This window comes from Anser brachyrhynchus, assembly GCF_964034855.1.
Source record: "Anser brachyrhynchus genome assembly, chromosome: 1".
In the NCBI taxonomy this organism is placed as follows: domain Eukaryota; kingdom Metazoa; phylum Chordata; class Aves; order Anseriformes; family Anatidae; genus Anser; species Anser brachyrhynchus.
In genome coordinates, this window is record NC_137694.1 from 38,201,375 (window position 1) to 38,345,553 (window position 144,179).

Below are 144,179 nucleotides of genomic sequence, written 5' to 3' on the forward strand. Positions count from 1 at the left end.
AATGCACAGAGGTTGAAAACCTACTAAGGTATAGTGATGTCTCCTTTTCTTTTTAGGACCTTGAAGCAGTGAGGAAGTCAGCTCTTGTAACTATACAGGGTTATTACCCTTCAAGTAAAACCTTTAATTATGCTTGTCCAGAATTATCAAGCATAAGAAAATAATTGTGCATGTTGATGAAATACCACGCGCTGTCTTAGTGAGAAATGGGACAAAAGCGGTGCAGTACTTCACGTCAGAAAACATCCCCCTATCTTTAGCAAAGCACAGAGAGCATAATTTACCTACTAGCTGCCTCCTCTTACTTGAGATTAGTCTGGCTGAGAAAAGAGATAAGATTGTCCTTGAGGAGAGATAAAAATTCTAGACAGAAAAATTCTAGACATAAACTGTTCTTTTTTTTTTTTTTCTCTCTTAGCAATTAATGAAATGCCAAGGGAAGTTATTCTTTAAAGAATCACAATCTAATCACAAATACATTGGTCACAAGATGCATGTTGGCTAAGATGCTTGTTGGCTGAGAAGTGGAAAAAATAAAGTAATAGCAACCAGTTTAGTATTGGACTATATTAACGTAGAAAACTTAGTGATAATTTAAAAAGCACCTTTATATCCACATGGCCTGAGTAAAATAATACCATCTTTAAGACAAAATGTTCAGTAATGTGTTCAGTAAATGTTCAGAAGAACTAGATGAATACTCTATTTGTTTTACTTCAGTTCAGTAACATGCATTTTGTATAGGAATACAGTTTGTGTGCCACATCAGAACAAGTCTGAGCATTGATAAGGTTACTGTTCAGTGTTAGATCTACTGACCACTGCCATTAAGTTCAAACCTCTTGCATTTTTGTGTAGAAGTAATTGCTAAAGATCAAGCTAGCTAAGGATCTCAGTGATTTGTGTGCTGGATGGAAATAGGCAGATACCTAACTTTGCCAATGGCAAGACATTCCACTTAAAGCAGATGTCTGTTTGTCTTGAACCTCTGGTGCTAACAGAAGGTAAGCACACTCTGTGGAATTGGTGCAGCTTCTCCGCTGCCCATCAGTAGACCTTGAGCTTTACACTCTACAGGGATAACAAGCTCATCTTGAAAATCCATCATCACACAAGTATCTCAATTTAAACCGCTACAGGAATTTTTACAAGGTGACATTCTTGCTGAAAATCTGTCTCTGGCCAAAGGACAAGTCCAGGCAGCTATCCACTGCTTGTTTGGGCAAGTTAGTTGTCATGGGAAATCAGCGTTATTGAGTTGCGGCAGTGCTCTCTCTGCTATAGCTTACCTTCACACGCAATTTGCAGCACTCCTGTTCCTTAACAAATCTTTTCACTATTCAAATATAAGTTTTAAGTGTCATTGTGAGCAAACAATAAACCTGAGAATTAGAAAAGGGAGTCAGGCTGAAAACTAACCATTGTATAGTTGAAGTGTAGCAACGAATGAGTACCTGTCAAAATAACATTCTCCTAACTACCCCACATTTAGCAGAAATTTGAAATTACAGAGTAGGGAGATGACAGGAATATAGTTCACGTTGTCCATTTCTCTTTGGATGTAAAGCTTTTTGCTGCTTTCCTAAATATTGGTGAAAACAACAACAAAAGAACAAATGAGCATTGCAAATAGAATTGGTATCCAAAGGTGTCAGCCTATTCGCCAGGCGAGCAACACTTGACATTTTTGCCACTGAATTTACGTGGTCTATAAGCAAGCTTCCACCTTTTGGAGAGAAGTTGACATAAAGAGGCCTTCTCTCGTACGCACATGCTGCAGCTGGATTTACAAAAGCACAAGGTTAAATCAGAGGTCTCAAGGCTGTTTATACCAAAACAAAACAAAACGTGATGCTTCAGAACAGAACCGGCGGGCACGGCAGAGCTGCTGGTGGTGTCTGAGGCGAGGTTGGCGAGATAACCAACACCTGCCTGCAACTTTTAGCGAATTTTAGTGGAGGTGAGGCTCTGTAGGGGAAATTCAGACTCTTTGGGGCTTGCTATTAGCAACAAGCTCCGTCTCCTCGGTGCTTCAGTGCCACAACACGTTTTGTTTACCGCAACCCCACGGCTTCAGGGAGCGGCCGTCACCCTGACCACTGTCGCGAGGGGTTACGAGGGACGACAGCAAAGAAGAGACGGGGGCGAGAAAAACAAAAAGGGCCCCGGCCCCCGCTCTGCCTCCCTCCTCCCCACAGCCGCCGCTGCCAGAGTCGTCCCCCGCGGCCTGAGGCGGCGCGGCCGTTGCCCCGCGGCCATTAGGGGGCGCTGCAAACGCCAGCGCGCGGGGCAGGGCCGGGCAGGGCCGGGCAGGGCGGCCAAAATGGCGGCGTGGGGCGCGCAGCGCGCCCAGGCCCCGTAGGGCCGCCGGTTCTCCGCCCGCCGCGGGCCGTGCAGCGGAGCGGGCGCGGCTGGCGGTGCGTGGGGGGACCGGGGCGGGGGCTGGGGGGCCGCGGGGCCGTTCGGGGCTCGCTGGGGAGGATGGGGGGGGGGGGGGGTGAGGCGAGCTCCGCGGCTCCCACCCGCGGGAAGAGGGGGGGAAGGAGGGCGGCGGGGCCGGGGTGGGGATGTGGATGTGGGCGAGGGGGGCGCGGAGCCGCGGCTGCGTCCCGGGGCCGCCTCCCCCCCTCCTGCTGCCGCTGCTGGCGGCCGCCGTGAGTCAGCGGCGCCCGCCCCCCGCCGTGACTCGGCAGCGCCGCCGGTCATGCTCAGGCATGTCGGGCCGCGGCCGGCGGCGGAGCTAAGCCCCGACTTGCCTGCACTCGGCGGCGCTATTTAAAGCCAGGCACGGCTCGGTTCGGCACGGCTCGGCTCGGCTCGGTTCGGCACGGCTGCCCGGCGCCGGGCTTGGCCGAGGGCGGCGAGGTGAGCGGGCATCGGCGGGGCGGCGGAGCGCGCGCAGCCCGGCGGCCATTTGGCGGCGGCGGTGTTGTGTGAGGGGGGAAGCGGGGCTGTGGCGCCGCGTTACATGTGCTGGGGTTGTTCTCCCCCTAACTGCAGGCAAATGTGCAACACCAAGATGTCCGCCCTCACGGATGGCGCTGCTGTCACCGCCTCGGAGCAGGAGGCCCTGGTCAGTACCTCGGGTGGACGCGTGAGTGCTTCGCGGTCTCTCTGTGCGGGGTTTTGCCCTGTCAGTGCAGAAGGCCGGCCTTGCTCGGGCTGCGAGGCGTGCAGGAACGCCAGGTGAAGGTGGGCTCTCCTCTGGCTCGGGGTTGTGAAAGCGGATCTTTCTCATCCGCGGAGCTGAGGATGGTGCTTCAGGTCTAGGCTCTGTTTCCTGGAGACCCTTGGCGTTCAGGCTGCTTGCTTTCAAGGATTGTGTAGTCCTGTTTGATCTTGATAAGAATCCTGTGGTGAAACGGTTCCTAAGGTGTGGAAGATGGTCCGCTGTGCAGGACATACAGCGTTACTGAAATAATCTCGGTACAACTGGAGTTGGTTTTTTTTTTTAAGTTTGGCATTTTCACTTTCTGTTGTACCGGACTTCATAAGGAAGTTTTAGTAGGAGTCTTTGTGTTCGTGGCTTTGCATATTCGGGCTTTTTCACAGCACGGTGGCAGTTACGCAGTCCTGGCTGTGCCCTTTCACGAGGATGGAAGTGGCATACAACTTTGTTAAATATTGCAGTGTGGATGATGACAGCTTAACTCATTCCGTTTTTGTAGAAGGTTAAAGCCTGAAAGTGTAGACTGATAGCAGAACTTAAAAAAAAAATCCAAATAACAGAACAACAGAGTGTTCAGAGGGGGTTTTGTTGTTAGTTGGGTTTTTTTGTGTGTATGTGGTTGTTTTTTTTTTTTGTTCTTTTTTAAAGTCATAGTATGATGCTACCTAGTCTGCTGTCACATCTGCACGGGAGCAGAACCCTGCAGGTGTTGGGGAGGGAGGGCTTGGGGTAACGTCATCCCAGCTGACAGATCGAGTTGTGGATTCAGAGATATGAAACTGCATTGCATTCCTATCCTGAGCTGTATTTACTAGTCTAATAAGTTAGTGTTTGCTTCCTTTATGAAACTGCAGTATGTCCTGCATGCTGTAAGTAGCTGTAGCATTTAGGAAGGGAGTGAATAGACATGAAACATAGTCCACATTTGTTTTTCGTTTAAGTATAATTCTTGCAACTAATTTCTTGCTAATGCGTTACAACTAACAGTACATTTTAGTGCATATTTGAAATGGAGTATAGGAAAGTTTCCCCTCCTTCCTTAAGCATTTATTCTTTGCCTTGTATCTTATTTATGTTTTCCTGTAAGAAAGAAATTATAAAAATGTCTTTAGTCAGTTCTTAGAATGGCTTTGCTATGGTTAAAGGGGTGGTAGTAGTATTGCACCCAGAACCATCAGGCAGTGGTTACACAGGCATTTTGTTTGCAGTTGTGACATCCCCTGCAGCTTGTTCTCATCTCCTGCATTGTACTGGCACAGCTGTTCATGGAACAGTGCAAAAAAAAAAAAAAAAAGCAGGGGAGGGAGAGGAACATCTCCTCCCTCTGCCTCAGAACGCTGGCTGTTCATAGACTGGCTGCAGAAATAACTGCTGGCACGGCATGTGGGTGGGAGGGCAGAGGGCAATGTACAAGTCGGATTGATTGAAATACAATGGAAAGGACAGGGTCTGCTTATCCCAACTAAGAAAACTCTAAGGGGTAGAACCAGCTGGCCAGTGTGAAACCATAGATAGCCCCATAAACTGTCCCAGGAACCAGAGTTCTGCTTTGTCTCTCGCACTCTGGACCTAACAGTCGTAAAGGTCTTAAGTTTAACTTTGCAAAGCCAAAAACTTGGGAGTTGATAGGTTATCACTTAGTTGTGTCTTTTTTTATATGAGGTTAACACAGAGGGAGGAAACTAATCTGTATAAATAATGCTTTGTTTGGTGAACAGTTGTTGCAGACTGTTTTTCTTTCTTCATCCCCACATAGGTGAAACCAAAGCCACTGTTGTTGAAGCTGTTGAAGTTAGCTGGTGCGGAAAAAGACACTTTTACTATGAAGGAGGTGAGAACTTTTATTCAGTAAAGGTAGATGACAGTAAATATAGGGAGATTCTTCTTCTGTTCTGGGTGAATGAGAGGTAGTGAGTTTCACAAAAGGTGATGAGACAGGTTATTTTTTGAGTTCTGCTAACTCCTTAGGTAGTGTTCAGCAAGTTTTTCCGCTATATAAACAAAGGCTTTTATCTGTCCTTAGAATACTGGGAGAATAATAAAAATTGCAGCTCAAAGGGAGTTTTAATTAACTAGCGTGAGAGGAATAAATCTCAATTAATTTAATGTTTCCTCTTGTATTTGAACTTGAAACAGCAAAACCTGTGTATGTACTAATGTCTGTGTATGTGATTTCTTTTACAGGTAATATTCTATCTTGGACAATATATTATGTCTAAACAATTATATGATGAAAAAGAGCAACACATCGTGCACTGTGCAAATGATCTCCTTGGGGATTTATTTGGAGTAACAAGCTTTTCAGTAAAAGAACACAGGTAAAATTGAATTCTTCTCTGAGAGTCTGATTGTGAAATAAATAATGGAGAACATAATTCGTATGGCCTTTTATTAATTCTTTATATCTTGGAAGATGGTAAGCTCTTTCTTACGATTACTTCTCACCTGATCTAGTCTTTTTCTGTGAACTAATGTCTGTCTGTGTCTATAACCAAGAAATCTCACAATTTCCACAAACTGGAAGGGGTTACTGTAGCCTCAAACCATCCTAAGGTGAAATGGGAAAATTCTCTTCTGTAATGTAACAGCTATAAAGGGATTGCAGAAACAGTTAAGACTTTTGACTTGATGTATGGAGGCAATGCAAGTATACAAGTTAAGAGTGGAAAACTGTGGTACATAATCACAGTATGTTCTCCTGTTGAGAAATCATACCTCACTCCAGCACAAAGCTTCAGTATTTTAACATTTATTTTGAATAAATTGTCTTGCTGCAGAGTCTGTATGTACAGTCTTCTGAATCCTAACGTAAATCACAGTTGTGCTGTAAGTGTGGTTGCTTTGCAAGACTCCGTACAGATTGTCAGAAGTTCCAGAAAGAGTAATTTTGAATCACTGTTAGATTAGAAATAGATGCTGATTGTTAGGAGCTCGTTGTCAAAAGGATTATGACTCTTCTCCCAGAGTTTTCTGACTCCAAGTGAATTTAAAAAAATAATGCTCTTTTGACTCTATTGAGATGGATAAAATCTCTTCCCTTTCTTCAGAAAAGGAGAGGGGATCTGCTTGTTTTGAAGAGCAAAATAACAATGCTGAGAAAAACTTCAAGTCAGAATAACTGTTTTCCACATTTGTCATAGAAACTGGCTCGTTTCTTTGGGCGGTCTCCAGTTATCACAATAAAAGTTAATGCTAACACGAACAGCTCTCCAGCTAAATGTGCAACATATGTATGAATTCTGCAACCTAACTTGCAACATCTCTTTTTTTCTTTATCCCCATCTAAGGAGGGTATATTCGATGATTTGCAGAAACCTGGTAGCAATCAATCAACAAGGTAAGCCAGTTTGGGAAATAGTAGTAGGGAAAATACTGCTGGTGTTAATGTATCTTGCATGTAGCGATCAGATAACATCTGTCTCTCAATAATTAGCTGTTTAACTTTACACATTAGTGTCTGGAGTGATCGCAAATAATGGTGAATTAAAGCACAACACTGTTTTTTCTGGAAAGAAAACTGATTATGAGCAGCATTTTGGTAATTTTGTGGGATTTGAACTGGAACAAGCATAATCAAAACTGAACACAAACAAGACTGAATTGAAAAATTGCTTGTATTTCTTGCAGATAAAGCTTCTTATGTTGTTGAAGGCTTTAATACCAAAAATGCACTTCTTGAACTTGTGCCAACAATGAAATCAGTTCAAATGCTTCCTCTTCTTTCTGTTAGTGTCCTGGTTTTATTTGCAAAATTGAAACTGACATATTTAGAACTGATCACACTCGGATACACTGGCAGTGCTGAGTCCTCTTTAAGAGGTCTACATGGTTTTTAAGAAGTGGTAACTTTGCTGCAGTATAAATGCTCAATATAGCTGTAATTTTTGCCCGATGTAAGGAGCGAACCAGAAGTTAAATAATGTGTGCTGTTTTGTAAGTTAGTTCCTGAATCCATAGTAAGAGATACCCTTTGGTTTTGATTCTTTCTGGAGGTACGTCTTCTGAATGGCTGTCCTCATTACCCCTTATTGTTATGGTAGCAAACTTAAATTTATCTTTTTTTTTTTCTTGGAAGATAATTGATTAATTCAGTGTCCATCTGTTAGTCAGGAGATACAATTAACAACACTCAAATTTTCTTCTGTTGAATGTCTTTTGAATGTAATGTTCCCATGAAATGATAATTAGTAAAATATACTCTATAGAAGTGTAAAAATACTTCCATGTATGTTATTTCATACCTGCACAATCACAGCTAATGAACAACTTTCATTTGGAGGCATTTATAATAGAATTCAGAGGTACTTGGCCATTGGGATTCTTTCCTCCTCCCCATTTTCCCACTTTCATAATATTACAGCAGAAGTGCTGCGCAAACTTGGAAAGCAAGGGAGCGGTGTTGCGTTTTAGGTTGTCACGGAATGTCTGGTTTGTAAGTTCTGGTCAGAACTTTGTAAATGCTGGGTGCAGTTGACTTCTCCCTGTTACTTTTGCTATAATATTTTTGAGCTTGAAGTTGACTTTTTCTGCTGTGCTAACACGTGGTTTTGTTTTGTTTTCAGACTGTACACTTGCTGACACACCTGAGGTTGATGCCAGATTTCAGCTTGAGAAAGAAAATGTTTTAAAGGTAATCTTTCAATTTTTTACGTTCTGAGATGTAAATTCTGTTTCATTTCTATAGTGTCAGTGGCTTGGATGCAGTTAGAATAATTCTAGCGTTTTACCTCATATTCATATTCGGGCTTTTTCATTACTTCTGTTAATCAGGAATCCATGCAAGAGTTAGAAGAGAAGCAGACTTCATCAAATGTGTCTTCCCGACCAACATCATCATCTAGGAGGAGAACACACAGTGAATCCGGTATGTGCAGATCAACGATGCAGAGCTTTCAATGTCACGGACACTTGGGAAACAAGTACATTCTGTTACCTCACTGACTTGGAAAGATGCTAACAAACACTATCTATGTTCCTCTGCATATCTAAAACAAAATCTTCAATCTGGAAGAAGTACAGGATTGCTTGCATTGCTCCAGTGTCATGTTACAGTTTGGATTTCGGGAACTGTTAGTAAGATGATAGAATAATTTGTTCCAGGGATCTGTTCAACTTGTTCAACTTGTTCACATTAGCAGGACGTAGTCCATTGTGCTGTCTTCATGATGAGAACACTTCTATTTGTACTGATGTTTTCAAATGTGTTTCAAGTCCCTGTGTAGATAGCCGCAACATTTTACATGTTGTTTGCGCTCTGAAAGCAGTTTTCATTGGATTTCAGATGGTGATACGGACTTGAAAGGTCCAATAGTAATACCAGATTATTTTGGATGTTCTTTAAGCACTTTGTAAAAAGTCTGGCCACTTAAGCATTGCATTTGTCTCCAGTTCCTCTTTATTATGGTTATTTAATAATCACTGGCAAATACGTTTTCAAAGCATGGAGTGTTTCTTCTGAGAATTGGCAAATAGCAAGTTGGTCAGCATAAACCTGTATAACATTAAGTTGCTCAATGGATGCGTTCTCTATACAGTTCAACTTGAACACTATTTCAGATTCCTTATGGTAGTTTGTTTCCTTGCTCACTTTCATTACCTCATGACTTGACACCTGTACTTAACCTGGGCAGTGATAACCTTCTGTCATTGCATAGATACTTCTTTTTTTTTTTTCTTTATTTTTTTTCAGTTGCTTGGGAACATTTTAAAGTTCCTCAGCATTTATGTAGTGTTTTTTTCTGTGTTCATCATAGACCACTGTTTTTGTTAGCCAGTCCAAAAACTGTGCTGTTTTGCTGAGCAGTTTGCACTAAATTAAAAGAACATTTAATGTTGTAACAAAAACTGGTGAAGGGATGGAAAGCTGCAGTTAAGCATCATAACCTGTAATATTTAGGCATGACCCAGAGCACGTAAGGTCCTGTGTTGTGCTTACTTATTGTAGGTTTGATTATTAACTCGTGTCTTTGCATCCATTTATTAGTTTGTTACAACCTTAAAAGTTCTTTTAATATAGTGTTTTTATATACACTTTTTTTCTAATTTATAGGAAATCTTCCTTTTAAGCCACTATTCTTGTTAAATTATGATGGTAGCGGCTCCTTTGGAGCCGCTTATATAGTGTATAGAAACCTTGTGGTGGTACAGTATCAGTACAGCATGGAGCCATGACAACTAAATGAGGACAACGATGGACAGGAGCAACCCTTGGGCCTTGGGGGCTCCAAATGTGGTGGGGCTCTCAGGGCGGAAAAAGAAAAGAGAGGGGCTGAAGAAGCACCAAGGGAAAGTAAGAGAAGTCTCAAAGTATGTACAAGTGTTTTGTTCTCTTTTCTTTTACGATGAAAGATTCAAGGCGTGGAGACTGGTGGATTGGCAGTGTGTTTCGCAAGGCCAGGGCAAAGCTGGGCAATGAAGGGTGTACGCAGAGGGCGCCTGTAGGGGGCAGCAGGCCCGTGTTGAACCACGTTGTCAGTCCTCTTGGGGAACTTTCACTCCACTGCACATACATACTGACTTTGCTATGCCTTTTTAAGAAAATTGTTTGATATCAAACACACCAAAAGGCAGTGGAGCTGAATTTTGACTTACCTACCCCTAAAATGCTGTCCCCCTACTGCTTATGCTGCTCTAGATTGTTGTATCAAAGCATGATATATTTAAAAAGCATTGCTTTTTGGCCTTCAAACTAAGCATATATAATAAGCACAGCTTAAAGCAATGTTTTCATGGTTCAATTTTTACACTGTGTGTTAGCCTTGAAGATTTTCTTGCTCATGTGTTGTCAAAATCATTCGCGTAATGTTTTGTTTCAAAAATTCCAACGAGTAAATACAATTGCATATAGTGCAGCTCTTAATTGATGGGTTTGCTGAGGTATCTGAAACTTGAACCTGAACGTGCCTTCTTGCCTAGCTCGAGGTCCTTCTTAGACGTTTGACCTGGGAGCAAGTTGCTCATCTCTGTCCAAATTCTGGGACGGGCTAGCAGGCCCCCTGAAAGTGTCTTTCTGTCATATGACTGTAGGGGGAGCTCCTACAATTAAAATCTTAACTCCATTCCTTAAAGTCAGTAGGGATTTAATGTGTATCATGTGTGAATTGGGGTAAAAATGCTTCAAAATTTGCAGTAACTTTATTTCCTGCGTGTGGAGACTGCCATTTACAAGCTGTACAGATAGGACAAGTGGGGAAAGACAGTTTCTGAATTGCTATTTTCAGGAATGTTTCACACCTCGTGTTTCTCAGTGTTACTGTCTTCTTTCATTTGTTTTTGGTGCCTTTTTCTATAAAATAATACTGGATAACTTTATATTTCTTCGATTGCTACATAAGTATATTGTATTTTAAGCTGCTGTTACGAACATTCACAACTGAACATTGCATAGATATTTTTGGAGTAATAAAAATTCTTGAATATGCCCAGAAGAAAATTCTTCAGATGATCCGCATGCTGACAGAAGAAAACGACACAAGTCAGACAGCATTTCGTTGACATTTGATGAAAGTCTCTCATGGTGTGTAGTCAGTGGGCTGTGCCGTGAAAGAAGCAATAGCAGTGATTCAACAGATTCTCTTTCCATTCCTGTAAGTCAAAACGTATTTTTTTGCGGCATAGATTTTTAAGTTTACCAAGCTATAACCAGTTTGTCTCATAAGTGCTGTTCCATCTAACAGTGGCTATTCTTATTTCTACTATAGCTAAGTAAACTGGGTAGGTTTTTTTTGTTTTTTTTTTAATAATTGTAGGAGATATCTGTCTCTTTAACACTATCTTAAGGAGATACTCTTTTAAGGAGATGCTCTCTTAACAGTGATGATTATGGGTATGGACTACTGAAGTTGACCATCTGTTTCCTTTCTTTTTTATTCAGGATCTTGATGCCAGTTCACTAAGCGAAAACTCCGATTGGTTTGACCATAGTTCTGTTTCAGACCAGTTCAGTGTAGAGTTTGAAGTTGAATCTATTTATTCAGAAGACTATAGCCATAATGAAGAAGGACAGGAGCTCACAGATGAAGATGATGAGGTAATTCTTTTTTCTTTGACCGGGGGGGGTGGCAGGGCTAAGGAAAATTAAAGAAAATTATGTTGAAATTCCAACAAGAAGCAGCAGTAATTCTTCAGGAGTGCTACATAACAAATTGCATCCAGTCCTTGATTAAAACAAGTTATGTTTTGTGCAGTTGGGTCACCACTGGGTCACCCGTCAGTCCAGTAAGCAGAACAATGCTGAGGCATTCCATAGGCTCTCACACAGGCTTTTGGTAAAAGTCTGTCTGGCAAATTTTACTCACTAGCTGTTGATGGCATTCTGTGTACCTGAGTCTATTCTTACATAATTACAGAAGCGTTACTTGGACACATGTTGAGCTTTTGACAACAGTTTCCATTGATAAGGAAAACTTTCCTAGTAAATCTTTGCAAAGTGATATTTCTAAGTCATTTGCTTCCATTAATATAGATGCTTCGTAGAGATAGGCTGGAATACAATTTTAGAAATTTTCATTAGGAGGCAAAAAGATTTAAAATAGTTACTGGCATCATTTTTGAGAGACCAAGCTATCTGGAATGTCAGGAGGGAAGCAGATTTTTTTTTCCTGTGTTAGTTTTCTGTTACGTAAGAGCTAAATTGGCTCCTGGCAAGATCAGGTAAGTACCAAAGGTAGAATCAGACAGGGATATAAATGATTGTAATTCATGACAGGGGAGGAATGGGACTGTCTGTACTGATTTACTGTGGGTTAGAGTGCTGCAGAGAGGTAAGATAGAGGTTGGAGGAAGAAAGGGTTGAGGTGCGCCTCTTCCCCCAGCAGCAGAAGAGCCCAGAACTGGACACAGTATTCCAGGTGTGGCCCCACCCCTGCTGAGTAGGAGAGAAGGAACCCCTCTACTCTAGAAGGCAGTTCCTTCTATCTGTCTTGTCTGTTTTTCTTTCAAATCACATGTTCCAAGCGTGAACAGATTCCCCACACCCCCCACGCCACCCCCTGTCAGCTAACCATCAGGTTTTGTGGAGTTGCTTGCTAGCTTCTAGCTTTTTAACATAAACAGAGCATATACACTATTTTTTATTTCATTTAATTAAAAGTGATCTATCAGAAAACAGATTCTTAATTGAATACCAAAACCAGTAACATCAATGCTTCTTTAATTTTAAATTTAAATTAGGTGTATCAGCTGACTATTTATCAGGATGAAGATAGCGATGCTGATTCATTCAATGAAGATCCAGAGATTTCTCTAGCCGTGAGTAAAACATTAACTGGCAAAGCATCATAAGTTGGGTGAACTGACGGTCGATCAAGGCGTATAGAAGAATTCAATCGTTACCTGTGATTTTTAAAAAATAAAGTTGCCTTTTATTTTCCCCATGCTTGAGGATTCCAGGGCAGTAGTTTAATTACTGAACATGTGACCACTTATGAACATGGGTATTTTAAAAATGGTTTTAGTGAGGTTCCTGAGCCATTGAAAATAATACTAATTTACAGTTTCACTGACTTAATGGGAGGAAATTATTTGAAGCTTAAATTTGCCTTTTTACACAAAACGGGGGGGGAGGGGGTGGAACAAAAAAAAACCCACAAGAGAACAACAAAAAAAAACTTGTAAGTTTACATATATTTTTAAAAATATACGTCATATATTTTAATATATGTCTGTTTTCTTCCTATATAGTCTTCTTGTAGTTCATAATACCTAGTTTTATTGTCCAGCCTGAATAAACAAATCTGTAGCATAGAGAAGAAGAAATTCAGGGTTTTGGAGCAATAGATAGAGACATGAAAAAATGACACGCTAAAATAGAAAGTTGGTGGTTTTAATAAAAGATTTATAGTTTAATATCTTTGTAGTTTTAGATTTATACATTTTTTTAGTTTAGGTCTTTAATAAAAGATATATAGTTGCTTTTTCATCGTAGAAGCTTGAGTACAGCTGTTTTACAAAACCATCTGAAATGTTTGTCCCTTGGTGGTCTGCAGGACTTGAGGGGCTTGACTATACGTGTGAAACACGGGGCTGGCCATACATACATCGTGCTGCTTATGTATGGAAAAATAGGGAAAAATTTATGTTTAGGAATTAAAGTTAGTCTCAAACTTTTGATGTCTCTGATGCTTTTCGGAGCTCGAACCAAAAAGCATTTCAGATGTTCCAAATAAGTAGTGTTTTGGTTTGTTCTGGCACCCCACCCCTGCCACATGCGTTATTTCTAAGGAGAGTACTTCTCCTTAAAAATGAAGTTTGTTTTTAATGAGATGATGTTTGTTTGTGGTATAGCGTATGGAGTAAGCTCTGACACAGTGAGGCATCTCTTCCTAACTGGCTCGTTGTTTTCTATGCTGTGTAATTTACATTCTGCTGTGTCAGAGTGCCCTCACCCGGCCGTTTTGCAGACCAGCAGTTTAGCTTTCCCCAGGTCAAATGTCCCTTCAGTCTTGACCAGTTTCTAGTTCAGAAGTTTGTTGTTGAAACTCATGGGAACAGTGCCCGTTTTATTACAAAAGTTTTCTGTGAAGTTCTCTGAAGACTTTTATAGACTAGTTTCTTCAATTTTGTCTAAAACTAATAAACCATTATTATTCCACCTCTATTTTCATTTTACAAATCTACTGCAAGAAGGAAGAAAATCAGAGTCTTATAAAAATGAGGCTGTTTTAATGCAGGACAGTAAAATGGTCAGACACCCAGTGGAAGTCTTAAACTATAAACATGTTGATAGTTCAAGATCACTGGTATTTTGGCAGTAATAAATTCTTTATAATCTCTCTATACTTCAGTTGTAAGCATTCCAAGTAGCTTAAGCTGTTTCAACCTTTAATTTACTCAAGGATTATTGGAAGTGTCCTGAATGCAGCGAAATGAATCCTCCACTTCCACGCCATTGCCACAGATGCTGGGCCCTTCGAGAGGACTGGCTTCCTGATGAGAAGAGTGAGAAACTGGCAAAGAGCAAATTAGAAAGTTCTTTCCACCTAGAATCTGAAGAAGGTTTTGATGTACCTGACTGCAAGAAAGTAAAAATGACTGAAGATAAAGAATCACCGGTGGAGGAGAATGAAGATAAAGCAGTACAAATATCCGAGTCCCAGGAAAGTGAAGATTATTCTCAGCCATCTACATCTAGCAGCATGTTTTGCAGCAGTCAGGAAGACTACAAGGAACCCGAGAAGAGAGAAATGCAAGGCAAAGAGGAAAGCGTGGAGTCCAGTCTGCCTGTTAGCAGCATAGAACCCTGCGTCATATGCCAAAGTAGACCGAAAAATGGTTGCATAGTACATGGCAAAACGGGACACCTCATGTCGTGTTTCACATGCGCAAGGAAGCTGAAGAAGAGGAACAAACCGTGTCCGGTGTGCAGACAGCCTATACAGATGATCGTACTAACTTATTTTGGTTAGAGCCACGTTGAGTGAAAAGCAGCAGAAGGAACGTTATAAACTGGTACCACAATTAAGAGAGTAAGAAACTATTTTTATATACTTACTGGCAGATGAATATTTTGGGTGTCTTTGCGTTTGGTAAGAGAAGTCGTTATTGAAATAAATGCACTGGAATTGTTAAGTTTAGCCTAATGCTCATTAGTCCACTTGAATATTGTAAGTCCCTCTCAACAGAAGTAACCAATTCGTACTGGGTACTATTTGCCTTCCCAAGTGTATTACCGTACATCAAAGGTAGCAACGTTTGTATTACTGGATTGGTCACACATTAAAAACCCAAGTGCAGTGATTAACAGAGGAAGGACATTCTGAAGAATTCATTTAAAGTTGGTTCCTCCTGTTACAAAGAAAGGGGATTCTCTACATTCCAGTATCTGTTGCCTAGTGAAGACACCAGGCAGAATCAGAAACCTCGGAATAAGTCAATAAAACAACAAAATAGAGCCTTGTCTCCCACATTCCCCAAAAACAAGATTCTCTAAAAGGGAGATCTTTTGGATACATACCTGGAAACGGGCGAAGTTGTGATAGAAAATAACATTTAAAAATTTGCGAACAGAAAAGGGTACTGTGTCTTGTTCAAAATGTGCATTGTGAACTTCAGGGCTCTATGAATATGTCCTGAGAAGAAGTCGTTGACCAGTTAGTCTTAACAATTACCTCTTAAATATACTGAGAAACAGACTTCTAAAATACTCTGTGGTTTGGCAGTCTGTACTGTCCTGGTTACTTTAGCAGAGCGTGAGCGATGTGAACAGGCAAGGTAAATGAAGGAGAGCTTACATTAAGTCAGGCAAATAGGTGATATTGGGCAATGTTTGAATTTTCTCTGCACTTGTTTTTGACTTCAGTAGCGTGGCACACAGCTTGATCACTCTGTTCGCTTGAATAAAAATAGTGGAAAAAAATATATAAAAAATCCACCTCTGGAATCTGCAGAAACAAATGAGCTCTGTAGTTCTGTTTCACACTGTTTGTTTGGTTTTGTTAGTTTGTTTTTAAGTTCAGCAGTCTTTCTGACTTGTGCTGTTTTTATCTGTACCATAAGAATTTTGAAAATCTCTTGCAAGGTGTTTGGTTGAATCAACGTTTGTCTGAGTTGGATCTGTCCTTACTGCTTTTAGCTCTTGTCTCCGCACTGTACTTTGCCAAAAACTTTGTGAAATTTACCAGTTCCTTTATTAAGAAGTCTAGTAGCTTAGTTCTGTGGTGCATTCAGAGGGGGTAAGGAGAATATTTTTGTTTGGTGACGTTCTAAAGATGTAGCTAGCTTACTCATCTGAGCTGTTCTTCGGACGGGGAGTTTATGTAGCAGTGGGTTGTGTTTATTTCTTTGGAGAGCTACATTACGAGAGGACTTGTGTGTTCTCAGCAGCTTGTTGTTTGTTCACCTAGTTGAGCTAATATTTGAAAGCTACTACTAAAAGATACTGATATCTCTGAGGCTTTTTTTTTTTTTTAGTTCATTGTAACTAAACAAAAACCATAAGACGTCCTGTGTTTCTTCAAAGGAAGAATTGTCCACACGCAGATGTCTTGTTCTTGCAAGTTGTGAAGTGGCAGCTGCTGGTTGGAAGCTGTTACAGGCTTTGGTCAGCACGAACCTTTCAGCTGGGTTTTGGCAGTCCTTCAGCCTGAGGTGGAAGAGTCGTTTCAGCAGATACTGAAAATTTTCAGCTAGCAGTGCTCCTAATACATGGTTACCTGCCTTAATTGACGTTGATTTCTATTTATTTTCTGTATTTTTATTTGATAAACTGAAGTACAGTACAGCTTGCAGAGGCTATCCCATTGCACCTGCAGGTCAGAACTGAATGGTGGTCAGATGGGGCTGGAGTGTGCAGTTAACAGAGTTTGCAAACTCGTACATTCAGGGAAAGCATTGATGAAGTGGGGAGTGTGCTTAAAATCTTCATCCCTTGCATTGTCTCTTATGTCTGAGGCTTTTTTAGTTTGATCCTTCCCTACAGTCACTGTAGCGGCTGTGTAACTGCGGTCGTGGGGAGCGCCCAGATCCTGCTGGGACAAATGGTGCCGTCCTGGTCTTCCAAACCCTTTAAGTGCTCTCCTTATGTTAAAAAAATAAATAAATAAAATACTTCAGCTCTCAAAGATGCATGTATGGTCACAGCAGTGATCTTGCTGTTTGCAAGTACTCAGCTTTTTTGCCTTCAGAACCAATCCCATTAAAGCTTTCTGCTTTGGCATAAAGTAAAATGAAAGCATTCGGCACAACAATTTTTTCCTTGTATGCTAAAAGACTTTACATCCTCAGCACGTCTTCTGTAGTGGAAGATAGCCCTGGAAATACCCTCCACTCCATGGAATCCCAAGGAAACAGGTACTTTTGGTGCCTGCTTCCTTGGCCAAGCTACTGTGTCAGAGCGATTTTATTTTATTTTTAATTATATTTTCTGGCCTAATATTATTTTTAACAGCTAGTAAGTTTGTGTGTTCTTGAGCTTTGTTTTTTGTGTAGAAGCGTGCCTTACAAACGAGGGAGTGCTGAGTGTCGGCATCGGTCTCATCTCCTGTAGGAGAAGTTTGTGACTTTTGCCTTGTACTGCGGACCAAGACCCAGGCTGAGAACGGGTGTTTTGTCCAAAATGCTGAAATCTTGGGGCTCGTCTCCATGCAGCCGCTCTGAATGCACGCTGTGACACCCAAGAAGGGGATAATGGTGACCAGCCTTTGCTTGTTGCCCTGTTCTTTTTGGCACAGGTACAAGTGCCTGTCCTTGGGTAGCGGTGCAAAGGTTGACATTTATTCTTACGTGGTGAGGTGTATTTAATATTGTATACGTTTTAATTTATTGCAGTTTGTAAATATTCTTGTGCTTGTAGTTAGTGTTTTGAGCTTTAATTTATTGAATTAGCCTTCTGGTACAGGTGTAGATAAACCAATATGCGTGCTGAGTGAATCTCAGTTACAAGGAGACTTTAAGAAATTGTAGCATTAAAAACAAAGGTCGGCAGAGCTATATTCAGACTAAGAGCAACATACAAAGACTTGCGTCGTCTTCTTTTCTCCTTCCCTTAACACAATTTCTGTGTTGAAACTGTACAGCGCGTATTAGAGGTGGAAGCCGATGCTGCATTAGCATGGTGGAAATCCTTTGGTGGTGCGTTCTGTTGGAACGCTTTGCCGTCTCCAGACACTGCTCCCTTGTGTTGTTAACGCTGGGGGTCACTGTATGAAGATGCGACATGGTGAGAGGCTTCCCAGTCAAAATCTACACCGAGTGGTAATTTCTCTCTCCTTTTGATCAAGGAGATCAAGGCTGAAGGAATGGCCAGATACTTGGGAAATTTGAAAGTATACAATGTCTGTAATTGTCTTGGTGTATTTCTTCGTGCACTTCAGGTCGACAGTATTTAGGTGCAAACGCTGCAAGGACTCGCATTTGTACAAGAAGACCACTTTTGGATAAAATACGACTTCTTCACTTCAACCAAGAAGGCTAAGTGCAAAGTGGAGTACCCAAGACAGGTGCCAAAACTGCTGTTTCAGCATCTGACACTTCCCCAAAATGCTAGGACTGTTGAATGTTAAAACAGTTGAGAAAGTTCACTTAAAATTTTTTCCATTACAAGCCTGTTGCCTTTCTCTTTTAAAAAAAAAACTTGTCGGGGTGAAGCAGGTAGCTGGGTTGCCGATTGTATTGCGCATCCACTCTGCAAGGACTGTCAGCGTAGCGCACCCACCGCCTGCTGTGTTCACGGCGCTGCCTGGCAGCCCAGAGGAAGTCCGCGCCGTGCTGCGTTGCACAAGAAGCTTTGGCTGCCCCCTTCAGCTAGGAGTTTGATTTAGAAACCGGTAAACACACTACAAAATTTAATTGATGGGGTGTTCTCTTTATTTCTAACAGCCTAGTACAGTTGTATCACCGTGTTCCGTTTTCTGTTATTTTGTTTAAATGTCACTGTGTGAAATTTCTGTATGGGTAAGAAAACACATGGAAGACTTAGGGCACATTTTTTCCCCCAAAATGAGGGGAAAAAACAGTTCCTCATTCTTGCAGAAAGCATCAGCAAGAATAATTTTCAGAAAACCATTCTCTTACACAGAGAGAGTGGTATATCTTATTTTTTGGGTTACTTAGTTTAAAGTTCGAGCAAGCAAAAGAGTAAAAAAAAAAAAATAAATCAACCCCCAAGCGTGGGCTTAAGGTATTTTTTTTTTTAACAATAGACTGAACTTACTGAAAAGGAAAAATTGTTGCTTTCAACTAATGTGTACTTGCTTTTATTTACCACAGCGACACTGAAAATTTGAATGTCTCTCTGTCATCCCTATTGTACGTGTAAAAGTTGTGGGTTATACTTCAGAAGGTGTTCTCTCCCCTTTTAGTAGATGTTGCTTTAAGTTAACAGCCTGACTTTCAAGGGGCAGGTTTTCCTGTTTGTTTTTTTTGCGAAATTGATGGCAGTCAGCATGAAGATTACATAATGCCTAAAATAACAGATCGCTTTTCCAAAAGCAGAGTCTTACTTTGTTGTCTGACTGTGCAGAGTTGGAATTGTTATTAAATAGAGAGTTTAATAGTGAAGTTAAATAACTATGCAATTTTGCCACCACGCATAGGTTGCCGAACACACGTGCGGTGACGTGTGTGAACCTTGTAGCTAAGCACCGCACGTCCTGCTGCGTCCAGTAGCCGTTCACGTGCAGCTGTCCACTCAAATCGCACCGCGCGTAGTTCCCTTTGTGAGAAGAATTTTCATGTGTATTGCATTTATGTGTTTTGGTTTCAGTCTTTCTGAGAAAATTAACTATGATGGCTAAGAGCTTTAAATAAAGATGTGTTTATATGCTCCTTAGTGCTTTTTTTTTTCATGTCAATGATTTTTTTTTTTCTGTTAAAGTTCTCCTACTTGATTTTCATATGGCCTCTTAATTCTGTGAAACAACAGTGCAGCTTCTTTCTCCCCTCACTTGGCTGGTAGCATGGAGTCGTCGCTCATGTTCCTGCTTTTGGAATATTTTGAACTTCAGGGTGCTCTAGCTCCTGCTATATGTAACAGAACTGGAACCAAGCCTCTCTGGAGGGATTAGTGGATAATTGGTTATGGCTCTGACTAGTAAACACTCCACAACATTTAAAAGGGGGAGAAAGGTAGAAAATTCGAATGGATGAGATACAACAACCAAAGACAATGACACAACAGTATCTCACGTACATTCTGTATGTAATGAGATGCCGTTCTGAGTGCATTGGTGTTTCAATACCAAAGGTGTATTTACACTTAGGCTGGGACCCACGGCCCAGCTGGTCTGTCTTGATGTGAAACACAGGAGCACCTTTGCAGTAGCAGTAGTACACTTCAAAATCTACTTTTATCAAAAGATTTACTCTGTTCCTGCATTTTTGATTTACTGTGTGCAGGAAAATGTAGATGTTTCCAAAGATAATCTCTTCTGGCTGCTTTTAAAACTGCTTAAGGAAACTAGCAGCAGATGAAGCTTCAAAATAAACACATGCGGTGACACTGACTTCACTTGGTAAAGTCTGAGTTTGCTGAACAGCTTCACAGTGCCTTGAAAATGGTTTACAACTGACCAGGTGAAAGGAGTCTGCTAAATCTGGACATGCTAGAGCACTGTTAGCACAGCCCTTAGAAACCAGCTGCTGTACAAGGTTTGCTCCTGCTGAATTGCACCTTCCAGCTTCTGCTGTGCAGAGGCCAGGCATGAGACAAAGAGGGAGGTAAGAGGGCTGTAAAACATGCTTAAAAAAACAACAAATAGCTGAAGTTATTTAGATTGAAAATTTGTGAGTTATGGTTCTACTCTGTAACACATTCAGTTTAAAAAAAAAAAAGGCAACTGTATAAAGCTGTAGGGGGCTGTCTCTATGTTGCTTTCAGTAGTTCTGTCTTAGAGGAACGGTTTTCCAGAGACCTACGTTACTGTCTTTCGCCTGATGGCACAGGCTATCATCGAGCTCCGGCAGCATGGCCCTTGGGCACTTACATATGGTTATTTATTTCCATCTTCTTTTCTTCCAACATGTGTTACCAATCTTAGTTCAGCCCCGATTGGTCTCATTTGTCTAGACAAGAAAGAGCATTCTTAAAAATGCCATTCTTCATTTATAGCAGTGGCTTTATTACAAGAAATTAGGATTGAGCTACTTGCTTACAGTTGTGTGGGCACATGAACTGTTAGTTCAACACTGAAACAGTTTGAAACACTGGCAGTACAAGCCTAGACTTCTTTTGAACTCTGGCAAGTTCTTCAAAATATGTGTAACTACCTGCATCAAAATTCTACAATTACCTCCACAGGCTGTACAGTACTTCTGTAGAGTAAAATATTTACTCCAAATATGTAGAAAAATACGATAGTCTATTACAATTAAAGTACAACATTTGATTGTCAAGGCAGTAATTTACAAAATACAATAAACATGATTATAAATCTGAGAAGTCGGTTCATAAAAACATACATTCTTTTACATACACAATTTCTTGTTTCAAAAGCCACCTTGGTGCAGGAAGATTTTGCCCTGTCACGTCATCCCTGACTTTATTTGAAAAGTAGAATCACGGCGGCCATTAAAACCAAGATGTGTAGAGTTGGTTTTACCGCAGCTGAAGAACGTTCAAGCTCTTGGTACAAGGGCGTTTTAGGACACGAAGCAGGTCTTGTTCTGATAGAGACTTCTGAGAAAGAGAAGTCTTGTTTCAAAGCACTGAAGTTACCAGTGTTATCACGTATTTCCACTGTCTTCAGCATCGACTTGAATCCAGGTACAGTAGCCTAGGAACAAGCATGAAAGATATTTTTTTTTTGGTTTTAAGCACCGAGTTCAGCTGTAAAACAATCATTGTCTAATGCGCTTATTTATACTTTCAACGTGTAGGAAAAGTGTTCTAAATATAAGTTGAACTACAGCAAGAGAAAACAGTAAAAGTTTTTCACATTACGGCAATAAGACTAAAAAAAAAGCTGAGATGGAGACGGTAACAGAACATATGCTTTTTTTAACCCCCCTCCCCCCCAGTTCACAAGACTCTTAGCTAATTTTGCTTTATTTGGGTCATTACCTTGCAGTGGATGAACCGACTAAATTGCTTAGCAACGAGAGCCACAAAACCTGGAGGATGCGACCTAGTGGGTAGCTAACCGTGTCAGGCAGCAGCACAACGCTAACTGAAGTCTGCTTCATGTGAACGGGAACAAGGAACTGCAGTTTGAACAAGCCCGAAGCTAGCAGCAAAAGTGCTAGATGTCATGGGGCATTCTCTGCCACAGTAAGTGAATTTCTCTCGGTTGTGGTTTTTCCTTGCCCCTTGTAAGGTGCTGCCATGGATCGAGGTTGCTCACCTCTAGGGACCAAAGTTAAGACTGCATTACTAGGAGTAACTGCCTTACTCCTTTAGCAGGCTGCAGCAGGAGGGTGGCAGGGGCAGGGGCTGAGCACATGCAGGAGGCCCTCACGGGCTGCTCAAGTCCGAAGAGGCGTAGACCAGACTGACATTTTAGGGGAGGGAGTCTCTTTCCTGGGAGGTTCTGACAGGAGGATTCATATTTCAAACCAGCAGCGATTTTTGGCCCAAAGACCACAGGAGCACCGCACGCTGTACAAGAGAGGGAATCTTGCAGTCATCCTGGCTCCAGGCAGAGACTTTGGTGCTCGGACGCTCTCTAATACCAGCTCCTGACAAGGCCCTCAAGGAAGCCCCTTCCACCCAAGGCAACTGTCACTGACAGCCTTGTCAGCCTGTTGCTGCCAGGGGCTACGTGGGTCCCAGCCTCCCAGTCCTCACCCTCTAACAGCTCTCAGGTTTGCTTCAAACACTTCAAGCCAGCATCGCCATGGTCCGGACACTCAGCTGGTTCCACCACCCAGTTAGATCACCGCTTATTCCTGGACAGCCTGGGGACAGGAGGTCTCACTGTATCTAAGCATTGCCCTACTGCTGACTCAAATATTACAATTAATTAATTTATTTTTTAATCTGCTAATGAGTCTTTACAGTTCCTGTATTTGACTCAAGCAAGTCCACCTTACTCGGCTATAAGGATTTGGTCTCGCTGTGCTCAAGAACTCGATGTAATTAGAAATAATAATTTGGTAAGGCAGTACACTTACATTGATCACATACTTCCCAGGCAAAAGGAGAAGAAAGTACTCTCCGTGTTCGTTTGTTCTGTACGGGCAGACGTGAGACCTCCCTTGGGCTTCCACGATCGCATTGGGAATAGGATTTCCATTCTTATCAGTAACCTGACCTTTGACTCCTGTGAAAAAGGGAGAGGAGAGAAAGATCACAATGTGTACTCGTGACGAGCCTCCTCCTCTGGCAAAGTCAGACTATTTGTTGCTGGGTGCATTCAAAGGCTATTTCAATTATTTCAAGTACATCTAATAATATCACTAGGACTTACATATTACCAAAGAGAATTAAAATAGAAAATCCTTTTTGTTGTTAGCAGCTTCCCCTCACGTTAGTTTAGAAAGCACCATTGTAATCTTTAAGTTTCATTTGCTGAAAGCATCATACCTACTTACTGCATGTGTCTTGCTGAAGGGCTTACATTTTCAGTATTGTGTGTGTGTTCTTTGTGTTTGTTTGTTTTTTAAATAGCCCAGCCTGTTATCTAGTGCTTCCAAATGGCAGAATAACAATGTCTGCTTATGGAGTAGTTTCCCTTAATTCTCACAAACCACCTTAAAGGCAGCGCTGTCATTAAGCAAAACAGCAATCAGACATTCAAGGCAACAAAACCCAAGATAAGCAACAGATCTGTGCGAACCCTTTAACTCTGCAAAATACCACTGATTCACTAAGCAGTTCTCTCTTCCAACTGTGAAGTCCAGACCACGCTTAGGTCTTAAAAATACAAAATCCAAGCAGCAGAGAGCCACGAAACCATGCCCACATACACACAGGTTTAGAGACCTCGGAGATAAGTGACTGCCCCAGGGCTGCTCAGGAGAGCAGGCTCCCTGGAGGGCAGGGGGAGGTGAGATGCCTGAGGGGCCTGTCCCAGTGCATTTTAAGCTCCTTGGACTCCACCTGACAATCCCACCTCTAAGTTCTTCCCTCGCCCATCCCTAGCCTTGTAGCACTTGCCCTTCAGGTCTTTCCTGGAGCACAGCAGCTCCCAGATTCATGCCGTAGCTCCTCACCTGTGAGCTCCAACACAGCCCCAGGCTACTGCAGCCTGCCCCCTTTGCCCAGCCACCCGGTCTCCTCAGCTTTAGCTCCCTTCCCCGGCTGCATACCCACCTAGGTGTACTTGTTTTATATATTCAACCAGAGCAACTTTGTTGTCTCTCCAGAATTTCTCCAACTGGTCTGCCGGAGGATATTTACAGCATGACAGCTCCAATGTGATTTCAAAACATTGTCCCCAGACATAGTTGTAATCTTGCATTCCACCTTAAGAGCAAAATAAAACAAGCCAGCGTTCAGCTGCAAAGAAGCACCAAGCTCAAGCTATACGAAAAATGGAAGTTAAAAATGTTGGCACTTACATCACACCCGTAAGAAAAGTAAATTAGACAAATTATTCCTCAATACCACACTTATATTCACTGCTTCCTGTGGAAAACCAGCTTAACAACTCTCTATATACTTGTAGGGTGTTGTTTTTTAAAGTGCAGTGATGTTTTGGAAATGATGATTATTGTGGTTGAGGAAGGGTGGGTCTTTGACTTAAAAACTCAGAAGGCTTTTCAAGCACTGCCCACTGAATGGAGACATAAATCCATGTGTTGGCATGGGGTTTACTAGTCTTGGAGCTGTCCTAAGAGCCTTTTAAGGCTTTGAATTCAGACTGGGAAAGCAACACATGGTATGTACCAGAGTACACAGAACCCATATTGTATTTGGTTACATGTAAACAGAAATGAAAAAAAAAAAATCAGTAATCAAGGTTGTTTGTTTATTTTTAAAAGGATGATACATGAACAGAACATCGGTTTTCTTTCTGAAAGAAGAGAGAGGTTTTTGACCTTGGTGCCAGACTGATGTACCTGAACATATATGAATGCTCTTTCCCTTGAGAAAGGACACAGAGGAAATCAAAACAGCAGCAACTGCCTCATTCTGATCAGCAGAGCCTGCAAACACCTGTGTCCTGCTCCAACAATCCCTGCTCGCATCAGCCCTCTACTCTGGGCAAAATGACAGCCCTTTCATCATCACAGGTGGCAGAAGCAAGTGAGAATACCGTATCTGAAGTGGCTGAAAAAATAGCACTGCCATTCTTACCTTCCAGCTGGTACCAGGAATACCCATTGGTGATGCCGTCTGGAAAGGTTTGTCTGCTGTCACACCCAGTCCCTTTGTACATGCTGGCATGGTTGAAAGAATAGGTCTTTGCCAGGTGAATAAAAACATCATCATCTGGAGACCTGCTGTAGCCTTCTGATGAGCCAGTAACTGCAGAATAAAGACAGCCATCACATAATTCTCATTAGCAGTAAAACAGACAGTGCTATCTTACATACAGGATAAGAATCTCCTCAATAGCCAGAGCAGAGAATGAATTTCGATGCCTCATTTTGTCTTTGATGTTTCCCAAAGTCTGCCCATCCCAGCTCAAAAGCTGAAAAAACCCTTGCAGAAAACCTTACAGATGTTGCTTTGGTACAGCTACGATTCCTAAAACAAATCAGCTTTGGGGAAAAGGGTTTGTTACCAGCTTACCTGAGTTACCGTTATCGAACGTGTAGCTGGCAACCAGGGCACCCCCATGCAAGTTCGCTGACAGAACAAACGTTTCATTTTTTATCCAGTTCATCACCGCTCGAGTCTCTGGCTGAATGGTGTTGTTGTTACTTTCAAAGGCGTCAGGAAAATTCCTGTTCAGATCCTCTCCGTTCTTATTGTACCTTAGAAAGAGAGAAGGCACTGCCGTTACTGTTTGCCTGTGGACACTTCCACACCACCAGCCCCATGGTGCTTGAGGTCCATGGCACACCAGTGCCTTTAGGGAACAGGCAAGATGACCACTGCAAGGTTATCTTCTCAAGCATTCAGAAATTGGACTTCAGTATGCTTTCTGTCAGCACCAGGCTTTTCATAGGACACAATAAAACAACTCATCTGCTGTATTTCAGGTGAAAACAGAGAATGATATTTAACACGCATATAGGACATACCCACACCTACACATACAAGAACTTAAAAACCTAAGTCAGGTAAGAAGGATACGTCCTTCTGTCTGTGTTTTTCCACTTGTCTAGGAAGATCAAGGTAACTGCTGGATGGCGATGTCCCTTGTATTCCCGTCACTCTGGACAGACAGCAAAATCAGACACAGGATGGATTCTGTTCCACCTGTACTTGAAGGTCCAGCCCGGGCAAACACTTTCTTCCTTTTTCACTCAGAGAGGTCAGCACAGAGAGTGTAAGAGAGTATTTTAGTTTCAGCTGTGTTAATTTTTTTAAACTCAGTTAGTTAAATTCTATTTGACAGCAAGGGGATAAAAATTCCTGCGCTCCGTAGAAGTCCTATCTACTTGCTGAGGAATACTTTTCCTTCCTGATAAAAAGAAGGGCCTACACCAGTCACCTAGAGAATTAAGCTTTCTCTCTACCTAAACTACCTTTTCACTTGTTCCTGACGTTGCCATGGCCAAAGATCCAGGCGAACTCCTAGCTCATGAGTTTGCTTTTTCTTCACATTCCAGCTTTGCCCCTTTGGCATTTCTTCCCATTCTCTCACTCTCTCCTCTTCTTCCCTCTTCTAGCCTGTTAAACATTTCCTCCCCTTTTTGGTCTCTGCAAGTTACGTTAAAGAATGCAAAAGCAGCACAAGATGCAATGCTAGGTTACATTTCCTTCTGAGTGTTTTTCTAGCACTGCTATTAGCACAGCACCTATTATAGCTGGCTCTGCTTGCGTAACTCCTCCCTCCCGCTCCATCTGCGCTCAATGTGAACTACCAACACGTTTGTGGCAGTCCATTCAACCAGCTCAGACGCACCTTTTTCTCATGAAGAAGGGTTACATAGTTCTTCAGCTGAAGAAGATCCCTGGGGGTGGACTTTTTATTTCATTTCTTTGTGGTACCCTAGAGGTCTGACTAGGTCATTGTCCTTCTCCTCTCAGTTTGGGTCTCCTGCCTGGAAGGTTAGCTCATTATATCATTCTGACCAATTTTCTCTCGCCACACCACATATAAACACCAGGCTGACTCACTCTTCCAAAACCCTGTGCTGTAACAGTGTCTCTTCAGAACAGCACAGGCCAAAATTATCCCTAACGCATCCACTACGCTATTTTCTCCACCGAGTATGATTCAGTCCCTTGGCTATCTCCGACTATTACTCCCCACCCATTTCCTTTACCCACTCCCACCCTCCTAAGTCAGCCTTACCTTCCTCGTGAGTAATAACAATGAGGCACTTTTGTAGCTTCAAAACCATCAGGATTCATCGTTGGCATGATGTGAATCCGGGTATTATTGAGTAACTGGGTAATATTTGGGTCACGTCTGTAGTTGGTCACCAGGTAGTCTATCAAATGGAGCAGGATTTCTCGCCCAACAGTCTGCAAAAGCAGCATAGATTTTATTTTAAGCCTGCTATGGAAGAAAAACAGAACAAAAAAACTAACAAAAATAGCCCAAACCCACCGCTTTACGCTTACAGGGTTTTGTTTTGACTGGGTTACACAGACACACGAGGCATACAAGAACATTCTGGTCAATACTGTTTTGTTTCATGCTCTCCCTCTAATTACATTTAAAGCAATTTACAAGATTAAAGGAGTCACTGGAAGGTTTTCACAAGAGTTTAAAACCCAGATCAACCAGAACTACTTGTGTAATGGGAAACCGACTGTGTCAGCTACGCTGCTCAAACCCTGTGCGGATAAGGCAGAGCCTTATCAAAAACTCAAACTGCAAGGGCTGCCTGCTGAAGACCACGTGGGCTGGGAAACGCAGCCCTGCAATATCTCAGCGGTGGTGCAGAGTCAGCTCTGGGCTGATGCCCCAGGGACCCTGGGCCCTGCACGTAAGTGCCAGTGCTCGGCAGGGCTGGCAAGTGATGGAAGAAGGGAAAGAGACTCCTTCCAAATTTACCAGGGTTCTGCAGAGTACAAGAGTTTGTTGTTTTTCATCTCTTTTTCTGTGAAATCAACTTTAATGCAGGCTCAAGAGCAGCTGACTCCTGATACAGAGAGAAGAAAGGCCCCCCAGACACTTCCCTCGTGCCCCGTACCTTGCCGTACCCTATTGCTATGAACACTGGCACTGGGGAAATGGAACAGGTGTGTATGGATCCTTAGAGAAAGACGGAAAGCCCATTTGGATGCAACCTCTGGCTCAAGGAAAGGCAGTGGCAGAGAAAAAGCTAAATGCTTGTTTCTGTTCATGTCAATTCGTGTAAGTCATGAAGGCCGGCAGGACATCTCCCTTTGGTCTGCTAGGTCAGATCTTAGCCAAAACAGCGACAACTTCCAGCTCCAGTGAGTTGAGAACAATCCTGTTCTGCCGCCAAAACCACCAGCACAGCGTGTTCACTGGACCAGGCTTTCCAGGAGCATCAAGGTTGCTGTGGGGTTCCTAAACTCCGGCTGGGATGGGAACAAACCAAGACTGGCAACTGGATGTGCTCTGCAGATAGTTTCTCTCTACTTTTTCTCCAAGAACAGAGCCTGGTAAATCACTGAGGGCTCCACTTCAGAGCTACGGAGCCTCCGTATCTTTTACAATGAGTCTCGCACCACTAATGTGGAAAAACTGCAGAGGATTTTCACCTGCTGCTAAATTGAGAAACATGGAGTGACATTACGGGGTGAAACTGGCATCACAGATCAACATCCTCTTGCTTGCAGGCTGGTACAGGGCAAGGTAAAACAGGTGAAATCAGACAGAGGGAAGGGAATATTTCTCCCCAGCTATTTGCTGCAGTGACAGCTTGTTAAATTTTCACACCAGTGCAATTTAAGCAGCAAGTCCCACTGTGGTCATGGAGGTAAACGAGAACATGGAGCTCAGCTGGCAGAAGTTGGCTGGTACACCGTGGGTGCACCCTCTGCTCAGGTTGGGAGCAAAGCACGTCTCTTCAGCTGGGCAGCAACTGACGCTTGTCCCAGAAGGAAGAGGGGAGGGCAGCAGCGCCAAGCACTGCCCCACAGAGCCGCAGATCACACCGGCGTCAGGCTTAAAACTTACTCCGTGAAATTTAAGAAGGGGCGCACCAGAACCTGTCTTGTACGGACAGCTCAGGTGATAGACATCTTGGGCAGCAGGGGGAAGAAGGGAAGGGGGAGAAGTCAGCCAAATCATGGCCCTGGGCAGGAGAGATAAAGCTAGCAGGCTCAGAAGAAACGAGAACAGCCCTACCGCAGAGAGAGCTAGACTGCAGGCAAGACTGGACTGCTCTCCGGAGGAAACGGGAAAGGGGATCTGCTCCTATCCTGGTTCTCTTCAGTGTCTGGGGCAGGGGCAGCAACTCCAGGAAAAAAGGAGTAGAGAAGCAGGAAAAGGAAGAAGAAAAGGTGGTTGGAAAAGGATAATGTTCATGAACAGCAGAAGCTGACCGGTGCTTCATAGGTGACATTCTTTGCACTCCAGAGTAAAGCCCAGACTTATTACATATGCAGCATTAAAAACAACAACAACAAAAAACAAATCCTATTTTATGGGATTCCTTGCGTAGCTCTTGCTGTATCCGAGTCCTTAGCCCCATTCAGCTAACATCTGTCAGAGAGGGCTGGTACTCTCATCATTTGAGGAAGTGTGTGTGTTACCACTTGGTTTTGGTAGAGCAACAGAGGGAGGGCTGTTGCTTTGGCCCAGATGACCCCAGATTTCTTGAGAAAGCACATCTGGAGGTGGTTAAGGGAAGGGAAAGGGAGGGGTTTTGTTTCTGAGACAGTGAAGCTCAAGTTTTGATCAAGCCCTCAGAAGGCACCTACTGCCCAGCAAGCTTTACCCCGCCTACATCTAACACACACACGGGGAGAGCAGAGGGAAGACCTCATGTCTTCGAGGGAGCACGACGAGTATTTGGTTTTAATCGCAGCCTCCCCGGGGCGATGGCCTCGTGCCCAGGTGTGTGGCTTTGCAGCAGCCCAGGTGAGGGGTGACACAAAAGCCAGCCCTTTCTCGCACCCCGGGGACACAGCCGGCTGTCACGACCCTCTGACAGAACGCACGCCCAGATGTCACGGCGTCATTGCGTGCCCCAGGGGCAGACAGGCAGCAGAAGAGGCTTCCCGTGGCCCCTGGGGAAGGCCAGACTGCAGAGCACCGGTCTGGCTGTCACGCCCGGTCAGCCCCTGCTCAGAGACTGAGCGCTTGGCCAAGAAGCCCCGGCCACAGCTTGTTAAAAGATTAAGGTCAGCTGCCACCGTGCCCGCGGCGTGACGCTCCGCGCCCGCGCCCCTGCATTTAACACGCTTCTACTGCCACGTGGTAGAGGCCGAGAGCCAGGGGGTGACGGGCCGATAGGCTCTGCCCATTTTTTTTTTAAAGATTAAAATTCTTTCCTTAAACTTGGCCTGTTTTTTTTTTTTTTTTCAGCTGCACTATGTCGAAAGAAAGACCCGAACCGTCAGGTAGGACCTGTTCCAGAGCAGCCCGGCCTCGCCAGCCTCCCTGCTCCGGCCCCGAGTGCTGCGCAGAGCTGGGGCAGCGCGGGCACCACCCGACCCGAGGTGCAGGGGGAGCCCCAAAAACCTGCCGGCCGTAACGCCTGGATCTGGGGCACCTGCAGCACACCCCAGCGAGTCTGGGGGATGTCAGCTACGAAGGGCAGCCCTAAAGCCGCTGCTTGTGTGGACACCACCTGGCACACGCAGCCAGCGCCTTCCAAAGCAGCAGCCCGACCTATGTTGAAAGGGATCTCAAAGTTTTTCCAAGCACGAGGTTAGCAAATAGACTGGGCTGCTGGGAACTCTGAGGTTTCTAGTGCCTCTGACCTTCTTTACATCCTGTCAGCTGATATTGAAGCCAGGTAGAAAATAGTTCCCTATACAGGAAATATATATACCATTCTTCCCCTATGCTCTCTTCTAGGGTATGTATTTGTAGCCCTGCCACACCTCTGCCATGCTATATCGCACGATACAGATAAATGACATTGGATATATCCTGAAAACTTCATATAGCAGCCTTTATAATATGCGGACGCAACCTTTTGTCTAATGTGGTGATAAAAATTGTCTTGTATAGACATATTTTGATAGCATAAATGCAGCTTCTATTCACTTTTGGAAATGAGAACAAGAGATTCTACAAAACACTTTTTTTTTTTTTTTTTAAAAAAAAAAGCTCCAATTGTATCAATCACAAATAAAACTACTCCAGTCCTCAACCACCCTAATAAGGCACCATCTCTCTGGAAACCCTTCTGTGGAGATGATTACATCTATGATGACATGCAAAACAGGGTACAGCTGCGCTAACTTCACTCACAAGATAAGCCACCAAGATAAACACATCCGTTCACGCGGGCTAGTTCAGGCCCATCACCACAGGCTCAGCTTCGGGGAGAGAAAGAGGCAAATACTGTTGCACCAAAAAAAGCAGAAGTTATCAGAAGGGGAGGATGTGGGAGAAGGATGGCACCAGTATTATCATCCTGGAAAAGGGACTGACCTCGTGATTGCTATCACGCTACAGCTTCAGAAAGCTAAGGAAGCCCTGTCTGTAATGCAGCAAAGGGAACAAGCAGAAACGCACAGGGAGGTTACACTTCGGACATGCCCTTAGAGCTTTCCTGCTACAACCTAAGTGGTTTAGGAACAGTCTAATGAAATCCTCTGGCTCAGTTGTGCAGACTGGACTCCAGTCAGTGGCACAGCTGGTCAAAAGCTGACCGGTCTGCTCCGTGTACAGCTTAAGGGTGTTTGGGGATTTGGCTTTGGTCAGTGAGAAATGGAACGAGCTTTTCCCTCAAAGAGGAACGTGTGAATACCTACATAGAAGAGGAGCTCTTTCAGTGAGAGCACAAGCCTGGGACAAGAACAGGCTGCTGCCTAAATCAGAATGAGCTGGAGCTAAAAAAAAAAAAACAAAAACAGGAAAACTCACATCACTACTCCCCACAAAGAGCAGACCAAAAAAAACATCTCAAATTTGCTTTGAGCCGTCTGTACTAAAGCACTGGTTGAAATCCAGGGACTACAACACTAACGAGCAGGCCCTAGAGCAGCAGGCAACCTCTTCCTCATCTTCTTTAGTGCAAATGTTACCGACGTGTCACAGGCCTTTGCATTTTGTGCAGTCTGTTAGTGCCGTTTTGATTAAAGTGCCACAGAGCTGAAAGCGACTGCACTACCTCTAATTATCAGGCAGAGGCTGGATTGCAAGTAGTACTGCTGGAACTGGTGAGCAGCCTCATTCCGCCACAGAAACACTGAGGTAAGTCTACTGTTGCATCTGTGGACCTGGGGCAAAAGTTCACTCTGTTTGCCAATGGCTGTCACAGAACAAAATCATTTAGCCTTGGCTGGTCGTGTTTTATGCTATAAAGCAATTAACCTACTCTAAAAACAGTCTTTCCAGTTCTGATTAAAAAAAAAAACTCTCTTCCTGGTGTTGTGTACTCCTATTATCTTAATAGAACTGCCCTGTTGGGCAACCCTCCAAATAACCTCGGTTTTCTTCCAGCAGCATGTGTGAACAGCCTGCACAAATGCAATTCAGGCTTCCCCGTTTTCCGGTTTTAGGAGCAGCCTCCTGGCTGAATCAAGGAAAAGTGCCATTTACACGATCACAACAGGTTAGAAGGGCAGCGTCTCCAAGTGGTACCAGAGGACAGAGCTGCTCACTGCATGGAGAAGCTCCTCACCTTTATGGGAAGCACCACTGGAGCACAAAGGACGTTCATAGATCAATGAAGCTATAATCCTACAATCTCAGGCTATGAAAGACTGTGGAACACAAGTCGAAGCTTGTCATGCAGTTCGTGCAAAACTTATCTGCTTCATCTATTACAGGGGAAGCTGAGTCTTTCCCCCGTGACTACTCCAGCAGTATTTTAGATTATGGGAATAAGTATTCAAAGATCTCTAATGCTTCTCTATATGAGGAATTCATTTCCTGCCATCTGATATGCTTTTATGGTCAGATAGGAAAAAGTAAAACACTGTGTTATATTCGTATGCAAAAATATATGTAAATATAAGGCAAAGATCATCATGAGGGCCTGAAAAGGAATAGCTTTAATTCCAGAATCTTTCCTAGGGGTGTGCTTGGTCTGATGAACAAGCTAGAACCTGGTTCGCTGGAGAGAGACGTAGCACAGCACCTAGTGCTACGGCACTGCGAGCTCAGGGAACAACCCCTCTCAGACAAACTGGTGATGATGCCAGTACTTAATCTCGCTTCATTTGTCATAGTCGACGTAGAATTTTTGATCCTAGACAGTGATCCAGGTTGCCTGACCCCAGGAACACGCAAACACTGCGTGCCTCCGTGCTCAAAGCTCCTAGTGCACATCCAGCTGGGCGGTGACAGCAGCAGGAGCGCTTCATCCTGGATGCTCTGCCAGGAGGAGCAGCAGCAAGAACCTGCCCTTCTGCACTCCAGGACTACTGGATTGGAAAGCCAGGCCACGCTGGACAAGACGGTGTTGTGTTCTCCCCTCCAACTCCCTCCTCACCAAATTTGGGTCATCTGTAGCCATAGTCTTGAAACTTCCTTCAGCAATCCGCAGGGACCGGCGCGTGCAGCCGCAGCTCCTGTAGGCGCCCCGCACCACACACAGCACCCAGGAGCGTGGGCCACGCGGGGCCGTGAGTCAGCTCCCTCCCACACAGAGTTAAATTCCAAAGCAGCCAGGCTCCCAGCAGCAGCCTGAGCACAGCCACTGTCAAACAAGGTGAAACTAGTCTAACTTGGGGAAAATTCTTGGCACACAGTGTCGCAAGTGCCTGGAGGCGTGCAAGTACTCAGACAGTATCGGTAATAGGAATAGCTGGCGATAAGTTGTGCTTTACACAGGATACACTTACTATTCCACCTAGTTTCATTAATTTGGGGAATTCACAGTCTGGCATATATACATTTTGCCACTTCTGTTGAATTATTTACCCTTTATAACTAAAGACTTCATGGAAACATACTGTGTAGTTTAAATTTATCCTGAACATGCATCATAAAAGCAGGTAAAGCTAAAGGATACGGGAAATAGGAAGCAAGAGGAGATTAGAGGGAAGTGTGAGAAGATTAGAAGGAAGTGTGAAGCTTTGAATATTTCTATTTCGGATTCACATACTACACCAGGAAAGCTCATAATCAGCATTACCTCCTTTATCATTAACACATGGGCATACTTTCCACAGCAAATTAGGCCTGAAATTGCTTTTTCTTTTGTACTCAGTGTTACCTTAGATGAATCTGTGTGTTCCTAGCTTAAGGTTCCTAGGAGAAATTGCCTTCTTAAAAACCGCATTTGGTGGTTCACAAGAATTATTATTCACTCTTTGGATGGGTTTTAAGCGTTTTATCACTCATATTTCATTTCTAGGTAATAACAACTTACAAGCAAACCATTACAACTGATTCATTGCCAGTAAAATTAAAGCCTCTGGGTTTACTCTTGTGGAGAAGACAAATCTTTTTCTACTTGAGAGGTCTTAGGTGTAGGATTCTTTACTTTGATGGAAGGTCTCTTAAAACCCTTCTGCCACAAGGGAAATTTTCCTTGAAATTCCTCAGGAAACACACACACATTAGTTCTTCTTTGAGGATATACTCGAATAATGAACAGCACACACCTGAGAGAAGTTCACCCTAAACCTCTGGCAAGTATATTTGGTATAAATGACATTGCAAAAGTTGAAACGTACCTCATCCCCATGCATATTAGCAACATACTTGAACTCTGGAATGCCAATCTTATGTTGGGTTGGAAACCTTCCCAGAACAAGAACCCACAGGTCTCTACCTTTAAGAGGGGAAGGGGAAAAGACAATTTTTAAACAAAGTATAAAGTTAAACAAACCTTAAAGAAACAAATAAAAGATTTGGTCATCAAGACGACCACAGAAGTTCTTATATTTCATTGCTGCCCAATCTTATAATAGAGTGTTTTAAAGTAGACTTATTTATAGAAGTACTTGTTAAATCAGTTATAGGAACAAATGTGCTGTCTTCCAACTAAAAGCGTGAGTGAACCCTGCAATTTCAAAAACATTTAAGCAGTGATAGAAAATAGGGGCTTTTCTTTTTATTTTTTTTAAAGAAAAAACATTTTTCAAATCCAGTTCTGCAAGCAAGATTTTGTCAAGCAAAGTCACCAAGCAACTAAGTAATATTTGAAATAAAAGACACTTCCTCCAAAAGCATTAAATAAGGTTTTTTGGAAGTACATACAGAATTTTCCATTAACAAAGCAAAACTTATTTTGTATTAAAGACAAAGTAGAAAAGCTGAACACATTAATGAATTACTGCTCAGAAAAAAAAAGGAGATGACAGGCACAGCTGTATCAGATATCCCAGAAATTAGCAAAATAAGAATTAATAGCTACAGGAAGAGCATTAGTTAAGATTGCTAAAAGTTGCACAGGAAGCTGAACTTTAAGTAACAACACAAATATTTTGGAAGCCCTAATTTAAAATGAGGGAGGGCACATTATTGGTAGCGATCTTGTGGCATTTCAGATCTCTCTGCAGAACGATGCTTCCCACGAGGCTGCTCTCAAAGCAGGTGGACAGCTCTGGTTTCGGCAGATTGCAGCAAAGAAACTGGACCAGTTCCTTGATAACAGCAGCCACAGCCCAAAGGTTGCTAACAGCCGGACCTCGTAGGCACACTGCCTGCCCCCAGCTCTCACCCTGCTTGCTGAGAGCTGCCAATAGGCAGCCTCATAGCTGGAAAGGAAAATAACTGCGGCACCTTGACAAACGGGAGAAAAACGTTGAAGAGAACAGAAGAAACGCTGCAAGATGCACTCAAACAACTGCAAGAGAGGTGAGCTGAAGTCTGAGGTTGCCAAGCTAGGTTCTCACTTCACGGGTTGGATCAGAGCCTCAGGCTAATTAGGGCCAAGAAGCACCGAGGCAGCAGTGACAGCAAACTAATTCAGCAAGTGGTCTTAGCATCCCCTGGTTATACCCGGTCACTCTGGAAGACTCTGGATGTCTGGAAGACATCCTTATGGCCAGATGTCATGCACAAGGCTGAGATGCCACCGCTGACACTCATGACAGAGGACGATGTGAGCTAGCAGTCCATACTTCTAAAAGTAAGCCTGCAGTAAGTGCTTTGGTGAGGAAGCTAGTTATTCAGCTTTTTTGCATGCAGAGCTGCTGTTTCATTAAAAAAAATAAAACAGCTTGTCTTCTGTAAATCTAGACAAGTAACAGAGTGGAGAAACCAGAGATACCAGCTTTTAAGCACATCCTTAATCAAAAAGGAGAGGAACCACCAGCCCTAGCCCTTCTCCTCTCCAGAACCCCAGAGGTCCCTTCCAGCCTCAGCCTTTCTGCAACTCTGCGGAAACAGAGGACAAGCCTTAGTGCAGCAGTACGTTTGGAAATGGGAAAAGACATCCTAGTGCTAAAAACAACAAAAAACATTACTTTTATTTATAATCCAGCATGCACAACAGTCTCAATCTAATTTCCAACATGTCATCCTTTCCCTGGCTGTATCCAGAGGTATCCTACAATGGAAGTCCTTCAAGAGTGCTCCTGATGAGCCTTTGTCCTTGAGCCTTCTAAACCATTCTGTCTCTCCTTCAGTCTTTCGGAAAATAATGCAGACATCCCTCCTTGGTATTAACTTCTCAAAGTTAAAAGGTAGCAAAGGACCTATACAGGGGATGCGATGGTGCCCCAGCCCCCTCTCCTATAGGGAGGGGGATAGAGCTAAGCTATAAAACATGGGGTTTCCTGCAGAGCAGACATGGCTTTCCATAAGGCTACAGATTCACCCAGCTCCAGGACTGCCTGCTGTCAGAGGGAGTACCAAGCACACCGGCAAATCTTCAAAATACCTTAAAGCCAACAGGCTAAGTGAATTACATGTCAAAAGCCCTCTCGGAACAAGAGAAACAAGCGCCAGCTAAAAGCATTAGTTTCCACAAATCCTTTATCACTTGCCATACAAACACAAAGCAGAGACATAAAAGGCGAGACAGCTTAAAGCAGGACAGGACATTAAGCCAACCAATATATTAACTGTGTTTATATTACAGCCCTGTATCTAATTAGGTAGTATACAAAATACCCAACTAATCACAGCAGACAAGCAATATTGTAGCCCCTAGAAAACAAAGCATGTTATCTCACCAGTGACCAGCTGGGATTAGCCTCTGGTTTTGTTTGAATGGAAGCAGATCACAGGGGCTATCTCAAATCCGACTAACAGCAACGATAACATCCACATCCATCACACACTGACTTTTCAGAGCATCTCATGAGCTAACGTAGAGCAGCACCATATTTTAGCCACTTCCCTATAGCAGCAGCACTATATTCAGTGCCATAGCTCTACAGCAACAAGAGCCCAAGAACAACTAAAAAGGACAGCTATTTCTGTGACACTTTAGACTTCCTGCAAATAATACTGTATACTGATTTCAAATAAAAAAAGTTCCAGTGCTTCAGAATCACAGAATGGTTTCGGTTGGTGGTCTTTAAGGTCCTTTCCTAGTTGCAATCTCCTTGCCATGGGCAGGGACACCTCCCACCAGACCAGGTTGCCCAAAGCCCCATCCAGCCTGGCCTTGAGCACCTCCAGGGATGGGGCATCCACAGCTTCTCTGGGCAGCCTGTGCCAGGGCCTCACCACCCTCTGAGGGAAGAATTTCCTCCTTATATCTAATCTAAACCTACTCTTTTAGCTTAAAGCCATTCCCCCCCTTGTCCTATCACTACGCCCCCTGACAAAAAGTCCCTCCCCAGCTCTCCTGCAGGCCCCCTTTAGGCACTGGAAGGCTGCTGTAAGGTCTCCCTGGAGCCTTCTCTTCTCCAGGCTGAACAACCCCAACTCCCTCAGCCTGTCCCCATAGGAGAGCTGCTCCAGCCCGCTGAGCATCCTCATGGTCTTCCTCTGGACTCCTCATAATAGATCCACATCCTTCTTGTGCTGGAGGCCCCAGAGCTGAACGCAGGCTCCAGGTGTGGTCTCACGAGAGCAGAGCAGAGGGGGACAATCCCCTCCCTCGCCCTGTGGGCCACGCTGCTTTTGGTGCAGCCCAGGACATGGCTGGCTTTCTGGGCTGCAAGCACACATTGCCAGCTCATGTTGAGTTTTTCAGCCATCAGCACACTCAAGTCCTTTTTTTGTAGGGCTGCTCTCAATCCATTCTCCACCCAGCCTGTGTTTGTGCTGGGGATTGCCCTGGACCCGGTGCAGGACCTTGCGCTTGACATTGTTGTTCACGAGGTTCACACAGGCCCACCCCTGAAGCCTTCCCAGGTCCCTCTGGATGCCATCCCTTCCCTCCAGCATGTCCACTGCACCCCACAGCTTGGTGGCATGGGCCAACTTGCTGAGGGTGCACTGGTTCCCACTGTCCACGTCACCAAGGATGTTACACAGCACCAGTCCCAATACAGACCCCTGAGGAACACCACTCGTCACCAGTCTCCACCTGGACATGGAGCCAATGGCCACAACTCAGTGCGACCACCCAGCCAACTCCTTCCCCCTTCCCCTTGGAGAGGTCCATCCCTCAGACTCTCATCTCTCCAATTTGGAGAGAAGGATGTCGTGTTGGACAGTGTTAAATGCTTTGCATCAGCAGGGCTCAATCCTGCTGTTATCGCTGCAACTGCGCTCATGGGAAACACAAGGAAGAACTAAGTATAGGCTAGCGTTAGTTACTGATCTAAATTGGTCGTTCCAGCATTAGCATTTAGACTGTTTATAGTTTGCGTGAGGGCCATCTAAATGATAAACACTCTCATGAACTGAGCCGTCAATTATTTTCTGGCACTTCCAGCTTGTGAGAAGCATTACGCCTACCATTAACAATTAAAATAAATTCCTGGGGCTGCCCAGCCTGCAGTACTGGATAGTGTACCTGTGAGGGATGATGTAAGATTTCTTCCCATATACCAGTAATTTACTGCATATGAAGAGATTCACCAGATAGATAAAAGTTTCCTTTAATCAGTAAAACCCCAGATAACTCTGTTTTCATACCCGAAGTTAACAGCTAAGCCACCTCCCATGTGCTTTGCATCAACTGAATGCATACCAAGAAGCCATTTCTCACTGCCAAACCAGAAGTGATTCCAGCTAATCAGTGAAGTATATTTCAAGTAATCAAGACAAACTTGTGTTTGTAACCGTGTCTCAGGACAAGTAAAGAGACTTCAGAGTTAGTGTTGGACCAGAGCCAGATTACACAGCTTCTACTAGAGGGAGCAGTCTTTTCACTTATTTATTTTGAAGTTCTCTAGCTTTGCCTCGGCAATATTCGTGGCATGGTATCGATATTCTGAACAGCTCTACAAAAGCTGGGAATTGAGATAGAGAACTGATAGTGATCCCCAGATCCAATGGGAAAGAAACTAACTCAAACAGAACTCTTGAGATTTGGAGTAAGCCACAGCAATTTACTTCACTTTGTTTTTCATAACCTCTTTCTTAAGCAAGAGTAAAAATTATTAAGTTTTATCTCAGGTGTGGTAATAAACTCCGTAGACCAAGCAGAAAATCAGGGTGGTTTATCCAGAAAGATGCAGCTTTAAGCTGCAGGGACAGCCATCATAGTAACAAGAATACAGAGATGTTAAGTAGAAAGTACAAACAAGTTAACAGTCTGAAGAATGACAGTTATCTACTACTGATATCTCAGCAGTCCTGACAACTTACCCTATTGGGGCTTCATTCTACCATGTACCCCACAAACTGCATAAATATGTTTCTGTCCCCTGAAACATAAAATCAAAGCGGTGCAAAATGAGAAGGGGGACCAGACAGACAAGGTTCTGATCAATGAGAACGTAACAGGGTGGTGGCTATGCCTTAGGCAGAGCTTGTATCGATCACGCTCAATTCCTGTACAAGCAGAAAGGCTTCAGCCTAGGTTCTGTGATGAGAACACCAAGTAACAGTAGTAAAATAACCGTATCAGCTGATATAACAGCTTCCACTGCAAAGGCAACCACTACTGTAATTATGGTTTGACAGAAGAAAGAGAAACGATGCAAATAACTAGCATCTGCATTACTTATACAAAACACTGTGGGGAGACAGGGTGGCATGAGAGTCGCTCCTTGATAAGTTCTTCTGTAGATACACCACCATTCCCACACAACCTCTTACACTCTTTAATCCACTTTCACAATACATACTAATATTGGAAACATTTCCCTAACTGTATTTGGCAACGTTCAGCTAAGTCTTGGGGCACTCCATCCTTACGCTAGTGTTACATACTAGTAAATCTACGTTAACTGGTACCGTGCAAGGTATTAAGGGATCTTTGGTTTTCTTTTATCGTAGAGCTATGTCACAGTATGTTCTAAACTGCTTCTAACACCTCTTTTCTGAAGATTTAGTCAACCTGTGCTTACTACCACACAAAATTTCTTATTTTGCAGGAGGAGAGATCAAGAAATCAATACTGATTTGTCACTTCAAACTTTTGTGTGACAGTCATGGTAATCTGTGACTGTGCTAACATAAACCTTTCTTTGGCTTTTGTGATCTGTACTTGCATTTACTGCAAAGCTCAGCAATGCCAGTGTCAAACACAGTAGTACAGCTGCCCCCCATGCGCATGCACACTCTTGAGGTATTTCTGAAAAGGGCGAGAAGACAGAAATGTACAGACATTAAATACCTATGTTGCTCAGGATTGAGCTTGTAAAGCTTCAAGAAGAAAGCAAAACGTTGGTTTCTCCATACCGAGTGTACGGAAATGTATCATCTTCCAGCAAAAACACTACCACATCTGCTAAGAGACTTCAGGAGAAGCTCCTTTTTGCTAAGCAAGTGCCAGCAGCGCCCTTGCCTTGTGTTACTTGTGTTTGCCATCACCACTCCAAGCTGGAAAGTCTAAAGCTATTTTGGAACTTGTCTTCTGCAAGAGGACTGCCAACAGCACATATGACTTAAATCACATTCTAAGAAAAGTTGAGTTACCAGCACATTATTTATACAACCAAAAACGTTTAATCAGTATGACTGATATGATAGTATTGTAGCAGTAGCCTTACAGACACAAACAAATATGCGAGTTTAATCCAGTCAGACTGCTGTGTAAAGTACCTTTCAGATTACAGAGAGTTATAAAAGTGCCAGGGATATAAACTTTGTGAATTATCAACCAAAAAAGGCAGCTGTGTCTGCTCAGAAAACAGACATTCTAGATGTATAGTTTACACTCTGAATAACCCACATACCTGAAACTGGGGTCAGACAGATGCATGAACCACTGTAGGACAGATTTCTCTGTGAATTTATCCTTGCTGTCAGTACACCATGCTCTCATGGTCTACTGCAACAAAAAAAGATTATCTAAGACTTGGACTGGATTTCCATTAGTAATGAACAACAAAATTGGTATCCCAAGAGGAGCTAGAGCATTTAAAATATAAGCAAGACTTCAAGGTATTTTGAAGTATTAAGAAATAAAGTAAAAAATAACAACAAAAAAACAGGTCAGTCACATACATTAAGCGTGCATACCTGACAATATTCAGCATGGTGCACAAGTCAGCAAAACAAACCCAGAAGAGCCCACGGTAACATTAGATTACAGGTCTACCGTGGCCAACTCAACCCCCCCAAATAAAGAGCATTTCTTATTTGGGGAAAGTGTAAAGGTCTTGCTGTTTTCTTCCAAGTATCCTGCTTAATGGAGAACTTTGAAAACAGATCATACATCACAAGAACCACTGTACTTAATAGGTTATTGGCAGGACTGAAAACCATCGATAAGGAAGCAAACACCTATTTGAGGATAACAGGAAGGAAGAGATTAATGGGAACTACCTGCACTACCTGTGCAGCACTTAAATTTTATTTCACAGTGTTAGGATATCCCATGCCCTGTATTTCCACTTGTTAGCCTTCTGAGGACTAGTACGGGCTGTTCCATTTCAGAAAGTTTGCAGTATTTTTGAGATACCAAGGACCAGAACTTTTCAACAAGAGATGCACCGTCACTGATGCAGTTACTACGCTGAGCCCACTGCTTAATCCTTCTGCTTGCTTCTCACGTATCCCTTCTTACAGGCTTAAGGCCACCCCTCACTCAAATAAATAAAAATAACTCCCCACTATTCAATAAGCACCTATTTCCACAGACTATACCAGCTAATCCAATTTGGAGTCACTACCTGATGAGCAGGACTGGAGGAATGACCCTTGGAAAGCCAGGTGCTGTTTATTTGTAACCAAAGCATTTGAGAATTGAAGGGTTCAGAACAGTTCATAGTTCATGTGCTGCCTTATCTACCTAAAGGTTTACAACTCTGGTTGATTGCGACATCCACAGCTGCCTAAGCACTGTCATGGGACTCGTATGTTATGATGATGACAACCCTTTATTTCCTACGTACGTATGACTTTGTGCAGTACCACTTCCAGTTCTCGTAATCAAGCTGAGCACACTCTTTATACGTCAAAAGATTAAAAAGCGCCAATGCAGAGCACGGTTTCTACAACAGCACCTTGTCTTTGAACACAAGAAATAGAAGGAAATAAAAAGATCCAAACAAGAACAACCCAGAAGGGAACACCATTTCTAAATTTATATACACTAACCTTATTCAGTGTTGGTCGCTGAGAGGAGAACGCCACAGACACAGAATCAGCCCGAATGGGCATCCCCTGTTATTTACACTACCTGCTTTCATATTCACTCCCAGAAACCAAACAGACTTTTTCCTTCTTCACCGACTCTTGCTTCTATTAGCACAGGATTTTTAAACCTAATTCTAAATGTGTCTTACTTTATTTTCTGAGAGAGGTGTGAAACTGGTATACACCCAGCAGTTTTCAGAAAAGCAATTGTGTATATAAAAGAAACATTACCCATTCACAGTAACACCACTGGATCATTCCAAGCAAACTGACTGCCCATAATGCAAGCCAGGGACAAGGAAGGGGGTGGCTTGTTTTTAAGTGCAATTTATCCAGATTAACTGGTTTTATTTGGCCTACCCTTCTGCCACCAAAGGCAGAGGAGGCCAAAAACTGTTTCTGCCACTCAAAGGCAGAAGGAGTAGAAAACTAAGAGAAAACTACAGGCTGTTGCCCTTGATGGCTCAGAAGTCACTGGTGTACTTTGAGGGTCGCAGCACACTGAGGTGCCTTGTCAAGACGCCCGCTATGCACACCCCACCAGCATCCCTGGCATACCCCATGCATTATATTTGCCACATGTATGGGAAGCTTCCAGCAATACACATCTCAACACTGGCACTCACACAAATGAGTGGCTTTTTCTTCTTAATTAAACTGGCTGGAGGGGAAAAAATGCAAGATCAATTAACTTATTTTAAAAAGTTCAATCCGTATCATCATCTTTGTTCCTGATTTAATTAATAAGTTAGCCTAGTTTGACCAGCCACTTCTAGATTCTCTCTCAAAATGGGTAACAAAAGAAAATTAGAAATATTAACGACTGTCTTTTAGGAAAGGCAACCTGTTTTAACAAAAATTACAAGAACGTAAAATCCAGGCAGTGCTTCTTGAAGAGACAAAGGTTGTCACATGTGGTGGTGGCCTCTGTTTCCTCCTGGATTTTGGTAGTCACATGTTGTGCCCATTTTCTCTTGGATTTTGAGATCAGCCTCATGCAGCTGTGCAAAGCAAGCTTTGTATTTTAACTTACTTCAGGTCCACCACGGTGCTTTGTCAGAAACCTGATTTGCACGTTGCCAGCAGCGCATACTGAGGAAGTATCATTCTGTGCTTAGCCTACTCCTGGATATTTTCTAGCTTTTTTCTCTAGCTGTTCTTGGAAAAAAGAATACTGGACCAGACTGGACTTCTGAACCAACACAGTCGGGCTGCATTTCTTACTGAAAGGAGAGTTTGCTTTATTTTAACCTTAAGACAAACGTTACTTTTTCAGATCTGCACAAGCTCTCCCTGCTTAAGTGTCCCAGGTAACTGCTGACCCTTGGATGTGGAACATTCGCTAGGGACAAACAGGAAATACTGCTCAGCTGTCCTAAATCCACTGTGACCTCAGCAAGTTAACACAGCAGCTACAACCATTCAATTAAATAACTTCAACTACCACAGGCTGACCTTTCCCATAACAACAAAAAAATGAGTAAGCAAGCCTTAGACACCAAACTGCAGCATGATCTGCTTAGAAGCATCATCTAACCTCTGCCACATCTCAACCACTGCAGAGTTTATAAGAGTTACTGAGTCAGAAGTGGAGCCACTTACAGGCAGGGCAGTCTTGGCTGGGAGGGGAAAGAGAGCTTCGCCCAGCCCTATGCATTTTCCCCTACCTGCCATCTTCAGTAACCTAATTCACAAAAAACATTGAAAAAGCCAAAATAGCAATCATGCACGTTCAGCTTTCATTCCCAAGAGAAAAGCCAGCCTTAAAAAAAAAAACTAGATCTCTTCTGTGCATGACCAAGCGTAGAACTGTCTAAGGAACAAATGCTTCAGGGTTAGAAGTCACATCTTGCCTCTGTACATCTAGTAAGTAGGTTCACGTTCGTACTCACTGAGCTAGCTGAACACAATCTGCCATACCACAGTTACGTACAGTAAAGCTTTAATTAGGGAACCCTGAGAATCAGCAAGACTGATAGCCCCAGGGGTGTACAGCCAGAAGGCATGGGCAGAAAGGCCATCCAGAAAGCATGCAAGGTGTGCTGCTCTTCTTCTATGCGAAGAGGATGGAAAGCTGCTGGAAATACTTTTCTACCAACAAGCTGCATCCCCCGGAGTGGGGAAGGAGGGACGTGTTACTGTGCTCTCCTCACAAATAAGAGGAAAATGCAGACAGGACTATCATCTGGGGGTGAAACGCAGACAGCTTTTTTCTTTTTAAGGAATTCCAACTAGAATTTGTTTAAAAATTAATAACATTATACTGCAAGTTGCAATCAACTCCCACTGCTGACCACTAACATCAACATTCACCTGATTTTCCCTGTTCCTAGAGAAACACAGACCTTGTAGTATGGCCCAAAGACCAGCAAACGTAATCTGTGACAGGATTACGGAGAGACCCAATCTGGTAGTAGAAGACCATCTCTTCAATTATGGATATGTTTTCTATTTTTATTGGAGCATCTCATTCTCTTCTTGTGATATTCCACAGCAATCTGAGGAAGTGAATGTTTAGGATCAGCTTAAACTGACACTGAGTTACATATAAAAACTAACTTGAAGTGTAAGTAGACATTCAATTTATTCCTTGCAATCAGCAAGGAGCAAATTCAAGTTGAATTGTCAGTACAGTTATAAACGAAACAAGGATTGTGATCCTGGGTATAAGGACCAATCTTCTTATTTGCATGGCTAGAAATTTATATACAATGCTCCAAAAAGCAAGGGAAGAAAACAAGTAACTTGTCTACTGTACACCTGAAGTTTCCTAGCATACTGAGCTCTGTGGGTTTGCTTGTTTTAAGGGGGGTATTTTTGTTTCTTTCTACATCTTTACTTTCCCAACAACAGTTAAAGGACATGAAGATAGATATGAACCAAAGTGTACCCACCAGCCACACTCGCTGATTTTAAGTTACACAAGGTCCCTGGCATTGGGAAGTTTACCGATACTATTTATGATATCCAGTTGCCACTTCTGTCTACTTCTAAGCAAACATGGAAATCTGCAGTCTTACCGAGGGAAGACAGCTGTATGTTGAAGACTTTCACAGCTTCTAAAGACATGAAGAAAAGCTTGACATATGTTCTGCTTCTAGACAACTAGAAAGCAATTGGTAGAGAAGAGACAGGAGAGCTGCAACTTTTCCCACAGCACTGGTTTTAGATAAACTGCTCACAGGAACAGCGAGTGGACTATTTCTAAATAGATCACATTTCCATTTCAAAGTTACAACAGAGATCCCAGTACGAGATAAGTTTTTATACAAGAAGTGTTTGGACTATGTTGCTAGGAAAGGTTTCCTTCAAACATTTGTTTGCAAATCTTCCCTCCCCCCAGGACAAATCCCTGATCTGGCAAATTTCACTGAAAAAAAACAACTTCTCACAAGATTTTCTGCAAGAATTGAGTTTGAGTTTCATTTGTATGCATGTATGTATGCAAAAAACCTGCACATATATACACACACTTTCACTATTATTTTTTGGGTGTTTGCCATGTAGAAGGCAGAAATGATTGACCAATTCACAGCAAACATATGGAAGAAGATTTAAGCAAATTATTTCACCTTTACTGCAAGAGAACAGGAACATGCTTACAGTCAGTTACTGCACCTCGAAGATCAACTTCTTCAATAGCTTATCTGTCTTTCAAGGCAAACACCTGACGATGACCAAGCTATGCACTCTTTATAAATTGTGTAGAAAGCACAGGCATTCTGCCAGGGCATTACTGACAGGAAAGCAGTGTGAAGTCATGTTATCAGCCAAACATTGTAATACTCGGCTATTGGAAGACAAATTGCACGCAAAACTACCTGTCACACTACAGCAGTCAAACTACTGGTGCAGAAGGCAGAAGTGCTGTAGCTTTTCTCCTCCAGAGAGACATGCACAGTATTCACAGTTAGACTAATTCTAGTAGCTAAAGCGCTAGAAGATGCAGTCAGAGGAAATCTGTTGAAAAAAATATCTTTCAACATTTAAAGCTTTTTAGCTTTAGCTAGTAGAAACAGACTTTAAAGCTGATGCAGTAAAGGTAAGCTCTATTTAAGCACCTGATTTAGAGTAAAGCTCAATTGGAAGCTAAAGATTTTTTGAAATGCAAACTAATACTTTCTTGCTTTTAAAGTCATGATTTATTTTTGAAGTCATGATTTAACTTGAACAGATAAGCTCTGAAGAACCCAATCCTTCTCCTCCTCTTCTGTTCTTTTTCCCTTCCCATCACAGTAACTCACATAATACCCTGCAAACAGAGTTTACAAGGCTGTTAACATCAAGCCCATCCATGATCCCAAACAATTTCAATAATAAAATGAACACGTAAATCTATCTAGAATCTTGTTAACATACATTTCTTATGCCCCAAGTACTGCCAAAAACTAGAACAAAGATGGTTAGGAAGAAAGAGACCGAAGAGAAAAAGTGGCATGTAAGGGGGTAGATCAGAAAAGAAGCAGCCAAGAATGGGTAAAAGTAACTATCACAATAAGTTCTAGAGTGCCCTTTTTTTTTTTTTAAAGGGAACTTCAGACTTGAGCCAAGTGACTTTAGTGTGCTTCACATGGGGCCCTCAGAGTGGGAAACATCCCATTCATTCCTGTTTCTAAAAATGAACACTGAAAATCTCAATGCTTATATTATCTACACACGACATGCTTGCATGGTGAGCCTGCGATTCACAGGACTAGGGAAACTTGTGGGGTAGGAGACAAGGAAGGGGGAAGGGAACAGGAGACGTTATCAAGGACCGGAGACAGGAGGAAAGCCATCTGCAGCAGTCACTCAAACGGAACAAACAGAGGGTAATACTCCTATACACAAACTTCTCTCTCACTATGTATACACAGAAAAAATTATCTCAATATTCTCTTTAAAGGCATCACATTCCCATGGATTTTCCTCTATACAATTTCTCTTTGTCTTGAAAACTTACAGTTGCCTTTATCACCTTCATGGTTTTTCTCTTTTTAGAAACATCGATACTCACATTTGGTTTGTGTGAGCATTTACTAATGAGTAGCACTGAGAAGCTTACCTCAGAGTACACTGGGCTAGGCACAGCCTTCTCATTCTATAGCGATGCGGTGCCAGGACCCCAGAAACTAACCAGGTAAGAGCAATTCCAGTGAAGTACAAACACTTATGGATACACGTTTCAGTTTTGTTTCCTCCAACAGTAAAACTTGTTTTCTAGTACTCAAAAGCATCCAGAATCTAAATTGTTTCTGATGTAAGTGCAATAAAGCTTGCAGTGCATTGTACTGCTGACAGTAGTAACCCAGGCTCCTTCCATGTCGTATCACAAGAAATCCCTGAAAAGAAATTCCTATTTTTCCCCATTTGTCAGTTAAATACACAGACTGCCAACAGTTAGACTAGACAAATACAGTAGCTGATCTTTTATTATTAAGATCCTTTTACTGGAGTGCAATGACCCCGAAGGCCACACTCCCCTGTTGAAGAGCCTCCCCTAAATACCTATAGGTGTTGATCATGCTGTAACAGCAGTTAGCAGATTAACATCAATTCCTGGCATACCTCGGGCACAACTTCCACTGATGTCTGCACAGAATGGTGTTTGGGACAGGTGCCTAGGTTCTCTGCTGGCTACATCACCAGGTAGGCACGCACTTCCCACCCCGCTACGTGGTCCTATCTCCAACCTGCCCTTGGGCTGAGTCGCTGCTGCTTATCGCATGGAGCCCCGAGCACCCGGCGTTCCCTTCTGCTGCCTGAGAAGGGAAACCCACAAATGTGGGCAGGGAAGGGGACACGACGAGCTCCAACATGCGCGCGCACACACAGCAACCCAACCTAAAGCAGCCTGCATGTTTCAGCCTCTGTTTGTAGAGTGGGGATAGCAGAATGCTGATAAATGAGCTTTTTTTTGGTGGTCTAGTGAAAGTTGGTGATGTGTTTAAGATCAATGGCTGGAATGCTTCAATTTAAAAGCAACAAACAGAGCCACTGAAGAGTAAACAGCAGAATAGGATGGTTAAATCACATAGTTCTCACCTGAAAAAAGAAAAAATTACCAACTTTTCAATAGCCCTGTTGTAAGTAGCTATTTCCAAAAATTTTTAGTGAAACCATAATAAAATTTGGTCAGTTTGGTTTGTTTTGCTTTTCGTTTCTCCAATGACAGAATCCAACAAATAAAGGTTAGCCTGCTAAGCCAGCTCTTCAATGTGCAGACACAGAGGTACTTTATACTTTAAGCATATACAGCTTTCTTTGCTCAGTGAGGAGGAACTAGCTTCAGGAAGATGTTTACAACTGTTCCAGTGGGACTGGAATTCTAAAAATGCAGACTGGCCTCCAGAAAAGATAGATCTAAAACAAGCTGAAACTGCCATGCTATCACTTCATCTGAATCCAGAGTGTATCTGAAAAGTTCTGAAAGTGGGGATCTACTACAAAAGCCACTCAGCTGTTTCAATATTGCTTGGTTTTTTGCTCTCAGTGAGGTCACCAGTTCCACCTTTTAGAATCCTTAAGTCTGCTTTCCCATTCCTCCCCTCTATTCACCTTTTCTTTAAAAAAAAAAAAAAGAAAAAAAAAGGAAAAAAAGTCTTCAACAATGAAGCACCACAGACAACACACACATTGAAATATCTTCTTTTTAATAATACACATTGTAAGATCTGTTTGCTATAGTCAGTCTGTGTTTCATAAGGCAGGTATTAGGCAGGCCAGGTGAATTATGACTACACCAGGTCCCATCCTCTAGGCTGACGCAGCTCTGGGGCCTTCCCTATTACCATACAGCACACATACTGTGCTGAGGTTGAATGCTGCGCAGATTAGAGAAGGCAGCTCCTGCCAAAGAGCTTTTACTAGCTTATTTAACAACGCATCAGAGACAAAGAACCAGGATATTACCCTGAACCATCACACATTTCCATTGTTTGGCCTGAAGTAACCCTGTGAGGGAAGCAAAGTTTCTCCTGGCAGACACATGCCTTTCGTAGCTGTATGGACGGGTCTCTGGGAAGGGAGGAACCAGTATTTTCTAGAACTTAATTGCATAATAAGTGGATTCTTCACACAGCGTTTATGAGAACTGTCAGCTGCTATTGACTAGCCTGTGAATAGCCAGCTCTGTCAATACCAGGTTTCAGGAGCTTTTTTTCCTTCCAACTTGTAAAGAAAAAAGCCATCATTAGTCATACATGGAAGCAGCCCAGAACGCAGCGCCTGATGTTCAGCCTGCATGAGCCAGATATCCTTGCCAGGTATTGAGGATTTATTACCTTTGATACCATTGCTTAAGCTTTTTCCACTGTGTTTATACACCGCGTCAGAAGTAACTGAAGCACTAATGTTCCTTTTGCAGGAATGTTAGGAAATGTACACATCTGAAGAATGAACAGGTCATTGCTAGTCTAGAAATCTTCCCAGAAATCTGACAGAGAAGCTGTGAATTTCCATGTAATTTTTTTGTGATGTAAATCACAAAACAGATTGAGCATCTTTTACCTTGGTTTCCAGTGAAGCTCTTGGTACTGGCTTTGTTTTGTACCTCACTGTTTATGTGCATCAAAAATAAACCTGCTTTCTAAATCTCACCTCACGTTTATCCACAGCAAATCATACTTGACTACTTAGCTTTCCACGAAGAAATGAAAGCTCAGTGGGAGAGACACGAGTACTAGCTTTCTTTAACCTTGACCTTCGCAAGGCTTTCAGCACTATCCCTCAAAGTATCTTTGCAAACAAGTTAGGAACATGTGGATTAGATCAGTAGACTACAGCAACGTCGGAAACTGGCTGTTAGACTGAGCAATTAACCGGTGGTCAGTTGGTGGGTCAAGTGACAGCAACTTATCAGCATTGATCCTCAGGGGTCAATACTGAGGCTGCCATTCAGAGAGGCCTTGACAAGCTGAAGGAATTTCTCAACAGACGACTCATGACAAGGGCAAATGAAAAGTCCTCCTCCTGGAACAGAGGGATAATCCCTCACATTGGGATTATCAACCCAAGAAACTAACCCCATGCTTGCACAGGCTGCAAACTGACTATGTAGGTTGCAGATCTGCAAGCTAGGAGTTGAAGGGGTGTCCATGGGGACAGTAAGATGAACACGAGCCGGCAGCATGCTCTTGCAGCAGAATAGGAACCTCTATGCTGGGCTGCATCAGCAAGAACATAAACCAGCAGTTGGAGGGAAATGGTTATTCTCCCCCAGTCAGCACTAGTAAAGTTATAACTGCAGTACCATGCCCAGCTACAGGCTCCCCAGTGCAAAAGGGATAACATCATACTGGTGGAAGTCCAGCAGAAAGCCGCTGAGATGATTACAAGGCAGAAGCACACTAGACCTGAGAAGAGGCTGAAGTAGGTCGGTTTGTTTAACCTGGAGAATCACACAGCTACAACCTCCCACTACCTAAAGGAAGATTCTAGAGAAGATGGACCCAGACTCTTCTTAGAGGTGCAAAGAAAATTCTAATCAGATGCAAGAGAATATATTCTCACAGCAAAGGTAGTTAAGTACTGGATCAGGTACCCAGAGATCCTACAGAATCTTCATCCTTGCAGATAGTCAAAACTCAAGTGGAGAATGCTCTGAGCATCGTAATTTAAAGTTAGCCCTGCTTAGAACAGGGCCTCAAGTTAGACAGCCTCCAGACCTCAATTATTCTATAGTCTGCCTGGAGCATGTGAGAATTCCATCACGAAGAATGTTTAGATATTCCTGATAAAGAACTACAAGCAACCACCTCCTGAAGTGGTGATACAGAGGTCCCTATTGTCCTTCCACATTGAGGCTTCAAGGGTGGACCCTATAGCCTTGCAGAACTCCAGGTCTACACAAGCCATAAATAAATAAAATCAAGCTTTCAGTTCACTTTCTTCATAATCCAAACCTAGATGACAGTATATAATGCTAGGTTGTTAAATAAAATTAGAATGAGACCTAGACTAAAGAAAAAATAAAATGAAAACAATAGCCATTCATGGTAACAGCGAAGTCACATCTGGTGTCCTTACAGACACCACTCAGTTCATAAGATTTTGTATTTGTCATCTACAATCTCCGTATCAGATGTATCAAGGGTTGAAAAGAAGACTTACTACATGACATTCTCGGCTTTATATTTAAATTATTTTCTGTTTCTTATCCATAATTATGCTATCATGGTTTAGCTAATTGGTTAGACAGTTTAGTAGGACACACTAGTAAATCCATACAAGTGTGTGCATGCATATGCACATTGTTTTCAACAGCTTAACTGAGAAAAGAGGACTAGAACTTCAGCCTGTCAACCAAAACTGAAATTTTTAACAAAATTATATAGCCACCATTGTCACAAGACTTTCTTGTAATATTATCAAAGAAAATAAGACCCTAGCTCAGTTCCATCCTCTAACATGTTTCACAGAACTCTACAGAATTTACAGCAGAAGCCGAAATCTAGCCCTATGGTTAAAAAAGTTAGCTAAGTCCCCTCAAGGTAGCAATATGGAGATGTTGATAATTAGTAGTTTGTACTTGAGGGAACCGTACATAAAGGGACTAGCCTTCTCTTGTGTGGGTGAATAACATATTTCAATAGGATTCTGCCTTTGATGAAAGCAAGAGGAACACAACTTAACTTAAAGATTCCTCGTCTAGTTTGAGTCTTCCCATAATGAGACTTTCTTAGAAAGAAGTGTGGACGTGCAGAGACAAGGTTACACATCCATAGCAACAAGACAGGGGTTTGATACCTCACTGAAACTGACCAGACTCTTTCCAAAGAAAAGTCCCAGACAAGTAGGAGTGCATATTTAAAGAAGAAATTGAAGACACACAATAACACAAGGAAGGATGTGTGAAGAGATAGAAGCTACTAGTGCTCTTCAGGTTTATCTACCTAGAAGCACATAGATTTTAAACAAACAAAAACTACTAACAAAAAAAGTAAAACACAAGTTTCACCTGGCCTTACTGTAGTGATATGAAGTAGGATTAAAAGAACAAATGATGTTTCTAAAGAGTGATGTAATTTTATACATCATATAAAAGCATTTTTTGAAGTCTACTTAGCTTTTTTCCATTTAAAACTAAACAGATGAACATTAAAGTATAATAAATAAATGCTAACAAATACTAACCTTTCTAATCTCTTCAGGGGATAGAAAAAGCTTTTCTTTTTTTTTTTTTCTCCAAAAATTATCGTAAGGAAGTACCAATCACAGATAAGCCAAAATACCTATATGAGGCTAGAAAGGCAATTATTGATCGAGCTATTTTCCTATAGAGTTTGAGACTAAAACCCCAGTTCTTTACTCAAAACCGGATTCCAGTATGGAATTTGAAATCCTTTTTTCTTGTCAGTCCAGCTTTAGTCAAACAGATAAAGCCAGAAGAGACGATCCTTTAAACGTAGTTAGAGACAAGTTAGAGACCCCGCGCTGCTATCACAGCCCCACCTCGAGCGGGTACCTCGCAGAGGGGCAGCTACATCTCAGGCTCAGCAACATCCCTGTTTCTGAAATTGCCACTCCGTCGAGGTTTCGGTCTCGAAGAGAAGTAGGTGCCGGGAGAGCTCCTACCCTAGCCGCAGCACCGTAGGTGCCATCAGGGTTTGTTACTCACGTCCAAGCAAGAGGAAGAGGAAACTCAGGAGAGGCTGAAGCAGAGGCACCCGGCACTTAGCAGCCCCGCCGCCACCCAAGGCCACGGCACGAAGTTACGGGGACCCTCCTGGGGGCTTCGGAGGACAGCTTTACGGGCAGCGATCCGGCACGACCCCAAAAGAGCCGGTCCTGGCCGCACCTACCTTCCACCGAGCGCCCGATGCTGTGCAGGTGGGTGAGGGACGGGTGGGCGGCGTGAACCTCCCTCAGGTACGCCTCCAGCTCCTCGGTGTGGTGGTACCCGAAATCCAGCGCTGCCGCCAGGGCCACCAGGCAGAGGACGCCCGCCACCTCCTAGAAAGAAGCAGAGGAACCAGAGACCCCCGACCCCTCTCTCAGCGAAGCCCTGAGGGGCAGCCCCCCGCCCTCAGCACGCCGGCCCCCGGCGGGCAGCAGGTGCCTTCCCCGCCCCGCTCCTACCCCGGCGGCCGCCCGCATGGTGCCACCGCTCTCCACGACTGGAGCCCCGGCGCCGGGCGGGGGCCGCCATCCCCCGCCGCCCGGCCTCGCCCTGCCCCTGACTGACGCCGGCTTCCTCCACTCAGCTCCCCCCGGCCCGCCCAGGGGCACGGAGGGAGGAGGTGAAGCGGGGGGACCCCTCCCCGCCATCTCCCTCCCCTCCGCCCGCCCCGCCAACGGCTCGCACCTGAGCGCCGGGCGGCTGCTGGTAGCGCGGCCCTCACCGGGCTCCTCGGAGTGGGACCGCCACCTTCCTCCTTCTCCTCCTTCTCCTCCTCTTCCTCCTTGTGGCTCTCAGTGGAGGTCGAGGGGAGAGAAGGGGCCTGAACATGAGGTGGGGGAGCCCTGAGGAAACGGAGCCCGTGTGGTACCGGGGGGTGAGGGCTGCCATGCCCCGGGACATAACCTGCTGCGTGCACGGGGCTCCTGAGAGGATTTGGTGTCCAAATCTAGCAATATCCCCGTTTAGCTTTTTTTTTTTTTTTTTTAAACGAGTTGTTAATAGGATTCACTTGTTGAAAGGGCTGGATTCTATCTACAGAATTAAATGCTTTCCTTGGTTTTGCGCTAACCACATTGCCTTGGGGATATCCTATTCTTGGGATCCACCACAAAGGCTTTTTCATCACCTTTTGTTGTCTTCTTTAGGATTGAAAAAGGCTCAGAGGAAAAAATAAAGAAAAAAAAGTGAGGCTAGGCTCCAGCAGCAAAAGACAGGAGAGCATCAACGTTTCTTGTAAAATATGATGTTGGAATACAAATGTCTGTAAATTCTGGAGAATTTTCCTGAGAAAGTAAAATGGCAGTTTTCATCACAATCTGCAGAAGGATTTCCTCTGCCTTCTTCTGAAGTTTCTCATCCTGGTCAATGTTAGAAAAAAAAAAGGATACTGAAGCAAATGAATGTGTGAGCTAATCCCAAATAACAAGTCCCGAATCCTGGTTAGAAGACTCTAATAAAAAAAAAAAAGTTATCAGTAAATGAAGTTACCACTTTTTAAATTTTATTTATTTATATTTTTTTAACCCAGAAGCTTTAGGAAAAAAAAATCAAAGTATATTTTAGCACAATCTGTAGTATCCCAATGTACTTCTGTTGAATACTGTTCCTTCTAGCATGGCGTTAGGGGGGAGGTGACAGCCCCATAGCCCTTCTCCCATATTTCAACTCCACCAAATTCTAACTCCCATAACTTGACAAGACCTTCTCAACTGTTGTCAAAGAAATTTTTTGTAAGACCTAAATATGGATGTCATTTACCTTCTTCACTTAAAGAAAACAGTTGGTCACAGTTACTTGCATTTGCTACATGCAATGGGAGAGAAGCTGTGGGGTTACACAGTGAATGTCTCCAGAGAAGCAGGAGGGAGAAGTCAAGTGTGTGAGCTTCACAGTTCATTTTGTGAGACTTGAATATATATATATATATTTATAGGCTCCTTGAAAGACAATCTGGTGACACCATTTGAGTAAGCAGAGAAGAAAATATGTTCAGCTGGTAATCCAATATATACATGCTTGGAAACAGTCCCATCGTAATCACATGAAAGCAGAGAACTATGACTCTAAGAAGAGTAGGGTGTTGGCAGCATTGTGAAATGACAGGGGGCTGTAAAAATTAATCTCAGTGAAATGAGGAACAACACCTTTGATACTAGGTAGTCACAGCGTTATCGCCTCTTGAAATTACACCACCCTTTACCGTAGCTAACAGAGTCATGGTTACATGAGATCATTACAGTTTTTAGGAATCTCAAAAACACTTTGAAATGATAGATTGTTTCCAAGATTGCTTGCAAGTTAAGACAAGTCAGCTTTTTTTTTGGCATTATATGAGTTACATGTTACTGAATCCATTTTTTGTTTGTTTGTTTGATTGTTTTCAGCCTGCATTGTACCTGAAAGTACAAAGCTTGAGGATACCTGTTGCTCTTGAGCCACTTTTCAGAAGGTCAGTTTAATCCAACCTGGGCAAATAATATTCTGGTATACACAGCTGTTGTTAAAAGTCAGTACTAATGACCAAATCCTGTACAAAATTGTAATAAATCTCCCACTGGCATCAGTGGTTCAAAATGAGGCACTGTATGTGTTAGGGCTGAAACTGATTGCAGTATCACTCTCAGCTCTCCAGTGCACAATGACCCCTCTAACGAAGGGAGACAAACAAAGCCGTATTGCTGTAAACAGCATCAGCTGCTCGCCTCGCAGTGACATTCAGAATCGTCCATTCAAATCTATTCGACGGGTGACTATTAAAGCTAGCACCGGAGCACGGGTTTTGTAGGAAGAAAACACATTTTTGATGTGAAACTCTCACCTGTGGATCTCAGCAGAGTTCCACAGGTAGGAGTAGGTCGAAGTAGTGCAATGATGCGAGTGGCTGTGTTGCCACCTAGTGACAGGTTAAGAAAATCCTGTCACAAGCAACAGGTGTGAAAAATTCTTCACACAAGAGTTAGGGAGCACTGTAAGATTGATACTTTACAGACATACAGTTGAGGTGCGTCTCAACAGTAAAAAGATTTTCTGGAAGGTTTTGTGACCTTGAAGAGCCAAGTCACACAGCTGATCTTGGGTTTTGAAATCTTACTCTGTGTTTCGTCACCAGTCTGCAGGATTTCTGCACTTTCCAAAGATTACTAAGAAAAAAGTGTCCCACATTATAATATGCAAAATATTCTTGGTGAGAAATAAAAACAGGTCACTAGCAAGAATTAATTTTTTTAAGGATTGCCACTGCTTTTAAAACTTTCTCATTTGAAATAATGTCCAAGACTTACGGACTGGAGCTTCAGGTTCTTTGCATCTATTTAACGCCAAGGACCTGACGATCAGATTTGTGGTGTGGGAAAAAAAACTTGAGATAGTTTTCCTTAAGTGAGATGGACCAGATAAGAAAGTTCAGTACAAGTGACAACACAGAAACATGAACCTGATACAACTTCACAGTCCTGAATTAGCGTAAACCCAGATACCAATCACTGGAATAAACTGCAGTGAAGCCATCCTGGTGTGTAACACCCACAGTGCTGAATTAACAGGCTGCTTCTTAGCATGGTGAAAGTTGGATCCCCTGCATGAAAGAGCACCAAAGCACAATGAGTTGTTCAAGCATTCACCAGCTTATTTGTTGTGTCCACCATTCAAGCAGCTCTCAGCTGAGGCTTGCATATTTGGTTCATAAATCTCCTTCCCTCCATCCCAGCACAAGGATTACCCCCAGAGAAGAAAGGGATACCCTGCTGTGTCTGGTAATCTGCAATTAGAAAACGATCCCAAGGGGGACTATTAGCAGCTGGTATAGTTTAGAGCTGTCCAGACAAGCACTGAATTAGCTGGAGAATCTGGAACCACAACTAGCTGCTTGACAAGCCTCTCACTCATCCTATCTTGCAAACAGCAAAATCTGCATACAGCAGATTTTGAGCTACTGTCTGATGATACATCGGCATGTGCTATGGTGGAACAGGTCAGTTCTGCTCCACGGTGGGTGAAAGCATTTGTTTATTTAGATATGGAAAGCATGGGAATGTGACCCCATTCAAGACAAATGTCTTGGGTGTTGTATGCTGGGTATTGTAATACAATTGTAAAATGTTTTGTCTTTCTCCTCTTAAATTGGCTTATACTTGCCCTTTCAGTAATACACACAAAATTAGATCTAATTTGAAAATAGATTATTTCTGGAACAGCAGAATTTAATTTTGCAACTGGAGCATAATGGGTCCCTGGGTAAGTAGGAGCACAAGACTAACAACAGGGAGAGCCAGGAGGGTTTGGTGGGAAGTCCAGTGGGTTGGGGAATGATGGATTTCAGGGAACTAAGTGGGCAAAAGGAAGGGGAGGAATGTCCATAGAGGTTTTGAGGAGGTGGGAAGACTGGAGGCGGAGGAGATGGGACAGAAGGTAGAAATGTTATGGATACTTTTGTTGGGAAAAAGCAATGGGGAGGATTCAGTGGGGCATTTCATGGGGAAAGGGACTGAGAGTAGTCTTTCTGGTCATCAACATCCCACTAACCTGACTACAGGATAACCAAATGTGAAGGATTTAAGATGATGGCATAGCACTCTGTCAGGTCTCCTAATTGGCATATGAAATGCATTTCAGTTAATACCATGGAAATTACAGACTCTTCATAGTTAATTTCTTGTTGATACTAAGCAACATTTTTGAGAAATCTGAAATTTGTCCCACCAGCTGAACCAATTTCAGCTTTCAACATTTGGAAAAGTTGTCAATTTTTGGAATAGCTTTTTGCCATTTTTGCTAATTATCTTCAGATCAAAATATCCTCCTAATTGCTGTTGTCATGAACAATGCAACACTGCTACTCACAATGATAGCTAGTCTGTATCTTTAAACAAAATTCATCCAGGCCACTTAATCAACATATCTGTTTCAAGTAAACAATGGTACCATTTCCTGAACAAGAAAATAAGACGTTTTTGGAAAACTTAGTTGTGTAATAAAAAGATCCTCTATTTCTCTGCAGTGATTTATGCAAAATGGGTCTCTACACAGACAAACAAATAAACAATACACAGTGCGATCTCCTATAAGTGACAAGTACACACTGTGGTGTTTTGAACTAAAATTTTATTTTGGGGGGAGAAATGAAAAGGTATCTTTCTAGATATAAAAAAATGCCAATCAGCAGTTTAAGAATGAATGTTTAGTGATGCAGTAAACAAGCATGCAACTTGCTCAACCTCCTTGAAAGCAGCTGGCAAGTCTTTTCTTGGATTCATCTGTACTTGTTGTGTACTGGTTAGATTGCTGTTTATTAAACCATATGGTTCTGTGAAGCTCCGGTTCTCAGAGATAAGGGTATTGTTTCATGTCCATCTTAAACCAACCTAAAACCGAGCTGTCCCTGAGAAAGTCGTCCCTGAGAGAGTCATCCCTGCACCCAGCCCTGCTGCCTCCCATTTTCCAGTGCAGGCACTCAAGCAGCCATGTGGACAGCTGGATCAGGGAACTGGTTCGTCTGGAAGGTATCCCAGCAAACACACACACACAAAGTCCAAAAAGATCTCTTCATTTTCACCTGGCCATATAAGCATTGGCCTTGGCTGAGGGAGCCGAAGGGCTAGACGGCCAGAGAAGGATGAGAATGTGCTTCTTGGGAAAGACCCACCGTGGCTCAGCCAGCACTGATCATGCATCCGCACTTTAGATGGAATATTTCAAGTGAACTGCCAGCAAGATGTAGGTAGGTATGTGATACCACAGGTCAGCAGAGAGCTTTCGGAACTGTGAGCTGTGCTCAGAAGAGAAAGGCTCTTGTCTCTTGACTCTCCCCTCAGTTCTGGTAATGGCTTGTTCCTTAGAGATAGGCTGGACGTGAAATCCTATAACTCTTCTTCCCCACTAACAATATGGGCATAATAATACTGATTTTAACAACCTTAGATTAGAGTTTGTCAAGCCAATTAAATAAAAATTAAAGAAAGACACTGCTATTACAAATATAGAAACTCTTGCTGGTCCTACACTATTGCTTATTCTGTATGGTGGTAACTATTGAATAGTTCCTTCAGATAAAGTCTTCCAAGGCAACCTCTCATGACAGAAAGCTTACTAAGGTTTTCTTAATACTATTTATGGCTGAAAAACTCAATAGTCTGCACAAGTGAGCACTAGAAACAATAACTTTTCTTCACAAATGTTTGCAAGTCCAGGGAGAAAAGCTACTCCCAAGATGGATATGGAGGCTGGCTAAAGAGCAGCCTTTAACAAGACACAATCTGCAAAAAAGAATCTTTCAGTCCTCTGGCTTTGAGGATACTTTATTAGATGTCATGTATAACCTCATCAAAAAATCAAAAATCAAAGTGAAAAATTGTTGCTAACACCAGAGAACTTTATTTCTTTTTTCCTTGTTCTTGTTTTATGAAATGACTAGACAACTTAGAAAGCTTTGACATGCTGCAAGAAAGGCCAGACAAGTTTTAATTTTCCCTTTGTTCATCGAATCTTTATATGATTAAGCTTCTTCTAATATTACTTACAGAGACTTTTAAGTGATTTCTCACTTCAGAATGCTTTGTAATTAAACTAAGTTATGTAAGAATAATCATTTTGCTATCCTTCCCTAAGGGTAACCATTCAGCAGTGTTTCCTGTAGAATCAAATCTGTGCTTAGGGAAGATGTGCAGGACAAGGGACAATTTTGCATTCTTGGTGTGTCCTTGGAATGTATGTTTCTAAAAAACATGCATTATAGCAGCCTTAAGCATGGCTCTCAGGCATCAAGCTGATATCTGAGCGAGACCCAGAGTAAAGCAGTTTTCTGTCCCAGCTTCAGAAGGAAACAAATCTTGTGGGTCAAGCATTTTCATTTTTATTTTATTAATATACGACTGTGTAAATATAATACAAAATTCTGCATTGGGAATGAGGTTTTCAAGGATTTAAGAAAGAGCATCTTCATCTCATTTGTATTAGTAATACCTTTTGGCAGTCTCCCACACAGAAAGCCTGAAAATACACATGAAAGAAAGAAAGAAAGAAAGAAAGAAAGAAAGAAAGAAAGAAAGAAAGAAAGAAAGAAAGAAAGAAAGAAAGAAAGAAAGAAAGAAAGAAAGAAAGAAAGAAAGAAAGAAAGAAAGAAAGAAAGAAAGAAAGAAAGAAAGAAAGAAAGAAAGAAAGAAAGAAAGAAAGAAAGAAAGAAAGAAAGAAAGAAAACCATCATTAATTCCCCAGAGAGCCTGTAGTAAGGAGATCACTAAATTGAGTTAACTTAAAAGATGCCCTCATACCAAGACATCTGTTTAAATTTCCACAACAGATAGCAAGGCTGAATGTTGCATACATTGCAAGGCTTGATGTACTGCATACCAAAAGCACTTCTGTAGTCCATTGTTTTTTGTGTAGTTTTAATTATTTTTCATTCTGTACAGTTTTAATGGATGATTATGAATCCTCAATCTGCCCTTTTCATTACATACTCAGTAACTTTTTTGAGGCTTTACCATGAGTGCTCCTATGCAAGTCTAGTTCCATGAAGAACTCTGTGGCAAAAGATTGGACTATTCAAAGAATTATTTGTCCCTTACAATGATCTTGTTGTGGCTAATACTCTAAATTGCACTATATATTGTAAAAGTTGCTTCTAGATTGCCATGAATATGGATAACCTGACTTGATCATTCAAATATTGCCACTTCTGTACCCACTTTCTTTGAACACATTTATTTCATTTTGTCCTAATATTCGTAGAACTATTATGCTCCAATGTTTGCTTTTATTTCAAAGTGGCTGTCACAGTTCCATGTAAGCCTAATGTGGCTGCTGACTTACAGGCTCATGGTAGAGATCTTAGCTTCACAGTGGCAGATAGATGTTTTATAGGAATGGAACAGTTCTTACAGGAACTGGAGGAAGTTCCTGTATTTACTTCATCTCGTTTCAATTAATGGACCAAACTTAAAGGAGAGTCTAAGTTGGCAGAACTTGCACCTTCTTCTGATCCTATGGTGTAAGCTACATTAACATAAACTTAGACTTCTGACTTACTTTCCTTAGGTGCATATTTCATGAGACTGGACTTCTAAATTTGGTCCTTCTAGTCTAAGTGTATTCAGAAAGGTGTGCTCTGAAACCTCCTACTGAAGTTTCAGTAGGGTGGTCACTATACTAAATCATCTTAAAAGGCTAATTTCTTTGTCTTAAAACAAATTATCATTTCTTTTCCCTGCATGTGAGAAAAGACAAAATATATTGAATTAATTATTCCCTGTGTAAGTTTATATCTAGGACATTATTACTTGTAAAACGACCTACATTTATTTCTTCCTCTCCAGCCAGTGTTGTCCTAATTAATCTCTGCATTTCTGGTACTTTTGTTTAGATCTAGAATTGCAAAAAAATATATATATATAATCTTTATCGCTCTATCTGTTGTCCAGCCATACCCAGCTGGAAACAGAGAATCACACAGCCATATATTCCAACAACTTTACATCTATGCAAAAGTTCCCTTGACTTCAATCACTTTAAGCCTATTATTAAGATTACATGTGTACTACTTTGTAAGAGAGGAGATAGGTTTGGGAGTTTTCCTAGATGGGAATTTTACTGTTCTAAAAATGTTTATTCACTAATTACTCTGGAGTTTACACTGCTTTACATAAAATCAAAGTTGGTCAATGGACATACACATATGTAATTTCTATTATGTTTTCTTTTAATGGTTTGGGATCAGAATTTTGGTCATCATTAATTCCTTCTGTCCTATTCTGAAACAAAATTGTAGCAAGTTGCTAGGCCAACAGTGATTTCATGAACTTCCCCTGTCTTTTAGAGCATTTTATCTGGTTAAAATATGATGATATTGTTGCTTACTCTTGTTTAAAGGTGTACGCATCTCTTGCTCCCTTTCTTTCTTTCTCTGGTCAGAAATGACCATAAGGAATGTCCAAGGGAAAGTGTTATGAAAATGGATATACCTCCATTAAGTCTTTTTTTTTTTTTCTCTTTAATGACAGAATCTGTGGCTAAAATACTGTGACCAACTTGGAATTTAACTAATTCTAGTGGAAGAGTTCTAATTATATTCTCTATCCTGTTTTGCAAATCTCATCGATAATTCTTATTTTAATATATTTAGAAGTACAAAGGAGTAGTTTTGAATACAGTAGTTTAGTTTCTCCCTTTGAATTATCTTCTATCTATGAGTTCATAAAGGTTTATGTAGTATCTTACTCTATATGGGATTGAGGTCTCTGAGGACAATGCGTAGTGTATTGATCTCAGTTTATATAGTGATCCTCTTCCTGATATCTTGATGTACACATAGAATTGAAAAAAACATTAGTAGAGTGGAAAAACAAAACAAAACAACAACAAAACCCAGCATTTAAAAATTAAGGAATGACAGAATAAAGACTGCTGCTCTAACAGTTACTTTCATACTTTGTATCTGTATTATGACATATATTATATGAACTCAATTTTGTTTTCTGTACCCAGAACCCTTATTTTGGTCAGAGTAAACAATGAGTAGTGCCACTTAATGAGCAACTATTTAATATTTTGTTTCATATTCATTTTTCAGAGAGTTGCCTGCTTTCACGTCAGACATCAGTCAACGCATCTCAGTTGTTCCCTTTTAAAACCAAAAGGTTGTTCCCTTTTAAAAGAGGAGAGTAGTGATAGAATCACGCATTTCATTAATACAATACAATCTTTTTCATTTAGGAAGAGTGACAGTCATGAAGTTGTGTCTTGCTGAACTCAGTAGGAGTCAAACAAGAAACATTTTCTTCACTTACACTTTCAAGCAACGTTACCATTAATTCCGCTGTCCCTCCAACTAAAGATCTTCTATACAGAGACCTCTTCTACTGACCAACTTTGTACATGCTTGCAACTGACTTATTTTAAAAATAAGTGTAATTCTCCTATTTTGTATTCAGGGTGAACTTTGAAAACAATTTCATTTGCATGACACTGGTATATTTCAGTAAGCCACTAATTTAAGCACAAAAAAGATATTCCAAACCCTGTTAGGGGGGACCAAATTGTTAATTATCTCCATTGTTGTTGTTGTTGTTTTGTCATGTTCATAAAAAATGAATATGAATAAATCATAAGCATTAATATATATTCATATTCCTGTTTGAAGACTGATGTTATCCTTATTTTACAGATAAGGCACTGGAGCACAGAAAAAAATAGAACCAAAAGTTTTCATCTCTCTTAGGAGCCAATTTGAAACACCAGCAAACTGATTTTTGAGGGTTGTTAGCTTTATATTGCTTTCTTTATGCTGAAAAGACAGCTATCACTGACTTCAGCTGCAGCTTTAAATACCAGACGCTTCTACAAATTTGACCACCCCATAGCTGTCTAGGTGCCTTAAACATAAGGGACACACCGTATCTGGTAAGTCTAGTTTTACAAAATTACATGACATAGTGGAGGCAGAGACACAATCCTGTTCAATTGGTCGGTATTGGCAACCTTGAACTCATAACTCCGTGTTTTCTGCCTGCAGTCTGTGATCTCATGTAATCCCTTCCAGTTTCAGCAGCAAATGAGATCAGAATACTAGGCTCAGCTATGACCCTTATTTACAGCCTAAATTCAAGTGTCATTTAACAGGTCTGTTACAGGGCCTACACATGAAGGGGTCAGGAAAAGGATGCAGGGACTTTCTATTTTGCAATGATACTCTTAGCAAAGAGATTTTTTTATGTAGTCACCCCCCCACCCACCCACAAATATCAAAAAACAGTATAAAGAACAAGCATTTATGTCATCCCCTATATGGTTCAAGCACAAGGTTATATTTGCTTACTGCCAATACAGTTAATGAGAGTCCATTATCCTCAGTGTCAACAGGTTCATCTGGGACAGGGCCAATGCCTTTCAAAAAGGTTTGATGCCAGCAGAGATTTGGGAACCTCAGGGATTTGCTCTCAGCCTCAAGTTGGGCACAGTATCCTCTTCTTACCCAGCTTGACTTCTCACCTCCTCTGCACACCGACCTCCTCCTTTTCCAGTCTGATTCACCCTGCTGCTTGGCTTCTTTTTCCAGTTTCATTTTCTTTACTTAACAAGACTCACAAGATGTACCAAGGACATTCCAAGGCCCAGTTTGCCTCCACTTAACTGAAATAAAAATATTATATTACTTTCTTCTGTACTGTGTCAACCACTGTATTTACCAACTAATTTTTAGCCGTTTTCTGGATATAGAGGAGAAACCACCTACCTCTGAGTGAGGCTGACAGTGAAAAACTTGACCTCTAGAAGTGATCATTTGCTTCAAATATATCCTTGTGACTTATTTTCTGTATCGGCAACAGCCTCAAAAATATCCTCTCATTTTCAAGATCATGAGGTTTATCAAAGTTCTGTGCTTACATTTCTATTTTCAGCATTGTAATCAACTGAATACTTGAGAAATTCAAATAAATTGAACTTCTGTACCCCTGAAATGACTATAACTCTTGCCTGTCACATTAGGTAAATCTGTACAATGCTTAAATGCTTGCATACTGTCTTTTTCTAGGGTCAGGGTGCATTACATTAATCAGTTCATTTGCTTGTATCCTACCATTTCTTTCTACCTTATTTATATTATCTTAAGTGAATTATTGCACAAGTATTTGGTGATTGCTGATCTCTCTGTAATTTTGGATAGTTTCTATCATATTTGCTAAAAGCTGAATAAACAATGTGGAAGGGAAGCACCATGAAGACAAAGGAAATAAAGTGAAGTAAACCATTTGCTGTAGAATCTTCAAAAGACTTTTTTTTTTTTTTGCCCTTTCAGCCTGATTACCAAGTATCATGAGATACCCAGCAGGTTGCAAGGCCACTCCTCGGATTTTCTTGAAGGCCACAAGTATTTTTTCCTTTCTCTGTGTTAACATTGGGGAAGATGTGATGACCTTCTCAAAAGCATTTAGGAAGCAGCCTAGGCCATAGTAGGACAAGGCATTCGAACAGTTCATTGATCAGACTATTTTCTTCTCTTACATATCACTGTGCCTTCATGTCATCAGCGGCCACACAATCTCTCAAGTCTTTTGTGACTTTAGGCTCTGACATTTCTGTTTTATCTGATATTGCCCCACTAATAGAAATCCATCAGGGCAGTGGAGCATAATAACATCTGAGTCTTACTAATTAGGAAATCAGGAAAATACAAAAATATAATTTCCACACTATGTCAGTTTTTCAGAGGAAATCTAAAATGATAAGAGGACTTTTCAGAACTCTGTCTTGCTGACCTAATAGATGACAATGGTTTTCTGTGTCATGTCACCTACTCATTTCAACTTTAACATCTAGTTTGAAAGGAATTTCATATTTTTACAGACTGCAGTGTATGAATTCTCACACATCTGTTATTTTTCTCTTTGTTTACATAGTCCTCCCCTTTTGTTGAACCTTTTTCCTGTCAACATAAATAAACAAAGCTTGTTCATAAAATACAAAACAATTGCACAACTATACAGACAATAAATGGATATAAGTGGATACTTTGGGAAAGGATAGAAAATACCTATATGAATCAGGGGGAGAACAGATATTCATTCAAAAGGATAAATTGCCAGCAAAAATGAGGGAAGAAGAAAATTTGACTTTGAGATGCCCACTGATAATAAAACTGAATTTTCTTAGCAGAGTGTGTATATCTCTCTTCCAACGCTTAAAAATCCAACTATTGTCACTCTTTTTATGCCTCCACTTATGCCTCCTATTTGATCTGAGAGACCTATAAAATTGGAGACAGCAATCAGGCTGGTAATCTAAGGATCTCAGGTTCTGATTCAACATCATTCATCCAGCAAAAAATCTGAGCACTCAAGAGTCTTATCAAGAAAACACAAATACTTGAATAGCTAAACAATTCATCAACATGAATACGTAACATAAGCAAAGAAATAGTTCCAATAAATTCTGTATGACAAATGACCTTGGTCATGACTAATGACCGAAGATCCTTGTTGTTCTGTTCCTTATTCCTTATTTACAAAGAAAGCTGTGGATCAAATTCAGTTTTGCATAAATAGACCTGAGTAGTACCTTCAACTTTGTGGGAGATATGTGAAGTTATATAACGGCTGAATTAAGTCTAAATATACATACAGTTTACGTAAGTTTCATAAAGAACAACATATTGGGAGTAGAAATAAAGTCTTTGTATTAAATATTATAATCTAAACAATGACAAGACATACACAGAGAAATGATATTATCAGGGCATTAAAATACAAAGAAACTGAAATATTAGAGAATTAAAACCCAAGGTAAAACCACTAAATTCAAACCCAGAACTTATGACTAAACCTAGTCTCTGAATTGACTATCTTGACATCCTCTTCACTGTAAAAAAGACAAACCCAACAGTTTATACTTTGAAATGACACAAAACTCAGAACCTTTGTTTCATCCCTAGTTAAACTCTCAGCCTGTGCATGAAATATATTGACAAATAAACACATTCAACAGAACAAAATTTTAAGAATAGTGAAGGCAGAACAAAAGAGCCTTTCACTAAAAATTCCGATTGCAAACTTGTATATTACAGAAGGATATTGTCAATTCATTGCGATCGGAAAAGGCTTTGAATTGAATGGTCAAATAAACTGCTTATCTTGCTGGTGTAAGATTGCTCGAAGGCACAGAATGGAATTTGCAGCAGCCCTGCTACACCTTTGTCTCTTTCAACCTATACATGTAAGTGAAGACTGAATTCCAGCTTGGAACCCTGTTTGCTTAAAAAGAGTGTTTCATGGACATTTCAAAATAATCTGGTCAATGCTTTGGGAAAATTACACACCAAAAAAAAAAAAGTATATAGTTAATCTGTTGTTGTACCCTGTAAACAAACACAGAAAAAGAGTTTAGGTTTATTATAGCCCTGTACAGAGTGCTGGGTGTGTTGCTATTTTGCCTAACCCACTAGATACTCAGGTTCGTCCCATCTTACAGGGACTCTGCACTTTATCCTATGGTAAATGCTCTAGCTCCACAAACAGTAAGTTAAGGTAAAGAAAGAAAAACGCAGGCAGGAGATTTAAAATCTATGAGCAGCTTTATTTGGGGGGGATTTATCCATTTAAACTGTTGTTACGGTTTCCTGAGATGACTATTTGGATTGCAGTGTAGGATCAGGCCCTGACACAGGAGGCTAAGGTGGCCCTTCAGTTTTACTGGGATCGTTGGCTCCACTGTCACACGATAAGCTAAGACTGCTGGGGCTAATTTAGGGACACCAGGCTCTTGCCAGCTATGGAGTGAAGAATTCTGTGTAATGAATGTGTTGAGCGAACAGCCACACAACAGTTGTCCTATGTCAATAAATATCGTCTTCGTCTGTAATGGTTCATGGGGCTGCCGCAGACCAGCATTAGGTATTACATACTTTTGAAATGATGAGGGTTCTCTGGATAGTTTTTTGAACAAGTTTCCTGAGAAGACTCACAAGTCAGGCTTCCTTACCCTTCACTAGAAGTCTTTTCAAGGTCAGCCTGCTTCGCAGGGGTATTTTTGTATGTTCTGAAAGATTTAATATTGTCCTTAAGCCTCTAACACACTATTGCCTTCTGGTACGGACTGTTACTGTGTTAGTTCTCTGTATTCACAGAAAAGAGCTACAGTAGGGCTGTTGTCCTGCTGTTCTGGGATGCACATCACTGAGCCAATCTTGTCCTTTCACTGACGGTATCTGGACTGTTCTGATGTCTAGGACACTGCAGTTTTGTTTCCATTTCTCTGACTATATGCTTTGTAATGCCATTTCCTACCAGCATGCCCTTTCCATTCTGGTAGACAGGAATTTGGCCCCACCATCTGTTTCTCCAGCTGAAGGCAAATTTTTACAAAATATGTCCTCTTGCATCACAAACTGAATATTCTGAAAGGCAAGGAAGCCCAGAGAACTGCTCTGTGATTCCAGGAGAAATTACTGCAGAGCCAGTCCATGCAATTTGGTTCACTGCCACCAGTCCTACAGCAGGCATTATTTCTAACGTTACATACATAGTGTTATTATGTGTAACCAAATCTTCCACTTCTGATAGTCTGCAAACCTATCACGGGCTATCGTTCACAAGAGCAGAAAGGGTATTTCAAGCACCCGTTTGGCTAAAGGCTCCTGATCAGCACTAAGCAACGGCTCTTCTAGGAGGAGTCATCTGCTCTTTCCTATACCTGGTCCTGACATGTAATGGCAGCCTATGGATGGCATGTAATCACTGCTTCAGTGTATTGCCATTATTAATTTTGCTACACATTTCATTTTTATATCCAATACAATTTGTGCCATTAACATAATCATTCTAAAAACTAAAATGACAACTACAAAAGGGAAAGCCCCATTTGAAAATGTCTGTAGTGGTGGGAAGCTACCATAGGAGAGATTCCCATCACAGTAGTCTCCTTGTCATTCTAACATACCATAATTCCTGGAAAGCCACCTAGCTGACAAATCCAGTAAAGGCAGGATGTCAAGTAAAGCATACATTTCAATAGTTTAGCATATACTTAAAAACAGTAGTTTAAAGTTATCAAACAATTGCCTTTACATGATGGAGTTTGTTATTTCTTTGTCATGTCACAATTCTAATTGCATCTATTCATGGAGATTACACTAAAAATACACATATTTTAGTCACTTTGTGTACTGAAAATATTTACATACACAACTGACCCCCATTTCTAATCAATCTATAAAGTTATATACGATTAAGAGAATATAAGCAATCATCTGATGGTTGTAGGTGCGGGTCTCCATTTTGCACAGGCTGGTTTGGAATTTGGGCTAGCAATATCTGGCTAATGAAGCTATCCAGAAAGTTTAATCTTGCTCTAGTCCATCTTCACGGATTAATAGCAGGGTTAAAACCCTGAGTGAGCAGGTGGATTTGAGATTGTACAACCCAGTGGCGGTGTTGTTCTTATAATACTGTTGTACACTTCTAACATTATCTGGTCAAGTCTTAACAAAACAAACAAACAAGAAGTCTTAATATGGTTAATATGGGATTTATTTCGCTGTGTCATCTCAGTTTGTTCATATTTTTTTCTTGTCTTCAAGTTCACCCATAGCAATCATCCTGGTAATATATCTTTTCTCTTTTGTTTGCACATATATGATAATAAAAACAGAACAAAGACTGCTAAAAAAAACAAAGAACCTCTCTCTGCTGGAGCTTCTTTTGATCTGTTTATCGGTCCTCATTTTGTGTATGTTATCTATTGCTTCCATGTCATCTCTATAACAAAATATAAAGCTTATAGCTTAACTTAAATCAACAGTACCTCATTACATAATGAGAAAAATTGTCTTTAACATATTGGTTAGAAACATACATTTAAAGAGCTGACTTCTGTCTTTCAAAGCCAACTGTATCCCTGTTCAATGAGAATATAATTCATTCTCTCTCTATCTCAAATCTTCAGATGCATATGCTTAACCCATATTTCTCTCAACTCTTACCCATTTCACACTGACAGCACTTATTCAGGTTCTCATTTTAATCTCCTTTTTTTTTTTTTTTGGCTGTGCAGATGGTGTACACACTCCTCCAAGATCTCGTTCATGCATGTATTCACATAATTGGTTTATAATTGAAAACACATTGCTGATTTTCATAATACTACTGTCATTAAGCCTGTACTGTTCAGTTTTATGCTGATACCATTTAGATATACTTATCTTGAATGCCCCATTTTAAATGCCTTAAATTTGCTAAGAAGTGAGAACTTTCTTATGTATAGCTTTTTCTTCCTAAATCTTCTTTTTTAGAAGCCATGTTAGCAATTCCAAAAACGTTAAAGAAAAAAAAAAAAAAGAAGAAAATGTTTCTCGTCTTCTACCTCTTTTTTTTTTTTTCATCTTAGTAGGTATCTTTTACCCAGGTTTCTTCATTATGCTGCTGGGATATGCCAATCTCTGGCAGCTAATATCAAGCAATATGCCAATATCCAGCAGCATCCAATGACTCTTTGTTCCTTCTCACCATTTAATTCCACCAGAATAATGAGCCTTTCACAGTGGTCAAATTGTAATTTTACTATGAAGCGCCAGGAAGACCCTTTGTATAGATTCTAAATGTGATTATAGAATATAATCTGTATATTAAATTAAATCTGTATAAAATTAAATTAAATCTGTATAGATTCTAAAGCTGGGGAAGGGCCTGGAGCACAAGTCCTGTGAGGAACGGCTGAGGAAACTGGGTTTGCTTAGTCTGGAGAAGAGGAGGCTCAGGGGAGACCTCATTGCTCTCTACAACTACCTGAAAGGAAGGTGTGGGAAGCTGGGGGTCGGCCTCTTCTTGGAGATAACTAGTGATAGGCCTAGAGGGAATGGCCTCAAGTTGTGCCAGGGGAGGTTCAGGTTGGAAAGTAGGAGACATTTCTTTTCAGAGAGTGGTTAGGCATTGGGACGGGTTGCCCAGGGAGGTAGTAGAGTCACCGTCCCTGGGGGTGTTCAAGGAGAGGATGGACGTGGTGCTTAGGGACATGGTTCAGTGGGTGACATTGGTGGTAGGGGAATGGTTGGAGCAGATGATCTTGCAGGTCTCTTCCAATCTTAATGGTTCTGTGATTCAAAATCATTCCTTTCTCTGGAGGTTTTCTTTTACTCGGTCACCTTTCTCCAGGTTCATTCTGCATTTTTTATTCTTGTTGCTAGTTTCTCCCATGGTTTATCCCGTGTGAATTTTACTCTGGGGGTAGGGAATGGAAGATTTATTTCCTTCTCTTGTAAGGTTTGTGTGTTTAGTGGGACATATCACTGAACAAAGATACAGAAACAAACCTGATCTTCTTTCATATGAACCACTTTTAGCCATCACTAGCTGAATGCTACTTAGCTCTTATCTTGGAAGTTAGAGTTTGTACTTTATTCCAACATCATCACCAAGGAGAACAAGCAGGCAAAACAACTTGCTAAAACTCAGCCTTCACGAGTTATACCAGACTTACATTTTTAATAAATAATTGGAATGTCCAAGCGTCTTTTTATTATTCTTGTTAAGAGATGTACTATAATTTGGACATCTGAATTAAAAAAAAAAAAAGAAAAAGAAAAAGAAAAAAGAAAAACAAAACAGAACCAACTGTGTTGAGGATTTGAAAGCTAGCTCTATTCCCATTTGATGAGGATATTTTATTATTCATTGTCTCCCTCTCAAACCTTCAAATACACATGCAACATTTGTTACAGTGCCAGAAATTTATTGGTTTGGTATGGAACAAGCACTTAGCCTCGCTCAGAGCTAAAGACTGCCTCTGTTCTCCGGACAGCATCTGGCAACCTTCTCCTGATAAATCTTCCTCTTCTATCTTGTCAGAAAGCACACAATTCACAACAATGAGGAACATATGGTATCGCTTTTGTTGATACATTTTCTGTTTGAAAAGTTCTGACAGCAGGCATAGACAACGCGGTTCTTTGTGTCTCATTGGAAGTAAAGTACAACTGATAAATAAATAAAGATTTCTAGTTTTACTGGAAAGCTGAACAGCATTTCCACGAAATAAGGATATGGGATTTGCAATCAGGTTTAAAAAGCACAAACAAAGTGAGGGCCGATTTTTATTTATCGAACAGTTCCAGGTCTGGATTACAGCGATTGCACATTCTAATGCTGGGGTTGTGGGGAGACCTGCCCGTGCAACATCATCCAGTCATGACTGTAGGTTATTACTTTTTAGTTAGCTACAGATAAAATGCAACTCCAGACAGACCAAGCTGATGAAGAAGACATAAATATTTTAAACCTTTCTAACACAATGATTCTGATTTTATTTGGAAATATGCCATGAACTGTGCTTCTATGATTACACATCTTTTTGGTGTCCAACGCTGTTCGTTCCAAAGTCACAGAGGTAAATCTAATGCCTGAAGACCGTGAAGGCTGTTTTTGATGCATCTTACTAGCAGTATCTGTGCAGGCTTATCTTGTTTCAGTTTGGACAGGAACTTTGCAATATATGTTACTGGGTCTCTAACTGTTAACTTGCAGGAAGTTTTACACTCAGATAATAAAAGTTGTCCTTAGGCTGCCAGTACCCTTGGCAGTAGAAGAAAAAAAAGCCACCTTCTGTTGGATTTGTTGTCCACCATGGGGATTGCAGCCAGGGGGTCTCTGGGGAGCCTCACAGTCCAGAGGGACAGATTGTGCCAGGGCCAGATGTCTCTGGATAAACACTTACCTCCAGATCTTCCATCCCAGTCCTCCAGAACAAAACAGTGGGTGCCTCAAAAAACTTTTAAAAATACCATCAAGAGAGTGTCTGGCAACAGAGTATTTCAGAAAGACGAGAAGAACAGAGTCATCCTCTCAAGCAAGATGGCTGCCAACAAGGGCACGGAGGCGCAGCTGAAAAAAATTACTGCAGCCACTTTGGAAATTAAAATCACAACCAACAATACTGTTAGCTGCTACTTCAATTAATTCTTGGCAGTACTACTGGGACAGATGAATATATCTCAAGGGGGATATTTGTGGTGGAAGATGAAGTAAAAGAGACCCCTGCCTAGATCCAGAAAAGTCTTAAAGACAGATATATCCTATGTGCAAGTGGACTAGCCAAATCCTGCAGCCCACAAGGGAAGACAAACCCTTAAGATTTGTCTTCCTGTTCATTACAAAAAATGCTCAGATGGTGAGTTTCATTTAGCAACAGCTCTGCAACTGAATCCAGTTGCAAATACAGTATTCTGATATTTACACACCTCAATTTGATTATGAGAAGGGAAAAATGCAACTCAGTGAAAATAATTCTTTTGGGGATGCCACACTACAAATGAATCATTTCCCACAACTTAGCAAAACATACTATTGGACTGCAATCACCTCTTTAAAAAGTAGGAAACCTGCCAGGTGGCAAGGACTTCGACTTTTTAATGAGGTTTCCAGTTCAGCTCTGTTTCCAGATCAGTGAGGAGCCACATCTCTTACAAAAGCTACTGGTTTCTAGTCTTTAACTTTTAATAGCTCACCTCCTGCACACTAGAAACATGGGAGTTACTTCTACTCTCAGTAAGATGTGGAAAAATGCCAAGTGATAGCTCCAGCAGTCAAATGAATGGAAGAAGAGATCAGCACAGGATGATTCATGCTATCCGTAAGATCACCCATTAACCAGTTCCCATTCTTCAGCTGTCTGTATCCTCTCCTATCTTCCCTCCACGCCTCCTGTCCTTCTTGCCCACTCATTCTTCATTCCCATGGTTTCCTTCACCCCACCCTCCCTTTGATTTAATCCCTCATTCTCTAAGCCCCTTCGCTCAGCTTCACACATCATATGAATCCAGACCTCCCATGCATGAACCTGGAGTGAAAGCCTATAATAATCGGTCGCTGGGCTTAATTGTTTGTGCTTTTTACTGCCAAAGTTTACAATTTGTCCCTGCAGTTAGATTTTTCCCCTGATAGTTCAACATTTGCTTTGCATGGGGGAAGGAAAGAGGCTGCCTGGTCATGAAGAACAGGAAAGAAGAAGGCTGAACCCTCCCACTCCCCCAGCACATAGCATCTCACTGAGAACACAAGGCAGTCGATGAGGGTTTCACTCCGGCAAACAATAAATCACAGGGCCAGCATAACAGGCAGACACACTCTCTGTTAAAGAAGATGCCTGCAGAGTGTGAATCTGCCCGCACAGCGTGCTCACCCTTCAAGCACTCAGCTCTTTAATGGTGCAGGCAGTGCCCAAGGGCAGCAAAAATGCCAGCAAAAGGGTGAGCTCTGCCCAGGTGGCAAGGCAGTCACCTCAGCTCCAGCATCTGCTCCCAGCATAGACATTTTCATTTTATTCCGTGTTCTAATAAGTGGCTTTCATTGATGTTGCCTCCCTCGAAGCGCAATTCTTTAATGTCCTTATTCCCAAGCCAGCACCTCTGCCCACTGCTGTCTGTGCCAGGGAAGGCTGCGAGGAGCAGGGGAATGGGGAGGAAGGTGAGCACACTCATCCCTCAGATATGCCCCCTCTCTCCTTATAGCCATTTCCAGTTGCTTCCAGTTGCTGCCGGTGGCCCCCTCCCTGGTGTCCTCCTTCCCAGCTTCCTCTGTCTATCCCACTGCTGCCGGTGGCAAGTCTCAGCCACTGTCTGGAGCAACAGCAGCTGGTGGGAACTGGTCTCTCTCCAGTATCACAGGAGCAGCCTTTAGGGCAGGTTCTCTTCCCATGCTGTCCTCATTACGGCTCCTGTACTGCGCCTTTATAGCCAAGAGACCAGCAGCATCCTGCCCACCAGAGTGAGGGCTGCAGTCTCAAAGCCAGGCTCTGTCTGGGTATATTCCCTCCGGCCTCAGAAATTGTTCATTCTTTTCTTCATGGGGGTACAGATTCATCTGGAAGGTGGAGTAGCTCACAGATTAGTGGTTAACCCAGTCTCTGAAAGAGATGGAAGATGTGAAATAGGAGTTATTAACGCTCCCAGGCAAAGGAAAGGGCCAAGAACTGCAACTCTGGGGCATTTCTGTGAAAAAGGAGTGATGGTACCACCCCAACCACACCCCATGACTTAAGTGGAATCAGTAGCCTCTGAGACTATCCCTGCTGGTGTACCAGAGAAAGGTTTTGAGACCTCCTGGAGCAGACCACGAAAGACACTTTGACAGAGAAACCCTTGTTTCTGAATTCTGGTGAGGTACAGACAGGACATGCGTGAGTCAGAAAACAATTTGCTGAGCCCTCAAAGACGCGTGACATTGGCCTGTCTTGCAATCCTGCTTCTGTGAAGAGCTGTGCAGTTGCCTACCACTGCTGGACACTCTTTGAAATGTATGGCATTCAGCAGCACATATGAGCTGCAAAGATCCTTGGTTTTGCTTTTTAAACTGTTAATTAAAAATAAGCAACATTAATAATGGCAATTATATGGTTAGGGAATACATAACATACACTTACTGGCACCTAGGGTTGTACATGCCAGTGAGAAATTTAGCACTGTGATTTAAGTATCTACTTTCTTAATACATTGAAATGTAGTTTGTTCTGCACGAAGCCTAGTATATACTTAGCTTGGGTTTCACCTTTGTAGCTCACCTGAACAAAGATGAGGTTGGTCCTAACAAAAAGTCAATGCACCTTTCAATGTCATGACAGTAAAAAGTCAGAAAAGTCATGACATTTTCTAGTTTCACCCAATTCCAAAATCATAGCTGTGACTTTATGGTCACTATGTGATCCTTAGTTCTGAAATTCATTATAGCTTCTGCCTTTTTTATAAATTGTTTTTTTGTAGTGAAAAAAGTGCTAATATATTATTTTGGTATCCTCATATCTATATCCAGATTGAATATTCACTTATTTTTATTTTATTTTATTTTATTTTATTTGTGTGTGTGTGTGTGTTCCTCGAGTATAGCAATTAACAATTTGGAAAGTCAATGAAGTACACAAAGATTTGTGTTTCAGTACGCACTTCCATTTTCTATACATGTTGGTGTTGTAATTCCACATTTCCATCATAAAATATGAACTTTCAGGGGAACGCAAGATGAAGACAAGGACTGATTGGAATAATTTGGCAAAACTGATTAACCATTTGACCACTAGATTAGCATTGGCCATTTCATGGCCTGACCCACTCTTAATTGTGCAGAAGATTGTTAGAATTTATTCCCTGAAAATTGGGCTGTCCAGAGATTACTGGGTCAGACAACAGACAGAGACCTTGTATTGCCACTGAAGGCTTACCTACCTGGGAAGGTACCATAATCATTACAAGAACAATAAATATAGACGTGTATGTGAAAAACAAACAAACAAGCAAAAATATTATTTCTAGTAAAATTAATTATTAATAATGGGAGTGTTTGGGTGTATTAAGACTCAGTGACGATTGCTATTTCCCACATCTATACAGCAGAGTCATATACATTTTTGGCGTTTACAAAAGAACAACATTAAATTTTTGGAGCTCCATTTTCTGCACAGGCTGACAAAATTGTCACAGTTTTCAAGGTTTAAATGCAATCTGCTTACTCTTCAGACCTCTCTGAGAGTTCAGAATTCAGCAGTTACCGCATCATTTCATTCCGTTCTGAAAACGCGTTCAGAAAGTGAAGGGATCTCGGGGTTGGTTCTTGCAGGGAGATCTATCAAGAGGATGCAAGTTGAGGAGCATGTAAATGAAAGGCAAATGCTCCCTTTTTAGGGAGTAATGCAGGGCACTTGTAGATCAATGGGATTTTTCCAATGACTTTCCATAGCTCTTAGCTGCCTGGAGGAAGGAACGGGACAGCTGCACATTCTGAACCACTCGGACTGGCACCAGCAGAAATGCACCTTTAAGCACGAGGTTCTTGGCTCTGTTTTACTTCCCTTTCACGGGGATAGTGTGAGAAACACTCCGTAGCCAATAACTTAGGCTCAGGCGAGGATCTCAGTGAAGTAGTAATTTATTCGCGATTGCAATGGCGGGCGCCCCACAAGCAGGAGAGCGCACCTACTAGTTCCAAAAACACAGTTTATATACTTTTTGATGACAGGACCCTCCCCTGTTTCCCCACTGGAGTGGGTAATCCAGGTTCACAATCTACCTGATGCTTCACAGACAATGCCTGGCCTTCAGTTGCCGGCCTGTTTTTGAGATGGTAATGTTTTCTCCCCTTATCTGGCTTGACTTAACATAGTGATTTTCACCTGATTGCTCTAAGGAGTCTGGTTGTCTGCATTTTAGGAGGACACCTGCTGAGCTTTCTTATCACTGTAAGCATATCTCAATACCACATTCCTTCCTTCTATACAATGTAACACTGCAAAAACAACATTTCTATTCCCACAATTCCCCCCTTTTCTCTTTTTATAATTTGTTGATTTTTGCAAAATTTTTCTCTAAGATGTAATCTGGTAGATGTCTTCCTCTTCTTTACTTTCTTTGCTTTCCATTTCCTCTAATATCATCATCTTATCTGAGTAGGGTGGTGGATCCATGGTCATTTGTTTCAAAAGTGCAGTTTCAATTAACCGCTGGACAAGTCCCCTTACACAGGGGATAATGCGACAACCAATGGCTGTCAAAACTCCTGCTACTACAATCAAGGATGTAAATATGGACACTACCATCCCTTTCCATTTACCAAACCAAGATTCCAACCATCCTGTGATGGAAGTGTCTGCTCCTGAGTTTTCTGCCAATTCATTGGCAAGGGTGGTAAGCCCTTGCAATGCTCTAGTTACTGTGCCATCCGGGGCAGTATTGTTAGGGATAAAAGTACAACAACGGTTGCCCAGCATCATGCACACACCACCTCTCTCCGCAAGAATCATATCTAATGTTATTCTGTTTTCCCAAGCCATTTTGCTGGTGGCATCTAGTTGTTCAGCGATTCCTCGTATCGCATCCCTTGTATAATTTATGAATCTCTGCTGATTATAATAAATATAAGTAATCCAATCCACATTCTTATTGATTGTTACCCACCAGAACAGTGACTCAAACCCTGCAGCAATTTGATTCCTGGCTTCCTGTTCATCGGGAACTCCTCTAGGCACCCCAATAGAATCTATGTATGCTCTATCATCAAATGATACTCCTAAGCTTCTTTTACTTCTTCTGGGTATTTATGATGTTTCTCTTTCAAATGCCAGGGTGAAGGGTATAGCTAATTGAACAAGTGCACAAGTGCCTCCCCAGTTAGATGGTAGGGTGGACCGTAAGATCTTCCCTCCACAGTACCACCAGAGATCTGCCCTGGGGATCTCAAATCTTGAATAGTTTCCCATCAAGTCCTCGGTAGCATTCAAGGTCCTCGTGCACAAGGCAAATTCTCCCAGATGCCAGGTAGCACTCACACCCTGCCGTGAGAGGCAAGCTGTATGGTTACCTATAGCTGTGGAGAATACAGGGGGAGCCCTGATACTGCTATCATGCAAGGAAGGGAATAGCAAAGAGAGAGACTTACAGGCCTCATTTCCCCAGGCAGTCTTGTCTTGGTACAATGCAATCGTACATCGCATTCCCTGGGAATCCTTGGTCCACCCCAATGGGCAGGGCACTATCTGGGCAATCGGTCATCCCGAGGCACAAGCATAGCAATTGCTATGGTTGAGACTCTGGACAGTATATTTGACCCATTCTATCCAGGCATTCACAACCCCATACCCTGTTTCAATCTCAAATGTTTGAACTGCCGCATTTCAAAGAGGGCCTCCTGTTTTCTCTCCTGTTTTCTCCTTGAGTTTCTCCCTTTCTCTGATGGCAATAGAGGATTGTTTCCATACAGCTATTCTCAATCTGGCTGTTGGGCCTCTCCCAGTTATTTGTTGTCTCTGCTCAGTTGTCATTGGGCATTTAAATCTCCACAAGCTAACACCTCACAAACATCAAACATGACAGATTGTGGTACATAACCCTCTGTCACATTCACCCATATTTTTATGGGGTATCCCATCTTACTATTATCTGGTCATGCCTTTTCCAAGTTGCCAATTGACCAAGGCTTTCTCTGAGGCCTATAATCACTAAAAACAAAATTAATAATTGATTTTTCCCTGTCATTATTTTTAAACCTTAGGTTTCCAAATAATTATCAATACAAAGAATAAGATATACACTACTACCATAACAAACCCCCCTTGGGAACACTTCAATTCACTATAGGCCAGTCCTTTCTCTCAATCACAAGTCACACTCATTAGTTACCTGTGAAAATAAAAGGTTAGTTTACAATCGCAAGCTCTTATCCTGCTCAGAGTCCACTATGAGATTTTTCTCTTCGATTTCAGCTTCCAACAAGTCTTCTGTAGGAACAGCTTCCCAGGTACTAGGGTCGACGGATGCCTTCACTCGAGTATAGTGAGTCCAACCTTTTTCCGCAGTTCCTATGGCTGTTTCAGTGGTTAGTAGTACTTGGAAGTGTCCTTCCCATTCGGGCCGGAGTTGATCCTTTCCAGGTCTGAATCAGGACCCAATTTCCCACGGGTCCTGAGAAATGACAAAGAAGAGGACAACCCCAGAACACAGTTCTTAAGAAAACTCTCTTGTTTCGAATTGTGGTATCTCATCCCTTCTGCCCAGACAGGGTAATCCGAACAGCATCTCATACGGTGAAATTCCTATATTGTTTCTTGGTGCTGTTTGAACCTGGAGGAGTGCTAAAAGTAAACATTTTACCCAAGGAAGTTGGGTTTTTAACACTAATTTAGTTAATTGCTTCTTTAATGTCTGGTTCATTCGCTTTGCCTTCCCAGAAGAGGAGGGGTGCCAGGGGGTGTGAAAAGCCCACTCAATCTCTAAGGCCTGCATTAACCCTTGCAGTACTTGTGAAGTGAAATTATTTCCTTGATCTGAATCAATGTTTTCAGCTATCCCATATCTAGGGACTATTTGCTCCGGTGATACCTTAGCCACCGTGTTTGCAGTGGCAGATAAGAGGGGAAAGCTTACACCCATCCAGTCACGTGGCCAATTAGGACAAACAAGTACTTAAATCTCCCTCCTTTACGTAACTCAGTAAAGTCTACCTGTATACTTTGTAAAGGTCGAATCCCTGGCTCCCGTCCCCCTCTAGGTTAGTTACAAATGACCTTTTTATTTGCTTTTTGACATATGGTACATCCTCTGCATATTTGCTTCACTAGAGTGTATATTCCTACACAGACATACTTTCTTAGCACAACATCACACATTGCTTGCATCTCCCAATGACTCTCTTGATGTAAAACATCATATTTGCCTCATTGGTGCTTTATTCAGCATTTCTCTCCCATCAGGGAGTATCCATTTTCCCTCAGGCTTCGTGGCTCCTGATTCCTTACAGAAATCTCTCTTAAAAACTTTTTAGTTCTTTCTTAGTTTTCAACAATTCCCTGAATCCTCTCTGGATTTATTCTCAGTTTTCCCTCAGACATTAGATGCCTTAAATACCTGACTTCTCTTTCTACGTATTGTAATTTATTTTTCAATACTCCCAAGCCCTGCTTTCCCAGAAAGTTGAATAGCTTGTTAGTAGCTTCCTTCACAACTGTTTTCTCCTGTCCTGACAATAAACAATCATACACATTTTGTAACAGAAATTCCTCCTTGGGAGGTTGGAATTGCTCCAAAATCTGTTCTAGAACTTTGCCCAAATTAATCAGAGGCCCTGTAAACCCCTGAGGTAAAACTGTCCATATGTATTGTTGCTTCCGCCCCCACTTCAGAGTCTTTCCAGTCAGAGGTGAATATATCTTTGCTCTCAGGGCCTGAGAGCACTCCATTAATACCACTGTTATTCCAGTCTAACAATTTACTATTTGAATGCCTAATTTCATCATCAAATCCCTTCCCAACAAGTTAGTCCCTGCCTTGGGTACATACAATAATTGCCCAGAGATCATTTTATCCCCTAGTCTCAGCTTGGTACCCCCCAAAGGTGGCACTGTTACCCCAGCCCCTTCTACCCCCATCACTTGTTAGGGTTTCATTAGTTAATTTAATCCCTGATACTTTACAGGCCAGTAATGACCTAGCTGCCCCTGTGTATTGTGTTTGATGGCAAGGTTCGGGAGGGGGCTGCAGTGGCAGCCCCCACGAGGAGAATCCAGAAACCACCCCGTAGCAGATAAGGGACAATTTCATCCGGCCCCAGAGGGGCCCACCGCTGCCCGGAGCCAAGCCATGAGCAACACAGTCCGTGCCTCTGTGAGAGCACATCCACGAAAACAAACATACAAACAAACAAAAACCTGCTGCTCAACAGCAGCTGGGAGAGCGAGGAGTGAGAAACCTCCCCGCAGACACCAAAGTCAGCACAGACGGAGGGGGTGGAGGCGCTCCAGGCGCCGGAGCCGAAGCCCCCTGCGGCCTGTGGAGAGGCCCCTGGTGGAGCAGGCTGCCCCCCCTGCCCCCCCCCTTCTCGATACTTGGGAAACTGACCAAACACCACAGCAAATATACCAAAACTTCTAGACGGTTACTTAGATAATGCCTACATCCTCTTTCCCTGCTCATTCAACTTTCCCAACTCATTCAAAAAAACAGCTCTGTCAAACATTACATACCACACCTTTAACACCTTTAATAACCCTTTTTAACACTTCTTCCTATCTTTCTCCAGCCTGTACTTTCTCCAAAGTCTCAGTCATTAGCCAACTTAATTCCATACCTTTCTCCCTCATCCCATTTTCCTTCTCTCCTCCTTCTTCCACTCCGGATATTCCTACCTGAAGTGGCCAGCCTGCCCACACTTAAAACATCCTATCAAAGCCTGTCCCTGCTAAGATTCAGGTCACAACACGGGTAGCTTTCCTTGCCTGCCATTCCTTCATCTCTCTTCCTCTCTTTTCCATCCTGGCCCTGACTCCCCCTGAAGATTTTCTTCCTCTTTCTCCAACCCTCTGCCTCACTACCTGCTACACTGTCAATACCATTAGTTTCACTCTCTGCTTTTCCTTCTCATCTCCCCTCTTGACACACACGTTCAGGGCCTCCCACAGGAGGGCCCCCCAGTGACTGTTCACTACATCCCCCCCACCTTCTGGAGCATTTTCTGTGCATCTTGCCAGGCTTCAATCACAAAATGAACTTTCAAGAGCCCTTGGGATACCGGGTCCTCAGGATTCATCCCCAAGTACTTTCTCATTCTGACCCCAAGTCTCTCATATGATTTCTGTGTTGCACACTATTATTCTTCCAGCCAGGATCGGCAAGTGGTTATTTCTGCCCTGCCGGTATTACCCCTGGTCCTGGAGGATGAGTTCTTTCCCATTTTTGTATTGCAGCTCTCCTCCTGATCATTCCCATTTCTTTCCCTGTAAACAACATATTTATATACATAATTCCCCCTCCCCAAGAGTATAAGTTAGGTCCTAGGAAACTCCTAACCTCTCTGCTGGTAAGGAGGGGGGGAAGTTCACTTAAGAGGATACACAGATAGTGTTAGTGCTGTTAGTATCAGGGAAGGCAAAATTCTCAGTACCTCTTCTACCTTGTTCTAACTCTTTTACCAGTTTGGGGTACCTCCTGTTCCCAGAGCTAATGTTATCTATAGTTCCTGTCTCTTCTTTCGGAGAAACTGCTACAGCAGCCGCTGCTGCTGCAGCAACTTGGGGGTTATAAGGAGGAGGTAAGTTATCCAGAAGGTCCCATTTATCACTTGTCTCTTCCTTTTTCTTTCCCTCTTTATTCTGATTTTTGCTCAAAACCAAATTTATTCCTTGTATCCAACAAGCTGCATACTCCGATTCTTCTTCCGAAAATGGAAATTTGTTATTAACATAAAAATTTAAGGCCTGACATACCCAATCTTTGTCAGACCCGTATTTTGGCCAAAATACTGCAGCTCCTTTAATTGGTTCTTTCGTCCAGACTGATACACAATATTTAACCATTTTCTCCCTATCTTTTTCCTTAGTTTTGGGGTTATTCTTCCAATTTCTCAACATCCTTCCTAAAGGACAGTCGGGAGGCACTCCCCCAGGGATATCTCCCTGTCCCTTGGAACTCATATTTCCCATTTTTCCTATCCTGGAAAATGGGGGTGTACTGCCAAGCACTTCCCCGTGCAAGGGCTACCGCACACCTATAAGTTACCAAATTTCCCTGGTGTACTCCGAGCACTACCCCATGCAAGGATTACCGCACACCAAATTTCCCTGGTGTACTGCCAAGCACTACCCCGTGCAAGGCTTACCGCACACCAAATTTCCCTGGTGTACTCCGAGCACTACCCCGTGCAAGGATTACCGCACACCAAATTTCCCTGGTGTACTCCAAGCACTACCCCGTGCAAGGATTACCGCACACCAAATTTCCCTGGTATACTGCCAAGCACTACCCCGTGCAAGGCTTACCGCACACCAAATTTCCCTGGTGTACTCCAAGCACTACCCCGTGCAAGGATTACCGCACACCACATTTCCCTGGTGTACTCCAAGCACTACCCCGTGCAAGGATTACCGCACACCAAATTTCCCTGGTGTACTCCAAGCACTACCCCGTGCAAGGATTACCGCACACCAAATTTCCCTGGTGTACTCCAAGCACTACCCCGTGCAAGGATTACCGCACACCAAATTTCCCTGGTATACTGCCAAGCACTACCCCGTGCAAGGCTTACCGCACACCAAATTTCCCTGGTGTACTCCAAGCACTACCCCGTGCAAGGATTACCGCACACCAAATTTCCCTGGTGTACTCCAAGCACTACCCCGTGCAAGGATTACCGCACACCAAATTTCCCTGGTGTACTCCAAGCACTACCCCGTGCAAGGATTACCGCACACCAAATTTCCCTGGTGTACTGCCAAGCACTACCCCGTGCAAGGCTTACCGCACACCAAATTTCCCTGGTGTACTCCAAGCACTACCCCGTGCAAGGATTACCGCACACCAAATTTCCCTGGTGTACTCCAAGCACTACCCCGTGCAAGGATTACCGCACACCAAATTTCCCTGGTGTACTCCAAGCACTACCCCGTGCAAGGATTACCGCACACCAAATTTCCCTGGTATACTGCCAAGCACTACCCCGTGCAAGGCTTACCGCACACCAAATTTCCCTGGTGTACTCCAAGCACTACCCCGTGCAAGGATTACCGCACACCAAATTTCCCTGGTGTACTCCAAGCACTACCCCGTGCAAGGATTACCGCACACCAAATTTCCCTGGTGTACTCCAAGCACTACCCCGTGCAAGGATTACCGCACACCAAATTTCCCTGGTGTACTGCCAAGCACTACCCCGTGCAAGGCTTACCGCACACCAAATTTCCCTGGTGTACTCCAAGCACTACCCCGTGCAAGGATTACCGCACACCAAATTTCCCTGGTGTACTCCAAGCACTACCCCGTGCAAGGATTACCGCACACCAAATTTCCCTGGTGTACTGCCAAGCACTACCCCGTGCAAGGCTTACCGCACACCAAATTTCCCTGGTGTACTCCAAGCACTACCCCGTGCAAGGATTACCGCACACCAAATTTCCCTGGTGTACTCCAAGCACTACCCCGTGCAAGGATTACCGCACACCAAATTTCCCTGGTGTACTCCGAGCACTACCCCGTGCAAGGATTACCGCACACCAAATTTCCCGAGACTCTTCCTTTCTCTCCCCTATCTCACGCTTCGTCCGTCTCCGGCCGCGCCCCTCGCGGAGCTACGGAACCGCGGATCAGGACTCCACACTCGCTTCGTACAAAAGTACGTCTCAATCACACATCACACATCACACAGAGTCTCACCCGACCCCCGAGGCAATACTTAATATTTCTTACCTTGGTCTGTGCACAGAGTTACCGGATCAATTCTTAAAACCCTGAGTGCCTACCTTCTTCCTTTTCCCCACTACTTCACGGATCCTGCCTCTTTAATCAGTCTCGGGCCCTCTGTCAGCTCTCCGCAGAACCGCCACCGTCGATGCACAGGACCGCTGAAATCAGCGGGGCATGCCTTCCTGCTGCTGCGGCGGTGGGGCTCCCCGGTAGGTGACTGGATCCCGGACGAGCCCCCAATTGTGAGAAACACTCCGTAGCCAATAACTTAGGCTCAGGCGAGGATCTCAGTGAAGTAGTAATTTATTCGCGATTGCAATGGCGGGCGCCCCACAAGCAGGAGAGCGCACCTACTAGTTCCAAAAACACAGTTTATATACTTTTTGATGACAGGACCCTCCCCTGTTTCCCCACTGGAGTGGGTAATCCAGGTTCACAATCTACCTGATGCTTCACAGACAATGCCTGGCCTTCAGTTGCCGGCCTGTTTTTGAGATGGTAATGTTTTCTCCCCTTATCTGGCTTGACTTAACATAGTGATTTTCACCTGATTGCTCTAAGGAGTCTGGTTGTCTGCATTTTAGGAGGACACCTGCTGAGCTTTCTTATCACTGTAAGCATATCTCAATACCACATTCCTTCCTTCTATACAATGTAACACTGCAAAAACAACATTTCTATTCCCACAATAGTCTTATCAGTGAGAGCAAAACGCAACCTAAATTTTGATGTCAGTTGCCTCCTCTAAGCAAAAGAATCTAAGAAATACAGTTGAAAAGTGTGCTGAACTTTTGCTTTGCTCAGGAAAACTAACATGGATGGATGGATGGATGGATGGATGAATAGATGTGCCAAACATTTCACCCTGTACTTGAAAGCTAATCGAAAACATATTCTGTGGTTTTGACAAATTAACAGAACAGAGCAACTTGGTTTTATATATCACAATATTATTATTTCCTGTTTTTCTGGTGAGTTTTGGCTTGGAAAGCAAACAGACATTTGCACAGCTGAGTAATGTGTTTAGCTTTAGATTTGGCCAGAAAAGAAAATCCCGGAAGATCTTTTTACTTGGATGGAAATAATGTATATTACTCTGATATTACCCTTTGGGATTCAGTTCTGTTATTACTTTTATAGCTGATTGCAGTGCGCTAATATGATAGAGCCAAATCTCAAAAGACTTAGTGAAGTCAGTGGGAGTTTTGACTGAGTAAAATTTAAACAGTCTCTGAGTGAGGATTTAGGACTTGGTTTATAACAAGATTCTCATTGGCACCTTAAATACTTTATGTCCTAGAAAAAATAATAATAATAATTAACTGAGACGGCTTCTGAGGTGCAGGCAGGCAATACAGAAAACAACCGCAAGGCTGTCTTTGAGTAACACCACCAAGTCACAGTGCAAAGGGCATTTCAAAGACATGGAGGACAGTATGTTAGAAATGCCATCATACACACAGCACTGAAGTCAAGGAACTGCTAAGGCGAGCAGGGTAACATGCAGGAGACAGTCGGCCCCAGCTGGCCCCTCTACATTATTTAGGTAAGAGGGATGATCTATAGAGCAGGCAGGAGCAGGAGTTCAGAAAGGTGGCTTAAAAATGCATCAGTTCTCTCTTGAGCTGAGATTTCTGTTAATACAAACCAGAAACTCATGCCTTATGTGTTGTTTTTTTTTTTTAATTTATGTCACGATGTCGAAAGTATTGGTCTGGCTGGACTCTCTTGGGCCTGACTCCTACTTATACCAAGGCTCTTTGGCAGTGTAACAGAACTCTGTCATCAGTACAAGCCAAGCTCCTACCACCACTGGATTATACGATAGTCTCAATTGCTATCTGTTTGCTTTTTAAACAGTTGTACTTTTCAATAGATTTCGGGCCTTTGTAGCAAGAAAATGTGAACTATAGGGATTGAAAACCGGCATACCAACTAAAAGAACATTTACTATTTTTAAAATCTCTATTTTTAAACTAATCTCATGAATCACTAGGTTCTGTCTCTGGGGCTTTGAAGGGTTGCAATTCACATCACTTCCCAGCTCCAGAGGGTGAGAACCATTTTGTGTTCTCTCCTTGAAATTTCCATTAACTGCATAGATAAATGGCTATTACTAGGATAGCTTTGCAATCGGGACTTCCTTTCATTAGAAGATAGTTGAAGCCACAGATGTTTCTTGTATTATATATAATAAAATACTCACCTAAACATATAAATTCTAGGCTTTTTTACACTCTGATATTAATCTGGTTTGGGTGTTAGCCAGCTGGGTATCAGTGAGGCTCTCTATTTAATCAGCAGTCCTCTGCACTCTCTTCAACCTTCCATAAATACATACACTTATGAACATATAGCATGGTTGAAAAAGTAATTCAGGAGTCCTGGTACGAAATTTTGAAGTATCATTATGAAGCCCTGTACATTTCTCTTCTGACTGGTACATCTTCCTGAAGAACAATGTAGCTCACTGGCATGCACCAGTGTACCTATACACGCATTTTTCACAGTGAGGACAGTCCAACACCGGAATAGGTTGCCCAAAGATGTCTCCATCTCTGGAGGTTTTCAAGACCCAGCTGGATAAAGCCCTGAGTAACAAGGTCTGATCTTGTGGCTGATGCTGCTTTGAACAGGAGATTGGACTACAGGCTTCCTGGCATCTCTTCCAGCCTCAATTATCAGGTAATCCTGTGATTCTAGGACTACACAGTGTATATATACACATATTTACAATGGGGTTTGGGAACTTTTGCCTTCAAATAGTCTCCATACTGCCACATTATATTGTCTTGCGTAAGCCAATAAAACCAATATAATATCCTGTTCTTCTTTGAAGTTACAGTGTTTGTGGTAATTGTATCTATTCAAAATAACAATGCATAGGGTGTAAATATTTTATGAAATAAATTTTAAAATACACATAAAGGTTATTTTTTCCCCTGAAATGCCTAGGGGAAATATCTTAGTTTTTCTAGTTACCAGAACTGAAAATTCTCCGTGTGTATGGCTGAGGACACTTTTAGTGTAGGGTGTACCTGATCACACACAGAAGGGTAAAAGTGGAGGATATAAACCAAGGAGAGAGATAAGTCAGAGGAGACAAAAGAATGAGGAATGCAAGAGAAAAGAAACAACATCTGGTGATATTTTTCCTTGGTTAAATAGCATTCATTGCTGTCCTGAGAGTCTCCGTTGCCAGCTTTACGCACTGATTGCACACAACTCCCACTGATTCCCTTACAGAAGAAGTTTCGTGCAGCTTGTGACATTTTTGCTACACTCTCCCCTCTGTTCTCTGGTTCATCTTCCTTCCTTCTTTTGTTCCTTTCCACTGCCCTAAAAGGACAGGATTTTTCTTCCCTCTCAGCTTACAACCTCTTAGGGTTCACACCCTTTTCATCCTTTCTCCCAAAGGCTCTAGCAGTGACCTTTCCAGAAAAAATAAACTTTGAGATTGCATAGTGATTAGGGAGATTATCCACATTAAGCATTCCCCTTGTGAGCGTGAATATAACAAAAGCTCATTTAAGAAACTCAAGCACTCTGCTGTAACTGGCAGAGGTATCAGCTACCTCCTGCAAAAGTGGCCCTTTTATTCCGCTGCTAGATTCAATCAACTGCTCGTGTCTGTCATCTCAACAAGCAGCCCTTTTGCTTCCCAATGTTTGTATGAGTTAGAAATGCTGCTGCTGAATCACCAGAACAATTGTATTTGTTTCTAATTTTTCTTGAGATTGTTCACAGGGAGAATGGTGGCTAGGCTTTTGCCTTCCTGTCTGCTTGCCCCATGCTTGGCATATTTTGATATCCCACTCATAATTAAGTTCATACCTATTTTTATAAGGTAGAAGGGCATTAACTAAATGTCCAAAAGCAAACAGAAATGCCAGCTGTTTCTTCACAGTATTTCTCCCTGATGTTCTTCCCATCTCTATCACCATGGGGATTAAAATGACATGGCATGAGGCAGAACCAGAGGAAAAGTTCACTTACTGGGAGACTTCACTCCAGTGCAGAGAACTGTGCAAGCCATAAATCTCTTTACATAATCATCCCCCTTTTCCAACCAAGTATCCTGTTGTCCCAACAAATTATCTACAGGGCACCACTTGTCCAATAATTTGTCTCTAAGATAAATATTTTGACATTTTCCCTCCTTTTAGAAAATACAGGCATGAGGTGTTTTCAATTAAGGCTAAAGAGTTTGTGGAGGGCTTGGGAAACTCTTTTGAAGTCCAGAAAAAATCAGTTGACAGCTCTGATCATTTTGGCATGGCACCAAGAATTACAAAAGCAGGAAACCACGTGATTGCCTGTTACTGCTGTCTCCAAATGCAAGTGTCACCCTGGAGGCTTTTTCTCTGTTCCTGTTCACTTCTTAAGCTCTTCTTTATGCGAACTGTTAAATAAGTATGCTTTATTTGGCTTATGGTTGTTAAATTCATCGTGACAGGTGTAATATAAACATGCCTACGAGAAAATAGGCATCTACTAAGCACTTAAATGTTGATTTTCCCTTTAAAAGTAAAGAAAAGCAAACAAAAACATCCAGTAACTCTCCTGTCAGTCATGGCCAGTTTGGTCACATGTGAGGTAATACATGAAGTCAAAAATATATAAATATATAAACTTTCTGTTTCTGATAAGCGTAATAAATGCAATGTAAAACATTTATAATTACTTTTTCTTCTAAAAAGCAATTATAGATGCAGAAATAGCTCTGATTTTATGAGAAAACGTGTTCGCTTTCCATAACAGGAAGCATAACCACTTTCATTTTGATCTATGGACTACAGTTCCCTGATCATATGAGCAGAGACTCTCACCTATTGTCAGATTAAAACCAAGTCAGAATGCATGCTCGCTCAGTACACAATTTCAGCTTTTTAGCCAAAATTTTAGCTCATGTAAGGCCTCAGTTTAATACCAGTTTTGCGTAGGTGTTGTATTCTTGCCAAAGAAGTACAAAGTACTAAATTTTTCCAGCCATAGACAACAAGAAAGCTGACGAAATGCAAAAGAAGCTAGTGAAGATCAGGGATAGATGCTGTCTACCTTACAAAGAATTTATTCTTTACGAAATGAATTGCAATGCAAGTTTGGAGGAGATAGATAGAAAAGATATGTACAAATAATGTGTTTAAAAATGATATAAGCATTTTAAAATGAAGCTTCCCAGAAGTGAAATTCTTAGCTTGAGTCATCCTGGTTTGTTCAGTAGGTCAAAACCAGGGCAGTTGCACCACTGCCTCTTCTTGCAAAATCGGCAGTGAATATTTATTTTTTTCCCAAGTATTTTCATGACCTCACAGTACCTGTGGAAGAAATGGAGGACTTCAGATAATTCTGGCAAGGTAGAATTCAAAGAGTAGACTGAACACCTCTGTGGCAAGCTTGTTTGGATTAGTAAATCTGTTACGGACAGATGAAAAGAATCATTCTGCCTATAAAATTAATATTTTTCAGTAAAATATATTATAAAATGATAGTAGCCTGAGAAGGACAGTCACCGTGTTTGAATTAAGGCAGCTGGTTCGGAAGCCCCATGTTAATGGAGTGAGTGAGGCTCCTCTCCGGGTTAACTCAGGGAACCTAACCTAGAAGCTTATTTCCACTGCTTATGTAAAGACCCCAAACAGGAGGTACATGAAAACCCTCATTATGTTTGGTTTTAAGACAGGTTCCATAGAAAGAAGGCACCTATGAAACTAAAGATGAGCTTTCTCTACTGCTATTTAACAGCAGATATAATTTCCTACAACATTTTCACCGTAAATTTTTGTCTTTAAAACAGCCCTAAGTAGCTGCTCTTTTTGGAACAGAAAGATGTGGCTGCAGTTTGCGCTTATTTATTTAGATTTAATGCTTCACCATTTCAACTATTTGTCTTATCCACACCCAGTTGTTTACTGTTTCAAGTTATGCCTTGAATAGTTGCTCATTTGAGGATTCCTATAGGGCTGTTTATGTGTCAAAGTAAGAAAAAAAAATCAGTCTTAAGAAAAATGTACTTTAGGAATAACAGTTCCCAGTTTGCATAACTGTCCTGTTTTGTGTAGAAGTGTTCTCTCTGCTTTCATTCTGGTAGTCTAGTGTACTCTAGTGTAAACTTGAATCACACAAGATTTAGTGTTTGGAAAGGTTTTATGAGCTCTTTACCAAACTAATAAAATTTCGCAGGCAGCAATACCTTGTTCTCCCTGACTTTCAGATTCAGATCTTGTTTCTAAATCCTCTTTTCTATACTAGAAAAAAATGTCCATGCATTACAGGAAGCACTACTAGCAGCATAATTGGTCTGATGAACACAGTCGTATACATGCCAGTGAAATATGGTAAAAAATACCAGATCCGTTCTGCACAACTTCCCCATTAAAGCCAGCGTTGTGATAAAGGTGTAAATATCCCTAGTCTAGCTAGATCCACAGAGAAGAGCACTTTTTTGGCTTGCAAGACGAAATGGCTTTAGGCTGTTTCCTTCACTTTCTTTTGAATGTGACATCTTCCAACTAAGATGTGAATTACACTAGGATTCTTCATGAACACAATCCAAAAACTTTACACCTCAAAAACTGGTTTCATTTTGGCGATGTATTACTGAAGAAACAAGAGACCATACATATCCAAAATTATCTTGAAGAAAGTTATGACCCTGATGGAATGCAGTAGCTGCCACAGCTGAATTTCAACATACACTGAACAATAAAGTGATACACATAGGAAGGTTTACATCTCTTATGCTTTCATGGGGAATAATGTCTTTCTCTGCTCCTTGGAGAGATGCAGCTTGTCTTTTAAGTACATTATCAAGTAAGAGAATTAATTTATTTAAAAGTCTCTGTGCTTTTTGTTTGTTTTTTTTTCCCTATGTACTCAAAAGTGGTTTAATAACAGGTACAGATGCCCTCAGCTTGTCTAAAGCAAACATCTTGATTTCAGATCCCCAGTATTTAGGGCCCTTTCCAACACACTTAACAGTAAGACTCACTGAAGCCTTCATTCTGCAAAATACAACTTAAGCAACAGTGTAGAGGAGTGTGGACTGTTTTGTTTAAATGGGATACAAAAAAAAAAAAGTGCTCTATGCACATCTGAAATATAGATTTATTCCATACAAAATGCAAGTCTCCATTCTAACAGAGTGTCTGTGAGAATGAGGCAAAGCCATCTGGTGTATCTGTTCTTTGGTTTTCTATTTGGAAATAGGAATAATATTGCTATCCTACCTCCTGAGATTTTATGAGAGCACAAATAGCAAATAATTTTGGAGTGCTCTAATATTAAGCGTAAAAGAGTCAGGTATACATTCTTGCTCAAAGCTAGGAAATTCATGTTCAGTTATAGAGTATGCGTGGTATCATTCCACGATGTGATCTTCCCTACTTACAGCGCGAGATGATTGGTTTTGTTAGCAATGATAGCAAGATTAGATCATTATGTTCTATGCTGCTCATAGTGATCCAAAGATTTTAATATACTTTAACACAGAAAACAAGATGTATATGCTTTCAGGTGAAATACTAAAAGGAACAGAAATAAGTCTCTGAACTGGAGAAGTGCAAGCAGATGGAAAAACTATTATACAAATGCATGATTCATAGTTTTCCTAAGGAAATAATGACCTGAAAAATCTAAAATTGGAATTTGGCCACAGCACAGATGCATGCCAAAGGCCTGATCCTTACTTATTTTATTGGAATGTTCTTTAAAATTGCACAAAGAATCCTATTATTTAGAGGGCTGTAAGATTCAGTTCAGCTGACTTGCTCATTTGACTTAAGTTATAGTGCCATCTGCTGTAGTAATAGCCACAGATAGTCCAGATATAACATTTCCCCCCCTCCTGAGCTTATTTTTCAATATTTTCCACTGTAGCTGTAATCAAATCAAGCTATGAGCTTAGAAGCACTCAAAATAGTATCAGATATAAATATAAATAGAAGGGATGGCCAGAGATATAACAACATGATTAGAATGCACTGTTAGGAAAATAAACCAACCTCAAAATTAAAATTAAGACATTTTGAGGGGATATAACTCTTGCTTTAGGGTTCAGGATGGTCAAAAGGACCAATCTTTAAATACAGAAATCAGAAGGAAATTTTCCTCGTGTTGAGTTTTCCCGTACCTGCCAGGTTTGGAGTTTTCACAGCTTCTTTTGAAACTCCTGAGAGTGCTGCTGTTGGAGAGGATCCCATACCAGATGAAACGTTCCTCTGATCCACTGCAACAGGGATTTTTTCTGCACTGTTAAAGGCACTCTCTGCTAATGTTAACCCCCACCTTCCCCCCAAAAAAAGATGCCACAGTTGAATATCGTGCCCTAGAGCAGGGATGCAAAGTTGCACATTTCCATACATATTCTCCTCTAATGCCCCAGTGCAATGAGTTCATGTAAATACCAGAGGACACTGACAGTATGTGCTGAACGAGACCTCAGAGGCAGAACTGCGGGGTGAAGACCTTCCCTTGCACAGACAAGTGTGACACTTCGGAGGGTCAGATGCTAGTTGGAGGCGGTTTCCCTGATTCAAGCAATGCGGAGGCAGATGAAGAAGAGCCTCCGGGGAGCCTCCCGCATGTTGGCGTCATGACTGGGACACAAACAGCTCTTAGGACAGGGACAGTCAACAAACAGCTCAGTTTTGCAGCCCATGTGTTCTTTGTGCTGCTGACAGCCCTGCAGAGTAGTTAACGACCTACAAGCATCTCATTTTCCTACATGCTCGTTAGCGCAGAAGTAATTATGTTCTGGAGACTCTCCGCACACTGAAGCAAACGTGTAATTACATCACACACCACTACCAACAGAAGTGCCAATAGCATTTCTTACCAGGCTTTAGTTTTCTAAATGCAAAGAAAAATCTTCACCCTGAAGACTGAGTGAGCATTTGTATGCAAGGATTTCTATTCATACTCCAGACAACATCCGCTATTTCACCTAACCTGTAGTCAAATAGCACTTTGTATCTTCCTAAAAATGCATGCGTCAGCTTACAAACAAAGTCAAGTGGATTCACAACTACACTTCCCAGCTGGTTGCATCACAGAAGGAGAAATGTGATACAAGTCAATACTGCTTTGTGTCTCTGACGGGGCTGGATTGCTCTCTTCTCTTTTCTACCTTCTTGAAACAGTCTCTCTGCTGATTTCTTGGGCCGCTTTGCAGCTGACAGTTGCACTGCAAAGACAGGAGATTTACAGCTGGTTAATTACCTCTTCCCAGTGAATTGCACTGAATGCTCTTCTCCTTTTTGCTCATATTGTGATTCCCCTGTTGGAATTTTTACTGAGCAAAGGAAAACAAACCTTAGAAAAACACATGATATTAGAGTTCACCAAGAGGTCACCTAATATAAAGCCTGGTGCAAGTCAGTTGCGTCCCATGTGGGACTCCCTAAGATCTTAATTCCGTACCAGCCAGCTGAATTTGACACTGGGCATTTTTAGTAAGCCTATGTGAAATCACTTAACTGTTTGAAGACACCCCTGGAGAACGGCCTCCCCATAAAATGCTTGGACCTTGATCTTCTGCAGATCGCGCACAACGACGATGTGGCCCCAAGTCTTAACTACTCTCTTGTGTGGGGGTGTTTTTTGATTCAAAGACCCTGAAAGAACAGGACGTGTTGCAGCTTACCAGGAGAGGGTTTTAATGCATGAACCAGCGTGTGAGTGTCGTGCTCTCTGTGATAACAGCATCTGAGAAGGGCGGGGGTTCACGAGGAGGGAACAAAGCTGGGGTACAGCACAGGACAGAGGGACCCAGAACTAGCACGGTCCCACCCATCCTGCCCTCTCTGTCCCATGAGGCTGCCCAGGCACAAGGAGGGAGATGCAGGCAGGAGATGGAGGGGTTGCAGAAGGGCAGCTCCCCTTCCTCGGTGGCAGCGTTCTCTTGGAGTGCCCCTGGCACTACAACTGGTCTTGGGATGACACCAGGACTCGCATGACAATGACATGTCACGAACTGGTCAGAATGAAAGGGAATTCAATCCAATTCCAAGGATTTGAAAACTGCTGAACTAGCTTTGACATAATTAAAACACGGGCACCTTTAGCTGACAAAAGCAATGGGTGAGGGCTCTGGTTTACTGCACGGGGTGCCTGCCGAAGACTCTGCCAGGGACCGGTCCTTGTCCATAAAAGTTAGTGCAGGTCATCTCCGTGAAAGTATACAATGGCCACACTGAACCTTGACGTGTTCGAATTTGGAGCTGAGCGTATTGTCTGGAGTATGTGCCAATAGACAGCAATGTTAGTATCCCTGCTGAGGAAAAAAAGTGAAATTATCTTCAGAGCCATTCATTTTTAGTTGCCATAGAAACAGCCATTAGAGCCATTTTATACCTGGCTGACAAACCTCACACATTTTCTGATTCTGCTTTTCTGATTTCTCTTGCTTTCCTTTTTTTTTTTCTCCCTTTTATTTTTATTTTTATTTTTATTTCAATGCAAAATGACTGACAGAAACATATCTAGCTAAAGTACAAATATGAATTTATTATATTTGTCTCTGAAACTCTCCATTGCTCCTCATGTATATCTGCTCTGTTCGTAATAGAAATATCTATTTCAAGTTGTTTTTTTTTTTTAAAAAGGAATAAAAATACATACAAGACACAAAATTACAGTCACAGATACTTTTCCTTTGCTCTTCTGTTGCAATAGAGTATCAGATTAGTATTAGGATGATATCACACTTCAAATGAATCTAATATAGATTTTCATCTATTCTCCCAGTTTTCTCATCTTCAGTCATCCCAGATGGGTTAAAAACGCAAACCAGGAGTCTGTATTTTCTTACTTTCATTTTAAATTAGTGAGATTACATGATTTTTGTGATTGTTTTCATTCATTGAGGTGTTCTTCCAATATTTCTGAAATTTGATACTTTATTTTTTTTTTTCTGTTTTGGTTATGATACTTCATGGCATCACACCTACAGGAATGTCAAACCATTTTTATTTAAAATGTCCACTCATTCTGAGTAGCCCAAATGTGTAAAGGTGATAAATTCCATCAGCATTTACTGACTTCAAGTAATACCGTAGTATCTGGCACTCTGAATACCAGAATCTCATAATTTCAGTAGGTGCATTTGGAAATTTCAGCTCAAATGTCTCCTTTTGATTAAAACAAATATCATTATATACTTACCTAACTTACAGTTAATGAATATATATTAATATTTATAAAGTATGTAATAAATTCAGATTTAAAGTGTTGGAAAAATACAAAATGGTGATGAGTACTTTGTGCATTTTCTATAACACCAAATGAAGTTGAGCTGTCAAAATGATACCTTACAGACCGGGATTTACTTATTACATATGAAAATTATTTATTCTTAAAAAAATCCCTAAAACTCTAATAAATTATTTATATATATTCCTAAATATAAATTTCAGAATAAATTATTTATTCCTAAAACATCCCTAAAACTCCCCAAAAACAGCCTAAAAGAAGTAACCCTGTTGAGAATATGGAATACTTCTCTATCACTAAGCTGTTAATAGCAAAAGCATGGTCTGTTTAGAGAACTGAAGACACTAAAGGACTCCTTGAGAATGGCCTTGAAAAATATGAATTTGTTCTATTACTGTATTCTGGCAGTAAGTCTGATGGTGTTAGGTCACCAGGGCGCATGCATTCATCTTCTAAATTCTGCTTAGATGCTTCCCTTTGCTGCCTTTAAAGATAAATCTTTGCCCTGTAACAAATGTAATGGGTGCACATATAATTGTGATTTATGGTTTGGGCAAATCTTGCCAGCTCATCCTTTTGGAGAGTCCCCTCCACCCTGAATTGTATGGCAGCAAGAAGCTGCCATGAGAGTTGCTACAGTGATTTATTCTGCAGCACCCTGAGACGACCCTTGGCTATCCCCAGCCTCGTCCCAGGGCGCTCGCAGAGGCTGTAGTGCCAGGATGTTGGAAGGAAAACCTCCGAAGTGCTATCCCTCCCCACTCTCTGCAGGCAGCATGGCCCCAGTAGGGCCACAGATAAGGGCTATGTTGATCGCCATAGCATTCCCGTGAAGGCATCTGTGCCCCAGCCCCAACACCACTGTATGTCCTGCTGGCCACCTGTGTGCACGTGAGTGCGTTTCCCAACACTTTGGCCTCTGATTTCACACTTCCTCTGCCCTCCCCTATTTCCCACTCCCAGTCAGATGGGTATCTAGGGCAGCCTGACTCATGAGTGTGCATCAAAAGAAATTGTCATAATTTCTCTCAAGCTAACTGAGCCTTCTGCTAACCATTCATATGGAAAGGGATTCAAATGGGGCAACTGAATTTATTATCACCTCTTGCATTGTACTTGACTTCTCTAATTTACCTTCCTGCCCTGTGGGTTGGGAAGCCCATGCCATTTGTGAATCATCTCCTGATTCCACATAATTTTCAACCTGGTTCTGAACCACAGAGCGTGCAGCTGAACCAAGAGAATGAGCAGGCTGATGGATGGTTGTAAGGGGGGGAACTCTGTGCCTACCTGTATGAATCATAGAATCATAGGATATCCCAAGTTGGAAGGGACCCACAAGGATCATCGAGTCCAACTCCTGGCACCACACAGGTCTACCCAAAAATTCAGACCATATGACTAAAAGCACAATCCAAACGCTTCTTAAACTCCATCAGGTTCAGTGCTGTGACTACGTCCCTGGGGAGCCTGTTCCAGCGCACGACCACCCTCTCAGTGAAGAACCCCTTCCTGATGTCCAGCCTGAACCTCCCCTGCCACGGCTTGACACCATTCCCTCAGGTCCTGTCACTGGTCACTAAGGAGAACAGATCGGCGCCTGCCCCTCCACTCCCCCTCGTGAGGAAGCTGTAGGCCGCCATGAGGTCTCCCCTCAGCCTCCTCTTCTCCAGGCTGAACAGGCCCAGTGCCCTCAGCCGCTCCTCATAGGTCTTCCCCTCTGGGCCCTTCACCATCTTTGTAGCCCTTCTCTGGGCACTCTCCAACAGTTTAATGCCCTTTTTGTACTGTGGCACCCAAACCGCGCACAGTGCTGGAGGTGAGGCCGCCCAGCGCAGAGCAGAGCGGGACAATCCCTTCCCTCGCCCGGCTGGCAGTGCTGGGCCTGATGCACCCCAGGGTGCGGGTGGCCCTCCTGGCTGCCAGGGCACGCTGCTGGCTCGTGTTCGGCTTGCTGTCAGCCAGAACCCCCAGATCCCTCTCTGCGGGGCTGCCCTCCAGCCTCTCACCCCCCAGTCTGTACACATAGCCAGGGCTGCCCCTTCCCAGCTGCAGAATCTGGAACTTATTCTTGTTAAACTTCATATTGTTGATGATTGCCCAGCTCTCTAATTCATCTAGATCTCTCTGCAAGGTCCCAATTTAGTATCACCTGCAAACTTACTCAAAATGCCATCTAGTCCTACATCCAAATCATTTATGAAAACATTGAAGAGAACTGGCCCTAAAGTGGAGCCCTGGGGGACCCAAATGCTGGCCACCAGCCCGATGTAACCCCATTTACTATAACCCTTTGAGACTGACACAGCAGCCAATTGTTCACCCATTGTATTATGCATTTATCTAGCTGTATGCTGGACATTTTGCCCATAGAATCATACAATGGCTTGGGTTGGAAGGGACCTCAAAGATCATCTAGTTCCAACCCCCCTGACATAGGCCGGGACACCACCCACTAGATGAGGTTGCTCAGGGCCTCATCTAACCTGGCCTTGAACCCCTCCAGGGATGGGGCATCCACAGCCTCTCTGGGCAACCTGTGCCAGTGCCTCACCACCCTCTAAGTGAAGAATTTCCTCCTAACCTCTAATCTAAATCTACCCTCTTTTAGTTTAAAACCAACCTTCCTTGTCCTGTCAATATCTGATTGAGCAAACAGTTGCTCTCCATTTTTTTCAAAAGTCCCCTTCAAGTACTAAAAGGTTGCAATGAGGTCACCCCAGAGCCTTCTCTTCTGTAGGCTGAACAGCTCCAGCTCTCACAGCCTTTCTTCATACGAGAGGTGCTCCAGTCCCTTGATCATCTTTGTGGCCCTCCTCTGGACCCACTCCAGCAGATCAGCATCCTTCTTGTGCTGGGGGCTCCAGACCTGGACGCCGTACTCCAAGTAGAGCCTCACAAGGACAGAACAAAGAAGAAGGACAGAAGGATTCTGTGTCCAGAAGGATACTGTGAAAAACAGTATTGAAAGCTTTACTGAAATCCAAAAATACTACATCAACTGGCTTCCCTTGGTCAACTAGATGGGTCCTTGTCATAAAAGGAAATTAAATTTGATAAGCAGGACCTTCCCCTTGTGAACCTCTGTTGGCTATGGCCAATGACTGCATTGTCCTTCAGGTGTTTTTCAATAACTCCCAGAATAATTTTCTCCATCATTTTACCAGGCACTGAAGTGAGACTTACAGGCCTGTAATTACCAGGGTCTTGTTTCTTGCCCTTCGTAAAGATTGGAATGGCATTTGCCAGCTTCAAGTCAACTGGAACCTCTCCAGATTTCCGAGACTATAGAAAAATAATTGAGAGAGGTCTTGCAATGACATCTGCCAGGTCTTTGAGTACCCTGGGATGAATCCCATTGGGCCCAATAGACTTATATGCATCCAGGTGGTGCAGCAACTCTTGCACAAATTCGGGGTTGGCTGGGAGTTTATGGTTCCTGCAGTCACAGTCCTCCAACTATGAGCCTAGAACAACTGAGTACCTACAAAAAAGCAAATCTGGACAAGATAAAAATCATACTAGATACCTTCCTACAGCAGCTGCGTCAGCAGGAGTTCTTGTAGATGCCCCTTCATTGCAGTTTCACATTACACTTAATCCATCTAACTGTGAGAAGGAAATATTCCCCTTTTCCCAGCGTGGGCTGTTGCTACCTTTGCTTGAGCATGAGAACATGACTGTCCCCTTTCCTTGTCAGCTTGCTGTTATGTTAGAGTTAAGAAAACTTGACATTTCTGCCTTTGAAAGCAAGTACACAAACAAGGATTTGTCTCCATTTACCTCCTCACTTGGAAAACACATTTTTCTGTTTCTCTCTGTGTGCTCTTATAAACCGGGGCGTTTCAGTGGAAAATTTTTTACTACTTGGGATGTATGGACTGTTACCATTTGTGTTATTTTACTGGAAGAAAAACAAACAAACAAACAAAAAACAAGAGAAGGGAAGGGAAGGGAAGGGAAGGGAAGGGAAGGGAAGGGAAGGGAAGGGAAGGGAAGGGAAGGGAAGGGAAGGGAAGGGAAGGGAAGGGAAGGGAAGGGAAGGGAAGGGAAGGGAAGGGAAGGGAAGGGAAGGGAAGGGAAGGGAAGGGAAGGGAAGGGAAGGGAAGGGAAGGGAAGGGAAGGGAAGGGAAGGGAAGGGAAGGGAAGGGAAGGGAAGGGAAGGGAAGGGAAGGGAAGGGAAGGGAAGGGAAGGGAAGGGAAGGGAAGGGAAGGGAAGGGAAAGAACACGTACAATGGCTCCAGGCAGCTTTGGAAAGATCAAAAGCTTCAGGACTACAGCTGAACAAAAAAAACCAACAACAACAACAACAAAAAAACACATATTCAGTGCTATTGGACTAACATAGCTAGGACATAAGTTTATACAACAAAACATACATTGTACACCTCAACTAAGCTGAAGCCTCTTCTGAGTATTATACTGATTAACACAGCATTTTATTGAATTATCTAACTTTTCACTTTGTTGTCTGTAACGTTACTGCAGGAACAGTCTGCTTGAAAATTCCCATACCACTCTCAGTCTTGATTCCTCAGGGAAATTTCTAACTTTTTTTTTTTTAAAATATAAAAATAGATTTTTGCTGTGTTGATGTTAGCAAAAGCAGATTACTTTTAAAAATTGCTATTCTATTCTAACTAGTTCTGCCACTCTTACCTAAAGTAGTGTATTTAAATGTATTTTGAAATAATTGCATACAATAAAAGTAAGTGGGGAAAACCTCCTCCTCTCCATTGTCTTGTGGCAGTTTACATCCTACTAGAAAGGCTCTGAAGGGCTGTGGAGAGGAAAGCACAGAGAGGTCTGTGGGCTAGCAAGGCATGCGTAGTGAAGTTCTCAGAAGCACCAGCTGCTGCTTTTATGTTTAAAATCAGGATTATGCTTGAATTTACATCATTACAGCACAAGAGACCAAAGGAGCAGTAGACAAATAAATAGGCTCCTGGGGATCCATGAGAAACACAGACTTAAAGCGTAGGCCACTTTCTTATGTAGAGCTGCCAGTGCCCCTTTTTCCTCCTTCTTTTGTTACGAAGAAAGCTCCAGCTGTTGCTGTCAGATGAAAGACAGTGTGGTATGAAAGAAGAACTGACGGAAGACACCAGCTCATCTGCCATCACACGCTCTCATGCTGGGCAATGGGTTTGGAAGGCGTGCAATCACTTTGTAACTTGCTGTCCCCTATGAAAGTCCTCCCGTACCACCGACAACTCTCTCACGACCACACTTCTGTTTCAGCCCATGCTCTGCCTCAGCCTCTGAATGTTACGGGGAGAAGGCAACATATGGTCTAAATGATTTTGCTGTGTACAAAATACAAAGTACGAACATTTTCACTAGAGTGGATCAATTCTTAAGTCGCTCCATTAAAAGAGTAATTCATAAAGAAGTTATTGGTGACCACAAGAAAGTTGAAGACATATTTATTGAGTCTACTCATGAAAAGAATTAAAACACAGCAGAAAGTAAATAGAACAGCTTGCATAATATTTAGTCTCTTACACTGTTTACAGAATTTGCTTAATGGTATGTATACAAGAACAAAAATGATCATACTATATTCTGTTAATGCCCGTGTGCAATAAATAGCTGAATTTATTTAGAAAGGCTCCAAAGTGGAAAAGTCTCGTGAGCAGAGAAACAAAACACAGGCAGAGGTCCAAGGGCTTCGCTGATCACCCTTCATTATCTCACAGAGCAAAGAGGCAGTGTCCTTTCCCACCTCTTCAAAGCCCCCTGGAGGGGTTCTTCAAATGCTAGTGGTGATCCCTGAGGTGGTTTATGAGGTGAGTATAATGACTTTCTCATTTGCATTTAATTTCCTTGCCCCTTTAAACATCATTAGGATTTACACGCAACTTTCTTAAGGCATCCAGATGCATATAAAACATCCATCTGCACACAACCTACCATCTCCCATGAATTTGTCAGATTGTTGGATAGGAAGGGCTCATTTTTCCTGACTTTAGTGATTTTGTTCAGCATGGCCAGATGGATAGCAGTGTTGTGTCAAGGTGCTTTGTGTTGTTCTGGTAAAATACTAGTCACTAAACCAGTTCATCATTAAGCAAATGTGAACTTATTTAAATCTCAATACTTTAACGGTGTCTGAAAGCACCTTAGCAAATCTTCGGGTGATATTCTGATCTTTGCCAAAGAGTAAGGCAGCTGTTAGTTCCTCCAACCTGGAAAGCCCAGTGTAGCTGAGAACAAACTCCAGCTGCTGGGTTTCTGGCTTCCAGAACTATTAACACCAGATATGACACAAGATGTCAGCACCTGGTAAATTTTAATATGCCACAAAATGGATAGGAACTCCTGGAAAAACCTAAGAACCCCCATGCCCAAGGACTTGGACTGTTGGCCAGTGTGCTCCACAGCATATCCCTTGTTGTGGTTTTCTGAGTTTTCATCTCTTTTTTGGTCCATTCATCTTTCCTTTCAATGAAAACTACACTGTGAGGGCAGTGAGGTAGACAGAGGCAGTATGCACATGGCTCCTGGACCCAGTGTGAAACCAGGACTGTATGGGACATAGATGCTGATCCAGGAACTGGGAACCACTCCCAGCCATTGAAAAGGAAATTTTAAATTTGAATTTGGTGAGGCACTGGCACAGGCTGCCCAGAGAGGTTGTGGATGCCACATCCCTGGAGGTGCTCAAGGCCAGGCTGGATGGGGCTTTGGGCAACCTGGTCTGGTGGGAGGTGTCCCTGCCCAGGGCAGCGGGGTGGAACTGGGTGGGCTTTAAGGGCCCTTCCAACTGGAGCCATTCTATGATTCCATGGTTCTATGATTCTATGAATCAACTTGTAAACACCACTCAACATTTTTATTCCTTCCAGTGATCTCTTCACATTATTTTCGTTGTCTGAAAAAAAAAAAAAAACAAGCTATTTTGTCAGGTCAGAAGGTAGAGAAGGCGGGTGTGTGTTTTTTTTTTGTTGTTGTTCTTTTTTGGATATGCAACGTAACGTACAACACAGAACGTTATCTACTGCGTAGCACATTAAGTGCGTTGTGGATTACACGTGAGGGGCTGCTCCCTGGCTTTGGTATCACCTGGGGCTTAACGCAGCCCCCCACACCCCAACCGCCGCCTCACGGCGGACACGGGGCGGGCCTCGCGCCTCAGCCCGCGGCCCAACATGGCGGCGGGTGGCGGGCGGGGGGGGGGAGGCAGCGACCCCCGCCACGGAGAGGGCGGGGGGCGGAAGCGGGCGGCCGTGGCGCGGAAGTGACGCCGCGGCCCCTCCCCCTCCCGGCGGCGGCGGCGGCGGAGCCGGGCGCGGCTGGCGGCGGCCCCAAGGCGCGGCCGGGCGGGATCATGGCGGACGGCGTGGACCACATCGACATCTACGCCGATGTGGGCGAGGAGTTCAACCAGGTACGGGCCGCGCCGCGCCGCACGGAACGGCCCCGCGCGGCCCCTCACGGCCCAGCCTTCGCCGCCTGCAGGGCCCCCAGCGCGGCGCCAGGGCCCGGCCGGGCCTCCCCGCCGCCATTGTTCCGGCGGGCCCGCACCGGGAGGGGGGCGGGGGCGGCACGGCACGGCACGGGACGGGACGGGACGGGACGGGACGGGACGGGACGGGGGGAGCGGGGCCCGGTGGGGAGGGGAAGGGAAGGGAAGGGAAGGGAAGGGAAGGGAAGGGAAGGGAAGGGAAGGGAAGGGAAGGGGGCGGCGGAGCGGGCCCGGCCGCCGGCGGCAGCTTCCCCGGTGGGCACGGAGCGGGAGAGGCCGCGGTGCCGCCAGCGAGCGCGTTCCCTCCCGCCTTCCCTCCCGCCTTCCCTTCCCCTCCCTTCCCTCCCCTCCCCTCCCCTCCCCCCCCCCCATTCCCTCTCCGCTCCCGTCCCCTCCCCGGTGCCGTTCCCCGGGCCCCCCGGTGGCGGCGGGCAGCGCGGCTCCCGCCCGGCGGTGGCGGCGGGGCAGCGCTGCTGCTGCCATTGTTCGCAGACGGAGCGAAAGCAGCAGCTTCCCGGCCGCTCGCTGCGGGGGAGGCCCAGCGAGTTGCAGCTTTATTCAGCGGCGCAGGGGAAAGAAACTGCCCTTTGCTTTATTTATTTATATATTTTTTCACTCTCGTTATTCTTTACTTAAAAAAAAAAAAAAGAAAGACGCAGGTCTTCGTAAGAGGAGATTTGTTTTGATGAGGAACCCGCGCAGAACTTCCCGTGGGTTACAAGTCGCCGACTTTTCCAGTTCTTTTTTGACCCCTCCTCTTTCCCACCGAAATCCGCTGTTTGCGTTGGTTTGGCGTGCCATCTGGCCTGCTTGTGAATCTTGCCCTTCCCGAGGTTGTGTCGCCCCAGATTGCATTGTTCCTGACCTAGAACGCCAGCAACCGCGCACAAGTCCGCTTTCACGGGTTTACCGGGCTTACCGAGTGGTGCACAATGCCTGCCCGCCCTGCAGAGAACTGGGAGACAGATAATAGGTTATGGAATTCAAAGTTAGTCGTGCTAACAACTTAAAACTATCTTAGGAAACTTTATTTCTTCCAGTATTTATCGATAAATTAATTCAGAAGATGAGTAATCTCCTAAAGGCATACCGTAAAGGAATGCCATGCCAGGTGAGCAGAGGATAAGAGAGGACCGATGTGCTCCTTGTCTGCATGTGAAAGTTTCTCCCTTGTAGCTGAAGACCCGTTATAGGAATTTAAGTGGGGGTGAACCTTAGCACAAATGCCGTTTAGCATAAGAGTAAGTCCCATCAGCTTCTGTATTAATTTTGGCTTTGTTTTGGTCAGTTCCAGGTGAAATACTGATAACAAATCAGGTTTTCCTGAAAAACTAATTTGAATCCAGTAGTGTTTTGTTCATGTATACGGAAGCCCTCGAAGTAGAACAGTTTATGGCTGTAAGCGTAGTGCACATGCATACTGCCAGAGCAAAACTGGTGGGGATTCTCCGTGTACCTCGGTCCTGGTCTACTCGGTGCTGGTTGGTTTTGATATCACCTGAAGGCTGATGGCATAAATGAAGACAGTCTTGTGGTAGTTTAGCTTCTTCCTGCTGTGAGGGGTTCCTTTTGCTCTTTTCACCGTGTTCACCCCAGTTGCTACCCTGCTAGGGCTGCATTTCTGCAAGCTGATGCTTCCTTGGTTCGTGAGTCGTGCAGAGTAGAACGTAGGGGTGAGAAGTGAGAAGGGACTAGTGCCCATTTTTTCTCAGCTTGGCTCTTTTATTTCATTTTTGTGAAAACTTGCTGCTTATTCTCTTCCAAGTTTGATTTTTGAGACGTTGGTGTTGTCTCACGACCTGCTCGGTTGAACTGTATTACATTAAAATAGAAAGTTGTACCGGGGGAGATTGACACCTCTGCACTTCCCCATTTCCTTCTGAAAAGTACGAACAAAAGCCGGTTGTTACCGCCTACGGTGTTACTACCTTTAATTCTGAAGTCGTCGTGATAGGCCCTCTTGAAACTTCTGTTCATGGCTTCTGATTTGAAGCTGACAGCTTAAATTGATGACACGGAAGACGTGGTTCAGCATAGCTGTGCAGGGGTGAAGATGGCAGTTGACAAATGCTGTAGGGAGAAAACGATGGCGACTTGATGGTAACTTGGGTAGCAGGCATCGTATGGGATGCCGTGTTTGTCAGGAAAGTTTGCTTGATATGTAAAACAATCAACTGTTGTTCTTGAATTCTGTGGTTCACTTAGTAGTCATTTGAGTTGGGCTGCAGCGACCCTTTCCACAAGTTTTGTCTGTAACAGGGACTGAAAATATAATTCGTCAGTTCTTTGGTCTTCTGTGGACAGTAGAACTGTATGTATAACAAAGCCAGGAAAAAACTTTTGGTGGGGTCTGTAGTAAGGAGATCTTTTAGGGTTTGTGGCTTGATGAGCTTCCCTTCGTTGCTCTGTCCCGTTCTGGGCCTCGAGGTGCTCGTCCTTGGGGCTCCTCAGGGATATTTTTAATGCCTTTGTCCGGGAGGCGGGAAGATGTTCCACTCGATTAGCACTAAATGAACCACAGGTTAGAAGGGTGAAATAAAGACCACAGGCTACGAGGTTACAAGCTGGCTGAACTGAATGAAAGCTGAGGACTGGCTTGCAACCAACTGTAGGTTGCAAAGAGCTGGCTGACTTGACTTGAAGTCAGAGCTGTTCAGTGAGGGCTCTTCTTTCCGTCCCATCTGGAGCTCATCAGAACTGTGTGTCTGGGTGCCTCTTACCCTTTCATTAACTTATTGTTCATCATCATCTTGTCCTTGTGCTTACAGCTTTACTCAGTTTGGCTCCCACCAATTGTGTTTCACTTTTTTTCAAATTGTATTTCCTTTTTTGGATAACTTAGTGGACTCATTTTTTATTTTCTTCTTTAAGATGGCTTCTCCATCCGGCAGTCCTTCATATTCAGTGTAGGATCTTGTGCTGAGGCAAGCTTCAGAAATGCAGGAGTCCCTGCACGCGTAGCTGGTGACCCATGAGGAACAGGAATTGCACGGCACCTTTCACTTTGACCATCTCACCAGACACGGTACACATCCGTGCTGCACATGAGAGCTGCGTTACTGGCGCACAAATGGCCGAAGCTGGCACCTTCTTGATGGCAGAAGACCTCAGAAAGATTAGGGGTGCTTTGGCAAACGTTAGGGTGTGTTTTTGTGCTCAAAAGTGCGGAGTTTCGGAGCACAATACTGAGATAGTGAGCATCCCTGATGCTCTGATCAGCTTTGCTTTTCCCATGCTTTTTCCCAGGAATACATGTGAATACACACATAATTAAACTATTTTAAAAACACACGTTATTTACTGCCAGCTTAAGAAGCATGTATCTCTGTTTTACTGTTACATCATCTGCTTGATCAGAAAGATCTCTTGCTGTGGAAAAAAGGCTTGCTTTGTTTATACTCTGATAAGTACAGTCGCATTGTGGATTTATCTAAACATGCCTTGAAGAGTTCTAGTTTGATAATTAAATACTAACAAATTAGAAATGAAAGAGTTTTGACTTTGTATTTTGTAGCTGGCTAATAAAAGCTGTTCAGATGGAGTAAGCAGCTGAGAGCCTGAAAGCCTCTGTGACTGCGGAGCCCTAGGAACATGTTACTCTCTTGCCTCGTTGTCTAGAACAGCAAAAGAAAAGACTATTTTGTCTAATACATAATAAAAGCTGAGAGTGGTTGGGTCCGTAGACTAAATGGGAATCGTATGGCCCAACAAACTTGTCCCCATCGTAGATGTTCCTGCCACAGACAGTGTCTTCTTTCCGAAACACCAAGGGCCTGCTGTTCTGTTAGACTTCCAGTTTCTGCGTTCAGGCGCTAATCAGAACCAGAAGCATTTCTGCCTATTCCTTGTGATTTTTAAAATGAGGTTGCTAACGTGTATTTAGAGTTTTTGACTACGTGCATTATAATTTTGAATTGGAAAAAGTAGTAATGGAGAAGGTGGATAACTTGCTTTTTATTAACTGAGTGCTTTTTTCAGAAAATAATGGTGATTATTTTCATGAAACCTTGTCACTTCTGTCGCCTTGGGGATGTAATTTAGCGTTTGACTCAAATTGAACAGAGGGAAGAAGCAAATCTCAGAGATGCATGTACTGTTCAGAGAAATGATACCCCCAAAAAATAAAGCAGCATTTTCCAAAACAGCCTTGGGTAAAGGGAGAGAGAGACCAGTTCTCTGCTGCAACTCAGAGTATGGCTGCTAAGTTTCAAAAAGAATTAACGCTTAATTTGTCCCTTCTGCGGATGAGCGTGACATTCCATGTGTTTGTCTTTCATTTCTGAATATTGCAAAACACTGCAAGCGTAATTAAAATGTAAAATACCGGGGAGGGGCTGAGTAACTGGTAGTGTGACAGCTAGTCTGAGTTTTTGATGGTGTATCTTTCCAGTGACCTTTTTGTTCACCCAGTCCCACTCGAGTAGCACTGAACGGGGAATTTCAGTCCTGGTTTTGCAGAGCAAATGATCTGATGTTTCAGACAGCAGCCTGTTTCTTAGCGTGTTTATCTGCAGGATTGTGAATGGCTGTAACTGAGCAGAAATCATTTCTTCTCGTGCTTGCTCTTCTCTCAACTGCGGAAGTCAGGTTATGTCAAAGCCAGCCCATGATATGGGTGGCACGTTTACTTCTCCAGCCTCAGCTATTTGGGCAAGGCTTCCTGTATTCTTTCTTACTCATCTGCATCTAGGAGAGAAGAGTGTGTTGGGGTGAGTTTCCATGGTCTGCCTGTGAAGGAGGAAGGGGTTTTTGGATCTTGTGTAACAGCCGTTGAGCCATCTCGTGTCTCTTCTATCTACACCTGCAGTTGCTGACTCAGATCACTCTTAATCATCTAACCGCATGCTTTGTTGACTGGCTGCTAACTGAGAGGATTCCATGCTGGCTGGCTGCAAAACCAGTGTGATGCGAGGAGAGATTGTAGTGAGCAGCATCAGGTTTGCTGCTGGGTCTTTGTTGAGTTAAATCAGGGCACTGATGCTGTCAGACAACCTGACAAAAAAGATTGCATTCAACTCGCAGTGCCCAGGTAATTCTCTCTCCTTTGATGGTGACCCGAAAGCCTATGTAATAGAAACTTGATCCATTTCAGAGGAGTTTCTTGCTGCTGAGGAGGTGCAGCAGAGCTGTGGACTGCTGACTGCTCTGGTAGGTACTTTGGCAATGCTGAGCTCAGCCTCCTCAGAGAGAGAGGTTGGTGTACGTCTGCCGTAAGACCGGTGGCTGCTTGTTTGGATCTGTCTACCAGGACTAAATTCTACTTCCCTGAAGTCATCACCCCCACACAAATGGCTAGAATTACTCCACGTTCAGGAGAGGATTTCCTTAATTGCCTTGTGACATCAGCCGTAATCTCCCCGTCAGATACCGTGTTCCAGCCTGTCCCAGGCGGTTCTTTGAACCTCCTTTCATTAATTGTGATGATAGGAGGAATCAAACTGACAGAGGGCTGGGGCAGACTCAGTGAAAATACGAAACTCTTACTTAATGTGGCCATAATAAACTTACCTTAAAAGACATGAATTTTCTGTTGAAGTTCAGGGTATGTCGGGCCCGTGCAGTTTACTGAGGATCAAAACTACTTGACTGATGATACCAAAACTTTGCATATCTGGTTTTGTTTATTGTAGTGATATCCTCTTGGCAAGAGTAGCAGTTGATAATGAATGTTTGTATGCCTTCAAGAGAGCTGATCATGTGATGATGATCGTGAATATAGGAGGTTTTCAACCAAGATTGCTGGCTTTGCAGCCTGTTTTCTGTGAAATCCGAGTTGATTCTCTCCAATCACCGTATCTGGAGCTATTCTATCTAAGATGGTTATGTGGGTTTCCAGATGCACATTCACAAGATAGCAGCCCCTGAAATATCTCCAATACCAAAACTCGGTGAAGCAGTTTCTGTTCTGGATCAGCCTGGAAGAGTCCAGGAGCTCTCTGCAGCCGTTTGAAGCACAACCTTTGCGTATGGCAAAACAACTTTCAAAAGTCACTGTATAAGCTTTGAAGGCTAACATTAAACACTGCTAAACCTGTGCCAGTGCCTCACCACCCTCATAGTAAAGAATTTCTTCCTTTTATCTAATCTAAACCTACCCTTTTTTAGTTTAAAGCCATTCCCCTCATCTTATCACTACACCCCCTGAAAAAGAGTCCCTCCCCAGCTTTCCTGCAGGCCCTCTTTGGGTACTGGAAGGCCGCTGTAAGGTCTCCCTGGAGCCTTCTCTTCTCCAGGCTGAACAACCCCAGCTCCCTCAGCCTGTCTCCATAGGAGAGGTGCTCCAGCCTGCTGAGCATCCTCGTGGCCCTCCTCTGGACTTGCTGCAGTATATGATGAGCATGGTGAATGACATTGTGTAAGATGACAAATGGAAAGTATCACGAGAAGTCTTTGAAAAATAATTCCTTAATGCAAATCTACAACACCTATTCATTCCTGTTTGGAATTAAGCAGTCCCACTGATAAAGTTTACGCTGATTGTTTTAAAATTGTTTTGCATATTTTTGTTAAGAAGATTCTCTTTTACTCTTCTCTTACTTGTCCATCTTCTGTGATGAGAGTACAGCTGCCTCTATAGTAAAAAGCAGTATGCCTTGCTAGTAGTGCATCAGCAGACTGAGGTAGTTGGTGCTCAGGGCCCTCCACCTTCCTAATGTGCTGTTTTCATGGTCTGTCTCAGGCTAAATTTAGTCTGGTCTTTTGGACCAAATATTCCTTCCATGCTTACAGTTCAATATATCTGAGGGGACCGCTGGTTGATTTTGACCCGTATGTTTGCATTTAGCAGGTAGTATGCAGTTGCCGAGCACAGGACGTGGAGCTTTTGGAAAGAAACTCACATTTCCATTCCCTCTGGAAGGAGTCTAGTTCACTTGGACAGAACTGTGCTGTAAACTGTACCGACTCAAGGGAGAAGGGAGCGATTCACTCCAAAACCCCATGATAATTTTCTCAACCAAAATGTTCCAGAGGCAGCCTTGATGCTGTAGAATAGTCCCTCTGTAGCCTGTGAATAAATAAATGTTTAATACGCGCAAACCCGAGGGTTTATTAAATTTAATGAAATAAAATAGAATTCTGGCCCTTTCTGGCCTCTCTGTGAATGAGGAGATAAAAATGAAGTTAGGAGTGAAGTAGAAATCTGAAATACAGGGTTTATCAGTTTGGTCCTCTTGAAGCTTGGTCTGTTCATTCTACCAAATGTTGTGATAAAAAAAATATTGGTGGAACTTTGCATATTGCTTTTACTTGCTGATGTCTGTAATTCTGGGAGCAGGGCTTGTGTCTTTTGGGTTTTCTGTTTATATTACAGGTTTGAAAGCATTGTGGTGCCAAATACTAGTTGGAGGTGGTATTTGTTGGTTTTTTTTTTGGTTGTTGGTGGTTTAGAATCCATTAGAAGTCATAAGAATTTGGTATATTTTCATGGGGATGAAAATGGATGTGGATGATAGTGTAAAGGTGTTGGGTCAAACTAACTGTGTCTGTGGAATGTTGTCAGAGTATTTTGTTTAGATTAAGTTTTAAGAATGTTAAAGATAATTAGGTGCTTTTTGTGTTTTAGGAAGCTGAATATGGTGGACATGATCAGATTGATTTGTACGATGATGTAATTTCTCCGTCTGCAAATAATGGAGATGCCCCAGAAGATCGTGATTATATGGATTCTCTCCCACCATCAGTTGGAGATGACGTAGGTAAAGGAGCTGCACCAAATGTTGTCTATACGTATACTGGAAAGAGAATTGCCTTGTACATTGGAAATCTGACTTGGGTAAGTACCTTATTACTATTCGGGTGAAGCCAGCAATTTGAAAATTGTGAACGTAATTCTTTGTAAATATTTTTTTCATTTAAGAATTGTTGTATGAAATATTAAAAGTGCAGCGAAGAAAGTGTTTTTTTCTTTTTTTACCTGCAATTTAGTGAGTCTGCCTGGAGCTGTCTTGATGTCTAAAAATGGATTAAATTTTCAGTAATTATCACCTTTAAAGTTTTCTCTGCTGTTCTAAGTGCTCTGAAGGGATATTTGTGGTACCACCATCTTTTCAGAGAACTGAATGAAAGAGAACAAGCTTAAACCATCAAATATCTTATGCTTGGAGATGCTTTACGGCTACCAAACAAACCTGTTTTTAAGTAATCCCTTTCTAAAGTTTTTAGTTTTAAAAGAAACTAAGATTCTCTGGGATTGTCTTGAAAATACTTTTTGCCTTTTTCCACTTACTTTTTCCAGATCAGTGACTCTTGCAACAAAGCTGTTTTCACGTTTGCCTTGAGGCTTATTTCTGCAGTCTCGGGAGTAACAGTAACTCACTGAACTGCAGTTGCCCTTAAGACAATTACTTTTGTCAGCATTAAAGTATTTTAAAATCAATTGCACTTAATCAGAGTGCAAGTAGCTGGTCAGTAGCTAAATTAACTGGAGTTTGTCTCTCTTTACCTGAAATCCGGTTCTGCCAAAGTCCACACATGCAAAATTTTCATTTGGTTTTTTTTCCCTTCCGATGAAATTTTTACTAGTGATAAGCTTGAAAAAGAATGCTTTGTGGATACTTCGGTGTTCTTCATTAATTTTACAGCATCCTAATTTCAGAAGCTAATAGTTAAGTAAGGGAGTAATTGTCTTAACAGTTGTACTGCTCTAAAACACATGAACAGAATCAGCCGAACTCATCCAAGTCAAATGTCATGATTTCTGAAGTAGATAGGCCAATGTACTGTTATTTGTACCTATTACTCATTGTTTGCCTTCACAAATGGAGTTACCACAAGCGCATTTGATCATTTGAGCATATAGTGTATTTGTTTCGTTTGTGTTTAGATCTCAGCAAAGTAATTTATTAAAGTTTTAAAAGAAGCCTTGATTTGAGGGAGGTCAGATAAGTAGTTGAGAATCTTGAAAGCCTGCTTTGCAGTTTCCATACCGAATTTAAAGAGGTGATGGAGTTACAGAAGTAGGAAGAAAACTATGAGTATTAATGTGTTTTAATTTGTTATACATCCTTGAATACCCGTGAAATTGTTGAATATTACGTAGTAACTAACAGGAAATTAGAGCAAGTAGGTTGAAGTGAAAACAGTTGTTACTAACCATAGGTTTTGTGCTGGTTTTTCCATCTTTTATTTGTAAATCTTGCTACTTCTGTGCAAGTAGTATCTAGGCTCTCACTAATCAAAGCTGTCTTAAAGAGCACCAGTTTAATAATAGGGTGTTAAAAATGGACTTATGTTTGGAGATGGAATTGATGGGGGAAAAAAATGGACTGGATGTCCAAAAATGTAACAGTTATTAAAATAGAATCAATCATAGGATCGTTTGGGTTGAAAATAGTTCAGTTTAAGCCTGATACTCTTGAAAAAGTGCTTTCAGCAAAGTTAGTCAGATAAAAATGTTTTTTGGCGTACTGTAGCTGGTACACTGTGTGGTGGGACTGGGGCAACGTAGCATATGAGGAAGTGTGCACTTCTAAAACTATGAGAATTTTAAAATGTCAATGACTGCTCTGTAAGAGTCAGAAAATATTGGCAACCTGAATAAGGTATTCCTCTTGACAGCTTGCACAAAAAAAAATAAAAACATGTAAAACTTGGTTGTCCTTTACACGGTGTTATAGATAAGTTTTCGTAACTGAATGTTTAAAATATATTTTTCAGTGGACAACAGATGAAGACTTAACTGAAGCAGTTCATTCATTGGGGGTAAATGATATTTTGGAGATAAAATTTTTTGAAAATCGTGCTAATGGCCAGTCTAAAGGGTAAGAACTTGTCACTTCCTTTTTCTTTAAATGAACTGATGTTGGGGGAGGATGGGCATCGGGAAGAGTTCTGATTTTTCATAACTGTCAGTATGTAAACTGATTACCTTTGTTTATTGATATCCAGTGATGGTTGGGTTTATAATTTAATACTAATGATTTAAATTCCAGATGTACATTTTATGGCAGTATTATGTGTCTTACTGTTTAGTAAGTTACATTTTATTGGTGATGTTCATGAAGACTCTTTTCCTAAGTTTCAGTTAGTGTGGTAGTGATAATGTTGTTCTTCATAATGTAAATACAGTTTCCCCTTATCCCCATTACTGAGTCATTTTGAAATACTTGATTTTCTATTAACTGTTAAAAGTGAGTGCTTGAGCTGATTTTTCACTGGCAGTCTGATCTTCCATGCATGACTGCCTTTGTCTCTCCTTAGTACTAATGGCAGTAGTAATGAGAACGCAGTGAATTCGTGATAATAACTTGATCATATTCATTCATATATAGTGTGTTGATACTCTACCAGAAAACTGCCTTTGTTATATATTTTGCCACGTGTTGTACTTGCACTGTGGTTCTTCATATATGTCTTAGAATGAGTTACTTTATCTGTCTTTAAAACTGGGCTAAGATCTGTGAAAGAGTTTCTGTATTTGGTTTTCAGGTGTCCTTTTGCTTACTCTGTTAAACTTTTTTTTTCATGAGGCTTTAGGATATCCAAGGAATGGAAAAAATGCAGTGTAACCTTTTTTCTTCCTTTCAGGTTTGCCCTTGTGGGTGTGGGATCAGAAGCATCCTCCAAAAAGCTGATGGACTTGCTGCCTAAAAGAGAATTGCATGGGCAGAATCCAGTTGTAACTCCATGTAATAAACAATTTTTGAGTCAGTTTGAAATGCAGTCAAGGAAAAGTAAGTCTTTCTTGTGTGCTGTCTTGGAAAAATAGAAGTTTATTCCAAAAGCTGTACTGCATTTTTTTCAGCATCTGGTAATTTCTGCGCAGCTTAAAATAGCTATAAAATACTTATGTAAATGAATTTCCAGCTTTGTTAAAAAAAGATCCTCTAAAAAAATCAATATATTGAAGGTCTGTGGTTGTAGCAGGAGATGGCACTTACTGGAAGAAGATTGCAGCTTTGTAAAACTTTTGTCTTACCATTGGAGAAGGTTTCTGAATTCCTTCTTGTGAATTTAACTGAAAGCAAACAAAAAAAAAAAACATGAGTATTTAGAAATTTGACATTCGTAGGCAGATGAGACTAAGTTCTCGTGTCTGGATAAGTTGCGCTGTGATCGGGTGGAGAAGAGATTCTGTGTTGTGCTTTCCTACAGCACCTTGTCTTGTGGTTTCTAGTCCAGTGTGTGGCCTTGGGCTGCATTAAAGCAAGGACTGCCAGTCTCCCTAGTTGCTGTTCCATTCGTATGGGGATACTGGAACACTGCCATATTTTAGCAAAGCACTTTTTCCCTCTCCACCCTGGCCCCTTATTTTCTTGGGTACAGAGGAACAAGGTGGTGCTCATGAAGTTTTGCTTCAGTGCTACATAAAACTTTGGGCTGAGAATTGGAAAGCTTTAACCTATTTTGACTTACATAATTACACTTTTGCTTTTCCATTGCAGCCACACAGTCTGGCCAGATGTCAGGGGAAGGTAAAGCTGGGCCTCCAGGAGGAAGCTCGCGAGCAGCATTCCCACCTAGTAACAGAGGGCGAGGCCGTTTTCCTGGTGCCATTCCAGGTGGAGACAGATTCCCTGGACCAGCAGGGCCAGGAGGGCCACCACCACCTTTCCCAGGTAAAATAATTAATATGTGGGGTTTTGGTTTCATTTCTGTTTCCTTCTATTAAAGCAGTGTAGTTATTTGGGAATTACAAAAATCAAGGCAATTCACTTAATATGCTATAATGATTGTTCACTGCTGGATTGTAGGTGTCTACCCTACTCCTTTGTTGAAGCACGGAGTTGTGCTTCCTAAATTAGCTAGCAACAGTGTTTTTAGAGACATTCTTTATAGTGTGTCAATGTACATATCTTTTACAAGTATGAAAAAGATCAAGGTAAATCATGTTACAGAGTAGGCTTCTGTTTACTCTGGTGTAGTTCGGATTTTCTGGTTTGCTATATGGGGTGAGAATACGTGTGTTGCAGACTGGATAGTAACAGTGTTCTTCATTACATTACAAATTCGCACAAGACAAGAATTTAGCTTTGATTTGTGCCCAGTGACAGGTCAGTTAGCAGGCACTTAGAATGCCAAACATCAGGCTTGCATTACAGTGAAGTTCTCATTTCACCTTCACTGTTTTTTAATAGACATCATTCTGTAGTGGATTTCCTACTAGCAGTCGAAGGGACATAGGTTGAAAAAACACTAATGAGGACCTGAAAGTAGGTACGGTAAATGTAGGAATGTAGTAAATGTTCTCCAATATAGCTTTTCACATATTTTTAATAAACATTATATCTTATGCCCCATATGAAAGGCAAGCTGTAGGTGTAAGTAGGGTGCAATATTTTTTGTATTTTTTGTAAGATTTTTTTTTTGATAGCAATAGCAACTGGTTACATGATTTTTTTGGTCTGTTTTCATGTTATTAACATTCTCTTTAGATGTTCATAATGAAGTAATTATTATAAATTTACTAAGCTACTGGACCCCAAAGTGCAAGGTATGCATGTCTTGCACAAGTTGCAAATTGTTCAGTGAGGGTTTTCTGTTTGAGAACAAAAAGTTATTTCACTAACTCTTATTTCTTTATATTAACTTTTTTCTTTTTTTTCTTTTTTTTAGCTGGACAAACTCCCCCACGTCCACCGTTAGGTCCTCCTGGTCCACCAGGCCCACCAGGCCCTCCACCTCCTGGTCAGGTCCTCCCACCTCCTTTAGCTGGACCTCCTAATCGTGGTGACCGTCCACCACCACCAGTTCTGTTTCCAGGACAGCCTTTTGGTCAGCCCCCGCTCGGGCCCCTTCCTCCAGGCCCTCCACCACCAGTTCCAGGCTACGGGCCACCACCAGGTCCGCCACCACCTCAGCAGGGTCCACCTCCACCTCCGGGTCCATTTCCCCCTCGTCCACCTGGGCCTCTTGGGCCGCCCCTGACTCTCGCTCCTCCTCCACATCTCCCTGGGCCACCTCCAGGTGCTCCACCGCCTGCACCACACGTGAATCCAGCTTTCTTCCCCCCACCTGCCAATAGTGGCATACCTACTTCAGACAGCCGTGGCCCACCTCCAACAGATCCGTATGGCCGACCTCCACCGTATGACAGAGGTGACTATGGGCCACCTGGAAGGTGAGTGCTTTTGTTTTAATGTGCTTTGTAGCAGATTTTATGCCTTGTAGGACACGTTTGATCTTTCTTTTTAAAGCAAATGTTAGTTAAAAGTAAGAAAAAAAAAACGGAAGGGATCTAATCAGTCTTCAGATTTGCCCCGTTCACTTCTCAGTGAAATAACTCTAAGAAATATGTTTGTAGCAGTAAGAAAATCCTAAAATGCAACACTAGTAATCTTACTTTCCATTTTCAGCTTTGAACTCTTTGTCTTCACTGTTTGTATTTGGCAGTGTCATTATTCCATGTGTACTACGTGTTAACTTATTATATCACTTCGTATCAGTAGCTTGTGGTTGTGCTTCTGTCTTAACTCAAAATTCTCACTTGTTCCTTTGCCATCTTGCTTTGCAAGCTGTCATCTTAGAATACTTTGGAGTTCTCCTCCTTGAATATGTGCATTTGTTGAGTATGGTGCTATACCATTTTCATCTTTTAGTAGCTCTGCTTGTCTCTTTCCTTAAGGATTCAATTCAAAGTTAGTCTTTGTCTCAAAAAACAGGTGGGAATTTACTGCAAGACTTTTATCTTCCTTTCCTGTTAAGCCCCTTCTGGTAATTTGGTACAATCTTGCTGTGTTTGTAGCAGTGGCCTTTTCTGTGGTTAATCCTATCTTGGACAGGGTTTCTGAGTCTCTCTGACTTGACTTGTCAAGTGTTTCACATCATTTGAAACGTCTTTTTCATCTGTGCTTTCAAGCATCTATGTCTGACTGCTGTTTCTTAATTTTCACCATATTTGTATTGCTTAGATCATCTTGGGATAAATTGTAAGAAAGATACCTTCTGCGTAGTTACATGTGGATTTTTCACTTGTGATTTTACTGCTATTGAGAGAGACTTCCCTTACCTAAAATGTTCTCTGCACAGGCACTTTGCTTTGATTCTTTGTTTTACATATGAGCACAAAGTTTAAAAAAAAAAACACAAGCATTCGTACATATTATGTTATTACAGAAACTGTAGAAATTCAAGCATTTGGCTTAATTGCCTGAAATATAATAAAGATAAGGTGGTTGGTTTTTTTTTTTTTTGATGGACAAAATCTAAGTTGTCTGCAGTTGATAGCATGGCTGGGGAGGGAAGGAGTGGGGATAGGACAGAATAACTTACTGTCCAGTATTTTCATGAGTAATGTTAAAACTATCATCCATAACTATTTAAATTGTCATTAATTATATATCATAGGCGTTTCACTGGAAATAACATGCCCATAAGAGAAAAATTACATATTCCATTCTATGGGAGGCACACGAAAAATAATACTCAAAACTCAGGGAGGTATGAATTTTTAGACATTTCCTCTTATGCTAAACTGGCTATAGGATCTTGTTCCACTTCTTGCACTTAAGAGGATAGCATTGCTTATTATTCTGCATTTTCTTTCTACCGGAAGAACTAACACTATTTTAGAAATATCAAGCAGTGGGGGCAGTTTAACAGTCTCAACTTTTATCTCTTAACACGTTTCTTCAGATTTTCTGTATCATTCAGAGACTGGCTAATAGGATGCTGCAAAACTTCTGAGAACAATTTTGTGTAGGTTAACTTCTCTTACTTTGTAATCCATTTATAGGTAGCTAATAATTAAAGTGTAATGAGTACAAGGATTCTTGTTTATTGCTTTTTCATTACAGTGACCAATTTGTAGATATATTTGAAGTACCTTGAACTTGACCAGAAATAAATACTAGAATTAGCTGTAAAATGTTGAAGTGTCATTTGGATAATATATTGTTTTAAAAATGACAGCCTATAGTTGCTTTTCATAAGTTATAGTACTCTGGTCTTACTTAAGAATCTGGAAAACGGTATCATGCAGTTCTGTCATTTTCATAAGAAGATTCCTAGTTTTGCTCAAAGTTGCGTTGTCCATATACATGTATTTCTACATCCATTCAATTGGGGTAATATCTGCTCACATACCTTGAAGGATTTTATGAAAATGATAAATATTTGTAAAGCACAGTTTCAAGTGCTGCTGAATCTTCAAAATAGATGGGATGAACAAGAATAATTTTTTTTTTTTACCTTTTTTAAGCTTTCAGGATTTTGTACTGTAACATGGTCCTTAACACAAACCAAACCCAGATCCTGCTTTCTTTTCTGTTTGTCACTGCTTAAAGTTGTGAACTTGGATTGTTAAAACTGCAATGATAACTCCTTAACGTTTTCTTAATCTTTTAAATAGTAGTTTTATTACTTTCAGAGAAATGGATGCTGCAAGGACACCTCTAAGTGAAGCAGAATTTGAAGAAATCATGAATAGAAATAGGGCGATCTCAAGCAGTGCCATTTCAAGAGCTGTATCAGATGCCAGTGCTGGTTAGTAAAGCTTTATTAATATGCTTTCTATTCTACCTAGCTAAAAAGAGTTTATAGTTTTTCTTTTAGGAAGCCTGCAGCCTTGAAGCCGCATCTTTCTGATGTGGCTTTCAGGAGGCTGAAGTTCTGTGCAACAATCTTAGGCTGGTTTTGTACTGTACTCCAGCTGATGTCTGAGAATGCTTTCTGAGTACTGATCTGGACAGTATTTTAATGCTTAGTCCTACAGTAAATGATCTGGATGGTTATTGAAGAGAAGACATCCTGAATGGTAATGTTACTACAGCTACAATTTTTTGTTGTAGTTGGTATAATTTTCTCATAGTGATTTTATATTGTTTTCAGGGGACTATGGAAGTGCTATAGAGACCCTGGTAACTGCAATTTCCTTAATTAAACAGTCCAAAGTATCTGCTGATGATCGTTGTAAAGTTCTTATTAGCTCTCTTCAAGACTGCCTTCATGGGATTGAGTCCAAGTCTTATGGTTCTGGATCCAGGTAAAACTTTCCTCTTCCATCTGCCTTTGTGAAGGGGAAGGTGTAGGGCAAGACTAGTTCACAGAGGAGAAGGAAACTAAGTCATGTGGGAAGCTTAGTGATTTGCTCATCTGCACAAGAAACGTGTTAAAGAACCAAGTATGGATTCTGAACTTAAATAATCTGCCTTTTAATTAATCCTGTTTTTAAAATTGTTCTGACTAGTTTTTTAACTCTTAGTTTTTAATTAGTATCCTTTTCTACATGGTAGTATTGCAGCGTGTAAACTTCAAAATTGATTTTTGCTTTATCAGTTAAGTTGTCCAGTATATAATTTTGATAATAATTTGCTATTGAAAGTTGATGTAGAGGGTACTTGTTGCCAGTTTTCATTTTGCTTAGAGCAAACTTTCTCCACACTTATCACAGAAGAAGTGTGCTTGAGTTGGGAGAAAAAGGTTGGCCAGAATGATTTTTTCTGTTATTCTTTATCATGCAATCTAAAAATTTTAGAGCAAGTAGATTTGAAATGCATGGACTTGTACTTAGTACAGCTTAACAGCCTTTTCCGAGTTAAGACAAACACCAAGCCTCTATTTCATTTGGATGCTGTAGCAGTAGCGTAGTTCACTTTGAATGATAAAAACAGAGACAGCTGGTTTTGGATCATACTTTCAGTACCCCAATTAGCAGCCATGTTGTGGGAATCATTTAATCATTTGAGGCACAGTACGTTCCCCCAGCTGATCTCAGCTGTCCTCCATTTTGAAAATGTACTTTCTGACTTTTCCTTGATTATGAAGCAGATTACACCTATTTGTAACTGGTCTTAGTCATCACCACCTTCCATATCTTCCATGTTATACGCAAAAACATCTCTGCATCGCAGCGAAGAGTTATTTCTCTCACATCTGAGGAGATATTTCTCTCATATACTTTTTTGATCCAATTCTAACTAGTCAACAGAATACAGAATTGGCATGTGAGTGGCTTGTGCTTTGAAGAAAAAAATTAATGAAGTAATTTCTTTTAGAAGACGTGAACGATCCAGGGAGAGGGACCACAGTAGGTCACGAGAAAAAAGTAGACGCCACAAATCACGTAGTAGAGATCGCCATGATGACTATTATCGGGAAAGAAGTCGGGAAAGAGAGAGGCATCGTGATCGCGACAGAGATCGCGACAGAGAACGAGACAGAGAGAGAGAGTATCGCCATCGTTAAAGAAGGTGAGCATTTGTTTTGTGTTCTTTAAGTTTACTGTTACTGAATTACTAAAAGTGCTCTAGATCTGGGATTATTTACACCATTAATGTCTGCATTTAAATGGTCCTGCAGAACGTACTGAATTACTTTCTTCTTTTAGCATCTGAAATGAAGTCAGGTAAGTAATGACAGGTAACTCTGGGCTTGGGAGGGAGTATTCGTGTCATTCTTTTCTGCAGTTGGCATGCCTTCTTTTTAATTTTAGATGGTATTAATGTTTGTAATTTTTATGAAGTGCAATCAAGACATTTCTTAGTAAGCAGTAAGTCAGACTGATGTCTGCTCTCTTGTAATCTTAAAAGATCATACGAAATTTGTTTGTATTTATCATTTGTATTCTAAAATAAAAAAAATCTAGTTGTGTGAGGACTGCAGCATTTAGTCCTTCATATGTCATGTGGGGATTATGTCTGTGTAGGGAATGTGTACATACAGCTGCCGTCCTTGCACTAGTAGATTCTTTTTGTTTCAGTGAGTTTTACTCAAATTCAGGAAATGTAGATAGACTTTGCTTGTTATTTTCTAAAATGTGGCCAGTCACTTTTCTGTCTTCTAGCTAAATTTAGGTGTTATCTTCAATAAGATTTATGGTTGTTTTTTCCCCACCACCCTGCTTTTTCATTCCCTCCCCTCTCTGACAGTAAAGTCATTTTCTGAAGACTAGTAAACAAATGTACAACACAAGGGTTGGTTCTTTCCTGGTTGTTGACATGCTAAAATGTTCTTTTATGTCATGTTTCTGGAGTCTTGCGTGCATCAAATGTCTAGGTAGCTACAGAGTAGCACGATAAATAACGTTTTCTTTGGTGTACTGCTGAGAGCTTTAAAATACATATATGATGTATATAATGTATATCACATTATATGATGTACGATTTTGAGGATTGGTAATTTGAGCTGCTCACGATTCCTTATATTTGACAATAAGGGGAGATCAAAACAAAACTACCTATTTTTGCCGCAGTAGTCTTTTCCGGTTTTAGAATTTCCCACCACATCCACATTCAAACAGAAACCCAGCAGATTTGTCTGTCTGCCTAACTTCCATTTCTTATGTCTACCCTCAAATGTAGTTTCCAGATTTGCTTATGGCATTTATTCATGGAAGTTCATTTGCAGAAGTTAAACAGAGCAAAGTATATTAGAAATCACATAAACTGTAACTTGCTCCTAAGTAAAAATATTTCTATAATTTTGCATTATTTGAATGTCAGTTTTTCCATGCTAGGCTTTTGTGTCACTGATCCCTTCCGGAGAAAACAAAATCTGATATTAAATGCACTTGTCTACTGAGTGTTAAGTGGGATATTGTCTTGGGTTCATATTCTAAAAAAGCAGTAATGGATGTTGAGAAGGGGAGTCAAAGGCTTAAATAGGACGGTGAAACATGACAGCTGAAATAAAGTTGGCAATAGTTAATGCCACTTTCTGCCGTCAGAAATGGAATGATAGAAATAATTCTGGAATGGCATAAAAATAGCAACTGTTGTTCTTAATTGAAAAAAGTCAGAACATAAAAGTACAGATTTAACAAAAGTAACTGAAGTTGCTCTTGTTGAGCTGGATTTTTCCCTTTTATCATAAATTAATATTTGTGAAATTTGCCAATAGTTACTAATGGGAGGTAACCATTGAGCTGAATGATGGATGCATTTCCAGAGTTTTTTACTTCTGTTGGAGTTGAGCAAGCTATACTAAAAATTGTTAATCTGGAATTTAGGGCAACTGTTTTACCCTTGACATGCTTTATTAATATAGCTTTCATTTTTGTGTATTTAGACTATGGTGCATGTAGATGTGGAATTTCTGTGCCAGTACAGATTCCCTACCCTGTCACCCCAAGAAAGCATGTCCAATACTGTTAGGTTGTTGCATTTTATAACTTCCAAAGCACAATTTCAAAAAAAAATGAAACTGAGATTTCAGTCTTAGTTCAGGTGGGATTTATATATACAACTTCTTTCAACTTTGTTGTGTGCTGGGTCTTCTATTCTTTCAGAGGAGTTGCATAGGTAAGATACCCTTGCACAAAGAAAATAGGTCCTAATAATTTGGTTTAAAGGACAAATTTAGTATTCCTCATGTAAATGAAAACATTTGGTATTTTTTTAAAAAGTTAAGTTGTAAACATTTTGTCTTGTTTCTGTCTTAATGAAGAAAGGCTTTACTGTAGTTTTGTTTATATATATATATATAAATACATACATAAAAACGTACAGTGATCTTTTGGTTTGTATGTTTCATTTTCACCAAGATGTATGTTGCCATACATTTTTTTTTTGTTTTGCTCTTTACGTTAATTAATACTCATAAATAGATTTAACACTCTCAATCACTATATATATATCAGCAGTACTGGGAAGAGTTACTCCCCATATTACTGTGTTTTATCAGGTAACATGAAGTTGCCTGTGTGCCGGCACCCTATGAATGGCACCTATACTTCTTATTTCTGTGTGTACCTACAGTCATAAATGTGATACTGTACTGGCATATTAAAAAAAAAAAAAGTGAAAAAAAGTGTTACACCTAGGTTAGAAGGATTTTAAAGGTCCATTGTGAATATTTTTGTATACAGTGAAATTCACTTTGTATTATTGTATTTACTTACACTTAGAGATGGATTAAATTGGAATAACTTACTAAATGTATTCATTATAAAACCCTATTAAAAAGTTCAGATGTACCATAGCAGGTATTTACACTTCTGTTTGTACACTTTATGATTTAAAATTAAATTCTCGCAAGATTCTTGTGTGCCTTCGCTAGAGTAAGGCTTCACATGCATTGATAATACATTCTACAGAATTACTGTAACCTGAATGTTTTCTTGAAACGTCTTTGCACATAGAAGGTATAAAAGAGAACAATAGATTTACAAGACAAATGTCTGACTTGTAATAGTCCAGAAAGCTAAGAATCCAATAGAATGGTATTCAGAAGGATTAACAGTAAAATGCATGTGTACAAACAGAATAGTAATGTAACTTCATCAGCATGAGTCCTGATTCTTTTTTTAAGACAGATTTTTTTAGTTTATCTGATACTCAATGATGTACTTCTAGCTGATACATTGTCCCAATCTTAATCTGTCTGAATTTCTATAACTACTGAATGTTAAGTTTTTCATTTTATGTTTTTGTTATTGGGTCGTTTGATTATTTCCTATTTAAACTGGATTTGGACTGAATTGCAAAGAAAAAATACACTAACAATGTAACAGTTGATAATGTATGTAGACTTTGTATTCCATATTTTGTGGCTTTTCTCTGATTTTTCTATTCTCAAACCACTGTAAGCAAAATCATTTAGTCTAATGTACTTTGAGGCTCATATGCTTCTTCAGAAACTGCTCTCAGGTCTCTGAAATAGTTTCAGCTTTGGAGTGGTTTAAGAACTAACATGGTTGTAATTTTTTTTGTGTTGTTAAAAGGGGAAATGGTACTTGATAGTTTTAAAAAGGTACATTATATTTTGCCTGTGTAAGTAGGAACTGTCCTGTAACTGTGTTAGCAAACATCAAAGTATGAAATTAGCCTTTTAAGAAACCTTGTAGATAATAGAAAAATGCCTATTTTTGTAGGTTGTTTTTATAATAAGCTTCTAGTTAATAACTGAACTTCAAGTGAATCATGGTAGCATTGTTCAAGACCCTAGTTATGTACGTACATGTTCAGGATTATTCTAGATCCGATTAGTATTGAGCTATTATGAACATTATTTACCTAATCTCTTTTTTTAATGTGTATTTTTCGAGGAAGCGTATATGCGGGGCTGGCATTTTTCGTGTGTTTCTTAGCACTCATCAGAGAACTCATGCTTTGTGCATCTGATTCAATACTTGAAATCCACCTTAGAGTGAAGGAGACAAGCAGTGCCTCTGTTCTATATGCTTCTTAAAGTCTGTTTTATGGCTGTTCTGGGGCTTTACAGAAGCATATACATTTTTTGTTAATGTTCAATATCTTCTCTCATTTCCTTAAGGGTGATAAGATGGTTTGAAAAAGCAAGTGAACTGAAAATCTTATGTTCTTATGACTTTTTCCTCAATGAACATTGCTGTAATTTTGTTGTCTTCTGAGGTATCTTAAGACACACGTTTTTCTATTCCCCACAGCCTGCTTTTTTCTTTTTCTGAAATCAGTAGTATTGACAAATTTGAGCTGTATGGAAGTTCCTCAAGAAACTTGTCTATAAGACATTATAATATTTGAAACAAATAATTTTTACTTGCAAGTAAAAACATTGGTTTCATACAGCTTTCTCCAAAGAATGAACGTTTTTTTTTTCCTTTTGCTCATTGTGGTTTGAGAACTAACATATCTTCATGCAAAAAAGCAAGAGGGAAAGATCTTCATTTTATATTTTCCTGTGGCAGACAGATCTACCTTTTATGTCTTCCTCATATATTAATGTGAAAAATACGTGTCAACCTCATAGCATTTTAATTTGTAAAGTCAAGATCTGGTTTTTGAACACACCCCTCTGTTCATCAGTTATCTCTGGTGAGTAGATAGGCTGGGACAGTAGGAAAAGCCGCATAAAGAAACAAACTGTAGCTTGGGATCGTTCTCTTTCTATCCATATAAAATTATTTATAGAAACAAGAAATTGTTCAGTCTTAGTGTAGAACTTAAAATCAATGCCAAAGCGAAGGTAACAGGTAAGTACACTAATAACAGAGGGGAAAAATGAAATAAGTGGAAGAAGTTGCTAGCGGTGGTAGAATAGGTAATTTGTACATGTATGGTGGACAGAGACTTGATACATAATTTACGTGCAGAATGACAAATACAGGGTCATGCTTAAAATTCATTCCTGCTCACTGTATTATAGCTAAAACATCACAATACTTGAAGGTGTCTGACAGTCTGGGATCTAGATAAAGTTAAAACAAATTTTGGCCTTCAAGCTGTTTTTTTTGTGGGGTTTTTGCTTTTGTGTATTTTTGCTTTATGTATAGAATACAATAAAGGACAATTATATTCATTCTTAGGAGCTGTTAGGATATGATTATAAATATGTCATGCATTTTACTGAAATGTGAACATTTTGTGAGATTGAAATTCAGTCTGAAAATATCAGATAAATAACTACACTTATAAACTTGACAGATGTATGCACATACAGCTTTAAATTACTGTAGAATTTTCACACTTCTGAAAGCTGTTTAAAGCTTTCATATGCTTATTTGGATGATTGGAATTAAAGGAAAAAATCAGAGTTGTTACTGCAAGATGCTTTATATTTATATGATATCTATTGGGTTTTGGTGTAAGAGTCTGGTTGGGGGTGTGAAAATGCTCAAGTTGCATCTTGCATAAGTATAAAAATGTTTGATCCCTTAAGTTCTGGGATTTCATTTCTGAAATGTTCTGGCATAAAAACATAGCTTTTAAACCACAACTTAACATTAATTTAACAGAGAAGTCTGCAATTTGGGTTTTATTAGTAGAAATGCTGAGAAACTGATTGCTGTATGATGTTAAATTGTACAAACCTAATACGTGCTTGGGACAGATAGCTCATATGAACTTGAGGCAGTTGGCAAACAGCATTGCAAAGAAGGCTTGACTACAGATTCGTTTTTTTCAAGTTGTTTCTTACTTCAATATTCTACTTGCTTGTAGAATACTGAAAAGGGCCGTTGATGAAGGTATAATCCATACAGATTAATTTCTTCCCTTTGGAACTGCAAAGGTTCTGATTTTGCCCACGTATAGTGGCAGAATATTTGGAAACAAAATTTACCCCACTGTGGATTTTAGTTGGTCATGTTTTTTAAAAAAATAAATAAATAAAAATGAAGGTTTATTGTGGTGCAGACCATCTTAAGAGCTCTATATTGACAAGTACTAATCCTAAGTACAGTTTATCATGCATTCCTTAAAGTTCCTGTAGTTCCCGAAGTGCCTTTACAAATCTAGCAAATTATTCCCAGGAACTGAAGCTTTCTTATGCTAGTATTTTAAATTATATATACGGTGCTTTGGATCTGTTAACTGTCGCCATAGAAGTGATAAAGATCCATAATTCTTGCCACAGCAATTGTATTATGAGAGCAGCAAATTCTGACATGCAGACTCACAGCTGTCATACACTGAGTTTCTCCACTAAAAACCTGAAATTCTCTGCTGCGTGCGCTACCTTAGCCCGCAGCTCTGCATAAGTCTGCTTGTGGGAGGAGGCAGCGCTTTGTCACTTAGCTACTGAAAAAATAGAAGTACCTAACAGCTGTGGAAACTTTGGTCTCTGATGAAGAAAGTTCACCCAGAGTAGTTACTTGTTGATACATGGATAACTTGAGAACAAAGTCTGCAAATAAAAAATTCCACTTGCTGCTTCAGCCTTGAACTAATTTACTTGCATACTGTAATGTATACAGCTTAAGCTCTTGGTTATATGCGTTTTTTAAAGTTATCATTAATGGTCGTCTTGAGGAAGGGAGGAAAAAATTTGTCGATTATACAAAAATTAAATACTTTGTTTTCCCAACTGTTTTGCGAATATTATAAAAGCCGAAGAATGTTTGACAGCTGTGTACTGATGTATGTTCATGAAATTGCTCCTCTAAATGTCTGTTTTTCAAATGAACAATCTAATGTGTTGGGTTTTAAACAATTTGATTTAAATTCTTTTGAAACTATCGAATGTTGAAATTGTGAATTATTGATGAAATGAAGCTAGCTAATTGTTTTGTAATGGAATTCAACTGAAATCCAGTGTATGGAATTATACCATCCCAAGTATTTTGTGAACTCTTTCCATAATTAACTTTGAATGGTGTGGTTCCTTATTTGCCAAAATAGTTGAGAGTAGGGATTAGGGTTTGGGTTTTTTTCCTAGGGCAACTAGGTGAGGAAACCTGCAGATCTGTGTTGTATTATTATCTGAAGAGCGGGTTTGTGTGGTTAAACTTCAAGAGTGTATTTTTAGATGTGAAGCCTGTCCTGCTTGCTACTAGGTTGAAAAATCTGAAGTATTGGTATCAGATTCTGTGCACTTTTAAATGTTACTGAGCTGTGAGCCATCCACTTCGTTATACAATCAGTGCATTATTTAAATGTCAAATCAGTTTAAATCCTCTGTAAGTGGGCAGGTAAAAATGTAAAACCTAGTTGTGGCAAATTACCTTACATGCTTGTTCGTTTATTCTTGCAGAGTGCGTACTTTAGGAAATATTCTATATAAATGTTTCCATCAGTCACAGGAACAGTAGCTATTTATTCCTTTACCATTCAGTACTTCTAACTGTGGAATTCTTGTTCTTTCAATTTTGTTGTACAACAACATCAATTTTAACTGCTGTATTAGAAAACAATTTCTTGCACAAACAAGTAGCTACTGATTCCGGGTATCTTGTGTTAGTTTACATTATGGTGAAGTAGATGCACGACTTGTGTATGTATAGATAAGCCAACAATTTTCTGTGTATTATGGGGACTAGCAAAATCTACATCACAAATTTTGACACATTACAGCTGAAGGAAGAGGAACAGCGTGCAAGACAAGATACGTTCTTCAAGGAAAGATGCTTGTCCAGCAGTTTGCTTCATGTGATTGAACTGAGCCTGTAAGGATTCATGGATAAAATGAACAGGAATAGATCTGAATAAAGCAAATCTGCATACATGGTAACCAGTAGCTCTTTTACTTTTTTTATGTTGCTTAACTGTTTTATTTGAGGGAAACCTGTGTGATTTAAACCTTATAGCTTTTGCAACTTTATTACTGGTTATATACATTTGGCAATTATAATGTGCAAGCAATTGGAAAAAGTCAAGTAAATGCTTGTTTTTATAGTAGTTTGTTCATGTTAAAATGTTCATATGATAATGTCTGTACACAGCACCACTTTGATTACAGTAGATGTAGTGTTGTAATAAACTGTTTAATGGGGCTGATGTGTAAAGCTGTTCAAGTTATTTGATGTTTACACCTCAGGGAAAGTCTTGTGTTCAGCAATATTTAAAGATAATGTTACAATGAAAACATTGATGCTGTCTTTAAAAACATCGCAATAGTTCTTGCATATGCCTCAACCTAATCTTGCATTCAGTGAGTTGAACATACTAATGTTGCTCTCACACACTCAATTTTGATACGAAGACAGATGGTTACAAAAACCTTTAATGCTATTTTGCTTTCTAGCAGTGTTTGCCTAGGTGGCTTGTGAATTTGCTAATTGACATATAAAACTGTAAAAACTGCAGTTCCTCATGGTCTGATAGGAGGAGAGGTGGTCCCAGGTCTCTGATTTTAGCACGCTGAAAATGCTTGCTTTCAAACAGTTTCGATTCTGGCTGACACTACAGTTTATATTAACTTAAACTGGTTATATGAACTTAAACTGTTCATATTGAGGGGTGGAAAGGTTAGCTTTAAAAAATAAAAGTTTAAAAAAAAAATTCTGCAGTTGTTTACAGTTTTATAGTAATAGTGCTTGTGTGTGTTTTCCCCCTTCCCCTCCACCCCCAAGGCCGTAGCAGTCTGTACATAGTTGTATATTAGAAATGTGACAGAAGAAACCAGATGTTTCCATTTTTCAGACTTTATGGGTTTGATATTTTCTTAATACTTTGGGGTTTATTCACACATGCATATGAAAGAGAAGGTACACTTGTATGTCCTTGTTCAGTGATGGGCAATATTGAAATACCTTAGCAAAAAGTGGCGATAATTAAGTCTGTCAAATGAGGTTTTGTAAATTTACCTAAAAACAATTCACTGGAGCTTGCAGTGGAAGTTGACTTCCAGTCAAGTGGATGTTTAAAACAACTTTAAAACAAACAGGATTTTCTTCTAAATTTCATTGCATGAAGTATAAGTGAACAGAAAAATTCATGTAATTTGTAAGAATTCAGTTTCTGGCAGCCTTGCACAAAGGCTCACTCTTCGTCTATTGTAAGTCATTATGTAATGGATTTATTATTAGCATTTTCATTTATTCAAATGGCAGCACTTAATGTTTTCAGTTAAATTTCAAGACCTCAAATGGCTTTAAGAGGCAACTCTTAGCTCTTGATTTCTTTTCCTTTTTTTACTGATTTTTCTTGAAGGTTTTACAGCAGACCTAAAATTTGTTACCTTGTTCAGGAAAGCACTTAAATCCATTTGGTTTTCCAGAGCATTCAGAGCACATGCTTGCATTCCATAGATTTCAAGGAATGTAAACATATGCTTTAGGTTTCTTTTTTTGTGTGATTTTTATGCTTTACTGAGTTGGGACCAGTAGCCTTTGCAACTGCAGAAGTTTTTGCATAAGTCTGAAACGCTCTTAACATTTTTTGTCACTTGCCACTCGGCCAGATTTTCTGCAGCCAGGTTGATAGCGTTGGATTTGGCCACAAGCTTCAGACTACCCCTTTTTTTTTTCCTTAAATTGTGTACCTCGAATCCTCATGCATGGGATCACTGGTGTTTATTGAACTATTTGCTACTGAGAAGATACTTGCAATGTTTGTTTAATCCTGTTGAAAAATGAAAACTGCCTTTTAAAATTTTGTAAACTGAAAGTTGTATCAAGTCATGACTCATTTCCTGCTTCTTGTGAATAGGTGTTGGTTACAAACAATACTGTTGTAATTTTTTTATTTTATTTTTTACTTAAAACCATTGTTTACTGCTGTGTGTAATAAGTTTAAGGGAGGAAAAACCTGCCTATAGCTGTTACATGAGGAGTAGCTAATACTGGAGAGGCAGCAGGTAAGTAATGTTCCACTGCATAGCTATATTAAATCTTAAAATAAAAAAATTGAAAAGCATTTTATGCAGGAACTGATACTTTACTCCACATTAAAATAGATTTAAGGAGACTGTTGCTCTTTTACAGAGTGTAATTTCTCATGCATACAGATTTCCATTGCTGGCAATGGAAATAGCAGGGAGAAAACAACACAGGTGAAACTGAGTGTTTGTTGTGGCTTGAAAGATGAGGTCCCCATATGAAGCCCCTTATTTCTGCCTGTGCTCTGAATACCTAGTTTTAACTGATAGACATACTGTGTCACAATTTAGATAATATTCTCGTTATTGTGGGTTCCATTTGTTAGATTTTTTTTAAATGAAACAATAAATATGTACAGAAAAAAAAATCCAAAGACCCTGATAGACACCAAAAAGGAATATGTCTAATGCACATCATGTATAACTGGATCTGTAACACAGTTTGTACCAGGTTTTGGTTTATTAAATGTTACTGGCAATTTCCTGTGCATGCTCAGGAAATGGCAGTTCGGTAATTTACTGGCTGGTGGTGATGCCACGATGGCTACTGCTGTGTTCTTTGATATTCACTCAGTTGTATTTCATCTCCTTTTGCTGATGAAAGGATAAAACAGTCTCTGAGGAAATACTTGATATTTCTTTTAAATACTGTTTTTATAAGTAATGTTGAAAATAATCTAAGGCCATGTCCTTTATCTTGAACAACAAAACCAACAGGTAGGGGTGGTGGCTCTTTAGCAGCAAGTTGTTTTTGCGGTAGGCTTGGGATGTTTTTTTGTTGTGTTGTTTTTTAAATAGGGTGAGGCTTTTTTTCTTAGTAAAGTTTCTACTGGGTTATATGTTTTGACAGGTCAAAAATAGTTCTTCGAAAGAAGAACAAAATTTTGGAAACTACAGCCTTTGTCTCTCACTCACTTTTTGCTTTCTGTGCCAATAACTTGAGTTCTGATTGCATCATGGAAAAACATGTATCAGAACTTCACATTTTTATTTACAGCGTGGCTTAAAAGCTTGGATAGCTGTTGTTTTTCTGTGTAAAACAAACAAGATACCTTACTAAGTTTAGGCTAGCTTGATGAGTTTTTTTCCCTCTAAGTAGAGAGTGATTTTGCTTTGAAACTGGTGAGGCTTAGTTTTTCTAACTGTACTTTTTTACCTGATTGTTTAGTTGCATACCCAGACCGTTGTAAATGTTTTCCTAGTTGTATGTGGATAATTTCAGATTTAAATGTTGTATATACTTGTCATCTGTGTTTCTAGTAAAAAAAATACATGACATTCTTTATAGAAATACTTAGTTCCTGATTTCCTTGCCTTACCCATTTGCTCTCTCTGTACAGGTTAAACAGACCTCTAAGTCCTTTTTTTATTTATAGAATTTTATACGTAGTCTTATTGTTGGTTCATGTGTAAACTGAGATACAGCCTTAAATTTACTAGCATAAAGCTCATTAAGGTAGTTTTGTCTGTAGACTCAAATGTAAAACATGCATGTTTGACTGCTACTCTTCAGAGATCCCAAGACACTAAATAAATTTCTTTGCATTCAAATATAAACCCTTCAAGATTCTAGAGGAGCAAAGTGCAGATCCATGTGCATATTCTTAAAGAAGGAATTCTTTCCAAAACAAGTATTCTGTCTTAGGAAGTAAGCAACATGGATTTGTTTGGGATTTAAATTGTTTTGGTAATTGATTGCATAGGTCTTAAACATAATGGTTCCAGCAGGGGTTGCAGCATGCTAATTAGCCATGGTGTTTATGCAGAAATGTCTCTTGCAACTGTTTATTACACTGCCTTGCAGTAATGTTGCAGACAGGTTTGGGGTGGGTGAGGGCATTGGGGTGGTTTTGTGTTGTGTCCCCAGCACGCCGCCCCCACAACCAGCTCCTGAAATTAAGATCTGACATGCTATGTACTTTTCAAATCATTTCAGTTTTAGAGGATGAATTACTAAGAAACGTGGAAGTTCCTCAATTTGATGTTCTCAAGTTGTTTTTTTTCCCATGTTGGACAAAGTATGATAAAGCATCTCATTCTATTTGTATATTACGCACTTGTTAGCTCTTGAATCCTGTCTTTAGCCCCAGTTATTGCAGTGGGTTTAGGTTCTGGCATGATCTGTCTGAGCTTAAATTTTTGAAAGTTTCTTTGGAAATACACAAGTTTTATTTAAGTATCTTGAAAATAGAAAACAGTATACCTTTAATCCCAAATGAAATTAAGCATTTCAGTTGTAAAATTTTCCTTCTATTCATACCATGTAATGTCATTTTACATGATTCAATGCTAACACTTTGGAATATATTGAAGTAATAGACTTTGGCCTCACCCTCTTGTGTGCTGTATTTTGTAATAGAAAATATTTTAAACTGTGCATATTATTATTACATTATGAAAGAAACATTCCCTTGATCTTCAAATGTAAGAAAATGAGGAATGTGTATGCTTTTATAAATACAAGCGATTGCAAATTCAGTTTCCTTATTAGTGCAGCTGTCCTTTTTATATATATATAAAAAAAAGCCAGGTGTTTTACAGGTGAAATACATTCCTATTTGGTAAACCTTAACATTTTTATGAAGATTACCAGCACTGCTGACTTTCTAACCGTAAGGCTGTATTGTCTTCCTGTATCATTCCATTTCCTGATTCCCATTTTGCACAAGGATGTATGAAAAAACTATTCAAGAAATGGCTTTGAAATACGGCATGGGAGCGTATAAGAGTTGGAATGCAGAGTTGCAATGCAAAATGTAAGGAAATGGATGTCTGTCAGAATGCCCAACTCCAAAGGATTTTATATGTGTATAGTAAACAGTTTCCTGATACCAGCAGGCCAAAGAGTCTGTTGAACACTTGCGTTTCTGGAGACCTGTATTTCTCAACAAGGTAAGATGGTATCCTAGCAAATACGGATTTTAATACATCTTCAGCAGGGGTACTTAGTTAATCTACAAGTTTAGGGATCATTTCATCGTTTTTAGATGTTATACTTGAAATACTGCATAACTTCTAGCTTCATGGGTTTCTTTTTTTCAGCCTTTAGGAGACTGTTAAGCAATTTGCTGTCCAACTTTTGTGTTGGTCTTAAACTGCAATAGTAGTTTACCTTGTATTGAAGAAATAAAGACCATTTTTATATTAAAAAATAACTTTTGTCTGTCTTCATTTCATCTTGTCTGATTTCCTTGCAGTGTTCATTATGTCAGTTTTGTCAAATATTCAGACATTAAAACTTAGTGTGGACACTAATGTAGTTAAGGCTAGATTCTGTGCTGTAATTCTGAATCTAGAAATAATTTTGTTCACACTAGCTGTTGTCCATCTTATCTGGTCTTCAGACTCTTTCTGCAGAGTTAAAGGTTAGTGAGAAGTGCATACTTTTTTAAGCCAACATTTTGTCTTTTGTGTAAAATGCGGTCACCCAAGTGAAAGTGTCAGTTGTGGGGAAAAAAATAATAGATAAAAGCAGGCTGTGTAAAACAACTTCAGTCTTTCTAAATTACATTTCTAGAAAAGAACATTAGTGTAAATGCTCCCTGAAGTACCTCAGAGGACCTGGGTTTGCTATACAGGATACAATAAACCAGCGATGATAAAACTTCATTTTAATCTGTCTTCCTTAGCTGACTGAATGTGGCAAACGTTAATCATTACAAAACACACGTCAAACACAGCAGTGGTAAGCTAGGCTTATTTTGGTCAAAAAATCATCTGTACACCAGGTTGAGCTGTTGTCAGCTCATCTCCTACAGGCAGCTGGCCTAGACCCAATGGTAATGGTATCCTGTGATGGTTTAAACCTACTTTTGCCCCAGTGGTTTAACAGGTAAATATATTACTCTACTGCACAACAATAGTATATAAAAAACACATGTATACAGTTACATACAAAAAGTCATCCGCACTGCAATGCTGTACCATAATAATGGTCAACTTCTAATTCCTAATATTTGTTGGAGTTCATTTACTGTAGCGCAATGTGCACTATGTCCATTGCACCATCTTAGATGACCGATAGCAGTTTGTGGTGTTGTCATCTCCAACTTTTATCTGTGACAAGCTTCCGGTATTCAGCAGTGGTAAGGTTATGTGCAGAGACTGATATATATATATATTTTTTTCATTTGGGAAAAATATTGTTTCTAGTATTCATAGCTTCAAAGCCTGAAATGTGGTCTGATTGGCCTGAAAAATCACAGCTCTTGTGATTTTATTTAAACCTGATGTTTGAACAAATGAATGAAGGTGGGTGAGTCTGGGTACACATCTGTGAAAAAGAAACAACATGCTCAGTGAAAATGAACCTGGATTTCTTCAAGCTAGTGCCCTAAATCTATAGTAATGAAAATAACATTGGCTTACTCTATAGGGCTCCAACTTTAATTGCAGGCAGCAAGATAGGAAAACTAACTTGGCCAATGATTATTGCATTATGTCTCAGATTTGTGGTTAACGTGGGTTCTGTGCTAGGGGAGCGTAGGTTGTAGCCTGGCTTTAGAGACCAGGTGAATGTCAGGACAGGCGGAAGGAGCCACAGGGGGTGTGGATTGTGGGCTTTGGAGGGCTCCAAGCTTTGTTCTGTGTGGAGAGCATAGGAGAAAACTGTTGTTAACTTTTTATTTTAAAGTACCTTGTTGCAATTTTCCTCTAGGTTAGGGTGTTCAGCAGTTCTCATTGCTAAATGGGAGAGAATTGTAAAGCATCCTGTCCCCAAAAACATAGGATGTGTACCCTAAGATAAACACAGTGAGGATTCAGTAGTACGTGGATGAATTCACTGTGGAAGTCTTCGAGCATAGGTTAACGAACCAGGATGCCAGATCACCAAGGTCTGATTGGAAGCGGTACCCGAAGAACAAGGAAGGTAAGCACTCTGAAAATATTTTTTCCTTCCATGTAAGCTTTCTGGAAAAACAACACCGCTTGAGCAGAGACAAGGAAGTATTTCAGCAGCTTCCTAGGGGAAAATCTCCTTGCTCAATTCTGCTTGTGAGAGCCTTGCTGCCAGGCTTTTTCAGTGAATCCTCTGCACTTGCTGCAGATTGAAAGGCCCTGGAGCCTATGGGCTATGGTGAGCCAGAGGGAAAACTGCTAGAATCCAGGCTCTGGCAGATTATTTTCCTTGCTCTCAGAAAGAGCTAACTCTTCCCAAATAACCAAGGGAAAATGAGCTTAAACAAAAAAAAGAACATCAAAAAAAAAACCAACCACCTAACTTATGAGGATAAAACTGTGTTTCTGAGCACAGGTGTATTGGCTGAGTAAAAGTACTGACTGGTAGGATTTCTTCGGGGAGTGGAAAGGTGGAACTATTTGTATGGTTTAGCAAGGGAGCCTGAAATAGTTGCTTATGTGAACTGTAGGCTTTTGACTGAGTTGCAATTGAAGGAGCACTTCTGGACTGCAGGAATTATTTCCATGAGGTTGCTCTTGAGTTCCTGTGAAGATGTTCTGCTACAGGTTTTGCAGCACAGGCAGTGGAGCAGCAAAGCCCGCAGGGTATCTTCATGCAAAAAAAGAAAATCCTTCTGCTACTGAACTAGTTCTGACCCAGCTTCAGTGAGTGCGCTGCTGAAGTTTCCCCTCTCACAGAGCTAGCATCTTGTTTTACTTCTGCCAACAGAAGAGCGAGCATTAGTGACTGGGGAGAGGCTTTATTTTTACAAATTTGACTCTGTGTGGAAGTGAAAGAGATGTAAGCGTTTGCTGGGAAAGTAGAACTTCAGGAAGTAGTCAGAGGTGAGCTTTTTGCCCCCTGCTGTATTTAGGGAGGGGAGAAATGTACAGGTTGAAAGTATTAGTGATGTTTCATACATTTGTATTCTCCCCTGGTTTGTCCTTCACACCTCAGAATACTGCAGCTAGTCCAGGGGAAAAGCGAAGTTGCAAAAGAGAAGAGGAGCAGAATGCAAATCAAATTCCAAAGTCAGCAGAGTGAGGTCTGTATGAAGCTGTGGGTAATAAAGCTTGTTCAGCGCAGGCAGAGTAAAAGGAAGATACAGGTTGTAGCAGATGTGTAGCTTACCATCACAAAGATGTGTGTGTGTGTATATATATATATATATATATTTTAAACAAACATTATTACAGGAAATTCAGATGCTGACACATGAGTGTCTTTACACCCAGTTTATCCTGAAATGCCAGGAAAGGGTGCACTGCTTTAAACACTTTGGGGCCAGAACCTCTGCTGCGTTGGGTAAGAGTCCTTTTGAAGGCCTATGGCATCACAGTATTAGAAGTAAGATAGTCCACTGAGAACGATGTTTGCCAAGTTGACCTCTGCATTTCTCCAAAGATAACCACCTGGTAGCATGGCATGTTTTTATAGCAGTGCTGTCTGCACACTTAACACCTCTGACAGGGTTTATTTAACATATTAAACATGGTTAAATTTAAACATATTAACATATTAAACATAGTTTAACATATTAACGTAGTTAAAGCATGACGACTCTGCGTGACTTTCTGAATGCATCTTGGCTAACAGCACGTTGCTCCAACCCCAGTGAAGAGTTTAAAGACGATTGTTCATGCTGTGTGAGAGCAGCAGCTGCTGTTAGGAGAGTTGGCTGTGTAAGAGGCAAGACGGTTAACCAAGGCATGCAAGAGGAAGCAGGCTTATCAGTTGCATTGGATTGCCAGCTATTTTTCTTCTTAGAAGATGCAAAAGCAAGTGATTGATTTTGAAAAACGTAAGTAAATGGCTGGAGATGGGGAGACAATAAATAACCCTGCTCCACATCCATTAAAAAAAAAAAAATAACCTTTTTGGGAAATGTACAAGATAAAAAACATCAGGAGGCCAAGGTGGGAATATATTTCCTTTCTCAGCTGATAGGGGAGGGCAGTGAGTTTGTTTTCAAGGGTTTGTTTCAAAGCAGATAGGTGTGGCAACGGGAGAGAGAAGGGCTGGTGCTAAAAGGAGCGCGTGTATTTTTTGCTGGTTAAATTTGACCTGGAAGCGAGCTGGAGAAGAAACTCCCACTAGAACCACCACAGCTTCCTATCAGACTTCATTAGCTGTAAGTCTTGTAAACCGTGTCCCAGCTGTATAAATGGGAATTGAATCCACTTGGCACTGCTACCCATTGACTAGATTTCATCTTTTTAACGTTTTATGCTGAAGCGAGGCCCGTAGGTGTTCTGTCACACACACCCTAGAGTCAAAATGGTGCAGATGTTCACCGGTGGTGTAAAAGGTCCCCTCCTGCCATCTAGTGGCATGTAAAATTTCTCTGCTTCTTGCTTAATCTCATGAATGGAGAGATTTTTGCACCTCCTGTTTGGCTGCAAGGAGGTGGCGTGTTGTTGCGTGACACTTCTTCAGTGGTGGCTTTTGTTTGGTTTTGAGATTTGGGTAGGAAGGTGACCTGAAACAGGAGAGGCTTTATTTTTTTTGGTGCTAAAAGTAATAGGTGAAAACACTATTTTTTTTTTTTAAGCCTGTATTTCAACTATGTATTTTGTGAGAGACTGTGGAGAACTGGTCGATTTAAACAGAGTTGTAAGAGACTGAAAGCTGACTAGTTAAGAGGAAAACACATTTAATGAGATCTTCTAAAACTGCTGCTTCTAAACACTTGTTTGACTAATGAAGCTTTGGATAAATGAGCGCTATTATTACACCTGAGATGCTTGCTTGTCTAATTAATGCCATGTTGATACATTTGTCACTTATCCCATATATTTACCTCCTTATGAGTTACGGTTTTGTCAGAACTAGACTTGATAATCCCCAGCTGTCCCAAGCATAAGAAGATAGCAGTCACTTCTTCCCCTTTTCCCACTAAATAAGCAAGCTGTGTGCTTTTTCCTGGCTTTGACACCTCACGGAAAAGTTCTAGTTTCTTGCCTTATCTTCTGCATATTACTTTGAATTCCTTTTGAGTGCACTGCTGTTAAATTCTTTTGCGTGATTTCCTACATAATACACTTAAAGTGAAATATTTCAGTGCTCAGAAGCCTTTCTTTGACACAGAAAGCACTGGGAGATCCACACAGGAAGAGAACGTTGGCTGCAGTTGCTCTGATGAGCGCATCTCTGAGAAATGGACAAAGATGGGTGGGTTTCCACGAGGAACGGGCGGCGTTTGCCTCTGAAAGAGCTCTAAAGAGTTACTATTATTTCAGAACTGATGGTGAAACTAATTCTTAAAACTGACTCCTTAGGCTTCACAGCATCCCCTTTGCATCCCCTTTCCCTCTTCAGCAATCCGCTTATTTCTAGCAGCTGCCCTCACCTTTTACAATCTGCAGGCTGTGCTTTGCTTAAAAAATACATGGCTCTGCCTGGATGTGTTACAGCTCTGCCCTGGTGAAGGGGGATTAAAACAGAGACCATTCATCCCGAACAGAATCCTTATTCATGGATCACTTGAGCTGCAACCTCAAAATGTTAATTGGAGTATGTACATAATTAAAACTGCATTCTCACATTCCTAAATCATTGAGCCTGGAATCTTTGCAACGTGTAGGTCCACAGCTCCCCTTTTCTCAAGGACCTGTAGTGTAAGAGTAGTGAAGCCGGTGAACGATTTAGAACAGCCAGCAGTGTTGTAGAAGAAACTGTTGGAAATAATGTCTAAATTGTGTGGTGGGTTCGTTTTTAATACATAAACTGCTTTGAATGAAAAGGGTCAGAGGAGGTCAGTGTTTTACTAGCAGCTATAAAAAACAGATGAGTGATTACTATTTTTCTCCACAAGAAAAACTATTTTGAGCTTTTTTGTGTAAGTATAAATTCTCCATAACGATTAAAACTATCTGCTGGCTGGCTTCCATCTCAGCTGGAGTCCATTAACATTTTCTTGGAGTTTCTTTCACAGTGTTAACAGTATGATACTTCAGAAAAATTGTATTTTTTCTTGTCATGTGAGATCCCGACTGTGCCCTCCTAGTTTCAAGTTGTCCCCTGACTGTTCCATTCAATTACTTGAAAAAAAAAGTAATTTTATGCCTTTTACTAAAAATGAATTTAGAAATAAAACCCTTACCTCTACATTACCGCCTCTTTCAGCATTCTGGTTTTTAATTACAGCAATAACTAGCTTGCATTTTTAACTGAGGGAGGCTTGGGTGTGTTACTGGGGAACAAGGGAAGGTTTATATAAATTAAGGTCTTTTATTTAGAAAACTGGCAGGGTGCCAAAAACAACAACAACAGGAAAAAAAAAACTTTACCATTAAATTAATAGTCTGTTAAAACCATCAGGGGAAGTAAGAAAGATGGTGGCACAGTGTTCATGTCTGGAGCCAGGTTCGTGCTGCCTCCAGCTGTGCCTAATTCATGGAGTCTGTGGCCTCTTCCCCACTCCATTTGGTCCTTTCCAGGACTGGATGAAGCTTGAGGAAACTCGTACAAAGCTCGTGCGAAATCAGCTCCTGTGAGGTTATATGTAATCTCATGAGGAACAAAAATGTTCCTACCTCTTTTTTTAAAAAACTTGAAAATGTTGGCAAATTTAAATCCACAGCTCTGGAATTAAATCTTTGATCTAATCTGTTTAAGAATGCCTTGTCACCTGGAAATTTCGTTAAAGAGTCTGGAATTGGAGGTCGATCCTCACTTACCAAAATCCTGGTATCAGTGCTCCATCCAAGGGAGCTGAAAAATGTAAGGAAGGCTGGTAAATGAAGGAAGAGTTTCTCAGTTCTGTGACATGCTGTAGTACAAACAGTCAATGTGCAACAGGTCTCGGTTTCTTGTATATCCCCACCCTATTTCAGCAATTACATCTCGGATCCCTTCTGTCTTGGGGTAAGATCTGCCCATCTCCAGGTTATCCTTGGTTGCAGTGAACAAGAAGGAAAGTCTGGTAGCTGAAGAACTAGTTCCTGATTCATGCATGCAGTTTGAGAGTACTGCAATCACTAGTGTTTGTGTTTTTTTTTTTTGTTTTGTTTGTTTGTTTGTTTGTTTAGGATTAAACTCATCTATGATGGGAGTGGCCAACTTCCCATCCTTATAGGGTCATTTCTTTCCTAGCATCTGCATAATTATAGAATGATTTGGATTGGAAGGGACCTTAAAGACCACCTAGTTGTCAGGTCATGTCCTCTCATGGGCAGGGACACCTCCCGCCAGACCAGGTTGCCCAAAGCCCCATCCAGCCTGGCCTTGAACACCTCCAGGGATGGGGCAGCCACAGCTTCTCTGGGCAGCCTGTGCCAGGGCCTCATCACCCTCTGAGGGAAGAATTTCCTCCTTATATCTAATCTAAACCTACTCTTTTAGCTTAAAGCCATTCCCCCCCTTGTACTGTCACTACACCCCCTGACAAAAAGTCCCTCCCCAGCTCTCCTGCAGGCCCCCTTGAGGTACTGGGAGGCCGCTGTAAGGTCTCCCTGGAGCCTTCTCTTCTCCAGGCTGAACAACCCCAACTCCCTCAGCCTGTCCCCATAGGAGAGCTGCTCCAGCCCGCTGAGCATCTTCATGGTCTTCCTCTGGACTCTTCATAATAGATCCACATCCTTCTTGTGCTGGAGGCCCCAGAGCTGAACGCAGGCTCCAGGTGTGGTCTCACGAGAGCAGAGCAGAGGGGGACAATCCCCTCCCTTGCCATGCTGGCCACGCTGTTTTTGATGCAGCCCAGGACATGGTTGGCTTTCTGGGCGGCAAGCGCACATTGCTGGCTCATGTTGAGCTTCTCGTCAACCAGCACCCCCAGGTCCTTCTCCTCAGGGCTGCTCTGAATCCATTCTCCACCCAGCCTGTATTTGTGCTCGGGATTGCCCCAGCCCAGATGCAGCACCTTGCAACTTGGTGTTGCTGAACCTCATGAGGTTCGCACAGGCCCACCTCTCAGGCCTGCCCAGGTCCCTCTGGATGGCATCCTTTCCCTCCTGCATGTCAACTGCACCACACAGCTTGGTGGCATGGGCAAACTTGCTTAGGGTGCACTCGATCCCACTGTCCATGGCACCAACAAAGGTGTTTAACATTGCCAATCCCCATACTGGCCCCTGAGGAACTTCACTTGTCACCAGCCTCCACCTGGACATTGAGCCAATGACCGCAGCTCTTTGAGGGTGACCACCCAGCCAACTCCTTACCCACCAAGTGGTCCATCCCTCAGATCCACGTCTCTCCAATTTAGAGAGAAGGATATTGTGTATAAGATAATGCTTCGCCTAAACTGGGTGCTTGGGTGGAAGCTGTGTTCAGCAGCTAGGGCTGGGTGGCAGATGATGTGCAGTAGTCCCCAGCCAGGCTGGTGGCAGCCTGTTTTTCTTCAGGGTTGTTCCAGCTCCGTCTGCCACAGTGTGCGGTGCCGCTCAGCCCTGTCCCCTGCTATAGAGAGGAACCTGAGTAATGCAGTGTGGTTCAGACAATCCCATCTATTTCCAGTCCTTTTCCTGTCATCTGCTTTATGCAGATTTTTGTTCTGCTTTTTGTTCTCACACCATTTTTCCCCCCGCGGCTGGCCCTCTGCCACAACCTACTTGTGACTCAGAAACAACTGCTTTGGAGGCTACCACATCGTGTGCGATTTCCTTTATTTCAGAATGTGTAGAGCATGTGTTCAGTGTCAGTTTCTATAGTTATGCCATTTTTTCCCCTTTTTTCTTTTTTTCCCAAAAATGTGCTTCCATGCTGGTAATAACATTCATGCCTGTGAATGTTCAAACAATAAATCCATTAATGTAGTATTCTCTTGGTGATCAATTCTTCAATTCTCTGTGTGAGTTTTTTTTTTTTTAAAGAAGGGCTTTCTATTTATTTTTAATTCTCCCATATCAGTCTTCTCTATGACAAACACAGCAAATTAAAGGTAAAAAGGGCCAAGGATGGAGGAGGGTCTTTTAGCCTTACATAATTCACTACAAGGCTGCAGGAGAAACTGAATTCTCTAAGTAGCAATGCAGGGCTGGAGAATATAGCCTGGGACGTGCAGTTCAGGCCCCTGCTGTGGCAGCTAACCACAACTTATAACCCCTTCTAAGACTCATCTTAAATCCAAGTAGGGTCTGTTTGTGGTTTTTGCTCCTGCTGTTCCCACTGGAAGGCTATCCCACTATTCCACTGCTCCCGTGGGTATCAGCCTAAGTTGCTGCCTGAATTTCTTCTTGATCAGATTATATTCATTTGATCTGGTGCTGATATTGTTCTCTACTTTATATAGTTATTTCCCTTTTCCATTGTGTTTAACTCCTTAAGGCATTCAAAACAGCTAATTAATACTTGTTCTGCCTTTACTTTGGTAAGCCTGCTGTAAGAGACTCTTCCACTCTTTAGGACAGACTGTGTTACACCCACTTGCCCCACTCTTGCATATGCACGTTTCAGTTCCTTTTTCCTGTAACAGGAAAGAATACACATTCCTCTAACAGAAATACATGCACTATTCCAGGTGGGGTCTTAACAGGGTCTGCAGGGTGGCATTAGTACTTAGTCTGTTTACTGAAAGTACCTTCCCTGCTGCAGCCTCCCGTAAATCCAGTATGTGGGATCAGATACTTCCAATAGATAAGCTTTTTTATCAGCAGAGACACTGGGTGCTTTGATGTTCTTAAGCTTTGTTCTGTTCCGACTACACCATTTTCTCCATCATCCAGCTGTTTCTGTATAATTTCCTTGTTATCTGTTGTCCCTTCTAAGTCAGTGTCTTTGACAAATATTAGCCTATTTTGGTGTTCTCTTCAGTGGCCGTTTAATTCTTCAATGTCTTCTTTCTGTTCTGTTGATACCACTGGAATTGGATTTGCCACAGTCTTGCAAAGAAAAATGTCTAGCTGAATGCCTTCTGCCATTCAGTGTTCTTACCAGTTCTTATTGTTTGGAGCGATCCCTAAAATACTACAGCAACTTCCTTGTCAACAAGTTTGACTCTGTTGAGGGTGGAAAGGCCTTGCAGAGAGACCTTGACAAAGAGAGCTGGGCAATCACCAACTATATGAAGTTTAACACGAATAAGTGCCAGATTCTGAAGCTGGGAAGGGGCAGCCCTGGCTTTACGTACAGACTGGGGGGTGAGGGGCTGGAGGGCAGCCCCACAGAGAGGGGTCTGGGGGTTCTGGCTGACAGCAAGCTGAACACGAGCCAGCAGCGTGCCCTGGCAGCCAGGAGGGCCACCCGCACCCTGGGGTGCATCAGGCCCAGCACTGCCAGCCGGGCGAGGGAAGGGATTGTCCCGCTCTGCTCTGCGCTGGGCGGCCTCACCTCCAGCACTGTGGGCGGTTTGGGTGCCACAGTACAAAAAGGGCATTAAACTGTTGGAGAGTGCCCAGAGAAGGGCTACAAAGATGGTGAAGGGCCCAGAGGGGAAGACCTATGAGGAGCGGCTGAGGGCACTGGGCCTGTTCAGCCTGGAGAAGAGGAGGCTGAGGGGAGACCTCATGGCGGCCTACAGCTTCCTCACGAGGGGGAGTGGAGGGGCAGGCGCCGATCTGTTCTCCTTAGTGACCAGTGACAGGACCTGAGGGAATGGTGTCAAGCCGTGGCAGGGGAGGTTCAGGCTGGACATCAGGAAGGGGTTCTTCACTGAGAGGGTGGTCGTGCGCTGGAACAGGCTCCCCAGGGACGTAGTCACAGCACTGAACCTGATGGAGTTTAAGAAGCGTTTGGACTGTGCTTTTAGTCATATGGTCTGAATTTTTGGGTAGACCTGTGTGGTGCCAGGAGTTGGACTCGATGATCCTTGTGGGTCCCTTCCAACTCGGGATATTCTATGATTCTATGAAATTTGTTCATTTTACTGCATCCACTGTGTAATTACTTTGAAATAACTCACAGTGTTTGACTTCATGGGCCAGCAGAGTCATAGTGGAGAATTTTTGGGTTAGGGTTAGGGTTATCTATTAGGGTTAGCGCTGCCGTTAGGGTTAGGGCTAGGGCTAGGGCTAGGGCTAGGATTAGGGTTAGGGTCAGGGTCAGGGTTAGGGTTAGGGCTGGCGTAGGGGTAGGGGTAGGAGTAGGTATGGGGGTAGGTGTTAGGGGTTAGTGTTAAGGTTTAGGGGTTAGGAACTTTTGAGGCTGGCTGACATCAACTGAGAGATAGATGAAGTGGTTATCTAGCTCAATAAAATTAAGAAATATTTAAGCTGTAGCAAACAGCATTGACTAATTTATATAGGAACACCCCAAGCTGGAGATTTAATTTGCCAAAGCCACCCCACGGTATTTGGCTTATGAAATAAGTCGCGGTTACCCCTTCTGGTGAATTGTGTGGAGAATCATGATGGCATTTCTTGCTGCTTTACTGCAATAAACTGATAAAATAGGAGACAGCAGAGTAGCACTTGCTCATCTAGGTGTTCTGCCATCCAAACAGTGATTGCACTTGAACACTCAAAATGAGGGATGATATCAGCTGATATATAGCAGTGGCAGTGATGTTCAGGTGCTATTCTGCCTTTTATTAATTTCACCTAGGAGTTCATCAGCCCGTCAAAGGGATCTTTCCAAGCTGAAGGAGGTCAGCTTATTTTCTGTACATTGCCAAGCCTTTGCTTATGGCCTGACTGATGCCTCCCAGATGCTTTATAGTCAATTTCATCTTTATTT

General features: G+C 41.6%; 3 protein-coding genes and 1 long non-coding RNA gene across 11 annotated transcripts; 3 read left to right on the forward strand and 1 right to left on the reverse strand.

The window, feature by feature from the left end:
* The first annotated feature begins 2,289 nt into the window (after positions 1–2,289).
* On the forward strand, positions 2,290–19,432 carry MDM2 (MDM2 proto-oncogene). 4 transcript variants are annotated; one of them, XR_013944950.1, is made up of 12 exons: positions 2,291–2,417; positions 3,001–3,073; positions 4,926–5,000; positions 5,354–5,487; positions 6,457–6,506; positions 7,732–7,799; positions 7,940–8,033; positions 10,595–10,755; positions 11,043–11,198; positions 12,341–12,418; positions 14,005–14,634; positions 17,980–19,432. XR_013944950.1 is itself a non-coding variant. In XM_080576207.1 (11 exons), exons 2-11 carry the CDS (start codon positions 3,005–3,007, stop codon positions 14,572–14,574), a joined length of 1,452 nt encoding a protein of 483 aa, XP_080432333.1. In that variant the 5' UTR covers positions 2,290–2,417; positions 3,001–3,004; the 3' UTR covers positions 14,575–19,432. The 4 variants fall into 4 exon arrangements, 3 of the variants coding, with proteins under 3 accessions (XP_080432333.1, XP_080432331.1, XP_080432332.1); XM_080576207.1 differs by having other exon boundaries at positions 2,290–2,417; positions 10,598–10,755; positions 14,005–19,432; XM_080576205.1 differs by having other exon boundaries at positions 14,005–19,432.
* Positions 19,433–20,706: 1,274 nt separating this feature from the next.
* Positions 20,707–53,571, reverse strand: CPM (carboxypeptidase M). Its single transcript, XM_080576204.1, has 9 exons — positions 53,368–53,571; positions 53,087–53,241; positions 34,386–34,479; positions 26,956–27,128; positions 25,281–25,465; positions 24,843–25,013; positions 23,856–24,008; positions 22,715–22,863; positions 20,707–21,378 (listed from the first exon to the last, which is right to left on the reverse strand). Exons 1-9 carry the CDS (start codon positions 53,554–53,556, stop codon positions 21,145–21,147), a joined length of 1,503 nt encoding a protein of 500 aa, XP_080432330.1. The 5' UTR covers positions 53,557–53,571; the 3' UTR covers positions 20,707–21,144.
* LOC308187848 lies at positions 21,387–30,839 on the forward strand. Its single transcript, XR_013944952.1, has 2 exons — positions 21,387–21,872; positions 30,112–30,839. It is a non-coding gene; the product is annotated as an uncharacterized lncRNA (long non-coding RNA).
* Positions 53,572–102,515: 48,944 nt separating the features above from the next.
* On the forward strand, positions 102,516–130,958 carry CPSF6 (cleavage and polyadenylation specific factor 6). 5 transcript variants are annotated; one of them, XM_080576191.1, is made up of 11 exons: positions 102,516–102,697; positions 110,340–110,549; positions 112,433–112,536; positions 113,303–113,448; positions 114,160–114,333; positions 115,331–115,835; positions 117,062–117,154; positions 118,083–118,198; positions 118,544–118,697; positions 119,710–119,904; positions 127,423–130,958. In XM_080576191.1, the coding sequence occupies exons 1-10, from the start codon at positions 102,638–102,640 to the stop codon at positions 119,897–119,899; spliced, it is 1,752 nt and encodes a 583-aa protein (XP_080432317.1). In that variant the 5' UTR covers positions 102,516–102,637; the 3' UTR covers positions 119,900–119,904; positions 127,423–130,958. The 5 variants fall into 5 exon arrangements, with proteins under 5 accessions (XP_080432317.1, XP_080432319.1, XP_080432318.1 ...); XM_080576193.1 differs by lacking the exon at positions 117,062–117,154 and adding an exon at positions 117,350–117,412 and having other exon boundaries at positions 102,517–102,697; XM_080576192.1 differs by having other exon boundaries at positions 102,531–102,697; positions 119,713–119,904.
* Positions 130,959–144,179: the final 13,221 nt, after the last annotated feature.

Excerpts from the sequence above, each read along its gene's own strand:
- MDM2 (XM_080576205.1), top strand. The coding sequence starts at position 3,005 with ATGTGCAACACCAAGATGTCCGCCCTCACGGATGGCGCTGCTGTCACC. Across the intron at positions 7,800-7,939 it reads AGAAAGAAAATGTTTTAAAG|GAATCCATGCAAGAGTTAGA; the intron begins GTAATCTTTCAA and ends TCTGTTAATCAG. Across the intron at positions 11,199-12,340 it reads TCACAGATGAAGATGATGAG|GTGTATCAGCTGACTATTTA; the intron begins GTAATTCTTTTT and ends AATTTAAATTAG.
- CPM (XM_080576204.1), bottom strand. The coding sequence starts at position 53,556 with ATGGCGGGGAGGGGTCCCCCCGCTTCACCTCCTCCCTCCGTGCCCCTG. Across the intron at positions 25,014-25,280 it reads GTTCGATAACGGTAACTCAG|TTACTGGCTCATCAGAAGGC; the intron begins GTAAGCTGGTAA and ends TTTATTCTGCAG. Across the intron at positions 24,009-24,842 it reads TTCCTGGTACCAGCTGGAAG|GTGGAATGCAAGATTACAAC; the intron begins GTAAGAATGGCA and ends TTTGCTCTTAAG.
- CPSF6 (XM_080576191.1), top strand. The coding sequence starts at position 102,638 with ATGGCGGACGGCGTGGACCACATCGACATCTACGCCGATGTGGGCGAG. Across the intron at positions 102,698-110,339 it reads TGGGCGAGGAGTTCAACCAG|GAAGCTGAATATGGTGGACA; the intron begins GTACGGGCCGCG and ends TTTGTGTTTTAG. Across the intron at positions 112,537-113,302 it reads GCTAATGGCCAGTCTAAAGG|GTTTGCCCTTGTGGGTGTGG; the intron begins GTAAGAACTTGT and ends TCTTCCTTTCAG.